At 42.5% G+C, this 123,006-nt stretch overlaps 4 protein-coding genes across 11 annotated transcripts in view; 1 reads left to right on the forward strand and 3 right to left on the reverse strand.

Moving 5' to 3' along the window:
• The window catches only part of RNF175 (ring finger protein 175), a 13,411-nt gene extending 4,235 nt beyond the window's left edge, over nucleotides 1-9,176 (forward strand). The window contains 7 exon segments of the mRNA XM_014943056.1: nucleotides 3,556-3,713; nucleotides 4,569-4,673; nucleotides 6,339-6,367; nucleotides 6,370-6,461; nucleotides 7,123-7,256; nucleotides 8,094-8,215; nucleotides 9,172-9,176. Of these exon segments, the coding sequence (XP_014798542.1) occupies nucleotides 3,556-3,713; nucleotides 4,569-4,673; nucleotides 6,339-6,367; nucleotides 6,370-6,461; nucleotides 7,123-7,256; nucleotides 8,094-8,215; nucleotides 9,172-9,176 (645 nt within the window).
• Nucleotides 9,177-10,647: 1,471 nt separating this feature from the next.
• Nucleotides 10,648-16,959, reverse strand: LOC106890041 (toll-like receptor 2 type-2). Its single transcript, XM_014945606.1, is given in 5 exon segments — nucleotides 10,648-11,996; nucleotides 11,999-12,705; nucleotides 14,768-14,835; nucleotides 16,510-16,692; nucleotides 16,918-16,959. Coding segments are annotated over 3 exon segments (1,857 nt in total). The 5' UTR covers nucleotides 14,775-14,835; nucleotides 16,510-16,692; nucleotides 16,918-16,959; the 3' UTR covers nucleotides 10,648-10,853.
• Nucleotides 16,960-18,195: 1,236 nt separating this feature from the next.
• LOC106890029 (toll-like receptor 2 type-2) lies at nucleotides 18,196-27,765 on the reverse strand. 3 transcript variants are annotated; one of them, XM_014945593.1, is made up of 6 exons: nucleotides 27,657-27,765; nucleotides 27,254-27,360; nucleotides 25,436-25,716; nucleotides 23,188-23,318; nucleotides 22,856-22,987; nucleotides 18,196-21,005 (listed from the first exon to the last, which is right to left on the reverse strand). In XM_014945593.1, exon 6 carries the CDS (start codon nucleotides 20,999-21,001, stop codon nucleotides 18,560-18,562), a length of 2,442 nt encoding a protein of 813 aa, XP_014801079.1. In that variant the 5' UTR covers nucleotides 21,002-21,005; nucleotides 22,856-22,987; nucleotides 23,188-23,318; nucleotides 25,436-25,716; nucleotides 27,254-27,360; nucleotides 27,657-27,765; the 3' UTR covers nucleotides 18,196-18,559. The 3 variants fall into 3 exon arrangements, with proteins under 3 accessions (XP_014801079.1, XP_014801071.1, XP_014801061.1); XM_014945585.1 differs by lacking the exon at nucleotides 27,254-27,360 and having other exon boundaries at nucleotides 22,856-23,318; nucleotides 27,657-27,675; XM_014945575.1 differs by lacking the exons at nucleotides 27,254-27,360; nucleotides 27,657-27,765 and having other exon boundaries at nucleotides 22,856-23,318; nucleotides 25,436-26,078.
• A 14,601-nt stretch (nucleotides 27,766-42,366) lies between these two features.
• On the reverse strand, nucleotides 42,367-119,259 carry KIAA0922 (KIAA0922 ortholog). 6 transcript variants are annotated; one of them, XM_014944413.1, is made up of 34 exons: nucleotides 119,246-119,259; nucleotides 115,833-115,876; nucleotides 89,625-89,696; nucleotides 88,568-88,691; nucleotides 87,386-87,502; nucleotides 84,828-84,938; nucleotides 78,724-78,801; nucleotides 76,670-76,823; nucleotides 74,350-74,408; nucleotides 73,878-73,986; nucleotides 72,822-72,927; nucleotides 72,013-72,166; nucleotides 71,185-71,355; nucleotides 70,810-70,879; nucleotides 68,768-68,885; nucleotides 67,898-68,036; nucleotides 66,777-66,886; nucleotides 65,090-65,162; nucleotides 62,238-62,380; nucleotides 61,847-61,989; nucleotides 61,331-61,517; nucleotides 60,117-60,302; nucleotides 58,435-58,584; nucleotides 57,251-57,867; nucleotides 54,942-55,096; nucleotides 53,502-53,626; nucleotides 51,787-51,944; nucleotides 50,711-50,896; nucleotides 49,582-49,660; nucleotides 48,424-48,509; nucleotides 46,957-47,077; nucleotides 45,239-45,327; nucleotides 44,255-44,397; nucleotides 42,367-42,782 (listed from the first exon to the last, which is right to left on the reverse strand). In XM_014944413.1, exons 3-34 carry the CDS (start codon nucleotides 89,681-89,683, stop codon nucleotides 42,504-42,506), a joined length of 4,599 nt encoding a protein of 1,532 aa, XP_014799899.1. In that variant the 5' UTR covers nucleotides 89,684-89,696; nucleotides 115,833-115,876; nucleotides 119,246-119,259; the 3' UTR covers nucleotides 42,367-42,503. The 6 variants fall into 6 exon arrangements, 5 of the variants coding, with proteins under 5 accessions (XP_014799899.1, XP_014799909.1, XP_014799914.1 ...); XM_014944423.1 differs by having other exon boundaries at nucleotides 57,254-57,867; nucleotides 67,898-68,039; XM_014944428.1 differs by having other exon boundaries at nucleotides 48,424-48,506; nucleotides 67,898-68,039.
• Nucleotides 119,260-123,006: the final 3,747 nt, after the last annotated feature.

Below are 123,006 nucleotides of genomic sequence, written 5' to 3' on the forward strand. Positions count from 1 at the left end.
GGGTTTAATATTTTTCCTAGAACTTTTTTTTTTTTTTTTTTTTTTTTTTTTTTTTTTTTTTTTTTTTTTTTTAAAAAAAAAAAAAAAAAAAAAAAAAAGAAGAGGGTTCACTACTAAATCTTGGCCTGAAATAAAATGTAGGCCACTCTGACAACTGTGTTTCTTCTTCTAGATGGTAGCTGACAGTTTGGGGTTAACTTCCATATGACGAGGCAAAGGATTAGAGAAAATGATTGTTTCTCAGTTACTTTTGAGAATTTTCTTATTGTTCTTTTAGATTTTCAAAAATAAATATGGAGCCCGTCTTCTGCTAATTCACATTGTAAAAACCTGATTTTCAATAGGTTTGCATCTGTGTTCAGATAATGCTCTCCTTTCTCCACTCACAAATTTTTCACTCCTCTAATTCAGTGAGGTGGAGGCAATTACGTGCTCACAACTGTATTACTTGCTCTGGGATGTGGGGTAGCAATGAAGAATCCTAGGCAGAGAGATACCACCCTGTCCCAGCCTATCCTATCTATTTTTCTCAACACAAAGGCAGGAGTCTAGCATAACAAATGGGGAAGGAAGGAAAAAGCTTATTAGTGTTCTGACTCTCTATGTTCCCAGAAGAAATTCTGGCTATCAGGTACTCAGCTGATTCTTATAATGCAATTTGCTTGCCATGGGAAGCTGTCCGTTGATGAAAATTAAATAAATATGAGATATATGGACAAAATTGTTCTCCCCTGGTGTAACAGAAATTTTAAAATATTTGAGATAGAAAAGCATATTTGTCATGGCCTCAGAACAATCTCAAACACAAAAGCCTTACTTCTGGTCCCATAGGTGGTTGCCCATTTTACTGATTATATATCTTGTATCATGTGGCAGTCATGTAACAAGAACTTATTTTGGCATATAGTTGAAAAATGAAGCAGCATAGTTATGACAGCATTGATTTCTATACCTAAATAACGAGGCAAATCCTGAAAATAAGGTTGGTTGATTTACTTAATATAGAAGTTCCTGCCAATTTCCAATGTACTATCAAGTATAAGCATATTAATTTAAAGCCTAAAAAACCCCAAACAGCTGATTTATTATTTCTTTCATGCATATGTTTTTGAGTATTTGAATATGTCTACATCAAAAGAAACTAGATTTTTAGAGAGCCAGTTAGCTTGCGTTGCCAAGTTAACGAGTTCTGGTAAGGTCAGTCTGTCACAATAAATCTAATTATTACACTGTTATTTTCTTTATGTATGCAGTTTTCACCATATGCTTTAAGATGGAAAGGGTAGTGGAATAATGCTGTTCTGTTGTATTTGCTGGTGATATGCATTCTTACTCACTCAGAGAGGGGGGAAGAGTTTTGAGGGAAGCAGAGGACAGATGGACATTTTTCAGTTGGTGCTTGTATGACCTATTTAATCTGCAAAATTAGAAAATGGGAAAGTTGTCTATGACGCTGATGCTGACTTCACTTCTAGGTCTTTTTGAGCTCATTTAAAGTACGGTAATGAGAAAAACATTTTACCTTTGGGCAGCAATCTGATTTGTCAGGAAATTCCTCTTGCTATGATGGGTGGATGAGGAAAATTTGGAATAATATGATCCAGATGTTAGAGCTCCCATTTAGCAGCAATGCAGATGTATTATTTTATGGAATTGTCCAGATGGTGACCTTCCAGTATTAATAATAAATCAATACCAGGGTTTTCATCCGTATGACTCGATTCCTATCTTTGTCCTCATTTACATGACAAAAATACTCATGTATTTCATGTAGAGGTTAATAGTATTAAAATTAACGATCTGGAAGACATAAAAATCAATAAGGAAATTCTAAACAATTACTGCAAACAATATATACCAATTGATCTGATAACACCATCACCTGAGAGAAGGTTGTGATACCATTTTTTAATTAGCATTTCATTTTGCTGCTAACGTGATAACAAAGCTCTCTTACAGATTTGTATTAGAAGCTCCCTACTTTACTGAAGATGTGCATCCATTCAGTTTTGGCTTTACCACTTAAATTCAGACTTTACTTTCAGTCTACTGGAAATAAATTAAAAAAGCAACACACAGAATGTAAGCATATTGGAGAGGGATCACGCTGGACAGTAGTGAGGCATGCAGGAAGTGGGGAACCTTTGGTGGCCTCTGATGAAGGCCAGGAGACCTCAGCCTGTGCAACCTGGGATGTGTAGGAACCAATGACCTGCAGCATACCAGAAAGACTGCATGGCACAGAAGGAGCTCTGTCACTTTTATGGTCACAAGCAGTAGACTGTGGTCCTGTAAAGCCACAAACAGGGTGAGAAATGTCTAACAGTGATGTGATCTAATGATGCTGCATGGTTATCTTTCTGTTAATTGATTTAAACTTATATTGTGAAATTCCAGTTTGCTCAATAGTTGCATGCTTTCTGATGTTTAGGGAGATTTTTTATTATTTTTTTTCCTGACAGTTACTCCTTTTTCTTAGGAGAAAAAGAATAATCCAGTCCTGCTTATATTGAAATCTGTGTCAAAACTGTGTAAGGTTTCACAAGGAGTAACACACATTCCTTCAAAATTCAACTTTTTGGGTTAAGGAAAGAGATTAATCTCCTGTAGAAACAGGTTTTTACTCTAGTTGGATTGTGCTATTTGTTTGCTTTTAAAAAATACCCCTACCCTAAATTTGAAAACTGTTATCCCTCAGATTCCTTTCTTTTTCAGTAACCTTTCTGTAAAGATGCAAGCACTAACTCTACACCCATATACTAAAGTCAGTCTTCTTGATGGCACTATCTTTGCCATCATCCGGCTTCCACAATCCCAAATCCATGGTTTATTAATGTGATCATGGACAGAACTGACATTATAGGGCTTTTGAGTGTTCAGTGGGTTTCAAATATTTGCTTATTGGAAAAGAAGTAGAGTATTTTATCACTGCAGGCAATTTGAATAAATATACATCATTAAATTTAATATCATTCAATTTACAAAAAAGGGTTTAAAAGTTTAAGCCACAGCATTTTGTTGTGCTGTAGGAAGAGTTTTTAAAAAAAACCTTCAGTAAGTGGGGTCATGTGACTGAACAGCATCCCAAATCAATGCAGCCAAATGTGCCTTTGGGCATTTACAAGAGCAGCTGACAGGCTTAAAGGCCAAACTGCCTCCACTGATTTCAGAAAACTTGCCCCCAGAGCTTTAGCCCTACAGTCACCATATATAATTTGAGTTAGAAAACCAATTTTAATTACTTTTTTTTCCGGTAGCTTTAATTCTATCAATAGACAGTTTAGGTTTTTAAGAATAAGACGTGGGGGTCTGATGAGTTGTATTGCAGTGTTATAATCACTGGCTACACTGGGATTACTAATTGTTTACAGGGTGCAAGGCAGACTAACATCATTATGCTAGGGCCAAAGTCCCTCCTGTGTCAGATACCGTACAAGCCACTTTTTTTTTTTTTTTTAAGCTTTACAGTTTGGCAATCTGTTTATCAAACCTAACTATACAAAATGGAACCATAGGATGTCATTACTTTGAAACGACCTGTCTCAATTTTGCCAGCAGTTAGTCACACTGCTGCAGATGTGGGTTGTTCCTCTTTATGTCACCATCAGACTTCACCGGTGGAGATCCCTGTCAATGGGGGGAATGCTCTCAGTTATTACCAGTTACTTCACTCTCAGACCAACATGCAAACCTCTCTGAGGAAGAACACCGCAGTATGTCCTCTTTTGTTGGTTTTGCCTTCTTTTGGGGGGTTTTGGGGTATTTTTTCTTTAAGGAAACCTGTAGAAGGAGAAGAGGAAATAAGAATTTCCCTGGAACAAATCACTGATTATAAAAAGGACCATTAGCAGTTGAATTTGAAGGAATATTCTAATTGCAGTATGAATAAGTTCATCTAAACCAGTGTTTATCAAGCATGGCATGCAAATGAAAAGGAATTAAACAAGAGTTAAAATTAAATTAATTCTATCAGTTCCATCTTTGTTTTTAATTCTTCAGACTCTTGCCATCAGCAGTCATCCCAGCTGTTATTGAGCCTGAAGAGCTCAATTTGGTATATATACCAAATTTTGGTACATATACCAAATTCTTCCTTCTCCAGTCTTCTGAAACTCTGTCTCTCTACCCTGGGTGTGTAAAGTCAATTACTAATGGTTCAGAGTTTGCTTCTTCTAAGTTTTAAGTATTTTAGATAAGTTTCATTAATGGTATACTGACTTGACTATATCTAACTTACCTCAGTTGTTTTTCACCTTTTCGTGTCCTGTTCTGGTGTATGTCTCCCTCTTTCAATTCTCAACTGTTAGTTTTAATTATGTTAGCAATCTGTTCACAATTACCACTTCTTGTGAAGACTGAAGCAAAACAAAAAGGTTTTGTATCTTTTTTCCCTTTACTTTTTCCTGTACCATACATTTTTATTCACCTTTAAGTGAGGGAGAAATACAGAAGTGTAAAACTTCTACTGAATTTATATGAATATTTCAGTAGAAACTCTGTATGTGGCATTTTGTGCCACTCTGCAAAATACACAGTCTTGAGCAGTCTGTCTTTTCTCTTATCCATAGGTTGGTCTACAAATGATTCCTCCTGATCTATAAACCGAGTTGTGCAATTGAAATTGTGTGTTATGTAGCCATAATGTTTACCATGATTGTATTTAATTTATTCTTTAGCTAGGTATCTTCAGGTAAAATGGGGATTGGCAAACGTTATGATTTCCTATTTGATAGATTTTACTTTATTTGCACTGAAATTGCAAACTGATCTCTTCACCACCCACCTCAACATATGAAACCCTTTTATGTTGTGTGGCTGTAGGTTCTCTAACTTACTGATTTTTATTATTGCACAGTTGGCCTAAAGTTTGACATTTAGTAATTTTGCAACTTGTATTTGTGGTGTGAAGGAAGGAGGGGAAAAACCTTGAAATACATACAGCCACTGTGTTGACTCATTTAATCCCTTAATTTAACTGAGGCTGAGTTAATCCTCAGTCCTTCATCACCTGAAGGAGATGAGACATAAACTGTCTTGATGTAAAGGATAAAAATAGATAAGCACATTCATATCAAAACCACATTAGAATTTTTTCTGATAATTATGATTTCTTGCTCTGCCAGGCTATAGTTTTGCTAGGGGGTTCTTCTCTTTTTCTTTTGACTATTGCCAAAGACAATACTGTGTATCCAGATGAGTCTCCACCTAACCTCTTAATCCAGGAGAATTTTTGCCTGGGTAGAATTTTAATTTTCTTTATGTTTGTCCAGGATTTCTGTCTGACTTGCAGCCCAGTCAGAGCTACTGTATTGAACTCTGTTTGAGGCACCGTCTGACCAGAAATTCCAAGGATTCCTCAAGAGCATGTAGATCAACTACATAATGCATCTGCTTTAAGTCTAACACTTCTTGGAGGTATTGGAGATACTACACACACGTAAATCAGCTGTTCCTTTAAGTGTCAGATTTATTGCCCATACCTTGTATAATTGATTAACCCAAAAGTACATAGCTCTGATGGAAAATTCTTGGCAGAAACTTACCAGTCTTGCGTTACCAATTCTGTTAAGCTTTATTCTGTTGAGGTATTTTATTTAACCAGCTAACTTCCCCCACCAGTGTATTTTAAAGATACGACTACAAAATTTGTTAGCTCTATTTTAAAGGTTCTTACTTTGTGCCCTGTGGCAGCAGAAATGATAAGTGGGTTTTTTGATGTTGAGAAGCTCCATTTTTATGAGTATTCAGTAGCCAGGTTTCAGTCTCCCAAGACCTGTAACACATATAATCTCAGAGAGGTGACAAGAGATGTTAACATTTTTGCAGACTCTATTGGGTTGAGTTTTTGGGGGTTAGGGGGTTAAGTACAGCTTGCTGCAATTTAGCAAAGGTTTCATTCTGAGGAAATTGTATTCAGGAGGACATCGGGCTCCCTCAGCTACAGAAACTTAACATTTCTTTGACTGGCATCTTACACCTGATTGAAATTTGGCTGATCTTGTTGCTTCTGCAAAACAACTAAATACACCTAATTGTTCTGTAGAATAAGACCCGAAGCAAGGTCTTTTCTACAATAAAATGTGTTGGCTTGAACTTCCTATAACAGAGCTGAGTAGCTGTGGCTCCAAAAGCAGTTCATAGCCTACTTTCAACATTGCTTGCTGTCAAGCACACTGATACCTCAGGTATGAGCGTGGCTGCTGCTGCAAAAGGAAATGAAACTAAACCTGCAGCTTGAAGGAAGCAGGAGCTAACTAGAGTAAAAATCCGGTTAATGTTTTATTCTGGCATTTTGGTCAAGAACAGACTCACCTGAGTATTCTTTTGTGGTTTTATGACAGAATCAAGTCTGATGACTCCATGGATTTCTGGCGATGCTACATTTTTACAGACTGTACTATGAAGGGATGGGAAGAGACTTTGCAGAGACTTGTTCTGACTACATGGCTTCCACCATTAGTGTAAGTGCTGGGTATCATCATCCTGGATACCACTTGCAAGGCCTGGAAGTGAGCTCTTGAATCTCTTGTGCCCCTGGGTTCATGAGCATAAGGTCTACTGGATACCCTGTCAGTAAATTAACCTCACCTTTCCTTGAGGAGAGCTGTTCTTATGCCATAGACAAACTGCTGAACTCCCTTGTCAATCTTATAATTAGAACAGCCTCAATGAAGTAGTAGCCAGTGACATATGACACAGCTTGATTTGCGGTTTCCAACAGGCTGGTTTCTATTTACAAGGGGCTACAAAATTTTTCTAATTGCTAGAGAAGACAAGCTTCTTGCTTCCCCAAAGTCTGTGAAAGACTCTTCTTGCCCTTTCCTTTTTATAGCTCTTATCTTCCCTTTCCAAATAAAGTGATTATCTCAGCACAATTCTCTTGTGCCCCCGATACTTAAAATCAAGCAGACAGCTGCTAAAGTTCTTGCACCAGCAGTAAGATTTTAATTATTTCTTGGTAACTCTGTGCATCCTGGCACTAGTAAACTATGACAGCTGTAGCCATTTTCATGCTGTCCTTATCTTTGATAGCACTTAAAGTATGTTTATGCATCTTTAACTCTAAGCAAATATTTTGTTGTTCTTTGGCTTCTTTTTTTCCTGTAAACTTGATCTTGATAGTTTTACAACATCAGTGGCATACCAACAAAAAATTTGTCCAATGACATCTGTGCTGTCTGCGGGCAGAAATTTTTTGTGGATATAAATGAAGAAGGGATCATTGAAAATACCTACCAGCTGTCCTGTAATCATGTGTATCTTTTCCATGTAATTACGGAACTTGTGTTTTCTCCTCTTTTATGCTGGATTAAAAAATAATAACAATAAATACCAAGAAAGAAAAAAAAAAAAAAAGGAAAAAAAACCACATTCAGAAACAACATAGCACAAAAGCAAAAATAGGATCATGAAATATATTTCGGTTCTCTGACACAAATTGGGGCCACACAGCTTTTTGACAGACAAACTGATGCAAGAGTGGCCGTAACCCTGTGGTTTCAGGCCTAAATGTGCCTTCCAGGTAGTTTGTGCACAGCCTGTGTGGGTGTGCCTGGCAGCACATCAGACCAGGCATGCTGTCCCACTGGTCAAGTCTGCTGATTCAGGCTCCTGAGTACTGCAGAGGATTTCCTCTGGCTGTGCCTGAGGCTGTGCTAGCTGGCTAGTTTTAAGCAGATGTGGAGCCCTTCTCAAAAGAAGGCATAAACATAGCCTTCAGCATGACAGAAGACCCAGTGTCTCATAATCTGCATTTTGCATTCCAGAAACCTAAAAGAAAGGTATCACATACGTGCTGGAACATTGTTTGTAATCACCCTCTTCTGCAGTTCATAAAAGTCTCCTGGCTTCTTGCAAGCTGGAAAATATCAATACCAGTCTGGATGTTCAGGACATTGGATTCAACTTTAAAATAATTCTAAATATTCAAAATATTTTAAGAAGTCACTTGAAACTGCTCAGTTATACAACAAGACAGTATCCATAATCAGTCATTAAAAGTATCTGTTGATGGTTTGACAGGTTTGCAAAGGTATGCATTGGGCTTTTTTTATATTTCAAAGATTCCTTAACAATATGCCTGATGATACCACATTTCATGAATCTGGCATCCATGGTTGGTGCATTGCTGGCAAGAACCAGACTTGCCCATACTGTGCTGAGGCAGTTGATTTAAAGAGAATCTTAAGTAACCCATATATCCTCTCCTTAACAAGTGTGCTTTTGATTTGTATTTTCTAAACTGTAGCCTGATTACTTACTAATTCTTGTTTTGATCTGCAGTGGAAGGATGAGATGGCCACATTAAATAAATGGAAAGCCAATTATTATTAAGGAACAATTATATTTAGGGAAGACGATAGTTCTGTTTGGCTTTATCTTATCTAAGACCCCAAGTAAGCTAGGAATAGAAAAGTGCATATAAATTTCCTCCTTGATTTTAAGACATCCGGAAATCATTTTTATAATGAGAGGAACATTTTAAAGAATGTAAATCAGAGTTTTAGAAAGACCATGCAGTGGATTTTGCTCTTTAATGAAACAACAAAATGTATATAATCCACTTTCAGACAAGTGCTGTTTTTTCCCCTTCTCTTAGTAGTTAGTAAACAACATTTTTCTTTCAGCAAATGAAATATTAGTTGAAGATCTGCTGCTACATCTGTAGAAACCTTCTTGAGTGGAAGCAAAGTTTGTCTTATTTTTTTGAAACCTATTTCAACCATATGTGAGGAGGATATTTAAATTGAACCTTACCCCAACAAAAAAGGAAGTAAAGAAGGCATTTCAAAATTTTAACCCAATCCTTTTTCTTTGATTCTGGCTAAGAAAAACACAAGATTTACCTATTATTGCATTTTCTCTCCAGTTTACCTATTATTGCATATTCTCTCCAGTTTCCTTAACAACAGATTAGGTGGGAATGCACACATATTGTATGGACAACTTTTGGACTGGATCTGCTCTCTGGTGGTTTGGCAATAGATTGCTATAGGTGTTGTCCAAGGCATTAATTACCCAAAGGGTCTAGAACAGGACTCAGATTATTAGTGAGAATGCAAAGTGTTGGATATTTACCTGTCTACGATAATACACATATTGTATACTTAATTTTAAAAGACTAGAGAAAATAGCAGTTGGTTGAACTCTGGTGTGCTCTCCCTTTTGCAGGATAGTGCCTCTTTTTGCATTGCAGCAAGACTGTACAGCATGCTATTAAAGCATTTTTTTATTTTGTCAAAGTTAGAATTTAAAAAAATTGTTGCCTTTAATGGGAAGATTGTGCTAGAAAAAATAGGATTTGTTTTCTTATTATGAATATCCCTTAAAAAACGAAAAAGAAACTGCCAATATTTTAAGTTTGCTTCATTATTAAATATATTGGTAGTGGCTTCCAGTTGTAATTCTGACTACAGAAAGTTGTGTAGCAGATAAAGAGAGTTTTGTCAGACAATGGCTTTGTAAACAGCAGATTCTGAAAAATGGCACGCAAATAGTTTGTTCATTTGGTTAACGAAAGGCAATACAAGATTACCATTAGCTTTTTTCCCCTCACCTCTTTCAAGAGTTGCTGTACTGTAATTCATATATCTTCCAGTGGCCATTTACAAAAAGGTCTAACCACAGCAATGTTTATAGTGTGACTGGTAGTCAGACAGTCCTGTGTGTAGAGATCCTGTATTAAGTCTTCTTTGACTGACTGTCACCATGCTCAAAAGGCCCCACTTCCAATAAACAGCTTCGCAAAAACAGGAAGATGAAGTTACGATCCCTAACAACCGATTCCATTGCTATTGGGGAAAACAACAACAAAAAAAAGAAGAAATAAAACAACAGCAACAAAAAAAACACCAACAAAAACCAGATCAAAATGGATGTAAAAGTCTTGCGCTTAGCAAGCGAATATCTGACATCTCTACTGCCCTGGCCATGCTGTAAGGAATTGAAATGCAGCATGTTAATGCAAGAACAGGCAGCTGATTTTCAAAGGTAGTTAGGCCTTGCTGAAGGAGCTTCTGAATGCAGATGACATATGGTCAGTATGTTAAGAATCTTGACATTGCTATTAGAAACCAGAGATACAGATTCATATTTTGTAACAATTCAATGATTCTAACCCCGAGAAGCAGCTCAGCACTGCACAGCCACTCACCCTCCCTGCAGTGGGATGCAGCACGGAATCAGAAGGGTAAAAGTGAGATGACTCCTGGGTTGAGATAAAGACAGTTCAATAGATAAAGCAAAAGCTTCACACAAGCAAAGCAAAAATGAGGAATTCATTCACTACTTCCTGTCAGCAGACAGATGTTTAGCCATATCCATGGAAGCAGCGGTCCATCACACATAACAGCTACTTGGGAAGACAAAAACCATGACTCTAAATGTCCTCCCTTCCTCTTTCTTTTGCACAAGTATTACTGCTGAGCATGACATTATATGATATGGGACATCTCTTTGGTCTGCTGTGCTCAGCTGTCCCAGCTGTGTCCCATCCCAAATTATCATGCACCATGATATCTCACAGGACAGCGAGAGAAACAGAAAAGGCCTTGATGCCATACAAGCACTGTTCAGCAAAACTAAAACATCCTTGTGTTACCAGATCTGTTTCAGTCACAAATCAAATGACAACACCATGGGAGCAACTATGAAGAAAATCAACTCTATTCCAGCCCAAAGCAGTACAAAAACTAACGACCACAGCTACAAAAAGAAAATAATCTCACAGCGAGTAATAGAATTTACAGTAGCTGAGCTCTCTGTTCCTGAGACACAGATAGGGGATGGGATGACCACGCAAGGGAAACAATCCCGAGTACATTTCTTACATATTTAGTCTTTAATGTCTCTGTCTAGGATTTCAGAGCTACTTTCAAATTAAACCAAAACCTCTCCTGCTGCTCTTCTTCAGGAGGCCACTCCAGGTAGGTCTTTGTGTTCATGATCTTCCGCAGCTTGCAGAACCTCTTGGGAATGTCTTGGCTCTGGATGGGCTCCAGGAGGACCAGAATGGCCGCATCGTTGTTCTCGTCAAAGAGGCGGAAGTGCGAGAAGTCCAGCTCGTACTTGCACCACTCGCTCTGCACAAAGTGCTCAGACAGCACAAAGAGCGTCTTGTGGCTCTTCTCGATGGAGTCAATGATGTTGTCCACGATCCACTTCCCCGGCACAAAGTCCCGCTTGTGGAGGCAGAGCCGAAAGGGGGGGCAGGCCTGCTCCAGCTCCCGCACCATGATGTTTTCCACCCACTCGGAGTCGTTCTCGCTGTAGGAGACAAAAGCGTCGTAGCAGATGTCCTTTGGAGGGGCTCGCTTGGGCTTCCGCTTGGCCTGGAGCCATGCCCAGGTCATTCGCAGGTACCAGACCGCGTGGTACTTGTAGCCAACGGCCACGAGGACAAGGATGACCAGGAACACCAGGACGCAGATCATCGACACCACCAGGGACCTGTGGCACTCCATCAGGGAGAGGTGCACGCCTCCAACCTGCGCCCCTCTCACTGCCAGGGGAGAGTCACAGATGTATTGGTGCGGCCACCCCACCAGCACCTGGGCTATCCCGGCCTGGTGCTGGATGAAGGAGAGGAATTCGCAGGAGCAGATGAAGTTGTTGTCGCTGGCATCCAGCAGCTCCATTTTCTTGAAGGACTCAAACTCTTCCCTGGAGAAGCTGCTGAGCTTGTTTCTCCTGACTGACATGGCCATGAGGTTAGGAATGGGTGCAGCACCAGGCAAGGTCTTCAGCTGGTTTTTTGCAAGGTACAGCTCTTTGAGAAAAGGGAGTTGCAGTCCAAACTCCTGCAGCTTGTTAGCACTAACGTCCAAAACTTCCAGCGTTGGGGGAACGCAAGTCGTTACTTTAGAAATTTGAGTGCTGGAGAGGTTTAAGTATTTCAGGTTTTTCGGCCATTCACACACATCTGGAATCTCACCAAAATTATTTTGGCTAATGTCTAAGTGAGTCAATTTTCTTAGATGAGACAAACTTTTACCTGTCATTTTACTTCTAACCAAGCGACAGAGTGCAGAAGGTCGCTGACAATTGCTGAGAAAACACTAGTGTTCCTTACGTTTATGATCATGTGATTTATCTTCTGAATCGCTTTCAAACTTCCCGGCTCGTACTGCCTGAGATTGCCACCATCAATCCACAACTCGTCAAGAAGCTCGATGCCCTCAAAGTTGCCTTGCCTTATTGTGGAGAACCACAGGTTGCCCAGGTAGAGAGAGCTCAAGTTCCTCAGGCTAGAAAAGGGGGAGCTTTCCCCCAGGTCCCTGTAGGAGTTCCCTTGAAGGTGGAGGTGCTGGAGAGAAAAAAGCCACCCAAACCACGCAGGGGACAGGCGAGCCAAGCTGTTATTTGATAAGTCCAGGAGCTCCAGTTTCCCAAGGGCACGAAACGAGTCCTCGTCTATTGAGCTGATTGCATTGGACTGCAGCAGCAGCATCCGCAGGTTCACAGTCTGCTGCAGATCCTGGGATCGGATGTGCTTGATCCTGTTGTGGGCCAGGTTTAACACTGTGATTTTGCCCGTGAGCCCTGAGGGAATGAAGTCCAAACCCCTGGAAGAGCAGTTGCAAAGCTGGGTGGCATCGCATGAAGGACAAGCCTGCTTCAGCGCTTGCTCTTCGGAGAGGTCTGCAGCTATGTAGATGGCCATGTAGATGGCCCACACTCGCCAGGTGTGTGTAGTCATTATTTTGCCTAAAATATGAAATACAGTTAGAGCAAATATAAAATGAATAGTTAGTTTTGAAGAAGCTATAATTTAGTTATATATATATATAGCTAAAACATAACTCCATAACCCTTAGTGTTCTGTGCAGTTGAAGGCATTGTGAATATATTTGTTTTCACACTGTTCAGAGATGAAACAATTAGTCAAAACAAGGAGCATTGTACATAAATATTGCAGAATAGTTTTTTAAATGCTAAGTACACTGAATTTACTCTTTTTTTCCCTGTGGTTTCTAATTTTGCAGTGAGGACTATTAAATTAATTAACAGTTGCACAAATCTTTTGCAAATTCAGCTAAACATCTGAATAATCACAACATTATTACTAGTCTGATCCTTTGTTTAGAAAATAGTGCCCATACATCCTCTTAGGAATTTTTCTTCTGCATCTGTGACTGTTATTTTGCATATTCATATTTTACTACAAGGAGTCTCATGTATGTGTTTCAAATCCTGTTTACATCAAGAAGACTCAGTGTCTTGCGGGAGATAGTGATGTTCACTTTTAATACTCATTTCAATCATATGTCTAATCTCAGTTCTGACAATAGGGAGAAGAGGGCTGCATATCTTTCAGTCCCTTTCCTCATTTTATCTGCCATCAGCTATTCTGACTGTAAATGTTCTAGTATCAGGGAAATAAATGTTTGCCTGGATGTCTGTGTACACCGTCGCCATCAGTCTTAGATCATACTTGCTAATGAAACTTAATCTGGGAAAACTGACCACTGTAACATACTGACTCTTAGCTCTTCCTTCTTGCTACCACATCCTTCTCTGCCAGTGCCTTTTTCAGCTTTGGATCTCAGTGGCAGAGAGGTCAGGCCCAGCCACCAGGAAGAGCCAGGGGTTTTTCGAGCCTCCTGCAGACCAGCTGGCTGGACTAGATCCACTTTTCCCAGCCCCACAGCCTGTTCCTCACATTCTGGACTGAAATGATTCAAGAGAAGCCACACAGCTATGGATCCTGTGACACTTCTCTTTCCTCTCATAGTTGTGGCTTTCAATAGTACTGATTTGACATGGCTTTTGTGTTACAGAGCTCGCTGCAATATCCAGCCTGTCCTTCCTTTCAACAAGATTTTAGTTCCTCTGTCTCTCTGAGGAGTTGGAGAAACAATTCTTGAAGCCTGAAAGAGTTGTTTTCCCTTGAAAACCCTTATTAGATATTGAATTATAGTCCTTTTTTGTTTATGGTTTCTTGACAAGATCAAAGAACACTTTTAAAGTATAACTTTCCCCAGTGCATCATAACCCCCCACGCACACAGCTCAGCAGGTATCTTCCTGAGGGTGAAAAGAGGGAACCAACCCATAAGAGGCCAATGAACAGGTTCCCAAAGATCACTGTGGGCTCTGCATGAGGTTAATTGGGTAACACTGGCTCACTGAGGAGTACTTTCTCCTTCAGTCATCCCACCGGGACTCTGCAGAAGTTCTACTGTACTTTGAATTCGTACTCTAATTTATTTACAATAGCTGATTCACACAGACAAGTTCATACAGGTCCTACCCTTCTAGTTGCATTATTTTTAGCCAGAGTTGCTTACAATTATTCAAAAGGGGCACTGAATTCAGTGAAAATTCAGTGAAAAGGGGCAGATTACCTGAGATTGTTTGATATAGGGAGAGGAGAAAAAGTCGTGGATAACTTTTGTGGATAACTTTTTCAATCACTCCATCTCTTCCTACCCAAAGGACTATAAACATTTTGACCTCTTGTGTTATTTTCCTTTAATCTCTTTCTCTCTCTGATGTAGAGCTTTGGGTCTTGTAAGACACATTCCTCCCCCCTGTCTTTAGATGCCCACAGCTGAGCTGGTCACCCACCATGTCCTCCAACATCAATGGAGAGAAATAACAGTTTTTAGGGGAAATTCACATCATGTCTCTGAGAGACTCATGCTAAGATAAGATGACTCCAAGAGAAATGACCCCATCAACTTAACATGGAGCACCATAGTTTAGATACCTAGAGGTTTATGCATGTGAATCCCACCCAAAGAATTGTGATCTGTAGTCACACTCACCTGCCATCCTGCTGAGGCTCTTTTACAGTGCTTTTTTGGTCTTGCAAGTCTAGCTGGATTACAAAGTGCTGTAGGCCATGGGAACAAAGCTATGAGTAAATGACTTTCACAAGCAACAAATTTAACTGGAATTTTAAAAGTTACCATCAAAATGCTTACTGTTAGAAAAAGAAACAACCAGGCAACGTGGCTGATCAAAATCTGTCTATAGGTAGGTTATTTACAAATGGAAAATTGGCAGCACAGAAGGGAACTGGGCAGGTAGTGATATTTATGCTGGAAATACCAGCTGAGCCTAATGGCTCTCCACCTTACCAGCCTGAAAACAATCAGGGACTGCAGCACGAATCCCATTTGGTGGTACAGGACACTTTTCTTTATTGTAACTTCCCTGAGCATCTTTTTCAGATGCTCAGGGAAATCCCATTTCCACCCTCGTTCATTTTCAACCATTCTTCCCTTTCCTATTCCCGTCTAATAATTCAGCTTACGACCCTGATTTAGAGGCCTCCTTGCACCCATTCAGAAATATGGCCCTACTCCACAACATCATTGCCCTACCAAGGAATCACTTTTCCCTGTTGCACTGGAAAGAAAAAAAAAAGCCACATAAAAATCTTTCATGCAGCTAATAATATGGAAACTTGCACAGATGCCCTTATAACGTAAGGCGCTGCCATTAACTAGACTTTCAAAGTGTTTCTGGGTCATGGACAAAGGGTCCAAGCCATCAGACATGCTCAGGATTACCTTCCCTGGCTCAGGCCAGTAGAAGAGTTTGAGGAAATACGCGCATATTCTTAAACAAAACCATGAGTGCCAACAGAAGAAGACTTTGTAAATACTAACAAATGCTAACGGCCAGTGTAACCACTAAAATAAAGCATGCCAGTAGCATGCAAGTTGATTCCAGCCTGGGGAACACTGTCAAGCTGAACGAGGGCTGGTGGTTTCGAGCAGTGCTGCAGAGTGTGCGGCGGCAGGGTCACCGGTGGGTGAAGGGATCTCTCCAGAGTCAGACCTGGCACAGCCACAACCACTTTCCACGTGGCTGGCTGCGGGCTGTGTACGTCCTGGCTGTCACCCACCAGCACCCTGAATAGTACCTGTGCGCACACACACACACACGCACGCACACACACAGAGGCATGCTACTTTCTTGTTTCTGACACAGGAGGGGTGCGACAGGGCAGAGTTAGGGGAGGAGATAGTTAATCCTGCTGCCCCGAGACCGTCGCGGAATGAGCTCTTCCCTGGTTCAATTCCTAAAATCAATGAACCCCCCCCCTTCACGCCCAGCCTTTCCTGGGCAACCGGTGCCGACAGACACGTGGGACAGCGTACAAACAGGACAAAGCACACGCAGGGCAAGCTCCCACAAGGAAACTGAGCAGGAATCAGAGAGTCTGACCCAAATGCTTTCTTTTTCATTTGCTGCTCTCCTCTCTCCCCTCTCCTGAAGGACATTGCTCCCACCAGCCCTTCCCGGCTCTCGCAGGGAGCCTTCCCTTTGCTGCCTGCTCTACTTCTGGCAGCCAGAAATCCCTCCTGCCCCCCACCCCTGCAGGAGCTGGCCCCTGCCAGCAGCCCCGAGCGCCCTGAATTGCCCATGCAGAGGAGGAGGACTTGGTGGCAGAGACAAGAGAGCCTCTTCCTAGTGCTTGCTCCTTGCTTCTTGCTCTGGCGCCGCAGCCCCACTCTCTTTCCCCGTGTCTCCAGCCTCCACCCCTCTGCAAACTCACCTCCGTGCAGAAAAAATTAGCGTGGTCTCCAGCTCCGGTGCCTGCATGATGGTTAGCTTACGTTGTGTTTCATCTCTCTCTCGTCGATTGCTCTTTGCCCAGCTTCCTCTCACGGTGCTGTTTCCTTCCCGCTTCACCTCTCTGCCTTGGCTCTGTAAGCAGGGGAATTCCCACCTAGGGCATCTGATTGGCATAAGAGCAGTCACACTGTCAGGCTTTTTACATGTGCCAGCCCATAGAAGTCTGGGTCTATGGTAAGAAAGAGCATACTGTGTAGGCTTCTCCTACCTCTCTCTGACCTTCTCTTTGAATTGATGAGCAACTCCTCCTTACCTCTAGGCACACCGTCTCCTAATCTGTTTTCTGAGTGCCTAGTGTTCGTTACTGGGTGATTCACTCATCACTCACCTGGAGTTCAGCCATGATTAGCCCGTGAGCTGTTCTTCTCCGGGAGAGTGAATAAAAAAATCCTTTCATAGTAGACTTTGGACTTAGCCTAGAGATATCCTTATAGCGGCAAAGTAGAACTGAAAGTTGTTTTTGCAGACTACGCCCACAGAAACTATCGTCTCATGCGTGTGTATAAGTATACACATGCACAAGGGAGTGTGAATATATACATAGGCACGTACACAGATATACATATATAAAAAGATGTGCATATATACCAACACAAACACATGTATAAGCAAATTTCCCCATTTTTCAAATACTCAGTCCATATGCCAATGCTTTGGTATTTCACCACAAAACCATTGCATGTATGAAGTTTAATCAAGATTCATTTAGACTCTCCTGTACTTCAACTCCAACACCACAAGCAGAGGGGAGCATGGAAGTGCCAAGTTAGAGAAGCCCACACCTAACTGCATCCCCTCAGAGACAATTTCAGGTTTCCACAAGAGTGCCTAAAGCACAAAAACTTTCTGACTGCACACTGTGACTGTGACTGCAGCCACTCAGGGTGGGACCAGCTATCTTAATGTGAACATTTGTATCTACTTGCTTGTCTAGATTCCCTTTACAACCGAAGGGCAGTATAGCAGTTTGAGGAGATACCTCACACCAAGGTAAAAAGATTAATCGCCTCTTATCAGTGTGATTTTCTGCAGGGGTTATAAAGGAAGCTGAGTAGACCTGTAAGGGATATATGGCCCAATGATTACTTAAGTGTGCTGTGCAAAGTGGAAGAGCAGAAACAAGAAGTGAGCCAGTCTGCAACACCATCTAGCCTGCTCATTAGAAATACATCCTTGCACCCCAAAAATAGAAGGCTTCACCTGTGGGTAGGGAGAAGGTGGTGGTGTCGGCAAGGAGAAAAACAAGTATTCACAAGGAGAAAGAACCTCAGAAAAAAAAAAAAAGAAAAAACCACAAAACCAGTGATTTAACACCTGTGGATTTCACCACAGTCATTGTACAAAGTCATGGGATGCTTCCTTCTCGGGCATTGAGTAAAACCCAACCAGTGCATGGTGGAATAAACCCTGGTGTAACTAGCCAGAATAATGTGGAGGTATGTATTCAATACTGTCTTTTTTTGTGTGTTGCTCAGAAGTAGTAGGGTTTCAGAGGGCTTATTTTAATGTAGGGTCCTCGGGGTTTTTTCAGAATTTAATTTTAATTACCCTGCTATGCATGGTGGTGTTGAAAATAAACTAAAGTAGAATAACAGACATGGGGGAGTATTGACACACTTGGCTTTTATTTTCATTTCTAAACTACAATGGTACTGTTAGGAGCTAGTTGGGAATATGGTAACAGGAGAAAAAAATACAGAAGTAACCTAAATTCAGCTAAAAGTGTATGAATTCCAACATGACTTCCAAATATTATAGTTACTGTTGGGGATTTTGAAAGATTACAGTATCAAATAACTGGAAAGCCTAAAGTGGGTCTCTGTCATTTAGTAAGATGATGATTATTTCTATACACAACAAAGCAGATTCTCCTTGGAGAGAAAAATAAAAAAGAAAAATTTCTTAGCTGGAAGAAACACTGACATCTGTCCTGCGTGGATATATACTGAAACGGGGGCTGACAACTTGTTCTATGACTTCAAGGCTACTTTTAGGTTTTCCCAAAACCTCTCCTGCTGCTCTTCTTCAGGAGGCCACTCCAGGTAGGTCTTTGTGTTCATGATCTTCCGCAGCTTGCAGAACCTCTTGGGAATGGCTTGGCTCTGGATGGGCTCCAGGAGGACCAGAATGGCCGCATCGTTGTTCTCGTCAAAGAGGCGGAAGTGCGAGAAGTCCAGCTCGTACTTGCACCACTCGCTCTGCACAAAGTGCTCAGACAGCACAAAGAGCGTCTTGTGGCTCTTCTCGATGGAGTCAATGATGTTGTCCACGATCCACTTCCCCGGCACAAAGTCCCGCTTGTGGAGGCAGAGCCGAAAGGGGGGGCAGGCCTGCTCCAGCTCCCGCACCATGATGTTTTCCACCCACTCGGAGTCGTTCTCGCTGTAGGAGACAAAAGCGTCGTAGCAGATGTCCTTTGGAGGGGCTCGCTTGGGCTTCCGCTTGGCCTGGAGCCATGCCCAGGTCATTCGCAGGTACCAGACCGCGTGGTACTTGTAGCCAACGGCCACGAGGACAAGGATGACCAGGAACACCAGGACGCAGATCATCGACACCACCAGGGACCTGTGGCACTCCATCAGGGAGAGGTGCACGCCTCCAACCTGCGCCCCTCTCACTGCCAGGGGAGAGTCACAGATGTATTGGTGCGGCCACCCCACCAGCACCTGGGCTATCTCGGCCTGGTGCTGGATGAAGGAGAGGAATTCGCAGGAGCAGATGAAGTTGTTGTCGCTGGCATCCAGCAGCTCCATTTTCTTGAAGGACTCAAACTCTTCCCTGGAGAAGCTGCTGAGCTTGTTTCTCCTGACTGACATGGCCATGAGGTTAGGAATGGGTGCAGCACCAGGCAAGGTCTTCAGCTGGTTTTTTGCAAGGTACAGCTCTTTGAGAAAAGGGAGTTGCAGTCCAAACTCCTGCAGCTTGTTAGCACTAACGTCCAAAACTTCCAGCGTTGGGGGAACGCAAGTCGTTACTTTAGAAATTTGAGTGCTGGAGAGGTTTAAGTATTTCAGGTTTTTCGGCCATTCACACACATCTGGAATCTCACCAAAATTATTTTGGCTAATGTCTAAGTGAGTCAATTTTCTTAGATGAGACAAACTTTTACCTGTCATTTTTAAGTTACTCAGTGAGTTCTGACTTAAATTTAGAATTTGAAGTGAGGGCCAACCACCCCGGCAGGCTGAATGCTCCAAACTCTTGTCTCCAAGCAAATTCGCATTAAGGTCAAGATACTCTAATGACCGAAGATGTCTCGAAAGGCTGCAAGGTACCAAAAAGACCTTCGTGTTTACAACTGTGATTTTAGTAAAGATAGACAGTAGATCTTCTACTGCCTTCAGATCAGTAAACAAATAAAATTCTTCTATAGATAATTTCTCTATTGTCAGAACTCTAAGAGTCTGTGATTGGTTTGCTTGGACTTGTCCTCCCCATTGTCCAGTTCCCAAGAGTCTACAGTTAAGAGTCTGTGATTGGTTTGCTTGGACTCTTCCCCATTGTCCAGTTCCCAAGAGTCTACAGTCTATCAGCTCCACCTCCACTAATTTTGGCATGTCTTCTAAAATGCTGACAACCTCAGGCACAGTAGTGTCTGTTAATAAGGCTTGTTTAAAAGACATTTTCTTTGCAAAAGACGACGACATGACTTTCAATCGTTGCGCTTCAGCAGGTTCCCTGACTGCTATGTTTCTCACTTCTAACCAAGCGACAGAGTGCAGAAGGTCGCTGACAATTGCTGAGAAAACACTAGTGTTCCTTACGTTTATGATCATGTGATTTATCTTCTGAATCGCTTTCAAACTTCCCGGCTCGTACTGCCTGAGATTGCCACCATCAATCCACAACTCGTCAAGAAGCTCGATGCCCTCAAAGTTGCCTTGCCTTATTGTGGAGAACCACAGGTTGCCCAGGTAGAGAGAGCTCAAGTTCCTCAGGCTAGAAAAGGGGGAGCTTTCCCCCAGGTCCCTGTAGGAGTTCCCTTGAAGGTGGAGGTGCTGGAGAGAAAAAAGCCACCCAAACCACGCAGGGGACAGGCGAGCCAAGCTGTTATTTGATAAGTCCAGGAGCTCCAGTTTCCCAAGGGCACGAAACGAGTCCTCGTCTATTGAGCTGATTGCATTGGACTGCAGCAGCAGCATCCGCAGGTTCACAGTCTGCTGCAGATCCTGGGATCGGATGTGCTTGATCCTGTTGTGGGCCAGGTTTAACACTGTGATTTTGCCCGTGAGCCCTGAGGGAATGAAGTCCAAACCCCTGGAAGAGCAGTTGCAAAGCTGGGTGGCATCGCATGAAGGACAAGCCTGCTTCAGCGCTTGCTCTTCGGAGAGGTCTGCAGCTAAGACCATGTAGATGGCCCACACTCGCCAGGTGTGTGTATTTCTTGGTTTGTATTTTGTTTGACTGAACATTTTCCTGTAGGAAAAAGAAAGGAGACAAAGTATTATCAATTTTCAAACAACAATTGAAATCAATTTTAAACCTGTGCAATTTTATTAGGTAATTCAGATTCCAATTTTTTCTTGTAAGAAATATCCTGTGACATCATCCTTCTACTCCTACTTCAGCTGCTCAGTCCTGCAAATATGGCATGTACTCATCTTTAGACTACAGCTATATCATGTCTCAACAGTCATAAACGACTGTTCTCAAAGTCCTGCTTTTTCATATATGCATTGGTCATGTCTCTGGCCTCTTACATTTCTTGCTTTACACCTCCTCTTAGCAACAAAGCTATGGCTGGGTGTTTCAATCCTGAACAGGGGAAGATGGTTAGGTCATTAACGATCTGGATGAGGGCATCATATGCACCCTCAGGAAGTTTGCAGGTGACAGCAAGTTAGGTGGGAGCGTTGATCTACTTAAGGGTAGGAAGGGTCTACAGAGGGATCTGGACAGGCTGGATCGATGGGCTGGGGCCATTGGTATGATGTTCAACAAGGCCAAGTGCTCGGTCCTGCACTTGCGTCACCCCAACCCCATGAAGCGCTACAGGACTGGGGAAGATTGGCTGGAAAGCTATGCAGCAGAAAAGGACCTGGGGGTATTGGTCAACAGCAGGCTGAACATGAGCCAGCAGTGTGCCCAGGTGGCCAAGAAGGCCAACAGCATCCTGACCTGTATCAGAAACAGTGTGGCAAGCAACACGAGGGAAGTGACCATCACCATGTATTCGGCACTGGTGAGGCCCCACCTGGAATATTGTGTTCAGTTTTGGTCCCCTCCCTACAGGAGGGACATTGAGGTGCTGGAGCGGGTCCAGAGAATGGCAACGAAGCTGGTGAGGGGTCTGGAGAGTAAGTCTTATGAGGAGTGGCTGAGGGAGCTGGGGTTGTTCAGTTTGGAGAAAAGGAGGCTGAGGGGAGACCTTATCGCTCTCTACAACTGCCTGAAGGAGGTTGTAGAGAGGCGGGGGTCAGTCTCTTCTCCCAAGTCACAGGTGACAGGACAAGAGGAAATGGCCTCAAGTTGCACCAGGGAAGGTTTAAATGGGATATTAGGAAAAAAATTTTCAATGAAAGGGTTATCAAGCACTGGAACAGGCTGCCCAGGGAAGTCGTTGAGGTACCATCCCTGGGGGTATTTAAAAGAAGTGTAGATGTGGTGCTGAGGGACATGGTTTAGTGGTGGATGTGGCAGTTCTGGGTTAATGGTTGGACTCAGTGGTCTTAAATCTCTTTTCCAACCTAAATGATTGTATGGTTCTAAATGCCCACAGCCTTCACAGCATTAGTCTGTCCATCTGGTATGGCTACCCGTGAGGCAGAAGCTTGAACAGAGCGTGTCCACCCTCTTGGCCCTTTGAGTCGGCTGTGACTTCTGACACCACAAACTTTCCCTGAAGAGATTTTAGAGTATCCTGCATGAAGTCTCACCACCCTCAGGGCTTCTAAAAAGCAGAGCTGCACAGGCTCCTGGCACACCCTTTTTACACTGTGTAAGCAATTTACATTCTTTACTGGAAAGGCAGAACAAGCTGATATGCAACCAAACAAGTCTATCACCCTTTTCTGTAAATCAACACTGGTAATAGATGGGAATTGGATGTTACCACCACCCTATAAACAGTGGATGTAATTAGAACAATACTGATTTTAATTTACAGAAGGGCTGTGTTTCCTGCCACAGGTGCCAAAGAACATTTCACCATCGGCTACACCAGAAAATAAGTCACTTATTAAAGCTCACAAGCTGCTGTAAACAGCTCCAGCACTGCAGACAAGCAGTATCCCCATAACCCGAATACGCAGAGAGTAAATACTTACCTTGTGTACTGCCTGCTGTGTTTCAGTCTCCTCGTGTGCTGACCATGTTCTCTGGGATCCAAGTGGTCACCTCATACTTGCAAGTCCTACAGAAGCTAGAAATCCTCTGGCAGGTCTGATGCCACGACAGCCCTGGAGTGAGAAAATATTTCAGCCCGTGCTCCTCAAACAAAACTTTATGTGGAGAGTTTCCCAGTGTCCTCTAACTACTCAGCCAGCGAAGCACACCAGCATTGCACGGCTTTGCTTCAGTGGCTGCTCCCCCAAGGAAACCATGGCTTCTGCAGAGTTCAGCATTGTCCAACATGCACGACACTGCCCTTCAGACTCACGTTTCAACCATTTCTATTGACTGCTGCTGACAGGGGACACAAAACCGAGCGCAGCTAGTGTTTGCTCTCTCTTCTTCACCAGCTGAAATTCGGTGGCAGACCTCTCTCCTTTTGTCAGTCATCGCCCATCGCTGGAGAGGAAGAAGCAATCATTTTGCGCAAGTCATTCTTTCACAATCACTTCCTCCAGCATTAAGTGCAGAAATAGTACCTAGGCAGAACCTCCTTGTATCCTTGTGTCCTGCATTGACCTCCTCGTATCTCTACTTTCAATAATTAGTGGCTGGTATGTGTTGGGGGGTATTAACTGTACTGAGCAAAAGAACATCTCAGCACAACAAAGTTACTTTGTTGTGTACGTTCTGTAAAATGTTATCAATGTATAGACTGATATATATATTATATTGACACAAAAGTTGGGAGTTGTTTAGTCAGAGAATACTAGAGAAACACTCAGTATCTTTTCATTTCCTAGGACACTGCAGTCATACGTTATCAACAAATAGAAAACGCCTAAGAATGGGAATGATATCCTGTCTGAGAAAGAAGACACAGCCTGAAAGAAAGTGTCGCTCCATAAACATCCAAGGAAATTTTGAGAGAGGAGGTTTGATGATATTTATTTCAGCCTGACTGAAGGGAACCATGCAGCTGGTCAAATGGCCACTGCATGCAGGAAGGGGTAGGGGATCTTCCTATCAGCTCTGAAAGGGAAACCCATTAAATTTAAACACCAAACCTTCCTGCTTTAGTGATGGGGTTTTTTTTAGCAGAGTTAGGTTGATGGTTGGACTAGGTGATCTTAAAGGTCCCTTCCAACCTAGACAATTCTATGATTCCTACTGCGGTTTCCTTTTTATTTTTATTTTTTTGGACACATACATTGCCATGGTCTGCTGCCCGCTTGCACCAAGAGATGCCTGCCTGGGAGCAGACAGGTAAACTGCTGCTGCTAGACAGGGCAGCAACCAGCCGTGGGGGGCTATATTAGATCAGAGTTGACCAAAATAGTTGTAGAGATAGAAATCTATTTACATGGGTGTCCTGGTTTGAATGACACAGGACTAATTTATCTTCTAATATGGGGAAAGCTGCACCTTTAGAAGACTCTTAACATCTGAATTTGTGAAAATATTTGCTTATAGCCAGCTATAGTATGTGGGTTTCAAGGTCTCAGTGTTGCCGAGTTAACCAGGTGCAGGGATGAGGAGGAGCAAGACCAGGGCACTTGACCCAAGCTGGCCAACAGGATTATCTCATACCATGAACATCACATTCAATATAAATTAGAATGTTTGCTGCAAAGTTTTCTCTCCCTTGATGGCAGTGGTCCAGAGAACTTCTTGCCCCAGCAGTGGACCTCTGAGCCCTTTCCTTCCTCCTGAAGCCGTAGTGTTTACAGTGTCCCTCATTTGCTGTCCCCTGCTGGGATTGCACAACTTCCACTGATAGAATTGGCTGAGTATAATGCTTGTATATTCTATATTAGTATTGAGATCAGTACTGGTTCTTTAGTATATTAATGTTAATTATTTGGTATTATCCTATTAAATCTATTTATATTTCAACCTTAACGTTTCCTTGTTTTTCCCTGATTCTCCTTCCCAGGTGAGGAAGGGTCATCGGGTGATAGAATAATTGTCTAAATGACAATAAATTGTTGCAGGTTCCTCAAACCACAACAGTGGGACTGAAACCCACTGGTTTTTTGCTAATTGAAATCCACGAGCCAAGTGGCAACACTAGTCCTCAGTCTGCCATTAGAGTTAGAAGGTTTATTTTGCTGTTATCACCCCACTGTCTCCTCTTTCTGCATTTGTGTTGTTTTACCCAGGGAAACACGGCTTTAGGAACAGACTCCAGTTGCTAGAGCCCTGCAGCCCCCTCACATCTGCCAGCCAGAGGTACTGACTTCTCCATCTCCCTCAGTATCTGGGCATGTTGCACCCTTTAAAGCACTTCTCTTTCCCAGTCCCACATTGGAGGATCCTGCAATCCGTCCCCTCCCTTCCTCTCCTTCCTCCTGTCTGTCAGCACCACCACTCAGAACTGCTTTTTGCTTTTCTGCTGAGCCGTGCAGAAGGGGCCCGACCCAGGCAACACCTTGCCCCAGACCCCTTCCTCAAAGAAAAGGCAGAAGCAGTAGAAAAGGGAGAAAGGGCATGGATCCCTCGGCCAGCCTGTGATATGAGCAAGGCAGACTTTCCAAATCTTTGCAAGCAGTGCAAAGCTCCTTCCTCATACTTACCCCTGGTGACCAGGACGTGTCCTTCCTCAGCTGGGCAGCTGTGGCCGTGCCAGCCAGGCTGAGCCTGGGGCACTCCTCTCCTACCCTCCCTGGAAGCGGCTGGCACGGGAAAGCGGTCAAATCTGTGCTTGCAGTCTTCGGAGCAGGAGGTATAATACTCGTGTAATTGGAAGCAGAGCGGCCTGGCATCCTCTCATGGTCCTGGAAGCTGAGCCTTGGCATGCACTGCCCGTGCCTATGCTTTCATCTGACTTGCACGGCTTCGGGTATTCGTCTTCAAGCTACAACAAAACGAACATTATTATGAAAAATAAACAATTTAAACTTTGTCGTGTTCCATATCGGGCCTGCCTTGCCAGCGACTCAATCCCCTTGGTTAAATCTTCAGACTGTAAATTTAAATGCAGAGGAGCAGATTCCCCATGCTTTTCTTCTGGGCTATCCTCGCCCTGCCCTTGTGGCAGAGCCTGATAGTGCTGTGTAAATGGTTACTCATTCAAAAGCCAGCCTTCAGGGCTGTCTCTACCAAGGAAGGAGGGCTGCAGGGTATTTTTTTTACCATATCCTGTCTTAAAGCATTCAGTTGGAATACCATGATGCTGATCTGCTGCCTTAACAGAGGAGCAGCTAGCAGGGAAGTTTGCATGGTAAGACACCAAAGCTTATTCTAATAATGTGGAAAGTTTTGTTTTTCTAGAACAGTTGCATCAGCAACTTCCCCAACAGGAAGAAAGCCCTAATATCTCCAAAAATAATCCTGATGAGTTTTTGACTCTCAAGGAAATTGCATCAACAGAAAGCAGCCTGCATGCGAGGCGGAGCTGGACAACGCAATTCCTTTCTTACTTTGCACTTTTTTTAAGGTGGGGTGAAAGCAATTTGCTTCTGACAGGAACATTAGGATTTTCCATTAATACACAGTTATAAAAATACCATGGCAAGTTTTAGCAACCGTTTCCAAAGGCCACTATGTCAAGCACACTAAACCCCGTTACCAGCATCACAGAAATTTGTTACTCCAAACTGGGAACTCGGCTACAGCTCAGGCAGCAGTGGTCCCCCTGCCCAGGGCTGTTTGCTCCCCAGACCTGTGTGGGGCTGGAGACCAGCCAGGCACGCTGGCGGGTAGCTCAGTGGCACACAAGCCCTGGACACACAGAGGGATCAAAGGGGCCGGGGTACCGGCATGGCTGCCACGGGGCTGCCTGGCACTGCTGCAGGGAGTAAGGCACAATATAAACTGATACCAACAATTAACGAAACTCCCCCAGGAGACATCTGTCTGGAAATACAGCTGGTGGAGTACAACTTCCTCTGAGGGACGCCCAGGGCCTCCTGCATCCCTGCTCCCAGAGCAGATGCAGGAATGGGAACCGCACATGGAGGCAGGTGCCCAAGAGCCATAAAAAAGCTGCTTAGAGCAGCCTTGACCTCAGTTTTTCTTACAGGCTAGCTTGGCTGTATCAGCCCTTGTATTTCCCATATTCATAAACCTGGATGTCCACAAGCACACCACAGGGAGACTAATCAGGCTGTAGGACTCGGGAACTTGAAGAACAAACATGATGATACTGGGACCTCAGAGGTCAGCCCAAAAGTACTTCTCATCACCTGGGCAAATGGGCTCCCAGCCTGCTGCTGTTAGGGATCCATCCCCTAAAACATACAGAGCCTGGAAATCACATTTTCTTTCAATCTATTTTCTGCAATTTTCATACTGCAAATTGGTTCAATGTTACCAACATACAAAGCTGCTTCCTCAGTTTTTCAGGCACCTTCAGGAAATACCTCTGTGTAGCTTTCCAAAGTACCACTCACTCAGTATTTTGAAGGACTTTTTTTCTTTGCTGTCACATATCACGCTCTTGCCGTGTTGCTCAGCTTGCGTTGCTGTAGACTACATGGCAGAGGTCATCTCTTATGGGCTGCCCAGAGAGGTATTTGGAGACATAAAACACATTTCCAGTTTTTGAGAAAAAGAGGTGCCATGTCGACTTCAAAACAAAAACTTTGCAGGTTTCGGGAAAGAGACAAGACCACCCTTGGCTCTGGCCCCCCAGGAGGCACCAAACCCCCCCGTGATGAGACAATACCGTCACCGCAGTGCGTCCCCCACCATCAGGGCTGCTTTAGGTACCCATGGGTTGGGGTCCTCACGTGCCCTGCAAAGCACAAGCTACGCTACGGGGGATCGGGGGGAAGGAGAAATGGGATCTCTTACACTCACTGTTGGACAGCTTCTGCTTCCTTTCAGCTCACCAGGAGACAAAACACACTGTCACACAGCCCACCGGGTGCAAGCCGTCACCAGCAGGCTGTTGTGAGGAAGTCTGAGTTTAACATCCTGGCACTGGAATTTCCTGCAAAGAGGAAAAACAGTTTTGCTCAGCTCTGAGGAGAAGCTCCTTTAAGGGAGGCTGGGCAAAGGGACATGCGTGTTGGTGCGCTTCATTTCAACAAACCTTGTCTTTCCTCACCGAGAGGAGTGTGTGGACACACATCTCATTCCTAGGTCTATCTAGTGCTAATACACTGAAGAAGTGCTTTCTTTTTTTTTTCCTCTTTTTTTTCTCTTTTCTTTTTTTTTTAACAGAAGGAAAACATTCCTGGGAATGGGACCAAGTCATTGCAGAACCAGCTAGAGTTTGTTTCCTGTACAGAGATGGAAAACACTGTGCTGGGATGCAGAGATACGTATTTAACTGCTTGTTATACACCAAAAAAAATTGTGTTTAACAGTTGGGCAAGAATCTGAGCAGGAAATTAATCAGATCATTATCATATGCCATAAAAATACCAAGATTTTTGTATTCATTCCAAAAAAGACAATGTGAGGATATATTTTTGCACAGGTAGTTCAGATTTTGCATTCACTCCCTCTGTACCTGATGCCATTAAATACTTCAGACATGACAGCACATTTCAGAAAGAGAAAATAAGCTTATTCCAAATCCTTATTTTCAGTTATCCAAGACCTGAGAAGCAAATTCTTCAATGCAGGTACCTTTCTTGATTTATCTCCTATCGTAGCTCTGTATTTTAAAAAAAATCAGGAAAAATCTAATGAGCTATAGCCAAGGTTTTTTTGCACTGGAAAAATTACATGTTTTGTGAGTCTCTTGCAGGGATTATTTCTATCGTGTTCTTTCGCATTTGTATGTTTTTCTTAAACAAACTTTTTAGAAGTTTGAATACAGCAGTTGTAAACACCCATAAAAACATCACTTTTGCTAAAAATTAAAATCCTGATCATAAAATTATGCCAATAAGTATTTGAAAAGTGTGTGTTGAATCTGACAGAGCCACCAAAACATCTTCGAATAATTAGATATTTCCAATATTTGACCATTCTCTGACTTTCCAGACTTGAACATGATTGAAAACAGACATCCCAAGCTGATTTTGAAGTACCCACTCAGCTATTTTAATCATTCCTCCTAAATTATCCTCAGATTGCATTTCTTGCTCTTCTGTAAGTTTTCTTGAGTGTAGCAGCTTAGTAATGATAGATTCAGAACGGACCTTTTAACTCTTGTGCCCGTCCTGCAGTATGACTTTTTGTCTTTATCACAGTACCTAGAGAGAGAAACAGCCCATACCGGAGGGATCAACCCCACAAAACAAGATGCTTCCTACTACTGTGAAATACTTACATTTACAAACTTTTGAGTTAAATTCCTCTCTAACATCCAAACAAAACCACCTGGGCATGGTACATGGGACACAGCCTTGACTTGCCGATGCAGGTAGGTCCAAGATGGTCTGGAGACACCTGTGGCAAAGCCCCACCGCAGCCAATCATGCTCTCCCAGAGTGGTGTGTTTAGTCAACAGCTTTGATAGGAAATGGTTTTCTTTTCTTTCTTCAGGTTTTGTTTCAACCCAGCAGTTTCTGCCAGGTCACGGTGCCTGTTTGAGGAAATGGAGCACAGCCTGGGCAGCAGTGGCACAGACTTGAGAAGGAATAGTCCTTTCTTAGCAATGTCCCACTACTCCAATAGCGATGGTCCAGAGACATTGCTGACCCTATAAACCTTTTAGCAGGACTTAGGAACTCCATCATAGAGCAAAACCCCAGCGCAATAGCTGATTGCAAGCACAGGGTAACAAAAAACAAATGAAAAAAACCCCACTCTTCACTCGAAAGCAAGTAGGGAACTTACTTAGACAAGGAGTGCAACCGGGGGTTGTACTAATGCTAAAAATGTTTTTGTAGATCTCTCATAAGTGTAGAATGCATGGTAACCATGCTTCCAAGTAATTTGCTCTGTAATTTGCAGCTTTTGGACAGAAGAGATATCAAAGGAAGAGGAATGAAAGCAAAAAAGAGGTGAAAACAGCCAACTTTCCTCTCAACAAATGGAACAACAGGACAAGAATAAGTTAATTCAGAGATAACCACAGGGCAATGCAATTTGGCTACCTTACATCTGCTCTACTGCGGGAAAGAGCATCAAATGAGGTGCATTCTCTTAGCTTGTATCATTTCAGGTGATATTCCTCCAATGCTGGACTCATCATGAGCTCTGCACCTGAGGGTACAAGAAGATCTTTGTTTCTTTGGGTCTTAGCATCCAATGTTTAACAACTCTTACTCAATAGACTGACCACCTGGTTTGTTTTCAGCTTAGAACTTACACAAGTGTCAGTATAAAGATTCTTTTCTATTTATAGAAATTATGTTACATTTGCACTTCTTTCATGGGCTATTTTTATGACATCATTTTAAATTAATTTCCTGTATGTTCCATGATTAATAGGTTCAACACATTTCCTTTAAAATCAGTCCTTTGACGTACTTTATTTCTCTGGGGTTGTTTCCTTGAACTCTATTCCCAGCTCACACATGAAACAAAAAGCCCAACCAAAGCATACTGAGATGCATGACCCTCTGTTGAGAGGACTCCCTTTTGGTCGTCTCTCTGGTGTCTACATGTTTCTGTCTGATATTTGTAAAGCCTTCCAGATTAATAGTATTCTTTCAAGAGTCGCTAGCAAAAATGCAGTGAGTAGTGGGAGAAGGGATGGATAAGGGGAAGGCTGGACTCTTCTCCCCTATTATTCAGGGGTCTAATTTTTTTCTGTAAAATAAGTATTCCTCACACTTGTCATGATGAAAGACAAGCCTAAGAATGAGTTTGACTTGTTCCCTGTTTCCACAGGTGGAGAAATCCTGACTTTAGGCCAGACGGTCCCTTCTCTATCACAGGGAACTTGGGAAGGAGCTGGCAAGTTGCTTGGCTGGACAAAAAATCCTATGAGCTCATAACTTCTCACCGAGTAACAGGACAACATCGCTACCACTGACTCATTCTGGATAAGTCAGGTCTGCAACTGGATTAAGGGAGAACAGTGTGTTTCTATCCGTTTTGTCTCCGTACCGCTCCTCCTGCTGAAACAGCCCCCCGGCCATGAAGGAACCGCTTTGTGCTCGGCTCTGCCTCTTACTCCTGCTAGGAAGTCCCCAAAAGAAACCCCCCCATCCCCCAGGAACAGCACCGACCGTAAAATAATCTCCTGGCCGTTTGCTTTCCCAAACTCTGCTGGCACAGCGAGGACTGCGCACGCTGCCAAAGTTAACAAGGAGGCACGTTAATCCCTCCTCTTGCTACAGAGTCTTTCCAGACCTGCTTCAGCTTTCTGGTGGGGGCAGGTCTGTCTCGGGGCGATTCCTCACCAGCCCGTCGGCAGGGGAACGGCAAGCGAGCTCCTCATCTGAAATGACTAAAGCACTTGGGGGCAAGGGCCTGGCTCTGCCGTGCAGCTGGCCTTTTCCTCTGCAATTTTTCATTCGGGTGGTTTACTTTGGCTGGTCATCTTTGGTAAACATCACACCACGCTGAAACCAGGAAATACCCGAAAATAAAGACAGACATGGCGATTACTGATAGATCTTATGTTGTATCCCTGAGGATCAGCCTTGCTCAGGCCAAATCCTGACATCCCAAGGGGGGCAAAACCTCCCAGGGGACCTGTGAGGGATGAAGGACACCCCCAGGATGGGAGGCAGCAGGTTTGGGGGATTCCTTGGGGGGCTGGCAGGGCACTGTTGGCCTTGCACCACCACACCACACCTGGCTGGATAAGTGGTAGGAAATTGCAGGTTGAGCAAGGGCCTCACCCCAACTGCCCTGGAGACATGGGGAGATGACAAGCTCACCACCATGCCTTGGAGGCTTCTCTGCCCCTGCTTTGTCCTTACAGTTACATGTCCTTAGAGTTCAGCCAGGGATTTTCCTGCCCCTCTGACCCTTGCTTTTCCCTGTAACTTTAGGCATGAAAGAGAACAACTTTTTAGCTAAAGCTGTGCCTTGAATGGTGTATTTACTCTTTAATTTGATGGACCCCCACTGTATTTTAAAAAGGAAATCCGATAGTTAGTGAAGGCACCGAGGTTCTGCAGAACCATCTGTCCAGATGAGGGCTTACATCCACCCCTCCTTGCTCCATTCCCCCTCCTCCAGGGCAGAAAGCCAGAAGAGGGGACAGACCAGAGACAACGAGACCCCCCCGGCTCCCCATCCCCATCGGTGAGGAAGCAGCTGACAGCTGGGTCACCACGAGTGCCTAGATTTAATCCACCCTGCACATTTGGCAGGCAGCAGGACAAGGCTGCTCCTGCATCCAGAGGCTCTAGCTTTGCCTGGCTCTGGAAAGCCATAATCATAGAATCATCTAGGTTGGAAAGGACCTTTCAGATCATGGAGTCCAACCATCAACCTAACACTGCCAAAACCACCACTAAACCACGTCCCTCAGCACCACATCTACCCATCTTTTAAATACCTCCAGGGATGGCGATTCCACCACTTCCCTGGACAGCCATTCCAGTGCTTGATAACCCTTTCTGTGAAGAAACTGTTTCTAATATCCATCCTAAACCTCCCTTGGCACAACTTGACGCCATTTCCTACCAAAATAAATCCCTGAGCATCAACTATGAAGCTAGAACTGCTTTGAGCTGGAGGTGGGAGTCAGTAACTTTCAGAGGACCTTTCCAACCTAATTTTTTCTCTAATTTGAAGTCTCATCTTCTCTGTAGTTGTTTTTGGAAGCCCAAAGTGCTTCTGCAATTATGTTCTGTCCAAGAGGCTGTGGCAAGGGGGAACCACCAAGACAAGCTGTCATAATTGCTCCTTTTCCTACAACAAGCGGGACACACGCAGAAGTTCAGGGCAGGTACCCTGTGACTGCTCCAGTCCCGTGGCAGAGGAGATTTTTTGGAACCTGAGGGCTCCCTAAACCTCTGTAAATGCTCCAACAACAGAGACACAGAAGAAAAGGAGGTGCTACTTTCTCCTTTTCTGGACGTGTTTTCTGAAGAAGCCAGGTGATTAAGAACTGGATTAAGCCTTGCAGAAAAGGTAGGCAGAGAAGACATGAGCGAGAGCTTATCCACAGGACATTGGCAGGGATGGCTGGCAGCAGCTGCACTGAGACACCCCAAGCACCCTCTGAAGAGAAGCAGAGCCAGATATCCAACAGGAACTGTGGTATCTAAACACCAGGACCTCCAGATATGAGGTGCCAGCTGAACACAGGACACCTGAGAACTAAATGTGAAACACATGTCTAAAGGGGCAGCAGGATCCCAGCAGGATCCCATCCAAGTGTCTTGCTGGCTTGTCACTGTGTTGCCTAATTCTTAAACCTCATTACAAATGTCACTAAATGTGACTCACCCATGATCTGCCTACCAAAAGAAAGCTGACGACCTTTCCTTCTCTCTTTATTGTAGGAGATGCGTTAAGGTAAATGGATAAGATGGAATTTGAGGAAGAAATCCCTGCCACAGATTTTTTTGCACAACTGTTGGAGCTGACATTGACCTCCAGCTTCTTGTATGGGCTTTCTGGAAACTCGACTCCACACCGGTTTGACAGGGAACGCAGAGGAAAGGTACCGTTATCAGATCCAGGGTTTTCTTAACAGTGCTCTGTATTTCCATCACCATTGCCAAAAATACACTTTTCAATCAAGCTAAGTAAAAGGTTAGAAGCCTTAAAAACAAACAAACACACACGTAACAAACAAAACAGAAGCCTGTGCCCTGGGAAGCCAAGTTTCAGTCAGATACAAAGAGCCAAGCGCCGTGGTGCAGGCAGCAGCATTCCCCCCGATAGCGCGGGGTCCGGCTCACGGAGCAGAGCAGCCAGGCACAGCAGAGACACGGGCTTTAAACCAGCCTGCACTGTTTATGGAAAGCAGAAGCAGCTGTTTTGCAGGCAAACTAATAAAAGTCGGCATCTCACATAAGAGCAGGCTTTAGCTCAACTGAAACTCTAAAGTCTGGACTCCAAAAAGGTTCATTCTAGCTTGGGAGAAACGGCCTCTTCTGCCCTCAGAATAAATTGTACAACCGGGAAACAGTTTTCGAAATAAATTGTACAACTGGAAAACAGTTTTCTGAGTCTGCAGCACCTGGCACACAACATTTCCACTTGCTGCTAGACAGCGATGCAGCTCCTGTGGGTTCGGTCATGTTAGACATCATACGTACAACCTGTCCAAGAGACCCCATTGCAAGAGAGAGACAGCTCGTAGCAATATATACTATAAAATATACACAGTCTATACTATGGCCTTACTTCTCCCAGTCTCTTTCTGGAAATGAAAACAGGTACAGGGCTGATCTAAACAGGGAGGGATGCTGACATACTCAGCACCTTGAGGAGACCTGGGCAGCTCCAGAGGCTTCCTACTTCTTCCTCTCATCAAACGCTTCCTTACTGGGCTCTCTCTCAGACCCCAGGCTCATAGACTGCTCTTATTATCTGCAGTATGTTTGAGGCAACACTGGGTCCACAGTAGTAGTAATTTAAAAAAAAAAAAAAAACCACCAAAAAACCCCCAGAAAAACAGAGCAGTCATTAGGGTTTATTCACTGCAGGAATACATGGGGGAATTTGAAATCGGCAAGTTGGTCCCATTACTGTAAGGATATATTTGGTCTGTCATCTATTAAAATGCATGGCTGCGTGTGCCTGGCAAGTGCTTCAAAGTTGTTCTTTTGATCTTTGCAAAGATAAAACTGTAATATTTTTGTAGGTATATGAGAACATTAGTTACTAGTCTAGTTAAAAACCACTTAACTTTTGATACTGGTGCCATCTGTTTCCTATTTTTATTTATAGAACTCAATACTCAGTCTCTCAAGGACTTCTCTAACAAAGTCTCTCTATATGAAATATCAGCATTGTTTGGCCAAGACAGCTGAACTCAGGCTTGACGGGTTGACAGATGGGGCTGGTCATACAAAAGACTACTCAGACAAGAGAAAGCAAGGAGAAGGTTGGACAGAAGGCCATCTAGGAGCCTTGCGCTCATCTCTCAAGTCAGCTCTTTGGAAAGAAGAACACTGCTCTGGTTTGGCTTCAACAGCACGGCTGCAGCAAATGGCTTGAGTTTCTTGCAACCAAAACCAAACCTGCAGCTTGCTGAGCTTCAGTCATACCTGAGTAAGCTCACTTAAGGATTTTTGAAGGATTTCTAGAAGCCATTACTTGGTCCTCAACAAATTGTTAGTCCTTAAACTGATAAATTATTACAATCCTTCCAAATGAACAGAAAGATTCCTTTCTTAGAAAACAAACAAACAAACAAACCCTTCACCAACCAGTGCAGAAGCAGGACATCTATAAATAGGCACAAAGATATCTCTCCTCAATGACATTGTGAGTTGAGGGCTTCCAAGAGTTGCACATTGCTTCAGGCTATTCACATGGGTCATAAAGTTCAGCTACTGCAAGGGGAACTCATCACCTTGCCTGTGAGACTCGCTCAGAAGGCAGAAACACAGACAGAGAGGAAAAGCTCGTGTGACCGTGAGCTCAGCTCCCACAGGCTGTCCACACCAGGCATCTCCATCAGGTCTTTGTGTCTCCCAGGTTTCTGCTTCCATCGGGAGCATCCCACCCCACAAGCCATGGACAGCTCAGGCCAGGCAATACAGAGCCATGACGTTCAAGGCTGCAATCGAAAGCGTAAGCAAACCCTGCAAGACAGGAGAGATGGAGACCAGCTGTGCCTGCTGGGATGCAGTGGTGGGGAAGGTGATAGCAAAGTGCCAGGAAAAGTTGCTCAGCAGCATCTGTGTTCACCAGAGTGTGGGAAAATTGCACAACCGAGCCCTGATGAAGCAGAAGACACACCTACGGTCTGGTTTCTGGCAAGAGCATTACAAAATCGAAGCTCTGGTGCTTGGAGTCATCCGGTGAGTGCCCGTATCTGAACACAGCGCTAGCAGCGGGAGCCCAAGGGCACAGGCAGGCTGTGCCTGATGTCCTCAGCCATTGGGAAGGGGTGGTAGGTGCCTAGTTAAAAGCTCACAACTGAAGGAGGAATGCAAGCTCTCGTCAGCAGAAGTAGGGCTGAGCATCTCCTCTGGTTGACACCTGCTTGCCGCCTGCAGAGAGACGGACTGACCCGCAGGCAGCTACGGAAAGAGCAGATCAATACGAAGCCACTGCTGAGCCCCAGGAACAATTTACGCCACCGACGGCGGGTCTCACAGCTGAAAGGCGTGGGGGGAGCTGAGGGGGAGCGAGGGCTTCCCACACGGCTCTGGAAACAGGGCAGCGATGAGGTCATTTTCCATTCCCTCACAAGCACCACGCGGCCTGCGCAGGAGGTACGGGGGCCATCACGAGGCGGGCAGGAGGAAGGGTGACCCGGGCTGCGTACGAGCAGCCGGAGGAACGCCGCCAGGATGCCGCCCTGCTCACGCGAGCACGGCCGAGAAGAAACCCATAAGCTCCCGCCGCCTCTCAGGCCCGAGGAGAGCAGTGGGGAAGGTTTCTCCCACCTCTGCAAGGTTTCCTTATCAGCCTCAGCATCTGGCCTGCACTCTTCGGCATTTCCTACCCCGCGCCGCAAAAACACCTTTCATCTAACGAGGCGGTGTCGAGCAAATGAAGTGAAACATTTCTCTCCCTAAATCAGAACCAGCGACGGTAGCGGGTTCCCGTGGGGCACTGATGGCCCATCGCGCCCCTGCAGCCCCTCAACGCTGCGTGACAAGGAGGTTGTTCCCACTTTGGAGATGGCCCCCCCTCCAACCCCAGCACCCGCTGACCCCCAGCCTGGTGAGGACGACCCCCACCTTCCACGTCACCACCTCTGGGAGCCGGAGCGGGTCCAGCGCGCAGGCTTCCCCCACATCTGTGCTAACGAAGACGTGCGAGAGCATTAGCTTCCCTTCCCAAACTGTACATTCAGTCAAAATTAAAACCAAACCAGCGGCTCCCAGCAAAGGGAGCGCTTTGCCAGCGCGGTTGGGGAACCGAGGTCTGGCAGAGGCTGTCACCCACGGGCACGGCAGCGTGGTGGGGACGGACAGGGGCACGGCATGGCACCCTTTGGAAATCACTGCACGGGAGTTGGGTTTACTGGAGAGGATGGGAGCTGTTCTGGTCACTCATGAGGGCGACGTGCTCCTTCCAGGAGATGTATACGTACACACTCAGTTGCGAGCCAAGCCTGGCTGCTGGTAGTTGAGCTGACAATGATTAAATAACCGGTTTACGCTAGATGAGAAGCTTGTCCACACCAGCTAGAGCAGCTCATCTGGCACTGGTGCGTACACTGTGGAGGCCCCCTTGTTCCAGACCAGCATGGTCCCCGCTCACGCAGGTTGCTGGCAACCTCCAAGCAATTAAAAACTCCGGAGAGGTGCATGGGGCTGCGTGGAAACACCAAACCACCACCACCACCTCTAAGCAAGGCTGCTAAAACCCCAAACAACCAGGGGAGCAACGAGGAACGGCCACCCTTCAGAGCGACCCTAGAGTTAGAAAAGGTTTGAGGGGCTGTGCTGCTGCTGCTGCTGCTTTTATTGAAGAAAACAGCAATAAATTAAATACAGCAGAGGTCACGGAAGAAGCGAGTCGCATGGTGTGCAACCCACAGCGACAAAGGAGGCATTTCTGTCAGGCAGGCACGGACAGGCAACTTTTTGCAGGGAAATCCGCTCCGGAGATGGAGGAGGAGCAGCAACATTCAGCTTCCAGAAGCAGCGGGGGAGCACCCGTGTCCGTGCAGTAGTGATGGGCTGCAGAGACGGGTGTGAGCTCCCAGGACCTCAGCTGCATCACCGCCTCAAAGGGCTGGGACAATAAATCCTCCCCCTGCCCTGCTCTTGTCACTTGCCCACGATGGGGCAAGAGCACAGCTCGCCCACTGCCTCCTCCTCCTCCTCCACGTCCCCCATATTAGGGAGGCAGGGAGCGTCTCTCCCAGCAGAGCCTCCTCCACTGCAGGACTGGGCAACTGACCCAACCAACTCCAGGGACCTCCTCCTCCAGCTGGGCCACCTACCTCTGCCAGCCCCTGGCCTGTCAGAAAGGCAGGCTGGGTGTTGCGTTGCCGCTGGGAGAGGGGATGGCCACAGAACCTCAGCAGTCCTGGGGAGACAGTGTGCCCTCAGCCCCACTCCAGGGTGCTGCAGAAGAGGACGTGAACAATGGGATGGGGCAACCAAGGGTACAAGGAAAACACGCCCATGGTGATGGGGAGGAGCCACCGTGCACTTTTTCCACAAATAGCTTAAAGCAAAACAACTAAGTGGAGAGAGCAAAAGAGGATGGAGGTGACTTGATGACTAAGAAAAACAAACCATGGGTGTTCCCTAAGGTTGGAAGGTAAGAAAACAAATGCTGGAAAGCAACACCCAACCTACCAGCGTAAAGATCAGCCAAGAGCTCACCTGGCAGGATGGCAGTGCCAGCTCTGGGGGAACCCACGGTGCTGTCGAGGCCACAGCTTCCCAAGCACCAGGGCTTCTCCAGAGGCAGAGAAAAGTTGAGTGCTGCACCTGAAGGCACTGCCAGCCCCAGTGAAGCTGGTGAGCACCTCCCCTGCTTCCTCCCTCTTCAGCTGATTAAGATAGTTAACAGCTCTCTTGAATGAGCTCATTTGCCCCCTGGCAATCAGATCTCTAAGCTGTCCTCAGAACTTTCAGGCTCATTTCAGCAAGTGCAACAGCAAGCTGCTTGCTGGCCATTGCCCTTTGAGCACCTGGAACAGTCCTGCAAGCCCAGACCCAGCTGCAGGAGCTGTAGGACAGACCTGCCAATTGCCACCATGCTTGTGACAAAGCCACAACAGCAAGCAACAACCGTGCTCCCCAGGTGAACCTGCCTTCGGTTCATCCCCAACATGCTTTGAACCCCACCTGGGACATTTGCAGCTTGGTCTGACCAGTCTGTTGCTCCCAGACCGGACCAGTGGCAGCCAGGCTTTGGTCAGCCCACATCCCTCCCTGCAGAAGTGAGCTCAGCACCACACCAGCCCCACTTACCAAGAAACAGGGTCCCAGCAGAGCATTGCTCCTCTTCCCGAAGATCTCTGGCTTAACACTGTGAGGGACTCACTAGTCTCAGCCACAGGAGGGGCTTGCTGCAGCCTGGCAAGGCTGGGGCAGCTGAACACACCTGTAGAAGATGTTGGCTTTGTCCAAATGCCGTCTCTCGTAGTACCTATAAACCTTTGTGAAATGTGCCAGGAGTATTCCCTGGCTCCAGGATGGAAATTCTGGACAAACCCGGCAGGCTGTGTCCTGTCCAAGGACAGCGATGACTTGGTACCCCCAGTTCCCAATGCACATCTCAGAAGCCACAAACCCTGGAGCTGGGAGCAGGGATGGCTGCCACTGCTCCCATTTCTCTTCTTAGCAAAACACTGAATGTCCTGATCTTACGTAGCATTCACACCAGGATAGAAATCAAGACCAACCACTGCAACTGCCCATGACTTCCTCTGCCTCCCCCTGGCTCCACCACCAGCCCTACTAGCGACCTGTGCAAGTTACTCCGCTTTTATACTGGGTTTTTTGCTTTTCCCTTTGTAATCTTGAGCACTTCTTGGGTTAATGGAGAACGTATTTTGCTGAAGTTTCTCAAGAAAACAGTACCAGTTTCAGAGAGATCAGTGAGCTTTCGATCCTGCTCCAAGGAATTCCTGGCACAAGGCAAGAAATTAGGAATTATTTTGCTCATGACAAGATGTCTTCAGCACAACCTCTCCAGTTTCACTCTAGTAGAATTACGATCATTTTGGCACACAGAAATTTGTAGTGGAATTACTTATTTCATCTTCCCCTTAACTGCAGGAGGAATGATTTTTAACTGAGCCCAAATCCACTTGCATTCAACGGATTGCTAATTAGGCTACAGATGTCTCCTGATGGCAGCAATTATCCCTGGTAACCTTAATGAGCTTGTTACATTCCTTAGTTATTGTTATGAAAAGTTATACGAAATACTTTGCCTAATACTACACAGCTCCTGGGGGAATTACTTCTTGATCTGTTCTGGTTTGATTAAAGAGAACGATTGTTTTCTTTCTTAGCAATATTTCTCAAGTTGTTTGTGGCTCATTTCCCTTGTCTTTTGCTGGCACTTTAACAACTCTGACCAACTTTTTCATAGAGGTCTTCCTTTCCAAACATTTCTGATTTTTTTTGCTCTCCCCAAACTCTCCAGTGTCTTTGCTTGGTTTATTGCATGGGGTTTTTCTCTCTTTTTCAGTGAATTATTCTGTCTAGAACATACACGCTACTTACAACAGGGACTTGGTGCCCATCAGAACTCCGTGGGGTTTTGTTGTTGTTGTTACAGTTTGTTGTAGACCCAAGAAAAGCATCTCCTTACACTGGTACTTGAGGAAAAAGCTTCCCTGCAGCGCATGGAAAATAACAGTTCTCCTTAAAACAATTAACAGAATGAGCTGGGTAAGCTAACATGAGCACAGCTTTGCTCATCCTCTCTTCTCTCCTGTGCCTTTGCACGTCCAAAATTCAGTGAACATGCTAAACAACAAGCAAAATTATCCTTGGAATAAAGAACTTCATTGCATTTCAAACCAAACGAGCACTGCTTTTTTCTCTCCGTATTTATTGTGTTTGCGCTCCCATTCTATGCCTCCCAAAGTCTCCTGCCACAGGCAGGAGGTGCACAGAAGGCATGTCAGCAGTTACGACGACTTCTCGTGGCTTAGTACTGATTTCAGGAGCATCACAGTTCATATGAACATCTGAACTTTCCTTCAGAATCACAAGTGATTATGACTAAACTCCAGAGTCAGATTCCTGCCCACAACGACGCATCATGGAAAGCAGCCAAAGACTCCAGGCACTAGTTCCTGATCAAGCCATTAAAACACCAGAGTTTCAAAAAGCATTCAGTGAGGATCCCAATTTTCTGACACAGAAACCAAAGGAAGGCTTAGCAGCAACTTCTGCGTGAGCAGTTAAAGTAAGTAAATGTAGCAGCTTTTGACTATCCCGCCCAGTCACCACCTCTTTCTGATCCAAGGCAAGCACGGGAAAGCACAGCCTGCGGGGTGTCTTCCAACAAAGCTCTCTTTGCAGGAACTGTTGATTTACTGCAATAAACTGTTTGCAGAAACACGCTGTTTCTGGTCAAACATTTCAAGACCTGGGATGGCATTTCTGGCTGAAACCAGCAAGTCAGAGGAGCTAGTCCGATGGCTCAGCAACGTGGTGAGACTGGCAGGGCTAGAATTTAGGTCTGGGAGCTCAAGACTGCCGAGTAGCCCTGCACGCAGGCTGTCAGCTGTTTTGCCGTGCCTTTTCTCCTCTGCTTTCAAATAAAAACAAACATTAAAGCCCCAACATTTCCTTGTTGAACAGAATTCCCATCTTCCCGTCAGTCTGAGTTCAAAGGGTAAGAGGGAAACAATAAAAAGTAGCAAGAAGAAAGGAACTTGCTCAAGTTCACAGAATCCTGTGACCTTGGTGGTCTCTAGTCCAACCTCCCCCAGGGAGCAGGAGTGCCACCACCACCACCACTACAGCAGGTCACAGGCGGCTTTGTTCAGCTGCGCCATGAACACCTCCAAGCATGGAGATCTGTCTGCCCCTCTGTCTACCCATTCTCCTGCAGCACCACCACCCTGTGAGGAAAGTCACTCATGTTCAACCTGAACCTCCCACGTGGCAACCTGTGACTGCTCCCACTTGCCCCAACGCCTGTAGCCACCACAAGGGCTTTGGTTCTGCCATCTTTGTGGCTCTCCTTCAAGCAGCTGTACAGGGCTGCTACTGGATTCCCCTTCTTTATCCAGGTTTAACAAGTCCCCTTGTTGAGGAGATCTCTCAACCTCTGGGATGCCTTCCCCGTTTTCAGACTCCCAAGAATGAAGATGCCCAGACATGCTCTGCCACACCAGAACTAAGGGCTCTGCGGGAACAGTCAGCAGAGGTAAGAAGCTTGCACGAAGGAAAGATTCAGCCCCAAACTGGGTCCTGCACTTCCCACTACGAAGATTCAGTCTCATAACACGAGCTAACACAATACTGTTCTGTTTTGGAAAGTGGTGTGAACTGGGCTCTCAAAGAAATACTTGTTCCAGTTCAAGCTTTGGCATTTTAAACAAGGGCAACTAAATGCACTGAAAGTTCTATTGCAACGTGAAGGCTAAAAATATCAACACAAAATGTCAGGAGTTGCTCGTGAGAAAAGCGCCTGAAAGAACCGCCCCCGCACCAGCATCACACCGTCCCAGCGACAGCCCGCATTCTGAAGCCACATAAACAAGCCACAATTCAGCCTTTTTTTTCTATTGCCAGAAGTTTACACTCACAAATAACTACGTCAGCAGTAGAAGTGGCACCACTCGGAAAATCTCTGATCCGCATGAACAGGTAGGTCCCTGGTGTTCCTGTTTGTTTGGCACAGATATGATGACTTACGCGTAGAAGTTCATACCTAGTAAAGCTAAACCACTCCTAGTTTAAACCACAGAATGTAAACTTCAGAAGAAACATATGCAGTACCAGTTCATGGATCATTTTAAGAACCTGATTCTGTCCTTATTCTCGAGAAAATTTGAGCTTTAAATTTATAGCCTTCACCTGACAATCACAGCATCCTGCACATGCTTTGCTTTTGAAAATGCACCGAATGCTCAGACTTCAGTAAAAAAAAAAATTTATTTTCAATATAAAAGTGCCAAAATATCCACCAACATTGTAATCTATTCAACAACCAGCTTACTCTAGTAATCAAAATTGCAAGCATCTTTATTCACATTTTTAAATCAAATTTCTTTCACACGTTTCCACAGTAACCCGAGTCCCTCGAAAGTGGGAAATTTGCATTTCGATTGGCTGCTGTAGTCCATATGTCCAAGTTCATGTAGGCACGGAAGGGGTTAAACCTCGGATAGTATTCCTGCTTACACATCACTGCCTGGTTCTCCACGTGGGTCGAGTGTTGGGTGGTGGCACTGACGGGGCAGCAGCTTTCATAGACATCACTCTGAGGTGCCCAGATGGAACCAAAAAGTCCAGACATGGGAGACAAGCTTCGGGTGCTTGAGAGGTAGGGCTGTAGGGCGAGATAAAATCATCATGGGAAACTGCAAAACGGACCGTTTGCCAAAGAAAACGTGGAAATGTAATACTAAATGGGAGGAAGCAGGGTTTATGCAGAAAACTTAGGAAACGCACAAGTAGAGCATTGCACACGGGTTCACAAAGCAACATGGCTGCTGAAAATAGTCCAGCAGAATTAGTGTGTGTGTGTGCGTGTGTGTGTGTGCAAAGGCACTTCGCTAAATGAAGCCATATGAGCTCCTTCCTGCACGGCACCGATGCTCCTGTAACAGGAACACAATGCTCAGCTCTGGTCAGGCTGCTAAGAAAAAGAAGGGAGAAATGGAGGACACATGAAGAGCACCGTGCGTGTTTTGAGAGCTAAAAGAGATGGAGGCCTAAGAAATGACAAGAAAAAGGTTGAAGTATGCGTCAGCGCTAGCAGCGGGAGCAGGGAGGCATATTCAGCGTGGAAAAGAGACTATAATTGGGAGCTAGGGAATTTAGTTAGAAAATTTCGAAAGCTTATAAAGAACCTCCTGGAGGGCAAGATGTGTTAGTCTGCGAGGAAGTCTCTCGGAGAAGGGTCATGGAAGTCTTGGGACTTTTAAAACTGAATGAAACACTGAAATGTATTGTGGGGAAAAGCTCGCCAGGGAAATGAACTGAATTATCTAATGTATTTTCCAATCTCTAACTTCTGTGTTTCCTGGCATTCCTGAATAAAATATGAAATAAAGCCACATTTATTTTAGGAAACAGTCTTCTCCCAGTTTTGCCACTTTTTTAACACAGCAGAATTTTCACTTTTGCAGTTGGAAATATTTCTTGCTCTATTTGCTTATATTCCAAATAAATCTATTGTAAATAAAAAAAAATAAAATTCTAAAATAGAAGATACTGAAATATGAGCAGAAGAGAAGGTGATTACAATTAAAGACCACCTTGAACTGAAGTCACTATGTTGCACTATGAGATGACATAAACATGGCTAGTCTAGAGCGTAACAGCTCAAAGTCAGCATTCAGAAATCTGCACAAATCCAGCTTAAATCACTTGGATTTCCTAGCAAAAAAACCCTGTCGAAGTCACTGAGAGCAGCTGTCCATTCAGCTCTACAATTTCCAAATCCCTCTGGGCTTTGCTGTCAGCACGTTTTGTGTTTTACCCTCATCTGGAAAGGCTGATTTTGATAGGAAAATGTCTCAGTAGACTACGCAAGTCCAAAAACGTTTTTCCATATGTAAGACGATTTTAGTCAATTTTCAGGCAAAAGGATCTGTCTTAAAGTTTCACAGACAAGGTCCAGTAAGAACCTCGACCAACGACTGGGAAAAAGCCATGCCACCAATGCCAGCATCAAATACGTCCATCAGGCTCCTTGAAGGATTCATGAAGAACATGGCGAGCAACAGGCAGGGGAAAGACATTGGGAGGGCTTTGAAGAGGCACATGAAGGCAGTGCCTCCCCGTGACCATACTCACTGTGGAGTTGACGTAACTGGCGGGCTCCCAGGTAGGTGGCATGTTGGGAGGTGCGTTCCAGGTGGAGGGACAGTTCTGGTCAATGAAGGCTGTATTCTGCACCGCTGCAGTACCCGGGAAGCCACTGGGGTAGTTCATGTTTTCTACAGTTCATAAAAGCAGGAAGACAAAGTAAGGCTTTTGCATTACAAACACTACTAACGTTTCTGTGGAGGAACATTGAACCTTCTTGGACTGAGCCAGGCTGGAACAGACCTAAGCCTTCAAGTGACTTCAGGCACCTTCAGGGCAGCACAGCAGCGAAGCGTAACAATTTCTGTTAACAAGACTACCGCTCTGTATTAAGGACTCACTAACAAATTGCTATCAGGAGGACGGGATAAAGAGTTGGCAATCTCTGTACTGGAGAACAGAGGCTTTATTAGCCACAGAATGTGCATGGCAGAGCCTACCCAGGCTTCACTGCCAACATGCCTCAGCTCTAAGCACCCGAGGGATCACCGTGCTGCCTGTGATACTGTAGCCTGACCTTTAATTATTGCTTAGGTAATGCTAAAGAAATCTAGGTTGCTGCCAGTGTGCTTCCCAAGCCAAGAAACTCTAGCCTGGAAAGGTAATTGGTCACAAGAGGCCTTCTGTTTCACACACTGGAAGGCAGAAGCCTGCCAGAGGGGAAACAAAGAAAATTGTGCAAAAAGGTTTGTGTAATACTGTGGTCACGAGCATTTCTCTCTATTCCCTCTCAGACAGAGTCCTGTATACTGGCCTTTCAGACTTAATAACTCCATACGAAGACCAGTCTTCTCATCCACCACATGCAGACATTGTTTATTACTACAGAGCATCCAGTCAGCTGGAAACTGTAAAGTCCGCTTAAGCAATGAACGCCCAGATGTTTATAGACAAACCCAGACTTTTGTTCTACAAAAGGTGAGAGAAAAAAACCACACTCAGTGATAATTCGTAAGCTTTATTTCATCTTACCTTCTGGGAAAGCACCATACTCATTCATCTCTAGGGGACAATACATGTTGGAAAACTGGCTGTCACAAGCTGCATTCCAGTCAATGAAGCTGTCCCAAGGAAAAAAAAATAAAAATCTGCTGTCAGAAACAACTCACAGAACTCCTGAAAATTATTTAGAAATGCTTATTTAATGTAAAGCTGTTGGATGCAAAATGCCTGTAACCAACGATGAGGCTTTTCACATTCTGCTTGCCAATTCTGCCAGTATCTACCCTGTGCCACTACGTAATCACAGTGATTCTCTCACTGAGCTCTTTTTCCTCTGGGAGGATGAACAACTTGTAATGACAGCTACCAGACTCCTTTAACACCTAAGTAGGTTCAACTTCTTCATCTGTAAAAGGAAAATAATTGTACTTCTTTCCCACAACCATGGAAACAGTAGATGGGAAGTGAAATAATGTGATTTGAAATAGAAGAAAATGTAACGCATTTTCAAGCATTTGAGTGCCTGAGAATAGCAATCAAAATGGAGATTTCTACTTTCGCTACCACACGTTAGAGTCCTATTAAACAATATGTTTTCTAAACCAAACATTAATTTGTAAGGATTAGACTTGTTTTAATTAAAATAGTTTCAGAATTTCAAGAAGGCTTTCCAAAAGTAATTCTTAAAGATCTATCAGAAGTGAAACAAGCCCTGCTATGCACAGAGCTTGAAGAAGTCCAAGTCTGGACCCAATCTGGACAAGGTAGGGATATAGAAGGATTTCACACCATGTTGTGCTAATTCAGTTTTACTATTCAGGCAAGAAGTTCTAAATTAACTATTACTACATATGAATAAATAATTGCAAGAAATTTTGCATATAAATTGAGATAAGCATATGAAAGCAAAGTAGCATAATAGAGAGTCTGCCACAAATCACCACATATTTCATTTGAATTGAAGAGTCAAACAGAGCACTAGCAATTGCTCCCAATCATTAGGGCTGCTGTTTGTTGACATGACAGTCAGCACCAAAGCTGGCAGCCGGGTTGGGATCACAAGACCACCACTTGAAGATTTCTGCATTACCACTCTGTCATTTCAGATGACAGGATATGACTTGAAGAACTGGCCGTATTTCACTGCAATGTGGTGGCAGAGTATTTCTTCTCATTAGTTTGTGGTGCATCTTTCAGTAGTAAAATTTGCAGTGTCTGAAGTACCAGAATTATTCAACTTCACTACTGCAGGAAGATAACCCAAATCTACACAAAGCATCAAACAGATCAATTTTTATCCTTACACCACTTTCAAAATGGACTATTTGCTTTTATTTAACAACCTCTCTTCATGCTACTTAACACAAGTATACACTGCATAACACATACACAGAACCTATGTATTTAGCAAGAGGGAAACAAACCTAAAAGCCAAGCCCTCTGCCTGGCCATGCAAAAGAAGTGCAAAATTAAAAGCCTTCCAAAAAGTATTTAATTAAATTTGAAAGAAGTTCCAGAATACCTACATATGAGCAGGAACACCAGCAAATTTGTCTTAGCAAAATTAATCATGATGTACTAATGGAAGGGCATGAATAACTAGAACTAAGATTGAAGCGACAGCAAGAATTTTCCTTTAACTATCACTTTCCTTACAAATATTGTAAGATAAGCTCAAGTGTAGTCCTCTGCATCACAGAAACCTGAACAAAGCATTACCCACACTGTTTACATAAAACAAAACTTGCCTGTTGTGGACAGAGGGGGTTTCTTGGATCATGCACGGAATATTGTTCTCAAGGTTGTAGTTTAAACTGTTTGTCAGGCAGACTGGCTGGGCAGGCCACAAGTCTCCTGTTGGGTAAAGACCTAAAAAGGGAAAAATGGCATGAAATGCAGAACAAGGAGGCGGCTCCAAAAACTCTGAATGTCACAATGACACTTTATTCTCAGATTCACAATAATGACTGTATGTGAGATGAAAGCTCCACTATTACTAACCAATTTTTTTTTTTTTTTGGTGATGAATGTCCATCTTAAAACAAATCCCAAAATTTCTATTGGTTAAAATATATATATATAAATATATATATAAATACTTGAACTGACAAGCTGAAAGTCAAAAAACAGGGCAACAAATTCCTACAGAAAGCTCTTAAGTCATCAGCTGCCAGTACCAAGGTGGCCCTCTTCCTCACAGCAGGATGGACGGCAGGGATGCGAGCCCCACCAGCCTCCTCCTCGCCCCCACCCATCAGTCAGTAACCATCTCTGAAGTCCAACCACACAAATGCAGTGGGAACAGAGTCGGGTTTTTAATAGACTAGAGCCATTCACAACCTAACAGTATGCGAACTCATTATGGCTCTATTTAGCCCCTCGGGCAGATTCTCTACAGGCTGAGTGCCCTGACTGCCCACAGACACTTGGTTCCTATCAACTCTGTGAGAACAGGCAGCTGGAGAAAGGAAAAAAGCCAAATTAGCAGTTCCCATAAGACAACGGTTGCAAAGTTAGCTCTATTTCATTATTTCCCATGATACATATTATGAATATTGCTACCACAGAAAAAGTTTAATCAGCATTTCCATTCTACCAGACACAGGTTAAACCTACAGTGAAAGAGACAGCCACAAGCAGGCAGTTCTGCTGCCTAAGGAACCATGCATCCAAACCAGCTTTCAAACTCCACCTCACCATGTAGCCTGTTGCTTTTATGAATCCCACTCAACAAGTTAAAATTACTTCCCTTTGAGACACAAACAATGAAAACTCAAGAGTTTTAACAGCCCAACCCAACCTCATTCATTATTGCTTTCAAAGACAGCAAGCCCCAACTGTGGAAACTTCAAGAAAAAAACGGCCGTATTTGATTTGATGCTGAGCTTCATTTTAACACAGCAACCAGTGCTCTTGATCTCCCAACTGCATTACTTTTGGACATAAGCCTGTGCAAAGCAAAAGGATGAAAAAGAATACCTAAAACATGAGCTGAAAGCTAAATGCTGTCTTCACACAGAGAAGATACAGCAAAAAATGCCATGGTACATAAGCTTCCATTTGCTAACTTTGCTCCCAACTTGTTTAGAACTAAGTCAAGTTCTAATAACAACATGGCTATCAAGTTGGTGTATACAAACGTCATTAGCAACATCACTGAAACTGCTTGACAAAGTGTGCAAAAACCAGCTTCAGTTGCAAACAAAGTTACTGACCTTTATTTTTGTCAGGATCTGCAGCTATGTCAGTGAAATTGGGACATAAGGTTTCAGGATACTGGGGGATGCTGTTCATGTCTCTGCTGAATGAAAAGAAAATGTAATTTCTTAAGTCTAGGCACTGTTATGTTTCATAGTCCAAAGAATTTCAAAAGAAATATACAGAGATGTAAAAAATATTCTAATTAACATAATGAGTCCTATTGCTTTCCCCCTTTGTTTCCTGATTTTTCTTATTTTGAATTACCCCTGTGCAATTTTTTAACAGCTTTTTTCCCCCAATTAAAAACCAGCTACGTTATTACACATGCAAAATGAATAAAGTTCATACATCTTCACTACCTCACTTTTGTTATCCAAGTATAAACCTATTGCAAATTAATTCAAGAGCTCTTCTCTAAGACTGGAAAACAACCATAGTCCACGAAGATGAGCAGGATCTCTCATAACGCTCCCGACAACTTTCAGGAAAGTTTACTTCTACGTGCACGGAGACACATAGGCACACATGAGCATCAACTTCATATTTGTCAAATCCATGAAAGAAACTAGTCAATGTGAGTGGAAAGGGGATATTTTCAAGCACCAGAATCCCAGAAGAAAAGGATTAAAATTATTTCTGCTAGTGAAAACAGAGTCATGAATGAGAAGTGAAATGAGGACTTGTAGTAATAAAAATTGTAGATCCTATCTCTACTACAGTAAAGAGGTGGAAAGGAATGTGGGGGAGAGGAGAATCAATTTCCATGCTGTATACCCTAGGAGAACATTATTCCCATTAAAAGAATAGCATCAACTTGAAAGTCTCAGTCCCACCTTTTTGCAAAATAACATTATTACTTTAATATAACTAAGTGTTAATGGAAATGTAGCAAGTTGCTAAGATCTGGAAGAAATGAGAGGGGAAAAACAATTTCCTTTTTTCCCCAAATTTATTTTACATTTGGAAGCATTTATCATATTTCCCCAGCATAATCCATTTTGCATATATCTTTTCACCTACTGAAAAAGATACTTCTTCCAACAAGAAAGTACAGTTAAATGATCACAAAAAAATGACAAGACAGCAGGTAGGTATAATTTATCAAAATGAGACAAGATTTCAAGTTGGTGTGTTTCTTTAATGTCTTACAGGTGTAGATTCAAATTTTTTACCTGGTATTGCAGATGTTATGAGACAGATTTAAAGTGATAGGAGTTTCAGATGGAAAATCATTTTGTGAAATACTCTCTCCTAAAGAAAAGAATGACTGTGAAAATCAAAGATCCTAAAAAAAGAAGTATGCACAGAATATACATACACACAAATAGACTCATCAATAGTGTTAACCAAGTTTTCTCTCTGCTTCCGCATGGTCTTAAATGTATTTTATGACTTATGATTACCACACTCTTGATGGAGAGGTTCCTTGTTACTATTAAATTAATTTTGAATTTGAAATGACACTTTCTTTTTTTAAGAGGCATTAATTTGAACAAACAGAAGTCACGTGCACAGAATTAATTCTCTATTACATCACAGTTTCAGACACAACACGTACTGTATCTTTTGGTAATGTAAATTTTATATGTACACAAACACACATGTAAGTACATGCACATTTTAAAATCATTCTAACCAGCTTTTTTCAGATATTCAAAGCTGCTTTTCCTTGTGTCACTTCAGCGCTTTCTTTATAATTTACTTTTAGTGCTACATCAATCTGGATAGTGATGGCGGTGACAGGGTTTAGGCTTTCAACTATTTTAATGATATTCAGGCATTCAAAAAAGTGCAGTAATGAACCACAGTTCCCATTTCTCACATAGTCAAGTGGCTCAGGTCTCCTGGCTACAGATGCCTCGAATACCACCATCCAATCTCAGCATCCTCAGATCTGACATGCTTTCACACATTCCTCATATATGCATTTTCTTAAATAACTCCAACAAAAACGTTGTATTTTTATAAGAATAATGTGATGTAACATAAATTCAAAGAAAGAAATTGCTTTGACTAGTGACTCTCAGTTCTTCCAACTTTCCATGAAAACTAATTGAGCAGCTTCTTCAGTGCAGAGCCTGACACTTTCTCTGTAGCCTGACAGCTCATCACTGTCTCCACAAAACTTCTGGTACCTTTTTTCAAGTACCAAGTTCTTTAAATCTCTGCTTGTGTTTCTGAGAGGTGCTCTCAGCCGTAAAAGGCAATTTACATGCCCAGTGCCACAGTACCCTTTTCCCTTCAGAAGGAAGGCTGAAACTCTGCCCACTATGGTGCAGAGGTGATATTTGCAGAACTTACTGGATGGAAGAAAATGCCTGGCAGCAATCATGGGCTTTTTATCTCCGTCCGAACTGCTGGTACTGCTCCAACTACCCCAGCTCCCACGACTGGCACGAACGCTTCCTGATGAACTTCCACAGTCTGAGCTTGAATCAGAACAAAACTTCTCCAAACACTTCTTTTTGGACCGCTGATAAAAGCTTTCTAAAGAAGTTGCAAGAACAAAACAACACAAAACACGTAAGAAAGTCTTTCAGCTGAAGATTCAGTGAAAAGTCATCTGAAATGTGAATTTGCATGGATTTTTGCAAATTCCTTGACAATAGGACAGAAAATAATATTTACTGATAGCTTCCAGATAAAGCTTCCAGCCCCTACAAGGAGCTTATGACCTACACAACATCCCCAGTGCAATGAACGCAAGTCACAGTACAGTGCAGTTAGAGGCAATAGTTTGAAACTGGAAGCCTATACTGTTCTTTGAAATATACAGTTAATAATTTAAACGTGAAACACATCCTGGCTGTAGGAACATACATACTAAAAGCAACAACAAATGTTGCAAGTAGTGAATTCGTAAGTGATAGGTTCTCCTTTCTTTTAATCTCACGAGGGAAGCAAAGGACAGTCCTATAAATATTCATACTTTCCTAGCCCTGCTCTTCCCAGGAAACAGCTGATTAAAATGCTGAAGGAAAGGCAGGAAGGAGGTACCCAAGCTAGTGGTGGTTTTTAAACATGGCCTCCCTATTCTAAAGGTGGCCTTTGCAATACTGCCACCTCAGTTAATACCAGCTTTAATTTGAACACACAAGCAGACTGTCAGTCCTTCGCCCTGGACTGATGGGTTACGGCTTCAGACTGATTCACCCTCTAATGTGCATCACCAACCAACCCAGCAGAGAAAGCATGCAGAGCCCCTTCAGAAGAGAGCAGGTATTATTTCAGGCACTGCATCGTGCCAGCCCTGTCATCTTCACGGCAGGGTTGAAAAGGAAAAGAAGCACAAGTCTCTCAAGGAAGGAATACAGCTCTACTGCCACAGAAACCACATTACATTTTTTCCCCCATTTAAGACAATTAAGATTGCGTACCTGTTTCTCCCTGTATAGACAAGCTCCCAGCTTTTTGGTCTGCTTTACAGTTTTCCCCGTTACCCTGAGGACACCAGGCTCTTATTCCAATATTCGCTCTCAGATCCGGCCTTTCAAATTCACTGCACATATGTTTCAACTCACTCTGCTCAGGGACCCTAATACAACCACACCCAAAGAAACATGTTTGCATTTTACATTTCAGCTGCATTTTTCTTTTCCAGGCATTAAACACTTCAACTCACACGACTATTGAGGCAGGATGGGGGGCAAGGAGTAAGTTTAAGAGTCTTATTCCCCAACTTTGCAAAAACCTAAAAAACTTTTCCCAAAAATTCAATATCCCACCACACAGACAACTACTTCTCAGAGGGAGAAGCAAAACGACAAGTCTATGTTAAACTCCATTCTTTGATGCGTTTGCAGAAGGCAATTAGATGCTATAGCAATAAGCACAGTCTAACCCTGTACAAAGACCTAGGTACACAGAAAAATGTGCCCTATGCCTATTTAATTGGCATAACTGGCATAATTATAACTGGAATAAAACCATCATCTGAAGTAATCTTAAGTTTTTACTAGTAAAACTGAAATATCTGGATCCAATATCATAATCAGAGAGTATTAAGGGAAAATGAATAAAATCCAGCTGTCAAGTTTCACAGGAAGGAAATGGTTACATCTTAATTCAGAAAGTGGCAACTGCTGAATCAGTTCAAGGAACAGACACCAAATTTCAGTATTTCACTTCTATTCTTTTATCCTTCCTACCTACAAAGGTGTGCATCCTGCAAAGATTTACACATGTTGACCTCCCACAGAATGAATAGTAATTTGTTTATAACGAATTATAACAGCCCCTTTAGATTTACAATCTCCTTGTTAAGTCCACTGACCTCAATAGGACCACTTGCAATAAAAATCAAGTCTGTGAAGTCTTTGTAGGATCATGACCTTAATTCAAAGGGCTGGGGGAGGGGAAGGAGGAGGATTTTCTCCTCATAAGTGTTTCTATTTTAGCAGCAGTTTATAACTGGTATTCCTTAACAACAACCCAAATAACTTAAATTTAAAAAATATGAAAAAATAATTAGAACTAATTTACAGCTGACTTTAGAAATTCATTTAAAAACCCTCAGGGGTGAAAAAACCACCCTAACTTCCCAAGGTGTTCTCGATACTCTTTTGATCCTAGTGCTGCTCTAATCTTTTTAATCATTATGGAAAAATGCAAGCTGCTGTCTCTTTTCTATGTATTTCTCTTCCTCCTTCAAAACTACTAGAAGACAATATTCCCTCAGTTACTCAATATAGCGGATGATTCTCCTGAAGGTGGAATCATTTCAACAATTTTGTTTTCCTTTTTTTCACTGAAGAGAACACACGACTGGGTTTTATCCACACAACACACAATGGAAAGGAAGCTAACCATCCAAACTTCAGAGACAGCAAATTCCAGACTATAACGGAGAGCAACCACTGCTATGCAGAACGGGGTGTGTCTATATACATGCAGATTTACAAATGGAAAAAATCTTTTTTTTTTTTGCTGGTGATACTTACTACTGCACATTCTTAAAAATAAAGGCTCAGGCCAGGATTAAAGTGTGTTTATTTAAATAGATAAAGCAATTCTGCCTAATGTACTACGCAAAATCTGAGAAAACATTACAGCAATTCTGGATTTCTTCATGATTTGGTGAGGCAATACATACCTTGTAGATATATTAACGTTCTTCTTCTTATTTTTTCTAGATGTTCTATTTCTATTCCAGTTCATATTTGGTACATTTCCTTCCTTCTTCTCTTGAGGTTTCTTCTTCCTATATGCATCTTCTTGCTAAAGGTAAAAATATGAGCTGAGACAATACATACATTATAAAATGCAGTTACCTCAGTAAATGAACTCTGTTGGATTTTTCTAGCTAAATTTCTCTGGACAATGACCCGACCCAAATGCATAGTTACTTCATGATTTAGTGGCTTTCCACAGCACATCCTCTTTCCAGCACCATCAATTTGACCAGCCTTTCCAAGACTCTGTCCTTCAAGACACCAACAGATGATGAGAGAGAAATTTTTGAATTCCCAATGTTAGCATTTTCCCTCTCATAGCATCTAGCTCTGACTTCCAGGGAAATAAAAAAATAGGGGGAGAAAAAGGAAAGCAGTCAATAAAATTCCCAATGTGCTAAAAACAAAAAACATCTGCCAGATTTATGATCAGTTTGTGTGCAACTTCAGCAGCAATAAATCCTCCCTTTCCTCAGCAGCTAGGGGGGTGGGGGGAGGCATTCATCTGAATTACAACTGAGGAAATTATGGGATAAGTTAACCAACAAATAATAGTAATTTTTAAAAATGCAAGAAACAAACTGAACACCATCAGCCTCACATGGAAAGAAGTTTGTAACAACAGTTCCCAAAACAAGATTAGACCCTGTCTTTTCTGATACATATTCCTCGGGCATAGTAAGCAATTCCTCCTTACACCTTTTTGCCATGGGATTCCTATCCAGTAGACAGGATACAAACATAATCCAAATTCTTGGGTTTACTAATGACCCAATGAAGTTCTTTAAGTGTTCTATGCTGCCTGCAGCAAAGGTACAGTCTGCTGTGTTTCTGGTGCTCAGAAACCAGGGCTGAAGAATGACTCTTCTCAGCAGCTTCACAATCTGTTAAGGAGCTTCTGCCTGCTGTATTCTCAAATGCAGATTTCTGATACAAAGCCCCGTATTTGAAGATCAGGTCTACAAATGGAGGTCGATATGCCCATCTAGAACACCTCCCCCTACAGAGTATGTTCTCACATCATTACTGTGGCTGATAGTTGGCATTAGTCTCCAGTATGTTTGTGCCTGCTCTGTCAATAATGAAGAATATCTCTGGCTGCAATACAGCCAATATCATAATATAAGGGCTGTTTTAATTTTTACTAAAACTGTTCATCATTCTATAAAGCAGCATTAGTATGCAATGGATGTGGGACAGCACAGCTCCATACTTCCTCATTCATCTGATTTGCAGTGTTTCAGTTCTGTGACTGTAGGTAATAGTCCCCATATGCACATACATGCCTATATGTGTATACATATATAAATAAACAAAAAGCTCATTTTAAGTTGGAGAAGTGGAAAGATAACAATACAAACCTCAGAAGAAGTAATCTCCTCTTTTGCACAGCATGGAGTCTCTTCCTTAGGTCCTTTATTAATCTTTTTCTCCGTGGAAGGCTTTAGGTTGATCTGCTTTTTTAAAGTCTCACAGTTTTCTGTTTCATTCCTGAGAGGCACTTGCTGGCTATTCCCTACAATGAAACAGTAACATCAGTTGCTTTGAGACGAGAATGGGCTCCCAATCATAACCACATATATCTTCTACCTTTCTTTAAAAACAGACTTGTGCTGCTTTCCAAAACGCTAGGAGACTGACCTCTAGGCTGCTGATGATAAAAATTTCAAAATCCAAAGCTAATGCTGTACAAAAATTCTCATAGCAGTTGCAAAATGTAGCTCTGTACTGATTCCTGCTCATGGGTACACCACTCCTAGCACATGCATAAACTACCGAAGTCCCGCTCATCTGATCTGAATTTGAGCTATTCAAGATCCAGTTGTGGGTCTGTAAGGTAGAACCTGAAGCCAGAGAATACTGGGCTAAAAATCAAACAGAAAAAAACCTGCAAGCTGGGTGTAGAGGAGGCTTTTCAAAATGGGTAGATCAAAATAAGGACAGCCTTTATTTGGTGCTTTACATCTCTGACGTGCCTTCTACATTCACTATGAAGACAATGGTAAGTTATCCTTTTTTTAGGACGGGTTCCCCACTAAATTTATTTTCTTGAGAAGCTTGTGAGGAAGAATTATTCTTGTGTAACAAAAGCCAAGAGGTGAGTTGCCCAGTTGAGTAGCAGTCCCCTGCCTGGGCCCTGCTGATGCTGGGCAGGACAGAATTACCCAGAACCGACGAGAGCTGAAGTTATCTCAGGTATCTGCAGTACATCCACTGAAATCTACTACTGACTCTCTGCATAAGAAATGCTACTGATTATCACATTGAACTGGTCTTCTCAAACGGGAAAGGCATACCCAAATGTTTTTATGGTTTCTACAACGTCCTAGCTCTGAGTCAGCCACTCTCTCCCTCTGGAGCAGGCAGTCACGATGACTGTGAAAGGAGCCCATGTGAATGAAACACCAGGAGAAACACCAGGCAAGGCAGGCTGACAGAGCTCTAAAAAACACTCTGTTGCTCTCCAGCATACAAACATGCAAGTCCCTGCGGTCTCGACTCCCTGTTTTCCTAAGAACAGGTCTGTAACTACAATCAAGATGTGGTACTTTTTAGATTTTGTTTATCCTGCCAAATTTCTCCAAACACAGAAATACTCACATCCCTGACAGTGCTGGAAACCATCAGTGCTAATGTACAACACGGGAGGTTACCTGTGATGCTTTACCACTGAATACAATTGTCAGTACTCTTGAACACCCCCCCAGCTCATTTCCTAATTCAAAGCAAAGAATGAGCAGCACTCTGCAGTTTAGGAGCACATGAGGAATGTCAAAGTCTTCTGTGAGTGAGATTTCCCTGCCTCCACCTGAGACAGCATGCGTGTACCCACTGTACCTCACAGACAACACCACAATGGGAAACAACTGGCCCACAGTAACAACTACACACTACAGCAGTGCCTGAAATCCCTCTGTGACGGCTCACTCACCAAATAAATTCTGCCACAGCTACAGCAAATGCCAGTCTTCAGCATTCAGTTACTTTGCTGAGCGCCTAAGTAAAGCCAAGCTTCCAGAAGACACATTCTCCTACCCTGCTCTCGATTTCCCCCAGCTGCTGTTGGGCTGCTCTTAAAATTTTGAGTTGTGAAGTTAAGAGGTAAGACTTCCCAGGCAGCTTAGTTCCACAATTTAAAAAAATAAAATATCCAGATATACATAGCTATGCAATTACTAAGAGAAACGTTGATCTGCAGATTCCTAGAAAATGTAATTTCACAATACTCTGATGTCAGCTTTCGTTACTTTAGGTGGTTTTATCAAAGGAGTTCTGAATATTCAGAACTGAACGTGCTTGCTTGGTGACTCTAAAAATCAGGCACTAGATTTTCAGTAGACCTGAAAATTGCAAACTAGGATGTTTCTGAATATTTGACAAGGACAATTTGTGTTTTCTAAGCAGATTTATGACATAAATTATTTTAATCATTAAAATGTTACAGCAAAAGCCTGAGATCTGTAAACCAAGGCAAATTTATGATTTATGAATCAACTTCTAATGCAAGCTACTTCCTTAGGAATGTAAACAAATAAATCATAGTGAACGCATAAGAAATATCTCACATCTCCTTGTCCCACACAAAAGACAAAATCCTGATTATAGTGAACTCAACAGAAGATTTCACCCAATAATTCTGACTGGCAGAAATTGGAAAAAAAAAAATTACCACTGTTTTTCCTAGAAATTTCTTGCAGTTCTGGCTGTTGCTGAGGTGAATTTCTGGACAAGTGACTTTCAGGTAGCTTCTTGGACATCTTCACAGGACAGAACTCCTGTTCTTTGAGCTCAACTAGATTTTCTGAAGTTTTAAGGTTAGTTTCCTTAGGAAACATACAGGTTTGAAAATCTTCCTTCAGATCACATTCTGAAGAAGTATTTTTAATGAGAACTGTATTTTTCAGTGCACTTTCTTCTTTACCCAGAAAGTTTTCTGGAAGAGTTAAATTCTTGTTAACATTTATGCCATTTGCATATTTTAGAGTTACCCAGTTCTCACTGACAACATCAGTGCAAATGTCCTCTTTTGGTGCTGAGATTTGGTTCTCTGCAATCTGACTTTGTTTCTCATCAGTAGTTGCAACGGCACTGCCAGCTGCTGTGTTTGGTTTCTGCTTACTGTAGTAAACTGAACATTTGTGTTTCTTCTGAGAGTGGCTGTAGGTTGCAGGACTTCTCTTTGCTGCATTCTGACTTCGGCTGGAAGAAGAGCCTACAGAGAGGAAGCCCTTCCCTTTACCTTTATCTGAGGAACTATAGGAATCCATAAATGTCTTGCAGCTTCCCCTGGAGAAAAAAAAATGTTATTTGAGATTTGTTTTTATCTATGAAGCTATCATGAATTGTTTTATGGAACATTTTTGTAAGAAAAGAAAGCAGGGCATATTCACAACCCGTGAAACTGGATTAGGTATTCAATTTATCACAGCAGCTAAGCACATTCTGATTTCAGTGGGAGTTGAGCAAGAATCTCTTAAGTATGTGCTCAAGATTCAAACACTTATATGCTTCAGTAAGTGCCTAATTGACCACCCAAGAGGGTCAGATTTGAGGACCATTAATGTATTTTCCATTCTTTGCACAGCTGCCACACATGGTGTATTCTTTACTTCAATCACACAATTTTTACCCTATGTACTACTGACAATGTACAAGAGTAATAAACTCTTGCGTTCTTCCATTTCTCTTTTGTGGAGATGAATATACACTACAACACTGAAAGCTCCCTGAAAGAGGTCGCCTGAAACACTATCTCCTCTAAACCAGCCCACAGCAATATCAAAATAAAAACATACAGAAACCATCACTCCAAAATAAACAGGGTATGAAAAAAGGCAATTCAAAAGAACTTACTTGTAGGAATCAGAGCTGATTATGTCAACAGAGTTGCTGTTCTGCTGCGGTGAAGAACTAGGATTTGGCCGCTGTCGTGATTTCATGAACTCTGCTAGAATATACTGGGCTTGCTGGAAGGCTATCAGAATCACTCCGAGCAGGGACAAACTGCCAAAGAAAACAACAAATACTGGTGTCCGCAATTTTCAGGAGTATTCATCGAAAGAGTTAAAAAGCTTCTAACCAAATGCACTTTTCAAATATTTTGTTAGTAAATTCTAAGTAAGAAGACAGACAAGAAAACTAAAAATACAGTTTAAAATAGATAACAGCTCTAATGGTCTCCTACTTTTTTCCTTCTAGGTCTTGCTAGTTATTCTCTCAATAAAATAACTCAGTCATGAGTTTACAAAGAAAAAAATCTAACAATGAAAAATCCATTCTACAGAAGCTAATACTTGATTTGAAGATCAGTTAGAAGTAAGTCTCACTACAACACAACGGCAATATATCATAGTATGATACCTATTGGTCTTCTGAGTAACTTCTAATCATTCATGATAGTTATGTCATTACTTTGATCTTTATTTAATACTGTCTCTTTTCTTTTCCTAGAGAAAATGGTGGCATAAAATGCTGAAGCTAAAAATAGCCTCTCTTTCTTTCTGGTGTATTAATTGCACCAAATATAAATCAGTCAGAACAAAAATCTCTGTAATTCATCAAACCATCTTCTCATTCATGCGTTATAAATTTTGTCAGAATGAAAACAGAATGAAAAATTCCAGATCCTTGTAGTTTCCCTCTGTGGCATCTAGAACGATGTAACATGGTCATTATTGTTGCTTCATTTGTGATCTGACTGTTTTCCGTGTCAAAACAACAACGCAAGCAGAACCACGGTGTGCATAAGGATCTCAGTTAGGCATGTGCCAGCACATATGTGTGTCACCATGACATTCACATTCACTGCTTTCTAGTACTGACTGTAGTCATTCAGCTCTGGTGTGGTGAAAGCATCATCTGTGACAAACACAACACTCAGTTGACACCACACAGTGTGAAAGGTTAGTAAAAGAAGACGAAAAAAGAATATGCGTAGGAGCAGAACTGTTAATTGTTGTAAAAAGGTACTGTCCTCCTAAAAGCACTTTACCATGTGAAAGCAATGAGTCAGCTAACACAAGCCAAATCATCTTTCTAGAGCAGCCTGTTTAGCAGTGTGCCTACCAAAAGCTAGCAATAAACATGAATATTTTTAAATAAGTGAAAGAAGGAAAGAAGCAGAAGGCAGGTCCTCGCTTGGTTGCCTGAAACTTTCTAAATAAAATTCATGACAATTTTCCAGAAATAGTTTGCTTGATTCTATCTGTGACTAATACATTACTGCGGGGGGGAGTAAGTAGCAAGGGAAGTATCCACTGGGTATTCCTGTGGGGCCATCCTATTCCTTTTAATTTGCAGCCTTAACACGGCAGTTTATCAGGAGGAGTAGAAAGAAATGCTTGACAACTCCATCACCAGCTACTGCATGACACCCAAGCTGTCACAGTCAGCTGATGGGACTCTCAGGAGACAGATGCAGTAGAGAGAGATTTAGACCCTGTCACCACTAAACAACTAATCCAAACCAAAAGTGCTTGCTGATTTTTCACTGGCGGGTCCCATTCAAACTGGTGCAGGGGCCCTGAAAGCAATACCTTACAAAGAGGACAGTGAGCCTCCAGAAAGACTCTTCCCAGCTGGGTCCTGGCACCACATCTGCACACAGCGGTAACAGATGGTGAGGAAGAGTCACGTTGAGCGTGAAGTGGAACTCCAAGTCAGCAGCAGTCACCAGCGTAAGCTCCCGGATTACCCACGAAGACGTAAAGTCAGGAGTGAATCTGTCAGGAAAAGCAGACAGAGCTGGTGTTAGTTTTCCATTGTTGGGCTGAATTTCATTTTCTGAAGTCACACTGATTCCAAAAAATATAAAATAACTTCTGATTTAACAATATGAGAAAAGACAATGAAATAAGGGACCACTGCCTGCTTAGACTATGCAGACAGCATAAGCACCTAAGACAGGTAAGACTTTGAAGTCGTCTTCAAGCAGTAAAATATGTGCTTTTATTGTGACTCTTCACAATACTCTCGTTACTGTGACTTGCTTTCCTTTTCTCAAGGAGGTGCACATCATCAACCATTGTTAACCAGAACACTCTTTGCCAAAAGCTCAGCTGTCAAGTATACGGGCAGCATTATTTCAAAAAGGGCCAGGTATTAGGGGAAGTCTAGAACAAGGCTGGAAATATAGGGAAAGCAGAAGAAAACATCAGATTTTTCTCTTTTTCCACTTATTTCCCTGACCCCTACCATTATTCTATTTGCCTGCCATGGGTACCTCTAGAAATATGATTCGTCTTTCCAATCAGTAGAGGTGATACTTGTTGTATATAAAACTGCAGTTACTGTAATACATTAATATTAACTCACATTTAAGTGATGACTCACTCAGCAGGATTTTTTAAAGAATCAGTTTTAGACTATGTGGAACATTAGGAAAACATAACTAGATTGTGGTCAGGCTACTTGGAACAAGCTAGAAAATAACAATCAAATTTCAAAAAACCCAGTGGCAAAGCATTTCTTACTCCTTTATTGTGACAACTCTTTTGCTTTAATTTGTTACTTCATAATGCACTGGTAAAAGCATGTATGCTGCTTTCAAAAAATAATGCTATAAATAAATGTTATTATATTATCAATTTGTTAGTATTACCTTTACTGAAAAGGGGAAATGCTTATGAAACTTATATTCAAAGCCCATCAAATTTTGTGTGCGGGTGTGCTATTGGAGAGTCTGTTACTGAAATTAATTACTTCAAATTTCCACTTAATTTTAATTGTCAGCAAATTTGTCAATGCTTACACAATGCTGATTTCTCGTGATGAGTTCTGAGCCAGGAAAAATTCCTGACAGTCTAACACTTCAAATCCATATCCTTGGCAACTGTAACCATTGATTTTCATTGATGAAATTGTTATAGGAAGAGGCCCAATATTCTCTACTTTGAAGTTCTTCGTAATCGACAGAATTTGCTTGCTGTCTTTCAGTTCTTAAAAGAAAAAAGAATAATTATTTTACAGTGCTTAAAATTATTTTCTTATGTTTATAAATAAATTTCTATTTTTACTTTCAACCTAATAAAAAACACAGAAATTACCAACATTTTAATATAGACTGTTTTCCAGTAGTGTATTTTTAGAATTTGTAACTATCCTCAGTCTGTGTTTTGAGAAAACAGAATCTACACCTCTTATGACCAAGCTCTTCAGCTTTTTCTATTTCAACATTCTGTTTACTTAACATTACTGTACTGTATCAGTACCAGTATGGAGTAACGCAACCATCTACAAAACCAGAGACCTGTTTCTTCTTACTCACGTCGTCTGCAGTCCATCAGTGTAGCTTCTGGCACCTTGAATCGAAGAGATCCTCCTGCACCAGGTAGCCTTCCCCCTACTTTAAGCAATTCCTTGGCTCCAAAGCCTTCTACATTGACCACATCGAGAACAGTCAAGTTGTTTCTGCCATAATATAAAAATCAAGCCATCAGCCACTAAAATACAAATGAAGTTTGCAAAATCATGGCTTTGCTATCTAGGTGCCAATCCAAGAGAACAGTGTTTCAGTAACAGAACCACTGGACGCATCTGGATAGGTTTCCCCTAAATACAGACAGGTTTGCTCTGCAATCATTTGTCTTTGCTCCGAGATTTGGCAAATTTATTTTCACATTGAGTTGTTTGATTCTCACAACTGAAGCTTGGCTTACCTGATTAAAATAAGGGAAGTTACTCTTTTGTAGTCAAGCGGTGTAAAAATTACACCAACTTTCCTGGTTTCCAGTGGCTGTAAAGTTAACCAAAGCAGCTCAGAACTGCATTTCTTGTTGATGAGATCCTCTTGATGTAAATTCTGTTAAACAAAAATGTACTTCTTATTCACAGAAAACATGTGTGTTTAAAGATCTCAATAAAGAAAGCACTACGTCTCTACTTAGCACCACATAAGATATTTTTGGCAAGGTGCAATACTGCTAACTAACTTGTTATACAAAAGTCTTTCCATTTGACAACATAAAACATCAGATAAGGTTGTTTATTTGAGCAAAAGTTCATATTACTGCACTTACTATTATGAGGAATGTATTACTTCATTTTTTAAAACGACTTGTATTTGCTCAGATGGAAAAGAAATTACATAGTGTCTTTCATATTCAAGGAATCCTGAAACACTTCACAACACAACAAGAACTGACAGCATACTGATTGCACAGGGAAATGTGGCAACCATTATACCCTCAGCTCAGGACTTGCAACTTGATTTAAGTGAGAAAAGGACTGTTGGCAAATATGCTGATCATTTGAGTCACTGGAAACAAGCCAAAGTGAACTCCCTACCACCTTAATTGAAGACCAGAACTACCAGAAGTTCACCGAGTCTGGAAATAATGTAAATTTTGGGGTTTAGGGGTTTTTTTGATAATGCCATTTATTCTTTTTCCCATTTAAAAAAAAAATGAAAATAGCCCTAAAACTTTCTATTCCAGAACTGGGGGTGTTCTTTCAGAAAGGGGTGCTCAGACACCTATAGCAGTCAAAACAACCATAAGCATTACAAAATGGACTCTTGCTCAGTTGTTTTTCAATTCATGGCTGTTGTACCAGTGGGTTTTCTGATCTTTTCCAGTCCGCAATGTTTTTATTCTTAGTCTATTTTATGAAACAAGAACATACAGAAACTTTCAGAACTTGCATTTAACAGTAAATATTTATTAAAAGCAAACCACGTATGACATTTGCAAACTTCACCCTGTCACTCCCTACAAATAAAGATACACATGCACTCAAATCTGAGCCTAACAATGTATATAAAGTGACTAGGGAAATTATAACAAATTTAAAAATGTAAATATTAACAACTAGTGATTTGGTTAACAAGCCAAGATCTGTCTCATACGTGCTGAATACCTATCTAACCGTACATGTTCTCCCTAGCTCTTCAAGTTTCTAATGAAAAACAGATACTACACGCACTAATGTAAAGATCTGCCACTATTTTTCCATTTGGTCAAGAGTATGGCATATGGGACTGTGGAAACTCAGTCCTACCCATGTTCTAGTGGAACTACCTTCTCTTCATCAGTGTGTGCCTACAGGCCAGAGTTAAAAAAATGTTGTCTCCTCTCTTTTACAACTCTCACAACTGTTGCCAGAAAGGAAAGGTCAGGCTTGATTAGCATAACAAAGTCTTTTCTTCTTATAAGGTACTAGTTTTTCATTAAGGTCTGAAAGCAAATGTGCAGAAATGTGTATCTACACAGGACATTGGAGATGTGGCTGCAGCATGCCCAAACACCAAGGAAAATATGTCAATTCCAGGCTTTTGCACAAACTGGAAGTCAAAGAAGAAACTCTCCGGGTACCCTGGACAGTTCTCTGCTCCTCAGAATACGCCCACGTCCCCGACACAGCATCTTCTCTGCTTCTGTCACCCCTGACACAACACCTCAGGATACACCCACACCTCAGCACTGGCGTGACACAGTCAAGCTGTTATCACATTCATGTTAAAAATGGGGCAATGGGAACCATAGAGAGCTGGGCCATTCCAACCTCAAGCCGGAAGTTGCAATGAGGCTGAGATGAAGTGTAGAAATCCAGCCTTCACCAGCCTTGAACTATTAGACAGTCTTTCCCTCTACTGAAAAAATACCAGCTAGCTTCTGACATCACTGACTCAAAAACCTGACACTTCATGGTCAGCCTAAGTACCAACACAGAATGCAACACTGCTGGCTTTGACTGGGGTAGAGTTAATTTTCTTCACAGTGGCTAGTATGGGGCTATGTTTTGGATTTGTGCTGGAAATAGTGTTGATGCTACAGGAATGTTTTAGTTACTGCTGAGCAGCTTACACAGAATGAAGGCCTCATCTGCTTCTCACCCCACCCCACCAGTGAGTAGGCTGGGGCTGCACAAGGAGCTGGGAGGGTTCACATCTGGGACAGCTGACCCCAACTGACCAAAGGAATGTTCCATACCATATGATGTCATGGTCAACATATAAAGTTGGGGGGAAAAGAAGGAAGGGTGGAAGGTTCAGAGTTATGGCGTTTTGTCTTCCCAAGTTACCATTACTGTGATGGAGCTCTGCTCTCCTGCAGATGGCTGAACACCTGCCTGCTGATGGGAAGCAGTGAATGAATTCCTTGTTTTGCTTTCCTTGCGTGCATGGCTTTTGCTTTACCTATTAAACTGTATCTCAACTGTTTATCTCAACACACAAGGTTTTTTTCTTTTTCTCCCTCTTCTCCCCCTCCTGCTGGGGGGAGCGTGTATGTGTTTGTGAACAACTGCATGGTCCAGCTGGGGTTAAATCATGACAAACACATACACACGCACGCAGGCGCGCGCACACTCCCTCCCTATAGTTGCTTTCAAAAAAGACTCAAACACTGAAAAGAAAAAAAAAAAGAACTGCAAAGATACAAGCCAGACAAAGAACCAAGAAAACTCTATTACGTTGCTTTAAATTGCACTTGGGAACAACTCAGATGTAGTGTAGCTAGAAAGAACTTTTTCTAGGGTGTCAGATCACTTCTATCAAAATTAGTCATCTTACCCTGTAAGAACATTCATCCATAAGCCTGAATTCAGTGGTGGTGAAATTAATAGCTTGCACATTTATGCCAAACCTAAATAAACCAAAACAAAAGATTAAGCACTTCAAACCTAGTCTGTCAGAACTACATTGACTTATTTTCACATGCTGGCATTTATTCTTAAATAAAGACTATTTTTACAATTGCATTTTGGCAGACGTGCAATACAGTGGAAATGCGGGTCTGCATTTTAACAAAATACACTACAAATCAGTTTTATGTGGATTCCACACATTTGGAAGACAGACAAATGGCTGGGCGTTTTAGATCTCTCAGCATACAATATTGCAAAAGATCACAATCAAGAAATAAAATTTCTAAGCCACACAAACATAAATGCCCCAAAGCTTTTTCTGCCCATATAACTGTTAAGAAATAATCATATAATCAAATCTCACTAATTTACTCAAATATCCCTCTTTCAATTCATGACTACTTTGGGAAAATTCCTATTTTCTTTGAAATACTTTGCAAATCAAATTCACTTACAGTAGTTGATTATATGCCTGAGAGCAAATTATAAGCATTTGACATTAAGGTATTAAAAACAGACATAAGAAAACCTATAGGTAAAATTTAGATTACAGAAGACTAATGGACCTCCAGCCACTGAGTTGGAAATTCACTTGTCACAACTTTCTATGACATTAGCTTAAAAAGAACCAGTTAGTGAACATGATTTCTGGTAAACCTAGATGATTTGCATAAACAAGAGTGTGCAAATACAGAGAAAATGTAATTTCAAACCACTAGAAAGGGTCTATGTGGAACTTATATCTAGACACGAACAGATGTAGTTATTAATGTGCATATATATGCACATACACATACATATGTAAAGAAATGAAGGTAAGGAAGCAATTATACAGGGATTTGGACCCCAAATAAGCAAGTTACAATTAAGCACATGAGTAGCCCCACTGGCTCCAACCAAGCAAACAGTCCTACCACCTACACAGTTCTTCAGAGTTAAGTGTGACAGACAGGGATTATTTTGATGAACTTCAGCCAACCTCACCATGCTCTTCTATACTAACTCTTACCTAGAATTCTCATTAGATCTTCTCAGTTCTAAGACAGAAAGTCCAAAACAATGTAGAAATATTTGCTTAGCTGGCCCTAAACATTTACAGTCCAGGCTTTGGACCTGAATTTTTCTTCCTGGCTCGTTTCCTGTTCTTCAACCAGGGTTTTATCTAAGAAAAAACTAAAAAAACCCACTTTTTCTGGTGGGAAGGTTCAGTTACCTTCCTCCTCACTAATCAGTCTACAGACTCTGTATATTTCCCAAACAGCCTTGCAGGGAGTTGCACATCCCCAATTCTGCAAGTTGTTACCTCACCTGGGCAGCTTGCACTCAATCTCAGATGTTAAAAGATGATCAATTATAGTCTACAGCCGGCAGACACAAACTTGCTGAAAAGACACCCAATTTGTTTTTATCCATTTATCAGATATGTTACAAATTCATGATCATACAGAGAGCTGCTCTCACATGATTGTATTTTCCAAAGTGGGTCAGAACATTATCCCCACCTAAGTTATACTTCAAAAAATTAAAGCAGATAATAAGCAACAATCAAAAGGGATGGCAAATAGATATTTTAAAAGGGAAAACAGTATCCTCAGATAGTTAATAGTCATTACCATTTGTTGAGCAGACTCAGTGAAGCCTGTGGATCAGGGTAGTAAGAAAGAGGCAGAAGCTGCAACGTAACTGGGAAGGATGAAGGGTTTCTTAATACGAAGTACTTTACCTAAATAGTTTGGAGAGGAAAAAAAAAAGTTAAAAACTACATACTTGAGAACTGGAAGGTAAATACTTTAGCACTGGTAATATGATCTACATTTTCAAGGAACTTCAACCTGGTTTCTGTCTTAATGCAATATAATCATATGCGCACAAAACATATGCGCATGAACAGCCGGACATGTCATTGCAAAACATGTCACGATCATTTGCAAAAAACAGCTAAGAGTGCATGTGCAAAAATACAGAACGCTCACCCTTTCTCCCCTGACAGACAACCCTTTCATTTGGATTTTGATTTATGCAGGCAGACATGAACAAAGCTCTTCCACAAAAAGTGGAGTTAGTGAGGTGCCAACCTTTCTGACAGAAATCTGAGTGCAAGCAGGTTATACACATTACTATAATGACTAACAATTAAATGGCACAAATGGAATATTAAGGTAATTCACAGTATGTGCATATGAAAACTATCTCCATATGACTGGCTCTTGCCCAGGCTAGGTTGGTAGAGACCTAAATCTGACAAATGAGAAAGAAATAACTGTCAGCGTGGTTGGAAGACACATTGCTCTGCTGATCTCTCAAGCGTTATATCTCTTGCAAATGTTTTACACGCTTCTGTTACATAAGGCAGTGGCATGAGGAAGGCCAACCCATAACTGCATGCATCAGTAATGACAGTACATTGTACCCCTAGTGCCTTGTGCAACTGGTTTACCTCAAGCACATAACTTACACAATGATGCAAGGAAAGCTTTAACAACCACGAACAATTGTTGGTGAAGACCTACACTGCTTCACTCCTCTCCTTGTATTAAAATATTACAAGTAGGTAGCTAGAGAACTTACCAAAGAGCCAACGGGATACAAATCCGGTGTCTTAAATTAGACTTCAAAACACTGATCTACAAGCAGTGTGAAATGGCTAAGCATCACTAAATATTAAACGCAGACTTTGTTATTTAAACAAGTTAAACATATACCAACTCAGCAAAAGCGTAACAACTGCGCTCACCATACTACTTTTAACTGCTGTGGCGCTGAAGTTGAGAGTAAGGCCAGGCTCCATAGTCAACCGTGGCAAGAAAAAGGCAAAGGATTCCTCTTCAGGCTTCTTCTGGTGAATAAAGCGAGCTGGTCCTAAAATACTTCTCCTGCTTCAGTGGAAAAAACAGAAAGCTTTGTTAATATTATTTTCTTTTTTCTTTCAAACAAAGAACAAACAAAATGAGGATTTTCCAGGACCTATAATTACGTCAACTAATCTTTCCTTGAAAATGTTCTAAAGCCCATAAAGCTGTAACCCAGTAGTAGAGAGTCAGTGTAAGTGCATCCCTTCAGTCTCCACTATTTCACCTACAACAAGACTGAGGCTTTCACAGCTCTACCTCCTTATTCTGGAAAGGGGCTGATGCCACAAGAAGTGCTCAGTCACAGTGACTGCTTCCTTTCCCAACATCCCTAGGATGCAGTACCCATGAGGCCAGGGACTAAAAACCTTAAAAGCTACTCAAAGACGCTAATTCTTAAAAGACTGCTCTGCAACCTGTTGATGAAGGACTCATACAACTCCATGAATAATCTGGCAGAACATGCTTTGACTACTCTTACACTGGGTAGCTGTGGTGTGGCTCTTATAGTCAGAATATTATTTACATTCTAAAGTTCAAGCATCTGAAAAGTTTACTTATGGCTGGCAGTGCCGTGAAAAGGAAGCTGGGGGTGTCTGGGGTGCTCTGGAACTCCACGTGCCTCAAGATAACTAACTTAACTGCAGGAAGGTCAAAAATGTCCGTGCTAATTAAGAATACTTCAGAACAGAAATATTCTTTCTTACAACACTGCACTGGCTTGAATTAAGAACCTCAACAGATTCTATACAGACCTGCAGGCTTCCCCACGTCTTATTTTTTGCCATCTTTCATAAAGTTCACTTGCAAGCTCAGAATCCACATCCCAGGCAGAACGGTCCAGAGAGAGACTCTTCTGCCAAAGCAGATTTGCTAAAACGATAACAGATTTTTCATAGTTTACAGAGATAACATTTGCTTCTTTCATCAATCTACTTCTGAACACGAGTAATCAGTATCTGCAACGGCTCTTGATGCAAAAATGAAAAGGGCAACCCACTTTTTCCCTTCAAAGCAAGTATACATGAGGGTACATATATTATTGTCCATATCTGATTTGCGTAAAGGAATACAGCTGCAAATCCACAATAATTCTTCATGCAAACAAGAGTAAGGGTATTACACAGACTTTGTACGCTCTATTAATACCCTTTTACTGTTCCTATTTCTAATGGATGCCATTGAAAAGTCATTATGTTATCAGTAGGTTTTACACAGAACTCTCCACAGATACCAATAAAGTATCAAGATCACATACTATTCTCTACATAGTGGTACAAGATTATAGTATCACAGCACAGCAGGGAGCAAAACAAATCCCACAGTTTGGCAGAAATGGTGTTTTCATTTTAGCTTCTCTTTTTGAGGTGCTGATAATTTTCTCAAGTTTAAGATAAAATTGCAAAGCTTTACATCAGTCTAAAGATTAATGTCTTTCAGAAAGTTATACTCATATTGGTTCAAGCATTTTCATGGAGCAGAAAGGAGTCAGAAAAGCAAACTCCTATTGAAAGAAAACAAAAATTACTTATTTTCAAAGTACGTGTATTTTATTTTACAATCTTTTGTGCTTAAAGTAACCAGTTGAGATTGATGATGACTGGAATGACCCAGCTAAAAGTTTTTTAGGTCAGTATTTTCAGGCTTCTCCATTAGACTTTTCTATTTAACGAATACTAGTATCCTAAACTAGAAGGCAGAATACCTGTATGTAATGATCTGATTATGTGTATTATTAGAATGGAAAGAAAGTAAGCAACAAGGACTCACTTGTATCAGCAATGTTCCTTTATATAGATTTTAAAAAAACCCATAAACCACAAAGAACAAACACTTGCTTCTAAGATATATACCTAAGTGTGCACATGTATCAGTATTTCTTCAAGCCACATGTTTTCATATGCCACCGCAATTCTCCTTTTTACATTTGACTGACTGTTATTGCCTTCTTCATATCCTCATATGAAAATAAATTTTAGGAAAGCATCATCTTGAAAAGACATTCAGGAGAGCACTCACATGAACATTTAAGGTCTATGGTACCCAGCTGCCTACTGAAATTCCTTACTGAGCAGAGATTTAAAAAAAACCACTATTCTGAATCAGCTTTCATCAGATTTAACATTCTTCATGTCCGTGTAATACCTAACACTGTATTTGGTAAGTGCCAGCCAGGTACTTAAAGCAGCTCCCAGCATTATAGTATCTGGAGATAGATTCCTCACTTCCAGAAAGAATGAGACCCCTTCTTTCTGTTTCACACGATACAGCACTAACGATGTTGACAAATGGTCTTTTGCAGAAATCCATGAAATCATTGCTGTGAGAAACAGATAAACAAGCAGCCTTCACATTTAACTCTGGCTAAGGGCAGGATATTGGTCAACATTTGTTTTTTGTTTTTCATCAAAGATTTCCCAGGACCTGGACCCAGATTATGCACATTTTCTAATAACTTTGAGCTAGTTAACATCTTTACCATTCTACCTCAACATTGAAGACAGCAAGGACCAGTACACCATCAATGAGAACTTATAGAAGAATCTTAAATACTAAGTCCAAAATAGCGTTTCAAGACAGACCATAGCTTAGCACGTGCTATAGAATTAGAGGTCTGAAATACTGCAGTGTACTCAGCACAGGTTACTCAAAGCCATTTATAGACTCCCAGAAAAGTGGATGTTTTTAAAACACGTAAAACTAAGTACTCATATGAACAACCTCAATATTCTCCTTACAAGTCCTGCTACAATAAAACTACCGTTAGATGCCTAAAAAAACCACAGGGTGAGCCTACCTGAATCAGACTTTCCCAAGTAACACTGAATATCACAGTGGGCAATCGCTTCAAAATGAAGATCTCCCTGCTGGAAAAACAAACCAAAAACTACAGCTGACCATATGACAGAACAACAGGACAAATTCCAGTACCTCAGTACATAATTTGGATGAGTCAAAGAAGAGAATTAAGGTTTCCTAGAGAACTAACTGTAACTCCATCCCTGTTCAACTCTGGGAGCTTAACTTCTCAAGCTACAGAATGGTTTCACAGAGTGGTCTGGTACTGAGTTTTAATTTCAGGAATAGGGGGCAGATTTCTAGACTAAAAAAAAGGCTGCTGCAGTTTGGTTTGCAGTGCATAATCATCATTCAACAAAACTGAATATGATACCTTGGACACAGTCGAATATATATGCAGAGGTATTTCAAACATTACTCCCACGTTTGTGGCCAAACAAATACTAGAAAGCACATTTGTTACAGTGTCTTTCACACTGAGCTTCAAAGAAAATACATTCCAGCAGCCTGGAGGTAGAGTCAAAGGTTCGGCAAAGTTCAGAATCTAGAAAGAATCAAACAACAACTGAATTAAAATTGGTACAGTATTTTTGGTGCAAGCAGTATCTTGAAGAATGTAAACTTTCTCTTCCTTCATGTTTTTGCTGTTATTACACACACATATGTGCCCATAACTGATCCATACAGTGCACATATGTAAATCTCCTATCTAAATATACGAAGAGCCAATTAGACGCCTACATCATATGCTTGTTCATAAACCAGATTTGTCTGGTTTGAATCAAGCAATTGTGCGAGTAAATTATTGGCTTCGCCTTCTAAACTTCAAAGCTCATCTATGTACTAAAGACTTCCATTACAGCCTATGAAGAAATGCTGAATCTTATAGAGCACAAACACACATGTAACAATTCTGAGAACAGAGCAATGACCTATAATTTGATGCATCTGTAGCTACAACTCAAATGAAAGAACAGTTGCTAATAAAACAATACAAAAACAAGCGGATGGTGAATAATGCCTATTGAGAGAGTAAGCTCTTCAGGACCTAACAGTTATAGGCATATATATACCTTTATTTTTAACTGATTTCAACCAGCTCTGAGAACATCGAGCTCTTCAGAGAACCTATTTTGTACATCAAAGGACCATATCCCTAAATCGAAGGCAAAACATTGTATGAAGCAGAAGTAAAGCTTACCTTTAAGATATTCTTAGTTTCTCTGGCTATGAAGACTTCACTCAGTTCAATGCTGAAGTCAAAATTGTTTGTAAACCAAATGGACCAAAATCCTGAAGTATTATGATGTGGTTCTATATGAAACAATGCTGCAGAAGGATCTATGTCAAAATACCTGTAAGTAAATACAGAAGAAAAATACCTCTGCACTTGCCCTTTGGCACACATAAGCAGTTCACACAAGAGAAGATAACTCTAGTATTCTTGCATAATGAGGGTCTTTTAAGGTTTTAAAGATAAAGAAGAAAATTATTTTCTTTGGAATACTTACATGTAGTATCAGAGGGAAAACTGACACGAGCAATGTAAAAAAGGTAGGCAGGAAATCACTCTACCCTCTTGCTATGCTATAGTACAACATTCCCTACTGCTTTGTGATATGGTAGTTTGGATGAAACTGGCAAAAGATGAATGGAGAAAAGACTTCACCTTTTTTTTCTGTAACTATCTTCTGTAACTAGCTTCTGCACTGGATTAACAAGGATGATGAAAATTTTATCACAGACCCTAAGCAATGTTTATATGCTATGAGCTGCTAAGGCATATCTTTATACTGGCTCCTGCAATTCTTCCTGGATAAAATACAGAAGTATTGCTCAAAATGTCACAGGTCTGTTTTGGCAAGTGACACAGTAACAATAGGAAGAAGCCTCTTTATTGTCCTTGGAATCAGTGACAAAACAAGCTAACCTCACCTCTTAAAGCAGGGTACAATATTCCTATAGTATCAGTGAGTTTAACAAACACAGAAAAATCCACTGTCAACCTACCCTTCCATCACAGGACAGGAAAGGCAGGCTTTTAGTGTTGTAGTGCCTTCCAATAGATTATTCTTCCTGTTGTCAACGTAAGGACTTCCACTGTCACAGGATGCAGCTGGGCAAAGAAGAGACACACCGGAGAATACATCAGCCAGAATGAAAGCACACGCGCAATGATTTTCATGTGAGGATTTGGAAGAACACTACAAAGGGGAACATTTGCTGGTCCAATTCTCACAGAAGTGAGCAAAGCATCTAATTGTTTATGTCCTAGTTTTCAGCATTTCCAAACCTTGCTTTAAGAAAGACTAATGAATGCTACGCACTTTCAAAAAACGCACACAACAAGGCTGCAAAGAGCAACCTGATGAATTTAACCATGTGTCATTAGCACAGCATGTTAAATTCTTAGTAATCAGTGCATACTGCCTCCTTTTAATAAATGAAAAACTGTTCTGAAAGGCAAATCACTTAAAATATAGGCCCTTCTTTCCTCTTATTTCCCCTTTTTTGCTAGGAAAAACGAGTCCCGCTGTCATGATGAAAGCAGCCTGTTCCATAAATGTTTAAAGTCTATGCACTGCAGTCTAGTGGTCAGAATAGGAAAGAGGCTGGAGTCAGGAATGCTTAAATGTTAATCTTTGCTCTTCCACAAACACGCCTGGTCTCAGGCAAGTCTCTTCAGCGATCCTGCCAAGAAATGTCATAGAAAATGACCACCCAAGCACAATAGTCTTTCAGAAAATATATTGGAAACAGAAAAATAACCACAAATTATAAAAGGATGTTGAAAAAGCATATTCAATAATTATGCTTATTGTAAAATCAGCTAACATTTTAGCAAATGTTTTCTTCCCCTTTTTGAAATACGTATAGCTTAGAGACTTCGATCAGCGTAAGAGGAAGCATGTACACACAAAAATGGTGGAAACAATTAGCAGAAAAAGTCCAGACAAGTTGATTTTGACATCTTTCAAGGTCCTTATCTACTGAAAAAAGCTACCCTTTTAGAATCAAATATAATTGTGTTTAATCATAATATCTACAAGCATATGTATCCTGTACCTTTACAAGAAATAGAAGCAACTTTTGTAAAGTTAGTAGATGACGAAGATAGCAGGACTGGCTCAAACTCCACAGGTGATGCGTCTTTTTGTGACAACTGCCGTATTTCCTGCATGAAGACAAGACACAATGATCCTTGTAGCAGTACTACCTTTATTATTGTAGCTCCTGTATTAGTCTTATCTTCCTATCAAATGTGCAAGCCAATATCTGCCATTTTCTCACAGCTTCTAAATCAAGCCATGGATTTCTATTCAAGTTAACAGATCTTACATCTTAAAAATAATCCATCACTGAACTACAACTCATCATCTAAAAGATCTATTAGACGTCTGGGCACATTTTAAAAATACAGACATGTGACATTTGCCATCAGCAAAATCAATCTGCTATTAGAGCAAGCCAGGGTGCTAATTAATTCCCCAATCAAATTCAGCACCCTAAAATATGACTTCCTGAAGCCCATGATTACCTGTATATGCACAAAACTGTTCCCAGAATGCATGACGTACACATCTACTGAGGAATCACCTGTTCAAAAGAATGAACACTGAGGTAAGTTCATCAAGGATGGAAGCACTCACCAAGGATCGTCAGACCCTCATTTGAGAAGCAATCCCGACTTAAATTTTAAAATCTTCATGTAACAGCTACCCTTGCAAGGAGCTATTCACATCTTGAGTTGGCAATCGTTTCATTAAGGAGTAAAAATCTACTCAACATTTTTGGCCACAAACATGAAGGCCAGTATCAACAGGGAATCTTCCTCCATTATCTCCTAGACTCCAGACAGAGCAAAACTTCCCCCTTTCCTATGGGCAGGGAGAGAGGAGGCACAGCTGAAGGAAAGAAGGACGTCTGACACTGCTGTAACTTTCTAAGTCTAAGGGCCAACCTATCAATAGCACAGGAGAGTCCAGTAGAAACTGTTCCATACACGCACACAGCTATGCAAGATCCTGTCTCACCTGCTTTGAACAGCAAGCATTCTCAGATAACAATGCAAAGCTGGATTCAGTGCTTAACACCTTTTGGGCTTAAAACAGGAATGGTCCTATCTAGTCCTGCTGACTAGAGCAACAGGAGATGGGTGTAACTCAGCTTTCACCTGCCGATAAGGTGGTACAGCTATATTGGGTAACCACTCTTCATCACTTGCAAAGCTATGCTCCCATCTACAGGACACTATGAAGATGTAGAAGACCAAAAGAAGAGCAGTAGGACAGAACAAGAGGTGACTATATGCCAGGTGGTTATCACACTTCCATAAAGGAAGACATTCTGAGTTCTTGCCCTTGCTGATACTGCTATATACATATAGATATATATATCAGTAGGTGCAGGCTGACATAAACAGACATTCGCTCAATTCACCAGCCACAATTTCTAATAACGAGTGTGCTTTGCTCAGATGCTTGAAAGGAAGCAAGACTACAGGTGCCAGCTTCACGATGTTGATGCTAAGTGAGCAGATGCTCCACAAACCCACAGCTGTTTAAAGCACATACTCCTCCTTCAAGCTTTCCAGCTGGCTAGATCCCCTGTGCTGACCTTGCCTACCTGCTGTCCCACTCTAGGTGCCAGCACGCATGCTGTGCCAACACTGAGACTAACACAGCACTGTATTCTCTTTTGTTAGATTCTTCCCTCAAGACCACATCTCTCATTTAATTATACAAACAGAAGGCAAGCAAGCATTGCTGTTTGGTACAGTAAAGCCACCATCAGTACTGATCGAACAAGACATGGAACCTCACACCGACAGCAAGTCCAAAGGCCTTATACAACCAACATCTAACCCAGTGAGGACTTATAATTGCATTACATGTAACAGGAAACAGCCTTAAATGCATACTTCTAGTACTTTAACCACTTAGTGTTAACAGCAAGCATCCTTGACAGGACAGATGTGAACAGTTCTCTACCAGCATCAGAATAAACGTACATCCACAACTCAACAAAGCACTGGCATCTCACTGGCAGGGAATCTAGGTTTACAGTGGGTATTTCAGTTTCAGCTCTCTGTAAATATCACAGCACAGAACAGGCTCGGGAGAACAGAATATATTGTTCTGTGGCTAGATCTTGAACGGAACTTCTTGAAAAACAAATGGGTCATGCTCTCTTTTTAATAGTGTGTTAAAAAATATTATTTTAATTTGGTTTCTTAAGCAGTTCCTTCTTCTTTAATAAGAAAGTAAAACTGGCAGAAATGTCTAAAAAAAGCTATTCAAACAGACTGCAAAGCTCTATAAATAATTTAAAATCCCCTGGATTTAGAGGATTTGTTCACCCAATAAATGTAGCATAAAGAAACAGCAAGGAGTTGATTGTTTTGCCTGTGGAATTCTAGCTGACAAGAACAAATGATGTGCACATCTGTATCACCTCATTACTGTACTTTCCACAATGGCCACTATCCTCAGTACTGTACAAACCATTCTGCCTTCATAGTCCTATTATGGTTAATTTAATTAATGGCAAATCAGAAATGCAGTTGTAGAAATCAAAGGTCCGTGAAATCTTTCCATACTATTTAAGAGGATGCGTAAGTATAGGGGACTAAAGAATGAAACAGATGTAGTTTACAATCATTATCTATATAAAGAGGAGTGTGCTTACAGTAACTCTGCCCTAAACAAAGTGGCTGACAAGCTGTGTTTAAACTGATTTGTCTTCCCTTACTTGCAAAATTTAGCTGTCACTGAATTTCATTCAACTTAGCACATCAAACTACAACTTATGTATAAAACCAAGTTCTATTACAATTAACAGTTGTATTTAGGACTTACCCGAGGTCTTCGGTTTTTCCATTGCTACATAAGCTACAAAAAGATTCTCCAGTAAGTATTGTCTGTGCTCCACAAAATCTTGTTGGGCATTTTCCATTCTTACCGTTAAGCTCATTTCTAGCAGCACTGGGTCATCGGACATAAAACAGCAACTCTGGAGCGAGACAAGGGGATACGGTGTGTGTTTGGTGGGGGAGGGAACAGAAAAAAATTCATTACAGTAAGGTATCTCAAGAAGTTAATCAAAGGTATTATCTAACAGACAATGTTTCCAGCACCAAAGTGCTAGCAAAACAGGAGTAATTAGGACCTCTGCTAAAATCTCAGTAGAAACCAAAGACAGTGCAGGTACAGACAGCACAGCAAAAACAAAGATGAAAAACAACTAAAAAGGACACTGAACCTTGAAAGAATGCAAATTTATAAACTGTCTTAGTCAGTCTCACCTCAGGGACTGCAAAACAGTTTCCTTTGTTAAATCCTCTGCCTTCAATAAAATGTGCCATAAACAGACTGATGCATGTGTCTTAATGGTAGGAAGACAGTTCATGTTCACTGGTCTGTTTATAGTTAATTTTTCCAAATCCTGTGTTTTTTGTCTCCATTTCTCACTGAAGTAATTTTAAAAAAACAAACATACATGTACAATTCTTAATAGAAAACACTGTTGCCTGGCTAGAATACTTCAGATAAATACAAATAGGATCTTATTTCCTTCTCTACGTAGTGGCTGCTGTTAAGACAGCTGAGTCTTAGCAACTATAAAGACACAGACACCATTTCACAATAAACTAAAGCCAACAAAGCAAAACAAAACTAGACAATCAACAGTGAGTAACATAAATTTGTCCTGCATCACACCATGAAGGTCGTCAAACTCGGGCTCCAGTGCCCTACCAAGAGGACTAATTTGCTCAGGAGAAGGAGGAGGGGAAAGCCTCCAGACCTGGCATGTGAAGTGCTCTCGTGAAGTGGCAGTGAAATACCTTCAGATAATCTGAAGGAGACACAGGGAGAGTGGGGAAGCGTCTCTGGGAATGGGATGCCAGCTCACCACTCACACAGCATCAAAGAAACCCTCAGTGCTTGAAATGGCTGTCAAGGGCAGAAGGAGAGGAGGCCGCTGTGGAGTACAGGGATGGTGTGCCCTTGGGAAGCTGCCATCAAAGAGCAGGCAGCTGTATGACGTGCCATCTCAAGGGCTTAGGTGCATCCCAAGCCCAGCCTTATTCACCAAGGCAACACACACATCAAACACGGGAGTAAACCCGTGCAGGATCACGGTGGTGTGTGACGTACACAAAACCAACTGTGCAGCCTAGGCCTCGTCACACTTGATGAAAGAAAGGTGCCACAGAGCACAGCGCGGGCCTATGGATCTGACCCAACAAAACACCCCACCGAGTACTGTCAGCACCACAAACCAACACCCATTTACTGTGCGAGGACACTTGAGGAGAAGGGGGGAAGAGGAGATTCGGGCAGCACTGCCCAGGAGGAGGTGACCTACTGTCCTGAGCACTCTGAGCTTTTGGAGGGAGCTGCTCGGCGAACGAGCTCGCCCCTCCACAGCTTTGCCCAATGCCAAGGCCACCTTCAAGGGCTGCTGAGCACATGGCCCAGAGAGCCCTGGCTGCAGCCTCCCAGCCCTTTCATCAACATGAGTCAGAAACTTGGGAAAAGCTTCTGGAGAAAGGAAATTACAGGAATATAATTTGCTTTTGTGCTCCATCAAAGTAATACAACACCTGCACATTAAAACTCTTAGCCTGTTGGGTTGGTTTGGGGTTTTTTAGGGAGGGGTGGGGTGGGAATGTTGGGTGCCTTTTTCCATCTCCCCCCTTCCTAAAGGTCACAGTGTGATGCGTGTGACATTTAATCTATACCACAGGGCATGATTTAATAAAAGGATAGCTAAAAGCACGATTTTCCTTTAACCTGAGACATTGGAAATTGCATTGTTGCTAAAACTTCTAGAGCTCTGTGAAGTGCCCCTCTAAACTTGGATTAAAATAAGACAACTTAAATAGATACAAAATGATAATAAAACATACCTTAACTTGCTGATATGCATCATTAGGTAAACTGCATTCAAGGTGAACACGTAAGAGACTGGCATTCATAGTCTCTGCCTGCAAGAAAGAAAAGTGCAGAAAACTTCAAGTACATTGCTTCAGAAGATGTTATCATATAAATCCGATTCACACACCCAACCTACAAAGACAACAGGACTGTTCCTGCATATGCATGACACAGCAATGTAAGGAATTTTTAAAAAATACAATTACTTGTACAGTAGGCCAGCAAGCAATCTCCAGTTCATAGGAACTCCATCAATACCTACTTACTTATCAAACTATTATTATACACAAGTATTAAAAATTTATACACCATCAACATGAGCAACCCTGATAAAACTTTCAGATGTCAATAAAGTGTATCCAACAGAGCCTTTTTTGTATAATATAAAAGCTTCTTTCCTTGTTTTCTGTATATTTTCTTTGCTGATTGGATAGAGAAATATACTTGCTAAGCCAAGAACATAATGCTTCTTGGACGTGGCCTGCTAGGTAGGCTTCATGCCAAAATGGACAGACAGAATATATTGGTTTTGCCTTTTTATTGATTGGAAAGGGAAAAGAAAAGAAAAGATGACATTGATTGTGCCAGCTTGTAAACACTCATAAATCTAACAGGGCAACGGCGCCAACAAAGCCAAGCATAGTTCATGAAAGCTATCTGGAAATCTTAACTGCCAAATTGCTTGCACAAACTCCTCAGCCAGTATATTTTGATTCTAAATTAAAAAAATAAAATTCAGAATGAGAGACCTGTCACTTTATCAGTGCCTTAATTACAGCACTGATATGGAACTCCCCCCCAGTTTCTCTTGTGGTACTGAACTAAGTATCTGAGTGGGGTATCTGCAGGTTCAAGTTTCTAAAGCTGTCAATGCACAGAGCGTAGATTTACCACCTGCTTGGCACTTCACGGGGTCCAGTTTTATAAAAGTATGGCCAAAAGGAAGTCAGCGTAGATTCTGCATTCCCAATTCAACTGGATTTCAAACCGAAATGACTGGGCTTTCACACAAGAGGGCGATGTAACCTCTGCAAAGGTGGTTAGTGGTGACCGAAACCCTGCTAGTGCAGCTCTGCAGAGATGTGAACCCCTGCCACTTCCTTTCTTTTATTACAAATGCTTTTGTCCTCATCAACTTTTGAGAGCAGAAAAAAACCCATTTGATTCCAAAATGTGCACCACTTACTAACTTCTCATGGCCATGACTGCTAGTGGAGTTTTAACAAGGCAGTAAGATTATACAATGTTGGGGATCACTCTTCTGGTTAGATAAACCTTGATGCTCAGACTCCCCTTCTCAGTGATTCTTGAGAGAACACTATTGCTTTCATGGTCCTAAATAAGGAGTTGTCAGGCCTATTCAATGCCATTGTAGTTCAAAGTCGTTTAAGACCCCACACTCCTATTAAAAAAAAATTCAGCTAAATCATATTTTTCCAAACTTTTTTAAACTTCTTGACCTGGCATAGCTCTATAGGGAAAGCTGCTGGCACCTTAAAGCTGCTAATGTAACACGCAGAGGGGCAAAAAGTGTTATTGGGTTGTATTTGATGCTGCTCTGTTTTCTATGGGAATTCTTTATTTCTCTTTGTGAAGCTATCTTCAGAAAAGGAAAAGCGTTTTCCTTTATCTAAGGCAGACAATAGATGCATAACTGTCATGCCTTCTATCTTACAACACTGGTAGGACGGCTGTGTTAACCATAAAGAGAAGATAAAGCATCCGAGAAGAAAACAGAAGCAGAGTTTTTAAGAAGACAAACCCAGGACCGTGTCCACATCTCCCAGCAGCGCAAGCACTCCGTTTACACTGTAAATATCACTGCCTATGAATCAGAGCAGAGAGCTGTTATGCAGTGTATGTTTGCACCAGAGGAGAACTGAAAAGGAGAGGCACAGCACAAGGGGGAAAGCAAGGGCGCTGCAGAGTGGTACAATTGCTGCCACTTCATTACCTGCTGCTCTATTTTGTACTAGGTACACATGTGCATACATACTCGCACGTACACACACACTCAGCACCCACAAATCCTATATGAACTGAAGAGAGAAGCCTGACAGAGGCCACACGAATTAAATTCTTAGCAGTTTTGGTAAGTTCTTACATTTAAATTTTAAAGAACCACAGGGCTCTTTCAAAAAAAAAACAACCCTAAAAACCTGAACCATCTGACCTGCAAGGAGCCCTGTACTTCTGGCAAAGGTCTAGCATTCTCACTGTGGGGACAGAACAGCAGGTGATGTCTTAGGAAATAATTCATTGAAAGAGAGACAGAGCATCAACAGGACAGCTGGTACAGGCCAGCTCAACAGCCACCAAGTATCCACAGACCTGAGGTCACTTTTAGGAGGAGAATTGCTCATTCTGCCTTAGGTGCCCTGTCAATCAGACAAGGCTCTATGGAAGATTTTTACAGAGATATTCTTCATCATTATCAGAACTGCAGGGTTCAAACCACTTCTTGGAGTTTGGCTATAGTACAATTAAAAAAAAAACAAAACAAAACCAAAACAAACATTGAAAAAGCCTTCTCTTCTTTCTTGGGCTCATAATTCAAATTTTCCTGGACAGTCCCTGGCCCTGAAGAGTTATTTCCACTCTGAACACTGTTAATACGCTGTCCCTGTAATAATGATTCAGCAGAGTTTCATCAGTTTTTTGCAGGCAGTTATCAGGATGGCACACCAAGGAAACTCTACCCTCCTACTACCTTCCTTTTCCACACCCAAGCACCACACTTGCACACATTTGCTTCTCTGATCCTCTGTCCACCCGCACAAAACATAGCTTAAGGAGTTTTGGGTTCCTGCCAGTACTTGCAGTAGTTCCCATGTCGTTGGTTCATAAACCCCAAACTCCTGTGGGCAGCCAGCAAAGTGATGCCTGTGTCTCCTACGATAAGACATTCCGCCCTGCAGGTCACTCCTCCATTGACATTTCCAGTCTGTTTGTACGGCATTTAGAACACAACGAGGCAGTCATGGAGCTGCCCTGTTAGTGCCATCCAAATACTAAACAATGCCAAAAAACAGGCAACTGGAGCAAAGACTGCATCCAGAAGCTGGGTAAACAAAGATGACCTATATGGGCTCCACCATCTGTTACGGCTTAGTGGTAACTAGCCGCTGCTGAATGGCCACGTGGACATACTATGAATTCACAGTGTTGGACAGCTTCTTCTTTCCTCTGGACAAGCGAGCCCAGAGCCCAGAAATCCTGGGATCCAGGACCACAGCCAGAGCACTCTAATCCTGAACCCTTTGAAAGCTGAAACTTTGAAAAGAGTAACAGAAGGAGGGTGAAGTTCAACAGTAGAAAAGGCAACTTTGTCCTTCTTTTCTCATTAATCACAAGATTTTGTGCTAAAAATTCCTGGGCGAATGATGGAGAGAAAAGAAAGGCCTGCATACCTTTGCCTATGAAAGGATAAAAAGAAATCCACAAAATCAATGGAAGTTCATTTTCACCAAAAAAATTTTCACCAAAAAAATGCAAACACAAACCTATTGCATATTGTATTTCCAATGCAAATACTACTGTAGAGGTAAACCTTCATCTATAATCCCCACGGATGTCTCATATTTCCAAGATATATATTCTGTAAGAGGCAAAATTTCATCCATACCCCTATGCACAATTCTAGCCATTCACCTTCAAAAGACATTTTTAAGAATTGGAGAAGCTGCAGAAAGGGGTTTTCAGTTTGGTTAAAAAACGAGCAGCCACCTCTGAAGATGATACTGCAGAGCATGGACTGCTTGGCTTGGCAAAGAGAAAGCTGAAAGATGCGATGCCACCTACAAATGTTTCTGAGTAAAAGCACCAGAAACAGGAGGAATTATATAAACTAAATGCATTATCTTAACAAACAAATATAAACAGGCCACAAAGCAATTCAGATTGGAAGTCAGGTGTAGGTTTCCAATCATCAAAGGTGTAAGATTAAGTTATCTGGGGTTATGGTAACAACACCTCCAGCAGTTCTGAGAAGCCATTTCACCAGCACATGATAGGACTAATCACGTTACCTTTCTGGCCTTGATGATCAAGATGTCAGTAGGGATACCTTCTGCGTATCAAACTAGACATTGCTGCCCAAGGTTAAAACTCATTCATCCCAGGATGACAAGGGATATGTTTATGAGGCTTACGCTCTCCTGAACTTACACTGGTATTTTTCTTCAGTTAAAAATTAACAGGGGAAAGCAAATGTGCACAGTTAAGTGCACTCACATTAAGTGAGTATGGCTGGTTTGGTTTAAATGCATTTTCACTAAGATCCCCTCTTTATGTTTAATAGTTATGTATCCTTAAGTTTGCACGTGTGTAGTCACCCACTCAAACCTCATAGACCTCTCTTCCTTCCACAGCTTCTGAGCCTAAAATAAACTGGATAAAACAGAATCATACTAATTTTTATGGGATCTGGATCAGAATATTAATAGGGAAAATTGAAGGAGTCACTTCTGGAGATGACAGCTATCTGTACAACAACATTTTTCTAAAAGGAACCCAAACTTGAACCATAAGCTCCCCTTAATCCCCTTAGATCTCGTCTACCACCATCAATAGCTGAGGAGCCTGACCCACTGCTGCACATTTCTGCCCAAATCAGTGACGCTCAGTGAACTGAAGAGTAATTCCTCAATTATAGCCAGGCACAGGAAAATTATACCCAGAGCTAGGAGAACTGAGTCAACACTCTCACAACTCATGCCCTACGACAAGGCTGGTGCCAGGTGGCTCAAGCTTGTACTCTAGAGAAATAAAGTATAGGAAAATGTTCCTCACTATGCAGTAAGGAAAATGTCAAATGCTCCCCAAAACTTTTCTCCTCAGGAACTGGGACAGAAGTGCAAAGCAGCAGAGCGCACATCCAAACTTCAGACAGTACCTGACAACAACCCATTGAGCTAGATGCAAAGATGCAGAGGCATGTTCTGAACAGCACCCCAAAAATCCTTCTCAGTTCTACCCCTAGCACTCCAAACTACAAAACCTGAAGATTTTTGGTTCCTTCGCAAGAGTCTGTGTATGCCCAGAAGCAAGCACACCTGAGTGATTACAGGACAGAAACTGGTGCAGAGGAAAAGAAAGGAAGAGAAGGGAATTGTTGCATTATCCTTAGGTAGAGGTAAGTGACACATATCCGAACATATATGTAGCAGACTGAAAAATACAATCTGAGCTAAGAATTTTTCTCAGGTAGAACAGAAGACATAATGAAGGCAATCAATGCAGCTTATGTTTAGATAAAAGACTGAATTCTGTTAAGTGCCATAAGATATTCCAAATATGTTTTTGAAAAAAAAAATAAACCTGGGTAAAATACAAAGGGAAGTTTGAAAGATCAATTTTGTCAGTTAGCTATTCACTTGAAAGGTTCTGTATGGCCTAGAAGACTATAAAAATACCTGCAACCACAACCAAATGAGAGAAACCATTAAAGCTTCTTTCAATTGAAATAGCTATGCTCTGTAAATCCACCTTGCTGTATCCTCCACAGCTCCCCCTGCTTTAGTGAAGCTGAGGTAAGCAAAGCTGGTATCTTCAGCACTGATGATACAAGCAGGAGGGGACACTCCAGCCTGACTCCCAGCTCCCATCCTCATCCATGCAGCATGCCATGCTTTTTACCATGGCAAACTGCTGGTGCAGCCCTGCTGTGAACTGGCATGGGGAATGGGTCTGAATTAAAAACCAGAACAAACCAAAACAGCCTCTCCCACCCCTCCAGCTTTACAGTACAAAGTTGGGGTTTTTTTCAGGACAAAACAATTCTCCAGTTTAGTTCAGAGCAGGGTCTCACAAATACTTTTGTCAGCACAACTGAGAGGACAGCACATCATAGGAGCATGAACGAGAACAAGTGGGAATAGTTTAAATGCCAAAGACTGTCTCATAAAACCAGAACACCAGCTGATCACAGTAGCCTTGTATCTTGCAACCTTTCTCCTGCAGTCACTGATACTTGGACTTTTTGTTAACATTCCTTGCATCCCAACAACCTGAGGACAAAAACCTTTTATGTCTAAGTAGATTTATGTTTCATCTCCATTTGAAATGTATACTGTACCAGTGTGTGTGACGCCTGGATGTTCTGAATGTGTGGAAGCAGTAAGTAGGCATTTGCTAGCTGCACCCTAGGTTCTTCTGGAGAAGACGTCAGAGCTCCCGTTCCGAAAACCTGGTGTTAAAAAAAGGGTCATTACATCAATATCTAGTATTTCAGTTATCACCGTGACAGAAAACTATTTTGCTAATCATAACAATCATCCCAAGGAAGAGATTGGTTTTTCACACTAGATTCTTTTAAAAGACAATTTATAGCTATAAAACTCCAGTGTGGAAAGTAGCTATACACATAAATGGCACTTCAGCATCTTCACTCATTCAGGCACTATTAAAAAAACAAAACAAAGCACTCACCAGCAAAGCATCAGATTATCTCAAAAAGAAGGTATCTAAACTCTCTTACTATTCTTCAGATAATTACAACACACATATCACGATTTGGCAGTGCAATAATTTCTGGAAAAAACTTTGTTACTTGTCCAGTTACATACTGACAGGCTGAGAGACTTGGGGTTGTTCAGCCTGGGGAAAAGAAGGCTCCAGGAAGACCTTAGAGCAGCCTTCCAGTACCTAAAGGGGGCCTGCAGGAGAGATGGGGAGGGACTGTTTATCGGGGAGTGGAGTGACAGGACAAGGGGTAATGGCTTTAAACTGAAAGAGGGGAGATTTATATTAGATATTAGGAAGAAATTCTTTACTGTGAAGGTGGTGAGACACTGGAACAGGCTGCCCAGGGTAACTGTGGTTGCCCCATCCCTGGCAGTGTTCAAGGCCAGGCTGGATGGGGCTTTGAGCAACCTGCTCTAGTGGGAGGTGTCCCTGCCCATGGCAGGGGGGTTGGAACTCTGTGATCTTTAAGGTCCCTTCCAACCCAACCCATCCTATGATTCTACACTGAATTCTTTGGCTTTGCCTTAAAAATTGAGTAAAACAATTCTCAATCATTTTGTGTTTTAAAGTCTGCAGTTTTCAGAGCACTATAAGATTTGCAAGTTGCATGTTTTTACTTGAGTTCCACCAAGATTAGTTTATGACAATCCGTGTTTTTACTGCATTCATATTGAGTTCCACCAAGATTAGTTTATGACAATGAGATGCAAGATAACAGGGGGAAAAAATCATTACAGGATAAGAAAAATGCCTTGGGGTTTTTCACTTGTATGCAAAGATTTTTTTTATTTTTTTTAAATAGAAAAAAATACATGTTTTTAATTAAAAGGACAATACAACGCATTCTGTGTTCAGTGAAGATCTCTGACTACAGACAGAAATATCCAATCAAAGGAAATATGCTATTATTGTTTTATGGAGGCATTTACAAGTACATTTTACTAGAATAGTACGTCTTCTCCATTTGGGTGAATCTTCTGAACATACTCTTGCATAAATGCATTAGAAACATCAAACGTTTTTCAAGGCTTTGGGGCTCTCAAGGGCACTGTAACTGTGCATCAACCATTCAAGTTATGCCCGATTTTAAACGCCTTAAACCTAATGCAAGCTGAAATCACAGGTAGCTACTTCCTCTGCTTCAGGTGGCTGGTGAAACTGCCCGTGAAAACCAGTCTCTCACTGATTTTAGCAGTAGTCCAAATGGGAGATAAATTTTTTAGTGGCACTGACAACTGCTTCCCCTCAACTTGTTGATATAAGGCCCTGGCTGAGCTGACAAGGCAATAAATCAGGAGTAAGTGCAAGGAGAGGAGAGATGTCAAAAAGAAAAGGTCGATCACTCTATAATGCACTCTTCCCTCATCCTTGAGGAAAAGTTCCTGCCAAATGTTGCATTACCTCTAATAAATACTAGATAAATGCAACATTTGTTTTAAAAAACCATGTATTTCAATTTAATTTACCTATGCTTCAACTTAAGGAGCTTTGTTTTCCAACACAGTACCAAGTATGGGAATGGAATAGCTAGATGGTTGATTAAAGCTGGCCTTGCTTTTAAATCACCTAATTCAAAGTTAGATTTTTCTTTAACAAACTAATAAAAGGATTTGGAGTATATGATGTCCCTTATAAAAAAAAAAAAGCTTAAGACTTGCATGAATTCACTAGTTAATCAGACAACAGAGGGCTCTGATGCACAACCACTACTTCAACAATCATGTTTTAAGGGCCTAAACCTCTCATCCTGTGCTCCATCCCCAATGTGTTTACATAAAATCCTGCAGAGCGGCTGAAAATCACCTAAAATATTTCCTAAATAGGTTTTTCATGGCAAGTGCATTCCAGGACAGTGCAGTCTACACTGCAGCACTATATGAAACCACCTAGTAGTGACAGGACTATGATCATGTAAGTACACATATACAAATACACTTATTTTTATTTCTACAAGTAGCCCCCCTACTAGTAGTTACTTAACCATATACATGTACAAGGCATCATGAGACCAGCAAGAGCTGGTAAAAGGAATGAATTGTACACATTACTCCACCTGATTTGTATCAGGAATTCAATGAGCTTTGAAACTCTCTAAGTTCAAGATACATGAAAATCACTTTTTAAAACACAAGCAAATCCCAAACTCGAGCTAAAAATAAGAGTAGTTACCTGATATGAAAGTACTCCATGAGATGAGGTATTTATAAATAATGAGCTTTCAATACTGCCTTCTTCTGTTGGCAGGAAGAGTACTCTGAAAGAAATTTTTCCCATCGCTGGAATCACCTGCAGGGACCACAAAGAATCTTGCTTGCTCGGTGCCACTGATCACAACACCCACCGTTCAGTCTCACAGCCCAACAGACACTCCACACATACACCCCTATCCGTAGATCCCACCAAGCAGAACCTCAGCCCCGAGAAGTCTCCTGTCTCCACAACTCTTGCTACAGGGGTCGAGACCTAAGACCACGCAGCAACTCGCCATATTAAGGCTGGAGTTTCTCAGCTAGTTCGAGCCTCATCAGTCAAGACTCCTTTTTGCATGAGAAGTTAATTATGCAGCACCGACAGCCACTGCGTGCACAAAAACGCTTCCCGCGTAAAGGTACCTATTACAAAGTGAATCAATCCCCGCTGTGATAAAGAGTCAAATGAATCAAAGCTGAACTTGGGCAACATCATTAGTAATCAAATAGGTCTAACTGAGAGAACAATGACATTTATGTCATTGCTATAATACCCATTCAGCCATAGGAAAAACACAAATCAGATGAAAGCATAATAAAAACCCTTTGCACATCAGCAGAGGATAAAATCTGGGCTTCACGAAACTGAGATCACAGTGAGTCATTCTTAACACGCGTTATATTGCTATACACCATTAAAAAAACTCAGAGCTAAAATAATGGTCTTAGATCATAAAGCAATTACGCTTGTAATTGCAATACAAAATGCATAAAACATTTCACTGCAGCTTTCTTTAAGGAATATACAAGACCATTCAAAAGACTGAAAATTCAAGGCTGTAAAACACCCACATGCCTGTGGATTACTGCATAATGCTGCATAAAGCAGATTGAGGTTTAAACAGCCTCTTTAACACTGAAAAATTCTTCTCTTTCTCTGTTACTGTAAAACACATTTCCAACTGTAGGTTTTGGATGTCTTCTCCCTTACCCGTCTAAGTAGAAACGAGCAGAAAAAAAAATGCTAGCAAAACAGAAAAAAGTTGGAGGTCCTACAAAAAATCACGAAGAGAAAACAGAGAATGAAAAGCTTAGGCCAAAAGAAGCACGAAGGTTTGGCACTTGGCCATTACATAGTTTCCAAAAGTACATCAACACTCACCCGGCTATGAGCAGGAGACACATGAAACTGTCTAGTAGCTGTAAACACTGAATTCACTACAACTTCTCTATCTCTACTAGGGTTGTAGGCATGCAGCATTTTAGCTCTGGGTAACCCCAGTAACCTAAAAGGAGGAAGAAAAAAAGACAAAGAAATTACTCACTTTGTAAGCACAGGCAACACATAAAAAAGCAACAAACACAAATCATCCTAAAACATGTTGATATGCAACAATTTCCTAGTTGTAACTATTCTTTGGAAACACGCCAAATAAATTTTGCCCTTTAGTATACAAAGGCAAATAAGTAACATCGGGATACAACACATGCACGTAGCCAAAACTCATTTGAATCACCACGAGTTTAAGAAAAAGAAAAACAACCTTATGAGGCACAAAGTTTTGAATAAAAAATTTTAAATACCCAAAGTGTTGTTTTGTCAGCTAAAGCAATGATTCTTATAAGGCTTTTGCTTTAGCTAATATATCCTAAAACCCAACATCTTATACATTCATTCTGTGCGTCCTCTGAAACATTCCTTTAACTCCCAAGGGGACCACGTTTCTTTTCAGTTACTGATAGACCAAAGGCTGGTTATCCTTTGGGAATAATTTTTAAGGTTTTCTTAAAGGGGAAGTAAAACAAAATCAAATCTCAAGTATTCTACCAGGACAGTTTTGTGTAGTACTTTCAGAATTTTATTTTCAGAAATTTAAGGAAGCAACAAGCTTCCTCTCCACTAGGAAGGCAATTTTTCAAGAAGTGGACAACCAGCATGAAGACCTGATTTGACATCCATGCAGAATCACCTGAAATGTACCCAGAATGTATTATGGTTCCTTATTGCCTTTTCCGCCTTCCTAGAACTATGTTGATTTTCATTTACAAAGTATTGCAAGGCAAGAAACACAATTCCAGCTCTGTGGCAATTACTTACTATTTCTCTCAGAGGATGGCATGATCTCAGCTAATGCTCTTTACTCAGATGTAGCCCAGTACAATTGTTCCTCCCTTGTTCCTTGTTATTAATCAAAATAACAATAATGTAAGATACTCACTGCATTCCAAAATGCAGAACTGATGGGTGAAAATGTAAGGCCTTCCCATTTGGAGGCATCTTTGCTGAGAAGCTGAAAAAAAAGGGAAAAGAAGCCACAGTTAACATTTAGTGGCCATGATGCTGCTACACATTGCAGGGAAGGAAGATAAGTTACAGGCACTGACTCTTTATATTCTTAACACGCCTATTTCCAAGCCTTTTCATACATTTCCCTCGCTGCCGTAAGACTGACCTTTTAAGAAGGTTTCCATGAAACAGCACATGCTGGAAAGCTCATGCCAATAAAAGTGCGGTTTGAGAAGGGTCCCATTTTAGAGGCAATGCTGGCTTGGACAACCTCCCTTCCTTGCACATGTCCCCTCGGACATGCTGATACACCTGTTTATGGGGCTGCGCAGTTAACTACAGAGGGAAAACAGCTTAAAAGAGTCCAGGGCAATGAAAATTACGTCAGCATGGAGCAGATCCCCAGTCTTGCCAATTCCCCATTCACACAAGCACTGGTATAAGGCACACCTGAGAGATGCAGGGGTAGAGGACTAAATAGCAGCCTGGACAAAAGCCAACGTCAAAAAAAGTGCTTGCCTAGCTGTGGCTTCAATGCAAAAGCCAACACATTTCTTATATGCAAAAGAGAGTAAGAAATAATGTGAAACATACACATCAACATCTTTCCTTTGCCCCAGGAAAATTCACAATAAAGTTCCCATCAGTTCTAGCACATTTTTAACTTATTTCAACATGAGTCGATGCCCTATACCATAGACAGAAATCCCAGGATATCTTCACCACTTTCTCAATTAAAACTTGTCCTCCACAAGTCCCAACAACCACCATGGTGAAAAACAAGCCCAGCAATTGTTCATTACATCTGGCGTACCCAGTGCTATGCTGTTTAAAACTTCCCCAGAAGCAGTCTGCATGATACATAGCCAGAACTAGTTTCATCTTTACTGGATGATACTAATAAGCACCCTAGCAAGTATGAGTCTGAGAAGGGAGGGATGAACTGTGGTCTCATTAGTTATCCAGCTGCTTTGCATAATGTGTGGTAGTACAGTTAATTGGTCCCTAATTTAAAAATGTAGTTCTGTAACATTACACCTTTAATATACTAAAGTACCTACAATAATTCTGTTGTTATATTCCAAACCAATAGAGACATCATAATTTATTACCAGTCAGAAAAAATCTGGTTTATTATTATGAAAACATTTCTCATACAAGGAAGGAAACTCCCTGGTGCTGTAGCGGGAGGAATGCAATATATCCAGGTAGCGTTTCTGGGGACCTGCTAGAAAATAGCCAAAGAACAGATGATACAGAATTACAAAGTCTGGGTGACCAACAGTCTCCTTCCAACCACCTTGTTGGTGGTCCCAGCCAACTCTTGCTCCGATCCTAGAAACACCAAAGCAACCCGCACCTTCTTCCCCCCTTCCAAGAGTCAGCCCCAGAGACGTACCCAGAAGGAAAGTCTGAGTATTGCTGTTGTAAACACACACAAATTAAAATTACTACTAGAGTAAAAGCCTTTGGGGTAAGGCACATTTCTTAAGGGTCCTCAGATCTTTTTTTTTTGTATGCGCACATGCATATAGCAAAATTAACATTAAGCCAGTGGTTTATGCACTACAGTATCTCCTTGAACCCCATTACCGCTTAAGTTTCTAGCATCTTATGGGCACTGCTGAAATACCTCTTCCCACCAGAAAAACCTTTACTGAGAAGGGCAAGACGAGTGCTCCTCTGTGCCAACTGGCATAATTGGCAGCGGCTCTCCACGTCTTACTAATCTTCCTTCTGGGGAGCTCCAGCAACACCAGCCCTTTTCCCCTCGGCCCTCCCTCTCTGAAGCGGGCACCCAAGGCCCCGGCAGCTGTGGAGGGAGGAGACGGCATTTCCTTCGGTTTGGGCGGACAAGGCCGTGACATAGCACTGGTTCTTAAAACCGCACTGTACAACTACGGCTCAGACAGTGATCACAGCCAACCCCCTACCAGTCAGGAAATGGGAAAAGCCCCTTCAGAGCAGGAGCAGGGATCCCCAGACTGCCATCCCATTCCTTCAGCCCGCACCCGGGATGTCTGAAGCCAAGCCCCAGATAATGAACGCAGCAAGCCCTGGGCCGGCTCCCGCACAGGGGGTAATGTCTGCGCCTCCCTGCACGCTGCTCCCCAGCAGCCCCAGGAACGCCCCCGCCGTTACAACACGTCCAGCTTCTCCTTGGCACCCCACAAAAGCTGCCGAATTGCTCCGAGCCCCGGCCTGGCCCTAAAAGCGGAACAGCCACATTCCTGTGGGGCTGTGCTCACCACCCTGCCTGGTGGCCACCTCCTGCCTGCCCCGGCAGAAAATAGCTCCAGAGCTGACTTCAGTCAACAGCAGGACTAATGGAAAGGGAAACCCACCACTGGTTTTGGGTTGGGTTTCCCCCCACCCAAGGGACAAGAGGACAGGCTGGAATAGCGGGAATGGGCAGGAGATCATTCCGCCCATCACACCTGAAGAACCAGGCTGCATTTTAAAGCCCACCAATACAGAGGGAAAGGGAAAGGGACAGGTCGATCTACATTAGAAGTGTAATTCTCCAATGCAATTCTCCAAAGTCTCTTAAAGCCAGCGGGAAGCTGGCAGCACACCCTTCTGCATCCCCACGCTCCAAACACAATTCAACACATTCAGATCTCTGCGGGGGATCCGACACAGAAATCAATGTCAAGGGCAATTTTTAAAGACATTCAAAAATTGGAAGTCATTTTTTAAAACAAAACATCTACTTTTTGGAGATATATATACACATATGTATTTCTAAGAACCTCATCTGACTAACAGATTCACCTCAAGTTATACCAAAACTTTCTCTTTTGGCTGCAGATTACATGTCCAAAAACGTACACGAGTCATTTCATGAGAATGTTACAGGCCTGGGAAAGACACACACATATCAGCCTAAGAATGGAAGTCTTGAAATAACAAATGTGGAGAAACAGTCCTCAGTTTGTCCCCATTTTTTCTGTAGGCTTCCTTTAAGTACTGGAAGGCCACAATAAGGTCTCCCTAGAGCTTTCTCATCTCCACGCTGAACCACCCCAACTCTCTCAGCCTGTCAATGGAGAGCCCATCATTCTCCATGCTCACAATGTATTTTAGAGCACTGACACCCTGAACCATCCATCTCCACAGAGAAAGAGTAAGAACTGCTGAAACAGTAGGGAGATGAGGGAGGGTCACCCAGGGCAGGGGACAGATGGGGGGCAGGAAAGGATGAGTCCCAGGGACCCACAGCTCCAGCTCATCCCCTGAACTCACACAGAACATCCAGCAGAGAGGGGCAAATCTCAGCGCCAGGGACGCTCCCTAAGGAGAAAGGCAGATGGGGAACAGATGAAGAGGGGCCAGATGGAGAAGGAGGTAGGGTGAGGCAAGGGATGACACCAAGGGGAGCAGACCAGGATGGAAGAATGCAAGAACCCCTGACCACTTATGCAAGTGGAGAAACGCATCACCCTAGAGCAGCAGATTTGGTTTGGGCTTCTTATTGTTGTTGTTTTTAAAAAGGAGCACGAGCTGTAAAATCTTAAGCCACCATACACCCTCCACTGAGAAGCCCCTGAGGTGCTTACCTGTAGGGAAAAGGGCAACAGAAGAACACAGAGTTCCAGTTTTTTACAACTTTTCCTGCTCCAGGAAATAACTTTTTGGGTGTCCTGTTGATGTGGGACTAACAACAGGGGATGCTCGCTACACACATGCTGAGTGTGCTGCTAAATACATAGCTGAAATTCTTTTGCCCTCCCTTCTTTCAGTTTTGTTACTCTTTGATGCAATTAGTAAAAACAGGTAAACAACCAGGTGAGTATGATTTTTATATATTTATTTACAGCCCCCAAACATATTATTTATATGCAATGTATATTATCTACAAACATTCGTTCCAAATAAGCAAAGACCGTTTTATTTCCCCCAAAGGGTAACAGAAAAAGATTTTTCTTCATAACAGTATCCAAACAAAAAGTCAAATCTACTCTCAATAAATTGCTGGGGTTTGTGCTGGCGTTCTCTGATTTTGCTGTGCCTTTTAAAAAAAAAAAAAAATTCAAAATTGAGGTAATTCATTTAATTATATATAGAAAATGCTCAGGAATCTGAGGAATAAACTGCATCTGACCAGAAGGGAAGAGAAGTTTCCTGGAAGGACTTTTATACCAGTGTCCCTTTTTTTTTTTTCTATTTTTTTCTATTAATTGATTACTTTAGGCTGCATATTATCTGATGATTCAGATAGCAACATCTGTAGTTGGGAATAATTGTCATTGCTACTTGGTGCCCTTTCTTGGTCCTTCCTTTTACTGCTCTTTGTTGACAGCAGATGAAGAAAAAACAAGTAGGAGGGAAGGCATTTTATTGTCAGGTCTGTTTTTTTTAATGGTTGCAGGGTTTTCTTGGAAGCAGCAGGCAAAAAGGACTGGATTCTTTAATGTACAAGAGGTCCTTTTGAGTGAATTTGATGAGACCAAACTGTTTTAGTTTTCACTATATTGATAAAAGTAAAATTTGACTTATGTTTAGCATTTTGACACTTCGTACGTTCAGAGCAGGAATATTAATGAACCCACAGGATGAGGTTTTGAGATACAAAAGCATGTATTTATTGTATAGGAAAGCACAATTTTTGTATGTAAACTGAAACAGAGAAATTAAATTAAACCCCCTTCATTTACCGACTAATTTCAATTCACTCCCCGAGACGACACCTGATAAACAAAAAGCAGCCTAAGAAAATGACATTTACATGTACAAACCCAAATACTTTTAATAGTTCTGATTACAGCTGATGCAAAGAAATTATTTTGACAAAACAAAAATTGTTAATTAAGAGGAAATCAACATAGAATTAGAAACAGATCCTAGTAGCAGTTGAACCAAAGCCTTCTGCAGAGCTCATACAAAGCTTTGGGTTGTCGTATCACCTAGTCCCTCTCTTCTCTCAACCTCCCATTTACTAAAGGCAGTAAAAGCACCAAGCAGTAGTTACGAAGGTTAAACTGCAACTCATAGAAGATAGACAGTAGCTTTAAAAGGGGTAATATAATTTTTTGGAAATACAAAATGAAATCTTTTGGTTACCAGCAAGGCAACTCTGCCAAAAACTCAAACCGGAACATCATTAAATTATGATTTTTGGTAAGCAAAATTAATTATTTTCCTAGAAGCAGAAAGAGTCATCAGAAAGTAAGTTTACCTGGCAACAATACAGCTCACAGGCAAGCTATACGTCCAGCACCCAGAGAAGCGCAGCTCCCCATGGCCTCAGCCCTGCCACGCTCACCACCTCATCTCTGGAGACTTACAGGACTTCTCCTCAAGACCCATACCTATGTAAGACTCAGGTGACAGCATATGAACCAGACTGCGGATATTTTTATTTTTCTAAAGAAAAACCCCAACATCCAGCAGATAAATGAACAAAAATGTGAATTTTAAACACTGAAAACCTAGAAGTCAAAAGACTTCAGTATTTTTAGCATGGGACTGTTTAAGGAAGAGGGGGAGGACTGAGTCACTGCTGCTGAATGCCTGGGGATTGGCAACCCATCCTTAGGAACTCATTTACATGCTTTACCAGAGAACTGTGCTGCTTCTGGAAAAAGGGTAGTCGTCTTTATTTCTTCTGAACTACACTATGTACACCGGTGACTGAACCCTAGACTGTGGAAAGCAGGAAAGACCAAAATGGTATCACCCAGCAAAAAACTGTGTGTGTGTGTGTACGTCTGCTATTTTGGCTACAGGAAGAGAGGAAAGAGGAGCTGAACCAAAATAAATCAGTGAAATGGATGAGACAATCTCTCTCTCAAAACATATCCCATGATTTATGGCCAGAACCATGATTTAAGGGGGCAGACAGGTTTAACACTTCTTTCTTTTTTTTTTTTTTAACTTCTGAGGTTGGTAAAACAGCATAGAGCCCAGAGCAGCTCATGACAGTTTCTATGGGCTGATGCTTAGTTTATTTCAAAGGTACTGAGCTACTTTAATTGTGTCCCTCGTGCATTGCTCTCCTCCAGCAATTTGAGCAGCCCACTCTGCCCCTCTCCACTACCCCCCGTGTTCCCACTGCCATTAGTTGTGTTTCTAGATTGCCTTCTCTCCTCTTGCTGCCTGTGCTCCCCCTTCCCATAAAATTCTGCAGTACTGTTTATACAAACCCTTTGCAGAATAGTTGCCTAAGCCAGCAGCGCTTCTGGTTTGTTGATTACAAAACTAAAACAAAATTGCAATGAGCAAGCTCACAGCGCATCTCACAGTAGAGCGCTTACAAAGTCACATTTCTCAACAGGATGTGAATGGAACGACACAGATAAAAAAAACTGGCTTTTCTCCTTACCCTCACACCCAAACAGTCTCTTTGAAAAATGTCCAAAGAAGTTAAATGAAGGCCACAATAAAAATCAGAATACAACTCGCGAGGAAATGTAGCGGAGAAGATGAGCAGTGAGACACAAAGCACTATAGTGAGCATCCTGGTGAAAAGGCTTTCTTCTCCAGATGTGCCTGTGGTTTGTGTTTTAGTAGCAGCAGCACAATAAAGTGTGTTTAACAGTAGAATGGAATTATTCCCTCCCATAAATCAGTCCTCAGCCTCTGAAATAACTGAAATCTGTAGTAAATTAAGAAATTAATTCACAATGACTTGAGTTCATTTGAAATTGTTTTCTGAAACCTCTTCTTTCAAAATCCTTTAGCCACCCAGATTTCAAGCAACAACCAACACTCTCTAGAGATGGTCCAGGGGGACCCTGTAGTTTTTAGGCATCTTAGACACACAGTCCACTTGAGGGGGAGGGGAAGAGGCAGAAATTTTTAAAAATCAGAAGGTACATAAACCCCTAGAAACCCCCAAGCACAGACCTGGGGGAACAATATATGGGTTATCAGCAAATGTGCCATTCAAACGAGGCACCCATGTGGCCTAAACTGAACCTGCAACTACTTGTGGACACAAAAAAAAAAGGAGTCTTGTTTCAGCTAGGCTGAGAAATATTGAAGTTATTTGTTTTGGATGAGTGTATGTGGTCCACTAGTTCAAAATGCACACCAAACATATTTTCCTCTGAAGCATCTCTACCACTGCCAGCAAATCCCAAGCATCGTGGCAAGCAGAACATCAACCTTAGTTTTCCTTTTGGCTTTGTATATTTCAACAATTGCCTGTTCATTTTGTGATGTTTCATAAGGTGATCATGAAGTATCTAAGAGGATGATAACTGCTCTGAAATAAAACCTTTAATTTGCCTTTTTTCTAAGTTTCTTTACAATTTAACTTTTTTTTATAAATCAGCAATCTTTCGTGAAACTGTTAAAATCACAGAAACGATCAAGTTCACTTTTTTTTTTTTTTTGAGTTCTTCCCCAAAAAAAGTTAAAAGAATCACTTGCCTAATACAACAAACACTTCTAGCTTCTCCAGGAGGCTTGGCATTCTTGACGTTTTATCTTGAATTACCGGCTCCTGGACTTCTGGGGTTATGAGAAAATACTGCATTCATGTCTTTTTAAAGAATGTTTCTAGCCTATGAATATGTGAAATAAAAACACAAATCCCAAAAAGCACACAAAGCAGCTCATGCTGGTTTTTTTCCCTCTTCAAACCCCAAAGCTTTTTAGCCAAATTCACTTTTTTGGAGTAATTTGCTTACCTTGTAGCTGCCAAACCCTCAAAAAAAATAAAAACAAACAAACAGAAAACCCCAAAATCCCCTCCATAACCTTTTAAAATGCCTGCATAACCCAGGTATGTTCTTCAAAAACTGGCACTAAAATCACAAATAGTTTCTGAAATGTTAACTTTTGCCTATCCTACTTAATTGACAAGCATTAAGAAAGGCTGTCAAACCTGAAAGCACCCTGGCCTCCTTTATACATGTAAATAAATGGCTGCTTTCGGAAGAGTGCTGCTCAACTCTCACGGCTCAAAATCACTTCAAGGAGAGTTATGAGACTCCACACCTGTGAAAATCATGCTGTTTATCCAAGCTCCTGCCCAGAGTCTCTAAACTGAAAATGAAACGTTTTCAAGCAGAGATGTGCTGCTCACAGACTTTTTCGGACACTTTGAAAACATAAGCCCTAGAAAAAGAGCGCATGGAGAAGCACCTAGAGAAAAGGCTTCCACAGTGTCAACACACTGCCTTCTTTGCCTAAAAGAAAAGCACTAACTGCAAGCCTTGTGCTGAAATACCGTGAAATTTAAATGACTGTTCCCTACCCACAGTTTTCAAAGCATGTTACTGAAAGCAGTCAAATTCACAGCAAGGCCCTGTGAAAGAGGTAGGATAAAAGAACTGTAAGAAAGAGAGAAGACAGACCCCATACCCACCTGCCTCGTACCTAAGGAGAGCATGCTTATTTTTACTTACTAGGTAGTAAAGTATTTAATTCTGTCCTTGCAACGGCAAAACCATGGCAAAAGATTTTAGTGGGGAGAGATGTTTTTAAGCAGAGTCTTTTACTGTCCTAACTTAATTAGGAATCTAACAAAGGATGAGACAGATTCAAGAAGAAACAAATATCGATTCTAGCACACCTGCCTCAAGTAAATTAATTCCCTTAAAAACAATAATGAACTTCTTTTCTGTTCCTATAGAAACAGAATAGAAGGAAGAGACCCAAGTGAAAAGAGACCTCACCTTTTTCATGCATCAACCGCAATTCTGTTTTTACTGGTTAAAAGAAAAGACTGTTTCCTCAAGCACACCATTTTACTCCAAAAAATAAAAAAAATCTCCCTAGGCTGAAGAGTAAAAGGACCAATTTCTGTCCACTCAGCAGCGACCCTCCTGCAAGCATTCCCCCATCCCACGGCGGGGCAAGGCAGCGTTCCTGGGGCTCGGGGGACCCAGCTCCCGCCTGGAGGGACGGGAAGCACAGAGGGGCCGCCAAGCTCACGGCAATAGGAAGTTACATTCTTGTCAAATATCATTGCACCCAACCATTTCCTTTTTCTATTTACAGCTGCAGCCAAAAACTTCCATCTTGACAGAAACCATTTTAAGTCAGAACAGTTCAGCAAAATGCATGAAGGAGCTCTGTGGTGGCTGATAAGCTTGACCTGCTTAATAATTAAGGGTGATAATCTTCCTACAGCAATTAAGAGTGATAATCTTCCTAGAGGAGCTGCCTTTTGCTGTTTCTGCATTAATCCAAGCCTTTTAGTTTCTTTTTATAATGAAAGAGCACAGGCCTGTAGGACAGCTAAGGCACAGATCTGTATGGTAGATCTTAGGCCCGTAAGAAACCTTTAAATTGAAACTGCTAAGTACTAAAAATTCCCCTTCTGTTTTTCCCTTGAAACAAAAGAAAGAATATTACCTAAAAAGGAAACTCAGTAAATACAAGAAAACTCTAGATTAGGGCTTAAAAAAAGACAAACAACCATAAACCCCATAATTTCTGCTTTTAATTTATTCCCTTTGGTGTGAACAATGCTCCTGATACCACCTGCCCTGAAAAGAAGCCATAGAAAAGTCAGTAAATTCACGTCTCCTAAAGCTGCAAAATCCAAGTTTGACACAATAGCAGAAAACATCAGCCTGGATTTTGCACTTCTTCTCTTTCGTAAATTTCAGTCCAAATATTTAAAACCAACATATAATCTTCAAGCATTAACCTTTAAGCACAGTAATTTACCTGCAAACATCCAATACCATTCCTTGTTTAAGCCAACATATGAAGACAGACAACCAAAATGGGTTCAGCATGGAAAATCACACAAATTGTCTACACATTATTTAACCAGATAGCTCAAATGCTACGACTGTGGAAAAGCAAATGCTACAATATACAGGTTGGATGCATTAGCCAGCAAATTAATTTACAAACTGCTAAGACACTGGGGAAGTCCCTCTCAAAAACTTAAATATGCACCTCTTTCAAAATCCTTTTATCAAATGTTTGCTTGAGTAACACATCAAGACGAGCTTTCTCAGTGCTATGTTTCAGTTTCATAAGGAGAAAAGCTATAGCTGCTATTGATTGCCAGACTTATTAAAAACTTAATTCTCTTCTCTAACAGATGAAACTTCATACAAGACTTTCTGAAGCATTTGCAAACTATCCAGAATTTAAACTGCATACACTAGCTTTCTAAGAATACATACTTTTTCACGTCATTGAACAGCATTTTCACAAGCCGTACTATATGAGTGCAAAAATACAATGCAAAAAAGGAATAATAATAGAAGGAACAAGGATACACTTTTCTTGAAGGTACTTTAAGCATGGTGCAGCACGGTGAAGCTGTGGTTGCACAGTCATCCTGTGTAGAGCAGGGGAACAGTAACACGGCTGCTCTCCCACACCCCAGGGACCACTTACCAAATCTTGAGGAGGAAAAGGTAAGTCACTAACCAAATAGCATCACGAAAAAAGTAGCTTTGGCCCAAAATCACCATCTCTAGAAGCATGACTCTTTTGCTTTTGTTTTCCACCCCTCCCAGTTGGGGTGGATTATATTCTCCTTAGTGTCCCTTGAAAGGTTTTAGTGTCACTTGACAAAGCTTTTTGTCCTGGTGCAGTAACTCACTGGATCTACACCATTTCACAGATGTGATACGTACTATTCTTTATTGGACAAGACATATATTTTGTCCAGAAAAACACAGAACTTTTTTCTTATGAAGAACCTTTTAAAATTACAACAGCAATAAAAAAAGTATGAAGATTAATTATTGTTCATACATATTTTATAAACTGATTGCACTGTGAATATTCATCTTCATCTATACACTTCAATAGTCCAGTCATATATATACCCACTCTTAAAGTAAAAGCTTTTCTTTTCCAACTCTCCATACAAAACTCCAATTACACTTCCAAGTACATCCCCTCCTCTGGGCAGAAAAAGACCTGGGGAATCCTCCACAGTATCAGATCATTTCCACTTTCTCACCTAAAGCCAGTGAACCCCTTTGGTGGCAGGACACCATGCAGACAGCCTGACAAATTCCCCCGGCTGCCCCTGTTGAAAAGAGCAGCTTGCTGCGGCTCGCCTGTCTTGTGTCACTCAGCACTCGGGGTCACGGTATGCAAAATGAAAAGACAGCTCCATGATTTAGTGCTATTAATAAAAAGGAACCACTCTCACCATGCATTTGTGACCTAAGTCCTACCCTGTATTTATACCTCGTCAGATTACGTTGTTAAAGAAAACATAGATATGAAAAAATTCATACCAGAAAATTCTAACTGGCAACAATTCAATAATTTTGGCATTACCAGCATTAGTAGTTCCAACGCTTATTGCAGAAATTACCAGGTCCTTGCAAAACATCTGGGATCTGTTGAAGCCAATGCACAGCATGCGCTCTGAGCCAATTCTTCTGACGTACAAAATGCTGCAACCTTCTGCTATTAAACAAAGCAGAACCATATGAAACACACTCTGTTTCACAGGTTTATTAAGAAAACGTGTACCACCAAAAAAACCTCAGGTATGTTACGACTGGCACGTTAATCTCTAGAGCTCTGATTTCCAGCAAGGGGCACTTTAAGCCAATGAGTTAACATTTGCTTCCTTCAGCAGGACAGCTGGTGGGGAAGGAAGAGGAGAAAAATGAGCTGAAAAAAACCAGCAGGAAGTCAGCTTTTGATTATTTTGTATCAGTTTAAAAAAAGTACTTGCAATCAAGTACTACATTAAGGCTCCGCCTCCCCTAGACTCTTGCATTTCCTCCTTTATTTCAAAGCTAAGAAGCTGCTCAGAGTTCAGTAACTTGAAATTTTCACCCGTGAAATTAAGGGTGAAGAATCAGTAACACTATTTTTAGTTTCCTAACAAGCCTCAAACCAGAGGTGTGCTTCCACTGCAAGAAATGACGCATTTTGCTTCTGCAAGCTCCACACATCAACGTGTTTGATAGGGGAGTTTCTCAAGCCCCTTCCACAGGCCAAAAACCTCTCTGCTGCCCAAAGGCGTATTTAAGCAAGCGTGACCGTACATCTTCTGCCACTCCTCCTCTGCAAGACAACAAGCAAATAAATGTCCCGGTCCTGCATGGGACCTGTGCAAGCCCCCATTGAAGCCGCCACGGCTTCTCATGGGCAGAGGGGCAGCTGTGGCGGGCCCAGGAGCAGGACAGGTGTGGAGAACCTTGTCCCTTCTGATGGGTAAATTCCTCAGTATGGATACGTTAGACCGAAGTGCATGAAAGGGAGCTTGGTAAGTGCATTCAACCTCTGAACAGGCTTTGTCGTGTCACTCCACAGCAGCATTTTCAACTATGAAAGGAGCAACCAGGCTTTGTAAGGCAGATCTTCCAATTGTTTCCAAATGGTGACTTTTGGCAGGAGTATGGCAAAAAGACAGAGGGAATAAGGAAGCGTGAGGTGCTGCCCCAAACCACAGCGAGCAGTTCGTAACAACACATGGACTCGCAGCTACCACAAGACCGCGTTTTCAACACCTCATCTTACCTTTCCACAGCCTGTAACGTTTCTGCAGATAGAGGGAAAATAAAAAAAGTGTTCAAACCAAGTGTCATTGTCCCCAATCTGGTGCCCGTACCCAGCAGAACCTAACCTCCAAGCCAGACCCTGCGACAAAGCCATGACACACATGGGGCAGCTTGCAGCTCTCTAAGTCCCAAATGAGCTTCCTCAGTTTGGGAACAAAAGCAAAGGTCTTCATCATCAAACCTGGAAGCATACGCTCTGTTACAGCTGCGCACTGCCTTCCCCTCCCTGCACAGCAAGCATTTCAGTAATTATTCCAAGAACAAACCATCCACGAAAACACAGCCCACCACTTCCATGACCAGAAAGCATCAGCAATCATATTTATGTACAAAGAGGGGAAAAAAACCCAAACAATTCCAAGCAAAACTGAAAGGATGGGGACCCGGGCAGGGGGGGTGTGTGTTTGTTTTAAAGCGACTACCCGCATCTGCGGGATCAGCCACATTATCCCAGCCACACTGGGAACGCTCACAAAGGCCAGAAATGCCCCCTTTTCAAAAGGGCAGTTTAAATGCTGCAGAAACTGGGTCAGCAACAGGCCACAGAAATACCTAAGCAGGCAGCAGGCACCTCCTGGGTTGAAGGCAGCAGGCTTGCGGCAAAGGACTCGAATAAAAGACAGAACACACCAAGACAGAAATCAGACAATAGCTATTGAAGAAAGGCAGTTAATAGCAACAAAGCACGTAAAGCACGGGTCAAGGAGTGGGTCAAGTACAGGCCCTTCAACTCCCTAGCCTCCTCCAGTTGCCAGGAATCAAGATTTAGACACAAACCAGCGATGCACATGGCGCACAGCACCAGCACAAAGACCAAGCAGGCACGTTAAGCCCACAAAACGACAAGGGACCGCAAAACTCATTCTACAATATTACATGGCTGCTCGCTTCCCAGGGGCAGCACGGCGCTCCTTCTTGTTCCAGTCTCATTTAAAAAAAGCCCAGGAGTTAGATGGCTTATGCTTATATATGGTTAGCATGTTCATCATCTCTGTGTTTGGGTTTTTACTGTTTGTGCATTTATCGACATGCTCATTGCAAAGACCTTAACTGTAAAACACCAACCTATAACTTCAGTCGATAGGCCGATTCAGCACAAAAAAAAATATATATATGTAGGCAAAACGTAAGAGGTGACCTAGAATGTCACCAGTGAGGTGACAGAGCGGGCTGCTCTGTACCCTGTGTAATAGCTGACACTAAAGGAGCAGGCTGCAGGGCTGTTGCACGCTGCCGCCAGCCGGAGTGGGGAGACTTGATTCTGCTTCGCATGGACCCTTAAAAATCATTTTACATAAACAGAGGTGGCGGTTACACAGAGCGCAAGCTGTTATGAATCAGTCACTCCCTCCTTTCTCTCATTTCACTTCCCTTTTGCTATTGTGTATCTTTCCTTTCATGGTTACATTGCAATCAGGTGTTGTCCCTTATCAGTTTTGCCTATCACTTGAAACGAGCACGCTTTCATTTTCCCCTGCCTACCAGTATCTTTGTTCACTTTGCATTTTTTCCAGGGGCACCTTTTTTTTTTTCCCCTCTCCCCACAATCTTTCCTCATTTTTTCTCATAATCTTTCCTCATTTTTTCTCATCATCATACCTGACCCCCTCACCCCACCCTGGCAATTACACCCCATCCTTGCCCCACTGCCAAATTCTAGCCCAGAGAAGGTCCGGCATGGCATCCGAGCAGTTCCCAGCACGGCCTCAGGCACCACGTCTCAGCAGCATCACCCGCAACCAGCCAGGCAACCAGGCGTGGATGGTGGCCTCCTGTTTCAGCCGGGTTTTGCCCTCACCACCACACTGCTGCCAGCATCAGAAGGTGGCAGCGGGCTGAGGAGGAGCCTCCTGTGTGCCCAAGCAGACAGGATGCGCACACCAAGCGGCTCTCCCAGGCTCACATCACCCACCGAGAAAGGTCTGGTGGTTGCAGGGGTGGCCTTTTGCTTCTGCAGCAGAAAGTCCTGCGGTACCCGAGGTGCAGGCTGTCAGCCACAGCCCCAACGCAGACCCAGGCCGGGCGTCTCAAGCCTCTGAACTTGTACGGAAACCTGTGCAGAGAGGGCAGGCCAGGCTCGCTGCACCTGGGGCTGGGGGTCTGGGAGATGTTACTGCAACTTCACCTGCCTCCTTGCCCTCTGCAGTGAGGGGAAGCTGCAGGCAACAGGGGAGCTCGGGGGGCACATAATCACTCCCTCTTACTGGGCTCTGAAATTCGGAAACCTGTCATTCCCCTCTTTGAAGGGCTGGGAAGAATGGGCTCCTCCCAAGGGCAATTCAAAGCAGCTGAATTAAACTCCTTGCCCATCCCTCTGCAGAAGGAGCCAGAGGTGATGAACCTTTCAACACCTAAGCCGCTGTCCCAAAATCACTCCTCCAGCACCACCCAGGTGCCTGGGAAGGAAGCTTCCCTAAAGACAAGACCACATCTCAGATGCTTCTAATAATCCTTGCTAGACTGTTCTACTTTTCAAGTAGAGAGCGAACAACTTCACGCAGTAGTTTCTGCATTAACTCCTGCAAAGGCAACCAGATCTCAGGATGACATCTAGTACCTACAACTCTGACATCTCATGCAATGTACATCTCATACTATAAGCAGTGCCTGAGTAGCAGCAGTTACAAAAGTGTAATTACTTTAAACTTTGAAATTAGAGCAGTCATTTTCTACCAAACTTAAACAACTTTTTTTTTTAAACGAACCACTGCAATTTACCCTCAAGGAAAACTACCGTATCATCAGACAATTCAGTAAAATTCAACCAGTTTTTCTTTTTATCCTACAACTCCCAGCATTCAGCTCTGTTGTGCAATGACAACTGCTAACACTACAATGTACGTGAAGGTGGTGTTGAGAGATATTAGTTGTTTAGCTTAAATAAGTAGGTTTTAATTAGAATAAATTACTTAGGGTTATAACATCATGTGATTTATACTGTTTGCCTAGCTGTACTTAGCACGAGTGGCTAGATTTGCTGAAGCCTTTAGGTCGCAACTGGGTTAATTTTCTCAGTAATTTTCCTAGCAGTTGATACAGTGCTGTGTTTAGTCTTCTAGTACAAGGAAAATGTTGATAACACACTGATGTTTTCGGTAGTGTTTTTCCCTAAGCCTGGGAACTTTTCAGTTCCCCGCGTTCTGCCAGCGAGTGCAGGTGCACCAGAAGCATAAACCAGAAGATAAGAAGGCTACAACCCTCAGCAGAGACTGAAGATCAAAAAGTCAACGGCCTGCCTGCCTGGGCACAGAGAAAGAACCCAAGAAGATGAGGACCTCAGACCAAAAATCACCATTGGACTAACAGACGTGTGAATAGTGCGTGAGTGGTGGGTGTATAGATGGCAAGGGTGTAGTTGCCCAGGGATTTCTTTGTTTGATGTCCCTCTCTGGCAGCCCACAGCTAGCCGACCCTGCTGCTGTACTTTATTTTTATGAAATCCAATGGCTGAGACTCCACTGCTGCAAACCTAGGGTTGAGCCTGAAGGAGGGAACATACCCAAGAGTGCGTGTGTTTGAGGTGTCAGAATGGGCCATGTCCCTAAGGTCCCCCGCTGCAAAGGGACCCTGATCCGGGCAACGAAAGAGTGGGGTGGTGGTATGTGTGCAACTCCTTGAACGGCGTGTGAACGCTCAGGCAGTGGCTTCTCCTGTAACAGATGGGTTTCAAAGGGAGTGAAATGTACCCACAGACCCCACCTGTTTATAAAACACCCAGCCTGTAACAGATGAATAATTAACAGTTCTTACATATGCCCACCAAGAAAAGCCTTGAGAGCACGGCGCACTTTGCTCTGGCGCTCTGACACAGAGCAGCCAGGAGGTCCCAGAGCCCCATAAAACAGCACACGTGCATTTTCAATTGCTTGTGGAAACGGCACCTCTCATCCGAGCACACTACAGCGATGGAGTTAAAAGGCTGCACAACATACAGGAACCTCAAGACCTTGGAAACCATACAAAGGATCCTCCTCACAAATAATAAAAAAACAAGCATGCATCTGTTTTTTCTCTCTCCAGTGCTAAACACATCACACTGAGGCTGCTGGCTCAGAGTCAAGGAAGTCTCCAAAGTCCCTTTTTGTTCCAAGGGTATTCCCAACGGCAACACAATATGCTGCTCCGACAAACGTGGACCGCTGTCCTAAATACCAGGAGATGTCATTCAAGCACATACACATGTATTTGTGTGGCCCAGTTTCGGTTGGATACATGACTGCTGAACCCACATCTGTTCTCACTGATAAGAAAAATACCTACAGCTGAAGAACTGCAAAGAGGTGCCTGATCCTACCAAACCCATGGAGGAACTCTTCGGAAGTCCTCAGAGGGGAAAAAGCACCACCAGGAAGTAGAATGCCAGGTGGCCTTTTTTTTTGGCCTAATTTTGATAATTGAAACAACCCATCATCTGAAAAAACAATTTTTAGGCTTAAATAAAATTAAAATAGTGAATTGTCTTCTGCATTCCTTATGTTTCCTTAAGGAGCATGCTTTTGCAAACAAACATTTTAACAAAACCTGTTCTTGCTCAGAAAGCCCAACTTCTAACTGAAACACAACAGAGCCATGAACCAGAGACAGCACAGCCCATGCTTTCAAGAGCACTGAACATGATACACCATCTTCACTTTCTCCTTTTTACTTCCAAGTCCTTACAGCTTCTTGATGTGCCTTCACGAAATTTTGAAGTAGAAGTTAGCTTTTATTGGGCAGTAACAAAAAGCATTATTCTGCACTTCAAATTTCTTAATTTTTACATTTGTGGAGCTCTGGTATGCAGGTGGGCGAGATGATAACCACTGACTACAGCTCACTAGGTACTGCAACGGTATCTCAAAGCAGACAAGAGGCTATGAGATGACAAGAACTTCACCAAAAACAAGAGAGCTACTTCTCATTGAAAAATATTTTCCCTTTCCTCATAATTCTGAGAAAAAAAAAAAAAAAATTACTGTGATTGTGTTTGGTTGAGGAATTCCTGTGTTTAGAATTCATATATAGTCCATTTGTTCTACGTAAAGCAATGTATGCTTTGCACACACACAAAATATCCTCACTTTTCCTTGTCTAATTGTATTTTCATCGCACTTTCTGAAAGTTACCAATACACACACAAAAAAAACCCCCAGCTTTATTTGTACACCACTGGTTGCAGGAGGGTGGCAGGAGGATAAGGTGACTATTAACACAGCCAGCTTTGCCCTCTATCTTCCTTATCTCAGGTGGCAGCCTGGATGTAACATAGAATGGTGGACCCCTGAGAGGACAAGCAGACACCTAAATTATTCATACTGACCACGTGTTTCTCCTAGGCGATTAGCTTATTTGATTAAAGCAAACTCTTCTATAAATACAAAGCAAATATTTGCAGTGAGTACTTAGAGCTCTGCAAAAGAGTTAATACAGAGTGTCATCACAAGCAAGTATAATATTTGATATACTTTTCCTCTCCCTGAAGTGGACAGGACCATTTTGTCCTGATGAAGAGGGGGGTTGGTTATTCTGCACTAACCACCACAAAGAAAATGACTATTCCCAAAACAGCTACCAAAGAAAGCGGATTAAAAAAAAAATAAATAAAATGTTTAAGACAATGTAACTAAGACTTTAAAACTTAGACTTGAATTTATAACCAAGACTGAACTGAAAGTGGTACAGATGAGCTCTTTGCTTTGTTTTCCTACCCATGTTTTCACTTATGTTACTATGGCAAACGCCAAAATTACTAAAAAACTACTTGCCTGAGAGTCATGTACTCAGAGCTGCTGCCAGGGCGGGAGCAGTTTCCCAGAGCAAAGTTTCCTAGTCAAATAAAAATACGTGAGGCATTATAAGCTAGGTTTGTGTTACCTTTGAGTCTCTAGGGAGATGAGAGGCAGGTAACAGCGTTGCCTATAACACTTTATTACACCGCATCAGATAGAGTTAAGGTAGCTTTAGACTCAGCTTATAAAAATCAAGACAGTGTGCTGAGATTGATGATTCAGAAGTGGACTGTCTGCAAATTCCTGAAAGTGAGCGAGCTGTTGTTTTGATTTTTTCTATTTTGCCAACCTGCAACAGCAGTAAAACTATTCCTCTAAACGCTTATAGGGTATCAATTTTCAGATTGCTGACACTGGTCTATTATTCCAGATGTCTATCCTTCAACTGCATAATGGTAAAATTAAAATTACTGCAAATTAAGCCCTCTTAAGGACAACTAAGCAGCTATTAAGGAAATAAAAATAATTTACTAATAATAAATGTATAGATATAAAGCTAATCTTTTGTGGCCCACTGCCCACAAATCAGAAGGATTAGCCTTGAGATTAACACACATCTGAAATTCATTAGTAGTGCATTAAAATGTAAAAGTAGGAGTATAAGAAGAGTGTTCCTATTCTGAATTACTTATAGAAGCAGCACGTACAGGCTAAGGGGACACTCAATTTACAATGATTAGGACAAGAACAAACATGCCACAGCAGCTGTTTGCTTTTCTTTTTCTTTTTTTTTTTTCCCTCCCCTCTTCTCTAAACATACAAAATGTGTCCTAACATCCCCTTTTTCAAAACAAGGCAGGTTAAGTTTAACAAGAGAAATGCCATGTGCCAGAGCAGGCGTGCAGGGCTCTCTCAGCATGCAGCTGCTTGCCATTAAGAGCTGGCCCTCCCCATGCGTTTGCTGAATGACTGACTGGACCAACAGCCTGGGCCACCACCAGGTCTGTGCTGCTCCTGCATCACTTTACAGCCACCACTGAAAAACACACAGAGCAAGAAAACACCATATGCCCTTGTCCCACCTGCTCACGACTCTGTCCTAACTCTAAAGACTCTGCATTCTGGGTGGACTCTGTCCCAAAGAACAGGCTACCGGGGTTTACCAAGAGCCTGAAAGAAATTAAAACGGTGCACTAATGATGTATGTGTGTATGCACCTGCCTTCAACTCTCCACAGAGCAGCAGGCTGTGTGATTCATCACACCACCCACCCCAAACCCATCAGCTGCTGCCAAGGATGTCCATCACACCCATGTAAATACTTCACCCTCCTCCTACCCACCAGCCACTGATTCGGTAAGGCATCGCTCCCAACATACGGCAAGATGCTCTCCCTCTCAGTCCCTTCTGGGGACTAACCTACTCATCACTCAGAGCAGCAGATCTGGCTGTGCTCCTCCCCAGCCCCCCCTGCGCTGCAGTAGATACGACAGCAAGGAGTCAGCCTTGGCACAAGTACCACCACATGACCTCCCACCCCAACAGCCAGCCAACTGGCAGGTGAAAGAAAGGGGACAGAAGAAGAGAGGGGACCACAGAAGGAGCAGGAAGGTGCCACGAGGTCCAGACTGGAGCTGCAGCAAGAGAAAGGGCAGCCTCCCTGGGAGGAGCACAGCAGAGATGCTGTCCTGCAGGTGAGACATGCTGCCAGACCCAGCTCTGGTGCCGGGTCCCATCCAGCAGAGTGACAGAAAGAGACCAGAAGCACATTTTCAGCCAACACTGCCATGGAGAGCAACAGGGAAATTGATCAGAGAATGATCGCAGGTAAACTGTTACCCTGGCAAAAACAAAACAAAGTGCTTCTGATCCAGAGGAGTTTTCCCAAGAGGACTCCCCAAGAGGGCTGCACAAGGCAGGGGAGAGCACCCGGGCAATGGAGAGGGCAGGAGAGCCTCCTCTTGCAGTACAGAACATACAACTCTTTCAGGCTTGGCCCAGACAGACACTAAAAAGAAAGCAGACAGACCGTAAGGAGGTGCACAAGGGATCTGTGAACAGAAGCTGAGGAGGTGGGAAAAGAAAGTGAAGAAGAAATTGACAGAAGAAAGATACAGGATGCCAAAACGTAAAGCCCAGTTTATTTGTCCATTTAGAACAGGTCATTACAGGTGAGAAAGTTTACCCCAGTAGCAACATATGCACAAATGCAGTTTCTTCCCATACACTAATCCCTGCACAAACAACAACCTCGCAGCCCCAACTGGGAGGAGACTGTCACTGCCTGCTATTTTTACCTGGATAGAAACTGGGGTAAAGACAGCCTGTGTGGCTTTTCAAGACAGAATGAGCCATACGAGAGCACAAGCGTGAGTTCTCCATCATCACACCGAGGTCTGTCTTCATTTCTCAAAGTCAAACTGTCACCCATAGATGAGAAAGTCCGTTTTAGGTCAGTGTAGAAGCCAAACAGTCACAGAACCAACCATGGGCATCGTCCAGCCCAAAGAGGGCTGACAACAGCGAGGGCAACACACACACCCCCCACAGCTGGCCCAGGCCATTTCTCATTTCAGAAATGGTTGAAACCGACTTAGAAATAAACAAAAAGTGGACAGTTGACTCATTTGCTCCCGCACAGCACTGCAATGTCCCAGGAAAAGAAACAAAACAAAACAGGTTTTTTACTCCCTGTATCAGCAGCCAAGCAACGGGATTTTGCAAAAGGACCAGTATTTTGGTAGCGGCAACACAAACGAGGGCACAGCTGGCCCTACCAGCTTGTAATGCAAAGTTCAGCAAGGCAAAGTTCATCAATCAATGAATTACAACACATAAAAGAGGGATAAAAGATTAAAGTGGCAAGAGCTCAGCCTGCCAGCCTTGCTGTGCCTGGCAGATGTGTAAGGAAAGAGTAACATTAACGTTTCCTTCCAAAACAATCTACTTCATCCACAAGAGATCCCCCAACTTGGTTGACCTCCTAGCAATTTTCTTTGGTAAGCTTTTTTCACTCTAGCTTCACATTATCCTTTGTGTTCCCTGGGGTTTTGCCTTAGGGATTTTCCCCCAAGCCTAACAGGTAAGTGCGTGCATCTCATTTCCACTCCTTTACTTCTAAGGATTATATCAAGTAAATCTCATTTCTTTAGGCATCTGGGAAAGCCTAAAATGAGCAGTCCCTTGGTGATGTGGTGAAATTGCAAATAAGATATAATAGCAGCGACTTATCAATTAGAAACAAAAGTTAACCAATATTGAAGCGGGTTTTGGTTGTAACCCACCCAGTGAAAACACCCATTCTGTGCATACCATAGAAATGTGTTACTTTATGCAAATGCATTAATGGAAACTAAAATGCTCTTTTTCCCCCCCAAGAAAAAGAAATGCCGCTTTTTTCTTTTTTAATATACACATGGATTTCTTTTTTGTAAAAAAAAATTTAAAACCTATAAAAAATTTAATAAAAGCAACTTTCACTACTACAAGTTGGGACCAAGCATATATCCTAGGAAAACTCTTCATGCAATTTTTCAAATAGTTTCAGGGAGGGTAAATTTAATGACAATCTAATGATAATTAGCAGTACTCAATACAGGCTTAAGTTGAAAACATTGTTTTAGGATGGTTCCTTTCACACATTTTAAGCACTCAACATACTCAAAACTACTTTTCAGCTTTTCCGTTTGAAACACTTCTCAATGGAAACTCCGCTTGAATTTAGAAAAGATGCTTAAAAAGTAAACACAGCATAAAACAACATGGGGTTTTTTTTTTATACGTGGACATTTCTTCTGGCACAAAACCAATTTTTATCTTTTCAGTAAGAAAAAGCAGAAGGGGGAAAAAAAAAAAAAAATCAGGCTGATCCTAACCTATCTTTACAATCTTTCATTTTCTGGCTTAGCCACCACCCAAGCCAGTTACCTGGAACAGGGCTTACCACCAGTCCCATGCTATTACTTCCCTTTCAAAAATCATGGCACTGGCACTAAGACCACAGGTTTTTTCGAAGGATGAGTCACTCATAAGCTTTTGGTCCATCCAGAGCACCAGACTCATCTGTGCCTCTTGACTGGAGATGAGATGAAGCTGTGGCCAGTGAAAAATTGCCGCGTATGACCTCGCAAGATGAAGCAAGCTCACTTTCCCCAGCCACTCGGGATTTTTCCTGAAGCAAATGTTGTAATTACATCGCTTAAGTATCCACTAAACCCCCAAGTAATTTTGCAGTTGGTTCACCGTAACTGCTTTGCTTCCTCTCAGGCAACTAGTAAGCTACTCCCTTGCTACCCTTACCTTCCCATTTCCCTCCCATGTCTGGAGCACTACTTCACAGGCACAGCAAAAGTCTCCAGATGGGGAGCAGACCCACCTGGCCATCAGGAGAGGTCAAAGTGCCCACTGTCACTCCCAGGGCTGCCCTATCACCCCAGCAGGAGCCCCCTGGGAGCCGATACCATCTTCTGCCCCGAGCAGCTCCAGCCCATGGGGTCAAACCCTCTCCCAGGGATCAAAGACAAAGGTTCAACAGAAACGCTTGACTGAGCCAAGAGCACCACACTTAAAAGTTTCCTAGCAGTTGATATCTATCTACTGAAAGCAAAATCTGCCCTAACTGTCAAAGGTGGAAAACATCCTCTTAACTTGCTGAATATGTACCATACTCTTAGTATTGTATGGCCTTCCTTTATCATGGACTATTAGTACACACCACATGTTAAGATTATTTGCTCCACATCTTTTATTGAGTACAGCAGTTTATTCTGGTGCAAATGTTCTTTAACCTGTTACCTGGGGAACTGGATTTTCAAAGGCCTTTCTTAAGAAGTCTTCAAAACCAAGGATTAAGAATGTCATATATGTCAAAATTTACATTTTCTTTTGGTAGTCCAACGTTTACTTCCTTGAAATGCAAAGCTAAAAATTTTGGCAGCATCATTTGTGCATACCACCTAACAGTACCATCCCTTTATCTGTGCCAGACTTCTGCATTTGACTCATTCCGCTGCATCAGGAAAAGCGCAAGAAAAAAGCAAGCACCTAAATCTTCAAAATTCGCTACTGCCAGCTGTGGTAAGCGCACAGGCACCAGTGTGAAGAAAAAAAACCTAACAAGTAAAACCCCCAAACTTTCTCTTAACACCTGTCATTGACTTTCTCCTAAGAAAACTTGTTCTGGAAGGCATCTTTTTACTGCTGACTTTCAAAAGTAAGAAACAGCTTTTAAGGAAACACGAAGCTTTTTTAATAGGCTAGTCCAAATACACGTGGCTTCAATTCTGTCAAAGACTGTGGCCTGAAGCAGTACATCCAGCAACTCATGTATTTACTGTCCAGCCTTTCTTATTTCAGAATCTGAACAAGAGAAACACAAAACAGCGGAAAGCAACCTGGCGTAGCTTCCAAGCAATCAGAAAGGCAGGAAGAGCAAGCTGGAAATTAAGGAGTTGCTAATTAACTCAGGGCGGCTGCAAACCCACAGACCTCTAAATCAACCATTTCTCGTTCACCTCTGGAATAACTCTTTCTTTTGACAATGTCTTTTTTACCTCCATGCAAACTTCTCTATTTGTTAAATCTAAATCTAAGGCAGAAATAACAAGATTACCTCCATCCCCCTTGTACACTTGCCACAAAAACAACAGCTAACCAAGAAGCCCACCCCAAATGGAAGATCCTGCGATGCACATGCACAGGAAGTCCGTTAACAGACTGATAATACTTCACTCTTTTTTTGTTTTTGTTGTTTTAAAAAAAGTATGTTAGCAAGCTCCCAAGAGAGCCCATTAACCTAGAATTAAAATCCAAATAAAGCAACGTTTTTGGGAAGAGACTTTCTCCTTTATGCCCCAAGATGCTAAACGCTCTCTACTTTCTTCAGCTCTGGAAAAAATTTTGAATTTGAATCCCATAACTTCTGTTCACACTGCTACTTGAAGGTGCTTTGCTTTTGGTGTTCTAGGAGCTCCACATCAAATTTCAGTAGCTTTAGCTGATTTCCCTAGGGCACGCTGGCAGACAATGAGATGCTGAAGGCTCTCAGGTTTTGCTGCTACAGGAAAAGGAAATCCCCATGATTTCACCGTATAGTAATATAAGCCAAGGGAATGAAAGTTTATCTGGAAAGAAACTAATAAATTCCAGTCTTTCTAATGTACCTTTGATAGGTCTTCTTCATAAAGCCTACATTATAACATTCCTTCAGTATACAGAGCACACACACACATCAGTGTTTATATACAGCAGCAAACCAAAAAGGTTTAAAAGATGCACACAAATCAGTGTCTGTTTAGGCAAGTTTCCTGTAGCATTTCAGTATGACAATAGAAGGATGTTTCCATCCATGCAAGCAAACCTTATAAACTTTACTTCCAGAAAACAAGTTCATTTTTGGAAATGAGTAATTACTAGAAAAATCTTTTAAGCACCTGAATGACAAAAAAGTCAAACCACTTTTTCCTTTTTCCTGAGTCTCAAGAACTATTTATCTTTCAATATTTTTATTATTGTCATAGTAGCCAGTTACTCCATCCACCTCCAGAGCAAAAGAGGCAGGTGGAGATTTTTTTGCCCCTCCCCTACACTACATCTCTCTGCCTCCTAACAAAAATCTCAGAAACCACCTTAAGCACAGCATTTGAGACTGCTGTCTTGTGACTGCCTCTCAATATAAGACAGCATGCTTAGGCACGCAGCAGAAATCTTGCATGAAAAACACAGTAGTCACCAGCTGAAAATCAGAAAGTTCTGTATTTGTGCAAGGAAAACACCAGCTTTCAATAGTTCACTCCTCTTTTGCAAGGGAAGGAGAAAAAAAAAATAAAATAATCCCCTATGCCAGTAGGAGCTGGGGGACGTAGGTAAGCACAAACCCTGAGCACCAGCTGTCAGAGGCAGCAATAATTCTCCCATCCTGTTTCCATACCATCTTTGTCACTCCCAGGGAGCCCTGTGATGCTGGGTTTGGACAAGGCGGCTCCCGATGGGGCAGCAAGAGGCAGGGAAAGCTGTGCAAAGCGTTGCGGCGCAGAACAGACCCACCATAACCATCCCCTTCCCACCCACACCTTTACCCCTTCTGCCAGCTCCGGCCAGGCTTGTGTTTTATCACACTTATTCGCTCTCAAACCCAAGCTATGGGCAAAGACAGGAGATAAATGAGAAAAGCATTTCTGGCTAGCTGCGGTCGTAGGAGCACGATGGTGTTACACGTGTTTATTTTAAGTCTTGTGATCTTTCTGGCTGGCATGGCACCGAGAGCTGTACCCACATTAACACATACCAAAGGAAGGAAGTGTTTCACTGGTAGATGTCCAAGCATTTTAATCTGGACACGCAGAGGAAACAAAACGTGTATTTTAAAAATAATCTGCGATGCTATTTACCCAACCCTTCAAAACATAGGAGGCCTGATTATTAACAGAAACAGCAAAGTTGAGGCTACGGTTCTTAAGGGCTTTATTATTCATTTGATTTCAAGAAATGAGGCAGCATATCCGTTGTTTTACAGCAATACATTAAGAAGTCTTTGGCTTTAAATCGTCTTTACTTCCCTTCCCCTCCAGGTACCAGTTAACACTTCAAGACTACTTACATTTGCAAATTTTGGAACTGAAAATTGTCCTCTTGTTTAAAGAAATGAATTACAAAATATACAATAAAGCAGAATCAATAAACACAGATTTTTTGTGTAAAAGCAATGAAAAGCAAATGCAGATTAGAGATAAAATAAGGAGAAGGTGATGCAAGAGACTATTTCAGTCTTGCATACGCTGCACACTATTTTCTAGTTTTGCTAACAAGTTAATATTGACGCTAGTTGAGAAAATAGTAAGCGGCAAGTAATGAAAACCTATTTAATATGCAGCAGAAAAAAAAAATCATTTTTAGTAGTCTGCCCAATTACACTGCACTATTTCCTAAAGCAAAAACCAAAACGAGCTTCAGTACTTTTGCTTTCATTTGAGCTTTACTTACCTTTGCTCTTGTGGATGCTCTTCTACATCCTCCTTCGAATCAGCCTGATAAACACAGAAAATACTATGTCAGGATCTCAGAATTGCAACAGGGTGCACTGCACATATGTACCATTTTTAACTGCTACAAAAATGGACTCTCACATGACTTGCTTGCCAAATGAACTATAAATCTATAATTCCTTCCGCAACTCCCTCACAATTCAAGCAAGGTGGATGCTGGCCATCCTATTTGAGGTTTCAGTTCATTTTGCCAAGATAAATGGTGACTTAACATGGCTATTCCATTATTTTTTTTCCAAACATTGATGGGACAAACTAATTTTCCATTTATAGAAACGTATCTATACAAAATTCTGCTCACGCACACAATTTCCATCTAAAACCATCAACTGTCCTCAGACTACAGGAAGACTACTTCCTGCATCTTCAAATTACCTGCCCCATGTCGGTAAATTTCATTAGCCAGTACCCGTGGAAATAGGATGCAGAATGCCCTGAAATTCACATCACGTGGTAACCCCAGAAGCAAAGGCAAGGGACCACATTCCAACGGAGGCGGCAAGATCCCAAGCCCAGATCTTACCAACGATCAGCAACACGTACAGAAATCGCAGGGAGCAGAAGTTTAAAACCCAACAGCTTAGCTCAATTGCTGGACTAAGGTAATTTTGGAGACATGCAGCGAACAAACTCTGCCAGCTTGCAACTAACCACTTTGAGCTGTCTACAGAAATGAACTCAAGCGCTGGTTCAGTGAGCTCCCTGCAGGAAATCCATTTAAAACAAGCAGGTAGCTGCTCTGAACCGGCTGAGATCTCCAGGAGAGCTTTAGGTACAACTCAAAATGGAGCGTGCTACATCCACCCAGCCCGCGCTGATGAAACCAAGGACAACTTTAGGGAGATTAACATTCTTCAGAAAGAGGTCACAGTTACCCTGCCAAGCACAGCTGGTAAGTTTTCCCAGCTACTGCAGAAGCAGGTGACGACGGTTCCACAAGACCTGAGCTACAGACCTTAGCAATGAAAAAGTAAAAAAAACACCAAAAAACAACTTTTGAAATTAAAAGAATGCACCCTCTACCACCCCTCCTACACATTTCCCATGTAAGTGCATCACGGAACAGGCCCCAAGGTACTGGCTTTGACTCTAACTCCTATTTTCACTGCATACTGGAACAAAAGATCACCTGCACGAACACTGAACATCTTTCTACAGGCTTCAGATGCTTAAGCAGACCAGGCAACCCTACTCGTCTACTAAGCAGGACAGAGAGCAGGATTTTGGAAGACCTGAGCTGAAGGGAAAAAAACTACAACCACATTAAGGCAGCAAATATGGCTAATGTTATTATTAATAATTAACATTATTATGCCTCAAATAATGAAGTTATGGCTAACCTTATTACAGATCTTGCCAAAAGCTACCAGATGCATCTAGACATCAATCTCTGACCACAAGCAGCTCATCCAACAGAAGCAGCACAGCCTTCACCGTAGCTAAACCAAACCCGTAACAGGACTGACAGGGATGTACAAGTTAATTTGAGGACACGATGATCTTTCTATACGCCTGCCCTTAAAGGGAGGTTGGAGACACCGTGATAATCATCCAGGATCTGCAGCACATCATGTGGTTCTTCAGCACAAACCTAACCAGAGGTTCTAGCACCTGGCCATCTCCTCTAATGAGCTAAGCTTTGCTGTTAGACACTACCAGTAAGGCACAACACAAACCCATCCCCTGTTTTCCAGCTTCTGCAAGCTTCTTTTGCACTTCCAGGCTCTCAGTATGACACCAAGCAGAATTAGAGGACTCCTCATCCACCTTCTCCAGAAACAGCTTCTCTGCCACACAGCAGGCTAGCAAGACATCCTCATTTTAAATGGATTAACTGCCCATTTAAATGGCTTAACCAGGCATCAGAAACCTAGGATGGTGTCATTATGCAGTGCTCACCCTTAACACTAGTTGACTTTTCCTCTTTACTTTTTGTTAAGCTATGATGAAGAAAACCTTGCCGGTTTATGGTGCTGCCACAATATAAAATCTGAATTGTGAAAGGAAAAAAAAAATTAAAAAGTCTGAGCATGCACATAGAGCCGCATATCCAGCTTTCTCCTACCTTCTCTCCTCTGTACACCACAGGCTACGTGTATACTTGCACTGAGAATTAAAAAAAATAAAACACAAAAAAACCCCACCAAAGACACCAAAAACAGTCGCAAAACACCCAAACCAAAAAAGCCTTTTCAAACTACCATACTGCCAGACAAGCACTGCAGAGGGATGGAGGAAGGGCAGGCACAACTCCTGAAGCCAAAATGCAGGTCCCAGCAGCCTATTCACAACAGGAAAGAAAAATCCCCTTCCTCCAAACCTCATCCTGAACTATGGGCAGGTGCTTATCTTGTGCTAGAAAGCCCCTGAAAGTGCCCCTCTCATGTCACACAAGTCACAAGAGCCTGGGCTGACAGCTCCTGCATAATCTGTATGGCCAACCAGCCCTAAGTCCTATCAGCACCATCCAGAAGCTCAGCTGGGAGGCTGGAGGAGCCTTTGAACAGCCCAAAGAGGAACACGATTCCCACCCCAAGTCTGTCTCGAGCTTTCACACAAATTGTGTGCCTTGAGACAAACCCTGCTTTGAAGTAGGTGACTCCGTACATTCAATTTGTGCATAGCTGATGGGATGCGCCCCTGTTAATGACATGCTGCAGTGCTGCATATCTCCGATACATATGCAAGATCAAGGTCTTCATCAGCTTTCGAAACCAGCAGAACAATTAACCTTATTAGCCCCTGAGCTGCACTGAAGAACAGGAACTGAAGACGAGTCACTACTACACAAGAAAAAAATAAAATAATCTCTCAGAACCGAGCAGAACCTTGAAAGTGAAAACCCAAGCAGCTGCTCTGTATTTGCCCAGTGTCTGTGACCAACTATGACACAGCAAATCTCATGGCATTTCCCTCTTTCTCCAAATTCAAGCACCTAAAACATTACCACGCTAATCTGAAAGCAGCAGTCACTGTAATCTCCTAAATACCTGCAAGCAAATTGAAACGTACACAATGCACTCCTCTGATGAAACATCTCGCCCATCTCCTACATGCACCCATCACATCAGACAGACATGGCACTGGCACCAAAAAAAAGAAAAGAGGCTGGTATGTGTTGCCTTTGATCACTTACTGTAATTTTCAGTCGTGATAACAAGACCTAGAACTTAACCTTGGTTGCTTCATTTTAAAGTAGTTCCTCCTGTGAAACTGAAGGGGCCGAAGGGAAAGCACCGACTGCCCAGCTCTGCACGTCCCCAGCCCGCCTGCCCCTGCCTTCAGATGCTCACAAGAACCACCAAAGCAGTTCAGGACTGACAGAAACACACAGCCATGATTCTCCAATACCTCTCTTAAGTGGTGTCCACCGCAAACAACAAGTAGCATTTGTGCTTCTCCTTTCATACGCTCGAGGCCCTGGAGACAGCAGGCCTGATACTCTTACTCTGCTTTTCCTCGGGCTCTTTCCTCTCCTCTTCAGCAAAAAAAAAAAAAAATATAACTGTCCCCCTTTCAGCTTTGCACTGAAGAGCTCCGACATGGCTGTTTTATATTTGGAGCTTTTTCAGCCTCTAATGGTGAAGGGCTTGGGTGTCAAGCCCTACACAAAGGAGCTTTTCTCCCAAGCGTTTTAGTTAAGTAAGTATTAACAAGTTACAAACAAACAAGCAAAACCACAAGATTATAAGGAGTCTGAATAAAACCCACAACTGCTCTAATCAAGCCTCTTGCACTTGAGATTTTTCCATGTCAAAATTCCACTGGTTTTCCATGCATCTCCCAGCCGTTGAGGTAGGCAAGACTTCACACTCCTCCACATCCAGGACAAACGATGGGAAGAAAAACAAAACCAAAAATCCAGCCACCCACCCCAGGGACGTTTTCCTATAAAAGGGAAGGCGAGGAGGAGGAGGAGAGCAAGGCGGATGCCCTGTGGTTACCCCAGACTTCACACCACCTTCACTGAGAAAGAGGAACCGGGCGCGAGGGAATATGGATCCCACATCCGACAGGGAAACCCAGCTCATCTCAAAGCACAAAAAAAAAAAAAAAAAAAAAAAAAAAAGGGGGAACCCCCAGAAAGAAATATTAAAACACTGGAGGAAGCTGCAGACCGGTGGAAGACTGTCAGCAGGCGAGACACAGCCAGCTCCTCCTCACTCAGCTCTGGCACACCAGCCCATGCACACCCTCACCGCCTGCAATGATGCTCCGGGCACCCGCGGGGCTCGGCTGCAGAGGAAGAGCAGGAGGTGTAGCCATCCCCAAACGCCTCTGCGGGCTTCAGAGGAAGCCGAAATCAAAAGATGACAAGCACGGGGAAGAATTTAAAAAAAAAAAAAAAAAAAGAAAGAAAGAAGAAAAAAAAAAAAAGGAAAGAAAAAGCACGGATACATGTAGGAGGGAAGCTGGGAGGGGGCACAGGAGAAGCACAAACAATGAAAGGGAAGCAGGAGGAAACAGAAGGTAGAACGACCGACCAGGGTGGAGGCGCGGGGGCCCTGGGCGGCTGCGCTCCAGCATGCAAATTCATGCAGTTCACGTAGACAAAGCGATGCTGTGAGAGGCCTAGAAAGCAACTACAAATATTAAAGTGCTTTTGTTTTCCCCTCCCCTGCCTCTTAACGTGATGCCTTTATTCGGTGCGTGCTCCTCGAACAAAAGCACGCCCAGGCAACCTGGCGGCTGAACGGGCAACCAACCTGTCCAACTTTCATCCTCAATTTCTGCAGGCAGCAAGGAATGCTCAAAACTGCTGTCACAGGCAGCTGATGATGCATGGAAAATAAGATAATAGTGCAAAGCCATGACAGAAAGGGAAAATCATCCATCAGACAGCATTGGTAACCCGCCAGAAACAGGCAAAAGGGCTGGGCAGACAGGGCAGGCTAATCCATGTCCCTGCTCTGAGCCTGCGATGGGCAGGCGGGAGGGAGGTACACACACAGCTCCTTCCCTGGACTTTTCAATTCTCCATGCAAAGTCCTCCCTCTCCTGTGCTGCACTCCTCCAAAAGGGAACGGGAAGAACCAGACCGAGGAACCAGGACACTGCCCGTTCCCAAAGTCTTCCCCATCTTTAAACACGTGAACGAAGCCACCCTTGGATATTCCCTATCAAACAATGCTGATTACCCATGCAAAAGCAAGGAAGTTCTTCCTCTTACTAGACCCTCACCATCACCACTGCTGTGGGCAACAACCTCTGTGAAGGTTTAAGTGAGAAAGTCTGTTCTTGGAAGGAAGAGAATACTGACAACCTCCTCATAGTGGTAAATCAGAACATTTTTTTTAGTGGATAACAGATTCGGACAGGCAATTAGCCTCCTGCAAGTTTAAGCATCCCTCTAACAAAGAAAGGGCAGCCAGATCTTAACAGATGAAGCGGTCTTCCAAATCTCCTGAGCTGATGCCAGAATCCCCACCAATGTACCTCTCCAACCTAGGATGGTCACCCAGCAGGTCAACAATGACAAACTACCTCCAGGACCTCAAAGACACCACAGGGATCACAGAAGGGTGGGTAACTCTCAACTCCTCAGGTGCTCAGAGAAGAGCCATGACCAGCCATCGCAGAGCAGTGCCACCGCTCCATGGAAGCAGTGCTGGAAGGGTGCCTGGCCACATCTGCAGGGACAGAGGAAGGTCTCCTTTCCTCCTCCCTCCAACAACTGGGAAAGGTGGCTTCAAACTCTGCCACAGGCCCCAAGGTGTGCTGGGTAAAGCCCAAACCCGCAAGGGAACAGAAGTTTGGGTGTCAGGGTTGGGCCTGGAACCAAGCTTTTGGTCTTAAGATCTGTTTGAGGAAACCAGGCCCTTCTGCTTCAGCTCAAGCAGTCGCCAAGGCGTCAGATGCTGCTGCGGTCCCCAGGCTCAGAGGGGAAGGCCATGCAAAGCAGCCACCGCAACACTGATGCTCAGAGACTGGTTCGTCTGGCTCTTAATGTCCGCCTTTGACTTCAGCGAGCCTATCGCAAATTTCACTTCTTGCTCTGTCACAACTGAAACCAGAAGACCTGTTTTTCTTTCCTGCACACCTAACGCAGCCCCTACGGAAACGACGGAGGAGCAGCAGCCTCAGCTTCGCCCTTCACTGCTGCACGGGGTCAGCGGGACGCGGCGCTCAGCCACGCCAAGCCGACGGGCCACTCGTGCCTGGCCTTCCTTCAGCCACCCTACAGCTTACTTTAATGAGGATGCTGAAGAACAAATTGTTTTCCAAGAGGACCTAATCTCCTCAGGAAGTAAACATCACGTCATCATCACTCAGTTGCAGCCTCACTGCGAGAAGCAGCTATAAATGACTGCATTGCATGGTTCCACATCTAACGCATCTTAATGTCTGCGAGGTAAAGATTGCAGAAGCAAAAGGCTGAGTTCCTTCAGCATCCCTGGGCCCGGAGACCCTGCACCTTCCCTTAGCCACTTCCATATCCGCACCGGGCAAATTCTGAACAGCAGGATGTATACACAAATAATTTTAAATATATATATGTGTATAGCAGATAATACTTTCATGACACCACAATACAAAACACCGGGCCCTGGTAAGCAGCATCAATTGTCAGCTGGCTGAGGAAAGAAATAGCACTTCTGCTATTTTTCCCTACCTTAATGGGTATCAACGGCTGAGCACCAAACGGAGAATGATATAATGGCTTAAGCGAAATAAATTACCCTCTTTCCCCCCCCTCACATAAGATAACGTCCCCAAGGACCGCTTCTTCCCATTTATGAGCCTGGTGCCACGGAGTCTAGGCAGGCCCAGCTCAACATATGGCAGAGTCCGTCAGTGGCAAGTTAAATGACCGCCTCGGATGCCATAAACTCCAGCCCCCCGCCCCGCTCGCCAGCCCGGCCATGAATTTTGCTGTACTGGCTCCCCTTTCCACAGGGGGTTTAACCCATCCTATTAACCCCTCCAAAAAAAAGCGGCTGGACAAAAACGTGGAAGGAGAGGCAGGAGATTGTAAATGATGTGTCATTTGAGGGGGGAAAAAAATGGCTTCACCTGAGCGGCTGTGAGATACAAATACATATGCATATTCACTACACACACATCCAGTATTTACCGTGCGCAAACACGTTAAGTTAAAAAAAAAAAAAAAA

The sequence above is a fragment of the Calidris pugnax genome, unplaced genomic scaffold, assembly GCF_001431845.1.
Source record: "Calidris pugnax isolate Ruff unplaced genomic scaffold, ASM143184v1 scaffold15, whole genome shotgun sequence".
NCBI classification, from domain to species: Eukaryota; Metazoa; Chordata; class Aves; order Charadriiformes; family Scolopacidae; genus Calidris; species Calidris pugnax.

Excerpts from the sequence above, each read along its gene's own strand:
- LOC106890029 (XM_014945593.1), bottom strand. The coding sequence starts at position 21,001 with ATGTTCAGTCAAACAAAATACAAACCAAGAAATACACACACCTGGCGA.
- KIAA0922 (XM_014944403.1), bottom strand. The coding sequence starts at position 89,683 with ATGCCTCCAAATGGGAAGGCCTTACATTTTCACCCATCAGTTCTGCAT. Across the intron at positions 73,987-74,349 it reads ACAGTTTTGTGCATATACAG|GAAATACGGCAGTTGTCACA; the intron begins GTAATCATGGGC and ends GTCTTCATGCAG. Across the intron at positions 65,163-66,776 it reads CTGAGTCTGCTCAACAAATG|GTTTGGCATAAATGTGCAAG; the intron begins GTAATGACTATT and ends TGGTTTATTTAG.